Source organism: Pongo pygmaeus, chromosome 20, assembly GCF_028885625.2.
Source record: "Pongo pygmaeus isolate AG05252 chromosome 20, NHGRI_mPonPyg2-v2.0_pri, whole genome shotgun sequence".
Classification (NCBI taxonomy): Eukaryota; Metazoa; Chordata; class Mammalia; order Primates; family Hominidae; genus Pongo; species Pongo pygmaeus.
Window position 1 is genome coordinate 47,674,900 of NC_072393.2, and position 121,896 is coordinate 47,796,795.

The following is a 121,896-nucleotide window of genomic DNA, read 5'->3' on the forward strand; positions in this document are numbered from 1 at the left end:
GAACTCCCCATCTCAAAAAAAATTTAAAAAATATATATATATACACATAGTAACTATGTGGAATTCTAGAGTCCCTCGGTGCTGGGAGTGGAGCTGGGGGTCAGAAAAGCAAGCAAAACGAAATTGATCAAACTTAGACTGCTTCACCTGTCTCAATGAACACTAGTGTCTCTTCGCAGCCCTCTTGCAGCTTACACACCATGTTCCTCATCAGAAGCCACTTCCAGTTATGGAAAGCAACAGCTCTGAATCTTGAGGCTGTTGCCTCATAGCACAAAAGAGCTCCAGCCCCTAAAAAGAGAATGCTCTCCCAGTCATTGGCCCCTCACATCACCTTCTGAGCCCTTGAACTGCCAACCAAGAGTTCAGCCCCCACAGGTCCTGTCCCCAGCGAAACCTAGATACCCAGCCCTCCTTCCACCAGTGACATGAATCCAGCCTCCCACCTTTCTGGGTCTTATAACATCCAGCCCCACAGGACATACGAGGCAGAGTGGAGATGGCCCCTAGGAGGCAGAACAGCTGCACAAGTCTCAAATGCTGGGGTCCCATGGCCCTGTGTCTGGGTCCTGGGTGCTAGAGGTCAGTCTGCAATCCGTTTCAGTCTGGATCCCAAGCTCAGTTCCCGTCAGTCCCCGAATTCTTTGTCCACCTGTCTCTGGGTCACTGTTTCTGGAGCAGAAAGTTGATTGCGTCAGCTTCTAGGACATAGGCTCCCTCAGACCTTCTGGGTCACAGGTCTTCCCATCTCCACTGTCTGCCCTCCAGTCTAACCTGCACCACCCACCATGTTAGCTTCTCAAAACAGGACTCTCACTCTCCCACTTAGGTCCTCCCATTGGACAAGGTGCTGAGCAGAGAATCCTGGCTTATTGATATGCAGGCTGTTCTCCAGCCAGAGGCAATGAGATCAGAGAAACAAATAGATGTTTCAAACTCGTGTGTGTGTGTGTGTGTGTGTGTGTGTGTGTGTAAGTTAACATATCACTAAATAACCCTTGGTTCAACATGGAAATTTAAAAGTATTTAGAACTGAGGTCAGGAGCAGTGGCTCACGCCTGTAATCCCAACATTTTGGGAGGCTAAGGCAGGTGGATCACCTGAGGTCAGGAGTCCAAGACCAGCCTGCCAAAATGGTAAAACCCCATCTCTACTAAAAAATATAAATTAGCCAGGGGTGGTAGCACGAGCCTATAGTCCCAGCTACTCAGGAGGCTGAAGCACGAGAATCACTTGAACCCAGGAGGCGGAGGTTGCAGTGAACCGAGATCGCGCCACTGCACTCCAGCCTGGGCAACAGAGAGAGATTCCATTTCAAAAAAAAAAAAAAGTATTTAGAACTGGATAATAGTAAACATACTACATAACACACACATTCACACAGACATAGACACAGACAGACAGACACACACATACGCACACACACATAAGTGCATGTAAAATCTGCTGAAAACTGAATAAGGTCTGAAGTCTAGGTAAGAGTACTGTACACCAGCCCAGGCATCACGACAAAATGCCATCTCTACAAAAAATACAAAAATTGGCCAGGCATGGTGGCATGCACCTGTGGTCCCAGCTACTTGGGAGGCTGAGGTGAGAGGACCACTTGAGCCCCGGGGATGGAGGTTGCAGTGAGCTATGACTGTACAAACAGTATTGTACAAATGTCAATTTCCTGCTTATATATTATGGTTATATAAGATGCCCCTACAGGGAAACTGGAGGAAGGATCCAAGGGACTCTATGTACCACTTTTGCAACTTCCTGTGAACCAATAATCATTTCAAAATTAAAGGGTTTTTAAAATATATACGGCCGGACGCAGTGGCTCACGCCTATAATCCCAGCACTTTGGGAGGCCGAGGCAGGCAGATCACGAGGTCAGGAGATCAAGACCATCCCGGCTAACACGGTGAAACCCCATCTCTAAAAACACAAAAAATTAGCCAGGCATGGTCGCGGATGCCTGTAGTCCCAGCTACTCGGGAGGCTGAGGCAGGAGAATGGTGTGAACCCGGGAGGCGGAGCTTGCAGTGAGCCAAGATTGCGACACTGCACTCCAGCCTGGAGGACAGAACGAAACTCTGTCTCAAAAAAAAAAAAAAAAAATACATCAAAATTTGAGACACAGCTAAAGCAGTATTTAGAAGTAAATTTATACTTTTAAATACATGTATCAGGAAATATGAAACATTAACAAATAAATATATTCATGAATTAGTTCAAGAAATTGTATAAGGAGCAACAAAGCAATTCTCTCCTACCCAAAAAAGAATGGAAATAAGGATGATAGCAGAAATCAATGAAATAGTAAACAACAACAAAGATTATTACAAAAAAGATCCATTCTATGAAAAGATTTAGTTAGTTCACTGGCAAATCTGATCAAGGGAGAAGATGCAGACCGGCACAGTGGCTCATGCCTCTAATCCCAGTGCTTTGGGAGGCTGAGCCAGGAGGATCCCTTGAGGTCAGGAGTTCAACAGCAGCCTGGGCAACACAGTGGCTCATGCCGGTAATTCCAGTGCTTTGGGAGGCTGAGCCAGGACTGCTCAAGGTCAGCAATTTGAGACCAGCCTGGGCAACACCTTGTCTATATCAAAAAAAAAAAAAGTTTAAAAATTAGCCAAGCATGGGAGTGCCTGTAGTCCTAGCTACTCAGGAGGCTAATGTTGAAGGATGCTTTAGCCTCAAAGCACAAGGTCAGGAGTTCGAGACCAGCCTGGCCAACAAGGTGAAACACTGTCTCTACTAAAAATACAAAAATTAGCCAGGCGTGGTGGTGCGTGCCTGCAGTCCCAGCTACTAGGGAGGCTGAGGTGGGAGGATTGCTTGAACCTGGAAGCCAGAGGTTGCAGCAAGCCGAGATCACGCCACCGCACTCCAGCCTGGGCAACAGAACAAGACCCTGTCTCCAAAAAAAAAAAAAAAAAAAAAAAAAACACACACTGAAGAAATGCACAAACCCAGCAATAACCAAGGAAATGCAATCTGTCAAATTGTACATCTATCAGACTGGTAAGGATCAGAAAGCTGGGAAAAGGCAAGTGTTGGCAGGTATGTGGGGATAAAGGAACCCTTGGCCCCTGATGCTCATGGGGTTATTTGGAGGGCTGGGGAATAAAACACTATTTCTGGACTCTGAGAAACAGAGTTGAGAGTTCTGACCAGGATCTCAGGCCCAAAGCAGCATTGCCGGGGTCTGACACTACATGGTCAAATTGGGTTTATGAATACCCATTTCTAGTATACCCTACATAGGTATTACAAAAATGTCCACCTTCATCTACAAAGGAACATGCACAATAATGCAGCATTTTTTTTTTTTTCTGAGACAGGGTCTTGCTCTGTTGCCCAGGCTGGAGGACAGCTGTGCTTACTGCAGCCCCAACTTGCCAGGCTCAAGCAATCCTCTCACCTCGGCCACCCAAATAGCTGGGACTACAGGTATGCGCCAACACACCCAGCTTTGTAGAGATGCGGTTTTTCCATGTTGCCCCAGCTGTTATCAAACTCCTGGGCTCAAGCAATCCACCCACCTCGGCCTCCCAAAGTGCTGGGATTACAGGCATGAGCTCCCATGCCCAGAGAATGCAGCATTATTGTGGTGATGGTAGGTTGAGATAATGGGAGTTTCCCTCTCTGAGACCAAGTGAATGCAAAACATGCTGGAGATGTACACTATGGAATATCACGCAGGAGTTGAAAGAAGTTGATTAGATGTACACAGGATGTGAGGCAGGGAGCAGTGGCTCACACCTGTAATCCCAGCACTTCGGGAGGCTGAGGTGGGAGGATCACCTGAGGTCAGGAGTTCAAGATCAAGCTGGTCAACATGGCAAAACCTTGACTCTACTAAAAATACAAAAATTAGTCGAGTGTGGTGGTGGGAGCCTGTAATCCCAGCTACTCAAGAGGCTGTGGCAGCAGGAGAATCGCTTGAACCCGGGAGGTGGAGGGTGCAGTAGGCCAACATCATACCATTGCACTCCAGCCTGGGCAATAAGAGTGAAACTCCATCTAAACAAAAAAAAATGTACGCTTCATGACAGAACGACAGAGTGTATACACGGATAGATTGTAAATTCACAGTGCTGATTATTGTAAATAGTATATAACATAATATCACTTGCATAAATTAAAAACTCAAACAGAGGTCGGGTGTGGTCACTCATGCCTGTGATCCCAGCACTTTAGGAGGCCAAGGCAGGCAGATCACTTCAGGCCAGGAGTTCTGGACCAGCCTGGCCAATATGGCAAAACCCCATCTCTAAAAAAAAACAAAACAAAACAAAACAAAACAAAAACACTACACACATCCTGGGAGAACACACACACAAACCAAAAGATACATATTAACCACCTTAGAATGAGAATTGCCTATAAGAAGGTTAGAGAATGAAAGTGGGGAATTGGTGGAAAATAACAGTGTAGGAGCGGGTACAAAGATCACTGACCTTGGCCTCAGAGACCGAGATTGGAATCTTTACCCCTTCATTTACTAGCTGTCCAATTTGTTGAACTCAGAGCCTACCACCTTGTTTATAAAATGGAGTATAATACATCTCATAGGGTCATTGTGAAGATCAATAAAATTATTACCATAAGTATTAAGCAAATGCTAAGATCTTTGTAATTGTTAGTTACCCTGTTCCTCCACCACCATCCCTCCCTCCCACACACACTTCCTCTCACTCTCTCCACTACCTAAAGGATCAAGTTCAACCTCTTTGGCTGGCCTTTAAGCCTCCCCCGAACACACCCCACCCCAACCCAGATAAGCGCCACCCAACCTTTCCAATTTTATCTAGGACAGCTCCCCTGCCCAGCAGTCCAGCTAGAGGTCACGTCGGCCACCTTTTCTGCCTGCAATGCCTCAGACACACGTGCTCTGTAACCCAGAAATCTGTGGCCAAGAAAGGTGCAAAGACCCGCAGAAAAGCTGGGACACAGGAAAGAGAAACAAAGGCTGACAACGGATCTCACGGGGGTGGGGGGGATTAGGCCAATCAGAGAAGATGGCACACGCCAGCCTGAGATGCAGAACAACTGGACCCAACAAGCTGAGTACAAGTGGAGACGCAACCAGAAAAGATTGAAACGAAATCCTCAAGCAAAAAAAAAAAAGATGAAGCAATAGTCAGAGGGGATGTGCCACCCCTACAAAAGACAAACAAATTGATGGAATGGAACCTTGCAGGGAGAGAGAGGACCAGCAGAGAGAGGGAGGCGTAGGAAAATGAGGAGTGGGGCACAAAGGCGGGGCTCTCAGGGAGAAGAGGAGTCGATTTTAGAGGGGGAAAAGAAAAGGACACAGAACTGGCTGCACAGAGAAAAGGGGCCAAGGCAGAGAAGATGGCGGGATGGCGTGAGACGGAGCTCACAGAGATACCCAGAGAAGGCGACGATTACACAGAGGAGCCCCCAGAGGGGTTAACTCTTGAGGAAGATGAACGCGGAGGGTGGAGCCAGCCGGAAATTCAGAAAAACTAGAGGCGTCCCCGGTAGCGAAGGAAGCCGGGAAGGGGCCAGGCTATCAGGATATGAAGCACGGGAGAAAATGGGTCCGAAGAGGGAAAGGGTCCGAGAGAAAGGGAAAATCAGAGATTAGGAAAATCACAACCGACACAAAGACAAGAAGAGACACAAGGAAAGGGGTGCAATCTGAGGAAGGAGGGCCCGGTAAGCAACCCGGTAATCACAGGGCTGGGAGAGAACGCATAAAAGAAGGGTAGCTCGAGTTGTGGGGCACCGGAAGAGACATAACAGAAAACGCGGGCGTCCACGCAGCAAAAACAAGCCACTCGCGAAGTCGAGGTAGAAGGCCAGGGAAGGCCAGAAACGAAGCAACCCGTGCGCAGACCGGGATTGGTCAACGCCCCAGGGGCGGGGCCAGAAGGGCCGTTCCTGGGGGGCGGGGCCAGCCTCGGTCCAATACGGGGTACTCGACGCCCCATTGGCCACCTGCCTCGAAAGGGGAAAGACAGTCTGGGCAAGCAGGACGCGCGGAGGGAGAGGCAGCGGTGGCGCGAGGCTCAACTCGAAGCGCTATTGGCGGGACTGATAGTCTAGCGCGCCAAGAAGCTGGCAGAAGGGAAGGGGCGGGACATCAGTTCAGGATCTCAAACCGCATTGGTCGTCCGCCTCGGCTGAGAGAGGCGATGCTTGAAGTTCATTGGTCCTTGTGAGACAGGGTAAGAAAAGCAGCGCGAGCTTGGCCGTTCCTCTGGCCACTTTCTCGCAGTGTCTTTGGGCGTCTTCTTGACTGAATCTGACTCCATTGGAGGCTGTGGTAACCGTGAACTAGCTGCACGAACACGGCCCCTCCTGCCTTTCCGTCCTCCTCCCTCTTAGCCGGACTCCCTAACCCAGGCATCCCCTCTCCTCCCCCTCGCACCCCTCCCGCTCTCGCGCCCGCTCTCCCCTTCCCTGCCTCGCGGGCCCCTTGGCGCGTTCCCGGTTCCCCACTGGCTCCCTGGGGCACGGGAAGGGGGGAGGGGGACATGCATGAAATTAATTGTTGGTAGTGGGCACAGGAGCAGGAAGCGCTGGACACAGCGACTTCACGTGTTTACACAAAAACCTCAATAACGTGTGAGCGCAAGAGAGACATTAGTGCCCCAAGGAGAAGGTTTTTGGCCCAGATCAGGGCCTAGCACATGACAGGGGCTCAGTAACCATTTGTGGAATGAATGAAGGAGTGAAGGAAAATAACTTCAAAGTGGGGCAGGTGGCGGGTGCGGTGGCTTATGCCTGTAATCCCAACACTTTGGGAGGCCAAAGCAGGCAGCTCACTTGAGGCAGGTCAGGAGTTCAAGACCAGCCTGGCCAACACGGTGAAACCCCATCTCTACTAAAAATACAAAAATTAGACGGGCGTGGTGGCAAAGGCCTGTAATCCCAGATACTCGGGAGGCTGAGGCAGGAGAATTGCTTGAACCCAGGAGGCGGAGGTTGCAGTGAGCTGGGATTGCACCACTGCACTACAGCCTGGGCTACAGAGCGAGACTCCATCTCAAAACAAAAAAAAGAAAGAAAGAAAGTGGGACAGGGGAGCCAAGTGCAGTGGCTCCAACCGTGGTCCCAGCTACTGGGGAGGCTGTGGCAGGAGGATTGCTTGAGCTCAGGAGGTGGAGACTGCAGTGAGCCATGATCACGCCACTGCGCTCCAGCCTGGGCAACAGAGCGAGACCCTGTCAATAAAAAAAAAAAAAGAAAGTGGAGCAGGGAATCCATGAGAATAAGGTAATTATTGGGGGTGCAAGAGAGGGTTCTGATTTAAAGGGGTACAAGAACAAAATAAGACTGAAGGAATGCAAGGAGGCAGTTGCTTTGCAGGGCATAGATGAGACTAAGAATTGAAATTGAACTAAGAATTGAAAGGGGCATAAAACTACTGGTAGGCATTGGATAAATGCATGAGAGTGGGGTGAGCATTGCTGAAGAGGATGCCGGGAAACACTGTTGGGATGGAACAGGGTGCTTGTGAAAAGGGGGTGTAGGACTCTCTGAAGGGGTATGTGAGGACATGAGTAGGTTGGAATCTAGGGTGTGTGGGTGGGTAGGAAGGTGTTCGGATTGAAAGAAAAGAATGTTTGAATTGAAAGAATACAGAATGCCAGGCGCAGCGGCTCATGCCTCTGATCCTAGCACTGTGGGAGGCCAAGGCAGGAGGATCGCTTGAGCCCAGGAGTTCGAGACCAGCCTGGGAAACATAATGAGACCTTGTCTCTATAAAAATAAAAATAAACAATTTAAATTTTTTTTTTTTTTTTGAGACAGAGTCTTGCTCTGTCACCCAGATTAAAGTGCAGTGGTGCGATCACGGCTCACTGCCAGCTCTGCCTCCCGGGTTCACGCCATTCTCCTGCCTCAGCCTCCTGAACAGCTGGGACTACAGGCACCCGCCACCACGCCCAGCTAATTTTTTGTATTTTTAGTAGAGACGGGGTTTCACTGTGTTAGCCAGGATGGTCTCGATCTCCTGACCTTGTGATCCACCCGCCTTGGCCTCCCAAAGTGCTGGGATTACAGGCTTGAGCCACTGCGCCCGGCCTAAAAATTTTTAAATTTAAAAAAAGGGGGGACGGTTGCAGTGGCTCATGGCTGTAATTCCAGCACTTTGGGAGGCTGAGAAGGGCAGATCACTTGAGGCCAGAAGTTTGAGACCAGCCTGGCCAACATGGTGAAACACCATCTCTACTAAACATACCAAAAAAAAAAAAAAAATAGCCGAGCACGGTGGCCCTTGCCTGTAATCCCAGCTACTCAGGAGGCTGAGGCAGGAGAATCGCTTGAACCCGGGAGGTGGAGGTTGCAGCGAGCCAAGATCGTGCCACTGCACTCCAGCCTGGGAGACAGAGTGAGACTCCATCTTAAAAAAAAAAAAAGAAAGAAAGAACACAGAAGAGGAAGAGGAGAGGGGTTTCTGAAGAAGGAAGATACCTGAGAAAGGTCATGGGGTAAAGAGGGGAGAAAGCTGGGGAAGAAGCCAGGATCACGGTGGGGTCTAAAGAGGGGCAGGATGGAGACCTACAGGTGTGGTCTCCAGGGCAGGAGGGTTGTTAGGGGCGGGCCCACCTGGCTATGCTCACCTTCCACTCCTGCCCCTAGATCCATGGAACCCAGTGACATGCCTGCTGGCTACCACTGCCCCTTAGACTCTGCCCCCCAGGATGAGACCAGAGACCCCCAGAGCACAGAGCTGATCCCCAGAAGAGCCATCAGCCGCTCTCCAACCTGCGCCCGCTGCCGCAACCACGGTGTCACTGCCTACCTCAAGGGCCACAAGCGCCTCTGCCTCTTCCAGGCTTGCGAGTGTCACAAATGTGTCCTCATCCTGTGAGTATGAGGTCTGGGAGGGGAGGAGGATGAGCCTCCTCCAAAGGGTGGCTGACCTTTGACTCACAACTCCCCACTTTTAGGGAGCGCCGCAGGGTCATGGCTGCCCAGGTGGCCTTGCGTAGGCAGCAGGAGGCGCAGCTAAAGAAGCACCTGATGAGGAGAGGGGAAGCCTCTCCCAAAGCTCCCAACCACTTCAGAAAGGGAACCACTCAACCACAGGTCCCCCGTGAGTGTCTCTAACCAGCGATGGGGCAGGAGTTTGGGTATAGGAGGCAGATATGGGAAAAAGAGGCCCAGTCCTGCTGCTGAATTGGTGTGCGACCTTGAACTAAGGGTTTCTACTCCCTCGGCCTCGGCTGTCCCAGTGTTGAGAGAATGCAGCGAGTTCTGTGGGTCAAAAACGGGCTAGAGGCCGGGTGCAGTGGCTCACACCTGTAATCCCAGCACTTTGGGAGGCTGAGGCAGGCAGACCATGAGGTCAAGAGATCGAGACCATCCTGGCCAACATGGTGAAACCCCGTCTCTACTAAAAATACAAAAATTAGCTGGGCTTGGTGGCACACGCCTGTAGTCCCAGCTACTCGGGAAGCTGAGGCAGGAGAATCACTTGAACCCAGGAGGCGGAGGTTGTAGTGAGCCAAGATCGCGCCACTGCACTCCAGCCTGGGCGACAGAGCAAGACTCCATCTCAAAAAAAAATGGGTTAGATGGGGGGGATGAGAACTGTCTGGGGTTGGGGTAGGATAGGGGTCAGGAGAAAGGGCTCATTAGAGCTCTCCCTGGTCCTTCACAGCTGGAAAGGAGAACATAGCACCCCAGCCTCAGACACCCCATGGGGCAGTCCTGCTGGCACCGACACCCCCTGGGAAGGTAAGGAGAGGCTGAGGCCTGAGAAAGTGTTCCCCACCCTAGTTCCTACCCAGACCCTTTCTTCTGTGCCCTCAACACCTGGGTTCTAGCCCCAGCCCTGGTTTGCTATGTAATCTGGTCAAATCACTGCTCTTCTCTAGGCAAAATGAGGGGAAAACGAGGGCCTCCCAGCTCCAAAGTTTTGGGGTTCTGCCCGCATCCCAGAGTACACTCAGTCCTTCTCCAGCCTTATACCCAACTCCAGCCTGTGCCCTCTGCCCCTGCAGAACTCCTGTGGGCCTCTGCTGCTCAGCCGTCCCCCGGAAGCCTTGCCCTTGTCCTGGACTCCGGTGCCTCCTGGCCCTTGGGTCCCTGGACACTGGCTGCCTCCAGGCTTCTCCATGCCACCACCAGTGGTGTGCCGCCTGCTGTACCAAGAACCTGCTGTCTCTCTGCCTCCCTTCCCTGGTAAGATGATAATTCAACATTCATTCAACAGATATTTCAGTGCCAATCTGCCACATATTGGAGAGGGAAGAGGAAGAAAGCACAGGTGGGGAGAGGGAGGAAAGAAACTATGACCTTGACCCCATACACTCTGCATTCTTTCATTCTCATTAGGCTTTGACCCTGGCACCTCCCTCCAGCTGCCCACTCATGGGCCCTTCACCACCTGCCCAGGATCTCACCCAGTACTGACAGCTCCTCTTTCTGGAGAGCCCCAAGGGCCCACTAGCCAGCCCCGCACGTGAGTAGGGAGAGAAGGATGTGTATCATGAGCCTAAGCCTCTGCTGTGTCCAACCACAGTGCTGGTGTCCAACCACAGTGGATAATGAAGATGAAAACGTCTCTGACTAATAGGCAAGGCAGAGCTCTCCTAGTACTGCCATTTCCTAGCTGTGATGCTTTGGACAATTATCTTTACCTCTCTGAGCCTGTTTTTCTATCAGTAAATTGGAGACACTATTACTTACCTCTCTGGTTGTTGTAAGAATTAGCAATAATGTATGGAACAGACCTAGCACAGACTCTTTAATGGTAGCTGTTATATCTGCTTAGACAGATTTGATGGGGTAAGATTGCCTGCTGATGTGGGGGGCAGAGATGGTGAGAGCCTCAGAGACCCAGGAGAGGGGCCAGAGGCCATTAGGGAAAGCTTCCCAAACGTGAGCCAAGCTCTCCTTCAAGTTCTATGGGGATTGGGGAAGTGGGGGAATGGGACCCAGACTCTGATAGGTCAGGGACAGTAATCCCAGTCTTCTAGGTGTTTTTTTAAAACTGGCATCAGGTGGGGCCTGGTGGCTCACACCTGTAATCCGAACACTTTGGGAGGCTGAGGTGGGGGGATTACTTGAGGCCAAGAGTTTGAGACCACCTGAGTAACTGAGCGAGACTTCGTCTCTACAAAAAAATTAAAACAGCCAGGAATGGTGGTGCACACCTGTTTTCCTGGATACTTAGGAGGCTGAGGTGGGAAGATGGTGTAGGCCCAGGAGTTCAAGCTTATGGTGAGCTATGATCACACTGCCACTGCACTCAAGCCTAGGTGACAGAGCAAGACCCTGTCTCAAAAAAAAAAAAAAAAGAAAAAGACACTAGTGATTTCCCATAATCCTCACAGTAGCCCTGGGAGGAAAAAGCTGGCAAGGATTTTTACTTTACTGAAAACAAAATAAGTCAAGACACAGCTTAATGGCCCAGCGGGCTCTCAGATTCCCAGATCAAAACATGGCAAAACCCTGCCCCTCTTTCAATGTGTGCATGTCTGTTCATCTGTTTAACCACCCTGGCATCTTCTCTCCTTGTTTCTAGACACTCAACTCTGATACTCCAGCCCTGTGGCACCCCAGACCCTCTTCAGCTACAGCCACAGGTCCTGGGAAAGAAGTGGGATCTAGGGCCCTGGGAGGAGGTTGAGCCTGGGGAAGGAAAAAGCAGGAAACTGAAGGAAGCAGGGGCTGAGGAACACTTAGAGGGTGGGCAGAAGCGGGGGTTCCCAGTCTGCTTGTCTCCCTTTCCCTTGCAGGCCTCTGGAGCCTCTCGCCTGGCCCGGACATCTGGCCCCTCAGAGTGGCAGCTGCAGCAAGAGGCAGCTGAAGCCCTCGTGGGGCTGAAAGATTCATCCCAGGCTCCTCGTGTGACCCCTTCTGTGCCCCCCAACCCTGCCTGGATCTCCCTGCTTCACCCCTGTGGCCCACCAGGTGGGCCATGAAAGGAGGGGATGGATAGGGATGGCTGGGAAATGGAGGTCACTGAAGTACACAGGGACTAACCAAGGAGATGAGGGGGTCGACAGGTTGAACGTCTTCAGGCCCAGGTCCCCAAGCTCCTCAGCCTGGCCCCTGGGATTGCAGTTGAGAGTTATTCAGCGAATCCATTTTATCAGTTTGGCACTCGACAGCAAATTTCTTGATATCAAGGAAAGTGGGGCACTGAGAAAGGCAGGGACTTGCCCAAGGGCATATAGTGAGACAGTGGCAGGGAACCCAATGCTCTGTCTCTGGACCCACGCTGCCTGCTGAAGTCTGAAGTGGGGTCTGGCCTGGGAGGAGGTCTGATAAGTGCCTTCAAGGAGCTTCCGTTCTAGTTAGGGAAACTGGATGCCTTCACAAGGCTCAGTGACAAACCTGGAGAAGACTGGAGGAACCTTGAAGAGTGAGAAAACACCTATGGGGACAGACGGGGAAAGCTGCGAATTCTCTTGTCCAAATAGTGGATCGGGCAAACTGGCCTGGAGGAACTGCTAGAACAGAGGGAAAGGAGGCTGGAGAGGCTTCTGATGCTGGAGATCCGGCATGCCAGGCTTAGGGGTTTAGACCAGCAACTGTACGTGAAGGGGAGCCAGGGAACATTTCTGAACTAAGCAAGCACAAATTCAGAGACCCTGAGCTTTAGAAAGACAAGTGAGTGGCTTTGATGGACGGTTTGGAGGAGGCAAGACTGGAGGTGGGAAAATTAGCAAGGAGGTCTGTGAAATAATCCAGGAGAACAATGATGAGGCCTGGATTGGATTCGGTAAAAAGAGGGGGTTGCTAGAAGGAAAAACGGGTGTGACCTGATCCTGCCCCTTCCTTCTTGCCTGTAGCTCCTGCTGGAGGAAGAGGATTCCAGCCTGTTGGCCCCTGTCTTCGACCCAGCCCAGCCCCCTCTGTTGCTCTGCATATTGGCCGTCTGGGGTCCATCTCCCTCCTGAGCTAGAAACCTGGAGATGGAGGCTGTCTTGCTGTGGCAGGGAGGTGACAGCCTGCTGGCACTGTATACTTAGTGTCTTACTTGGGGATTTATGCATGGAATTTAATGTAGTACAAGCTTCGGGCTTTTTTGTTTGTTTGTTTGTTTGTTTAAGCTTTCAGGTGCTTCATTAGCTTTCAGTTCCTTTGGTCATGTGGGCATTTCCTTGGCTGACAGTGGATATTCTTGTACCCTTCTTGGGTCCTGGGATCTCTTGAAATCCCCAATAAACAGAGAGTTGTGCTATTTAAGCTGACCAGTATCTATAAACGTGTTTTCATGAGTTTACATCCCAGGATTCCATGATTCTGTAAATGCCTATGCACTCATGTCTGTCTCCATGCATGTGAAAACAGGAGAGTGTTTTCATTTTGTGTCTAGGTTTGTGTGAGTAAGCAAGAAATAAACCTTTGTTGTTGTAAGCCACTGAGATTTGGGGATTGTTATCACAGCCTAACCTAGTCTATCCTGACTGACAGAAAGGACTTGTTCAATTCACTTCTCAAAGTGAAAAATCTGTTATCCGATAGCTACTATAGATGAAAACAAACTTGGATTTTTTTCTTTGTCCAAATAAGAAAAAAATGATGTAAAGAAATAGTGGGGGATTTAGTGATTAATTGCCCGGTCTGTGCCAGGCATAGACAGTTTCCAGCTGTCTAGAGGGGCTACAAATCGAAATGCCTACAGGGCTGAACAGATCAAATAAATGAGTAAAGAAGGCCAGATGGACCCTGGCAAACTGAGAATGGATGCCTTGCCTAAGGAGCAGCCTCCTTTTGGCCCTAGCAGATTACTGCCAGGCGGGAATGTGGACTCAGTGTTGCTCCATCTTCTGATTTTTTAAGAGAAACTGGAAAACTAGATTTCCATGTAAAACATGTTAATTTTCAAATGTTGGCTCAGTTTTCTTCTTTAAATTCTATATGTGCCAAATAAAACATATTTTCAGGCTAGCTTTGGCCAATGGAATACCAATTTGATACTTTTCCTGATGGGGAAATTGAGGCTAACAAGAGTAGAAAGAATCGAGTTAGTCTTTATCACAAGTTTTTCCTCAATTAGGGAGGTTCATGTGTCTAAGTTTCGAAGGATCCATAAAAGGTTAAGAAACATGTATTACCATTTATTGAGTGCCCACTCCATTTGATTCACATATCCTCACAGCAACCCTGGAAGTTATGCATGATGGTTCCCATTTTACAAGTGAAGAAACAAGCTTAAAGAGGTAAAGTGATTTGCCCAAGTGTTTCAAGGGAAATTTCTAGGCAGATATCAGAGGAGGGTTCCTTCTCTTTGCCAGGCTCCAAATTAGTTAATAATGTTTATAAAGCATTGGGCCAGGTGTGGTAGCTCACACCTGTAATCCCAGCACTTTGGGAGGCCAAGGCAGGAGGATCGCTTGAGCCCAGGAGTTTGAGACCAGCCTGAGTAACACGGGGAGACCCTGTCTCTATAAAAATAAATAAATAAAAGCATAGAATGAAAGATGCACCACTCCTTTCCCCAATCAGCACTCCAGAAGAGAAATACAAGTCAAGAGTTTTTCAAAAAAGTCTTTTATTTTTCTCCTCAAGATATCATTAAGAATAAGATCTTACCTGCATTTGTTTCTCAGTCCTCTGGTGTCAAGTCCTTCTCCTTGAACCATTCCGTACATAGGAAAACCTGTTGAGCTATTCCAAAGACATGAAGACCTGGAGACCCCCTTCCCATTCCCACCCTTAGAAGGGGCTCAAGGGATGTGCTTGATCACTGATTCTTTTTCCTGATGTTACCTACACCCCTTGTTTTACTCAAGATGATTGATGGTGATGACATCCAATTACAACTTGTTATTTCTTGTTTGGGATTTTGAGAGGGTGGGTTTCTTCTCCCTAGCAGAGTACAGAGTAACTAACCTGCAGTGCTTCTCAGGAGGTACTGAGATATCAGGAGACCAAAGTCGGCTTCACACCCTTCTTCCTTCCCCTTAGCTATAACTTAGATATATGATTGCTCCTTAATAGACCTGCCTAAGACTTGGTGTGCCATGCTTTCCTAGTGACAGATGCCCAAGGCCACAAAGTTACAGAGAAAGGAAGCACTGCAACACACAACGTGGCTGAGAGTCTGCTACTCAGCACTGACCAAGGGTCCTCTGTACACCAAGGTCACAGAGCTGAAAAGGGTAAAAGAGAAAGTATAATTTGGGGTTAAAGGATGGCATGAAAAGGGGAGGAAAAGAGGAAGTGATGGAGATTGGGGGAAGGAGTAGACTAGAGAGCAGGCCCCTCTTTACAGGCCCTTCTCATTTCTCTGCAGGCCACCTCTCCTTCAGTACCCGGCCTGGCAAGGCTTTTCACACCAGTTGGCCAGGCCAACTTTGTCTTTCAAATCGTTAGGCACCCCCATTAGTGCCTGAGGGAAAGGGCCAGAGCTTCTGCAGATGTCAGTCTTAGGGAAAAGAGCAGATTTAAGAGTTGCTCATGCTCCTAAGTTGTTGCCTGTTCAAGTGCGGCACTCTTCATCTGTGGTTATGGGGAGCCAGTAGGCTCCTGGCCTCTTCTCGGCTCTGAGAGATTACAGATAATAGACTGTGAGCACTGTTTCCTATACGGCCCCCTTTCCCACTTCCCAGTGCCAGGGAGGGAAAGGTATTGCCATGGTCCAAGAAAGTACTGAGTAAATCATCTCTCTTCTAAACCTTCTTTGTGTACCCTCTTGGCACTCTGCAGACTTAACCAATGAGGTCCCAAATATGAAGCACCGTCCCTGTTCCTCTCTCTCCTCACAAGACTCCTCCCCACAGCCACCCAGGTTTTATTTCAGGAGCTTATTTCACATTCTGCCCTTTGGGAATCCATGCTCCTTTCACTTCAGCCCTACATTAACTTGCTCCACTCCTGACCTCAATTCTAGTCCAACATAGAACTGACATCATACACTTATCCCATCCAGCCTATACGCAGACCCTCATTGCTTGGTCCACATAGGCCTCATTCTGCACCCCTGTTCCATTGTGTAGCTGGCTTTGCAGCCCTGACACGTTTGCATAAATACAGTCCTATAACCCCTACCCTGCATGGGCCTTCACAAGATCCTGAACTCTTCACAAAAGCAAGGTTCATCGTTTTCATCCAACTCAGAATAATATGTTAAGCCTCTCAGGCAGAGTTCCCTATGTTCCCAAGGGGCCACTGGTCTCTACTTCATAGTCCTGATCACCCTGAGCTGTGCCTATCTATGTCCATCTATGTCTCCCCCTCAGAGAATAAGCACTCTCAGAGCACAGGGCCTGCCTGCAGCTCCTCCCTGGGAGCTCAGAATAAATGACTAAGTAAGATACATTCTGTCTGATTCCTTAGGAATTGTTTTTTCCTACTGAGTTCACACACTCCAATGCTGCCCCTCTCCTCATCAAAATATGAACTTTCTGACCTCAAACCATTTTTTCTAAGACAGTCTCTGTCACCCAAGCTGGAGTACAGTGGCACAGTCATGGCTCACGGCAGCCTCAACCTCCCAGGCTCAAGTGACCCTCCAGCCTCAGCCTCCTGAGTAGCTGGGACTGCAGGAATACACCTCCATGTCAGACTAATTTTTATTTTTTGTAGAGACAGTGTCTCACTATGTTGCCCAGGCTGGTCCTGAATGTCTGAGCTCAAGCGATCCTCCTGTCTCAGCCTCCCAAAGTGCTGGGATTAGAGTTGTTTTGTTCGTATGTGTGTATTTTTGTTTCTTCTTATTATTTTGGGATTAGAGTTGTGAGCCACCGTACCCAGCAAAAAAACCTTCAGGGGCCAGATGCAGTGGCTCACACCTCTAATCCCAGAACTTTGGGAGGCCAAGGTGGGAGGATTGCTTGAGCTCAGGAGTTCAGAACCAGCCTGGGCAACATGACAAAACCCCCTTTCTGCAAAAAATACAAAATTTAGCCAGGCATGGTGGCGTGCACCCGTAGTCCCAGCTACTCAGGAGGCTGAGGTGGGAGAATAGCTTGAGCCCAGGAGGTCAAGGCTGCAGTGAGCCATGATTACACCACTGCACTCCAGCCTGGATGACAGAGCAAGACTGTCTCATATATGTGTGTGTGTGTGTATATATATGCAACACACATATACATATACATATGTATACGTATATATATTATATATGTTCCTAGCAAAATTTAGTGGAAAGTACAGAATTCCCATAGTCCCCATGCCGACACACAGGGATGGCCTCCCTTTTGTATCAATATTCCACACCAGAGTGGTACCTTTGCTACAATCAAGGAACACAATATTATCACCCAAAGTCCGCAGTTTACATCAGTGTTCACTCTTGTATGTTCTGCAAGTTTTGGCAAATGTGTAAAGACACGTATCCACCATTACAGTTTCATAGAGAATAGTTTCATTGCCCTAAACAACACCCATTCATCCCTCCATCCCTCCAGCCCGACAACCAATTATCATTTTATCATTTTATTGTCCTCACAATTTTGCCTTTTTCCAGAATGTCATATAGTTTGAATCATGCATTTGGATTGGCTTCTTTCAGTTAGTAAGGCATTTAAGGTTCCACCGTATCTTTTTTTTGGCGGGGTGGAGGGGAGGGGGAGGCAGACAGGGTCCTGCTCTGGAGTGCAGTGGCGCTGGAATGCAGTGCACTTGGCTCACTGCAACCTCCGCCTCCCAGGTTCAAGCGATTCTCGTGCCTCATCTTCCTGAGTAGCTGGGATTACAGGCGTGCACCACCACACCCAGCTAATTTTTGTATTTTTTTAGTAGAGACGGGATTTCTTTTTTTGTTTTGTTTTGTTTTGTTTTTTGAGACGGAGTCTCGCTCTGTCTCCCAGGCTAGAGTGCAGTGGCGCGAGCTCGGCTCACTGCAAGCTCCGCCTCCCGGGTTCAGGCCATTCTCCTGCCTCAGCCTCCCGAATAGCTGGGACCACAGGCGCCTGCCACCACACCTGGCTAATTTTTTGTATTTTTAGTAGAGACGGGGTTTCACCGTGTTAGCCAGGATGGTCTCGATTTCCTGACCTCGTGATCCGCCCGCCTCGGCCTCCCAAATCCACCATATGTTTGTTTTCATGGCCTGATAGCTGATAGCTTCTTTTTTGTTTTTTTTTTTGAAACGGAGTCTCGCTCTGTCACCCCAGACTGGAGTGCCGTGGCGCGATCTCGGCTCACTGCAACCTCCGCCTCCCGGGTTCAAGCGATTCTTCTGCCTCAGTTTGCGGAGTAGCTGGGACTACAGGCACACGCCGCCACGCCTGGCTAATTTTTTTTTTTTTTTTTTTTGAGACAGAGTCTCGCTGTCGCCCAGGCTGGAGTGCAGTGGCGCGATCTCGGCTCACTGCAGGCTCCGCCCCCCGGGGTTCACGCCATTCTCCTGCCTCAGCCTCCCGAGTAGCTGGGACTACAGGCGCCTGCCACCTCTCCCGGCTAATTTTTTGTATTTTTAGTTGAGACGGGGTTTCACCGCGTTAGCCAGGATGGTCTCCATCTCCTGACCTCGTGATCCGCCCGCCTCCGCCTCCCAAAGTGCTGGGATTACAGGCGTGAGCCACTGCGCCCCGCCTAATTTTCTGTATTTTAGTAGAGAGGGAGTTTCACCGTGTTGCCCAGGCTGGCCAAGAACTCCTAAACTCAGGCAGTCCGCCAGTCTCAGCCTCCCAAAGTGTTGGGATTACAGGCGTGAGCCACCGCTCCCAGCCAGTTCATTTCTTTTTAGTGCTGAATAACATCCCACTGTTTGTAGGTACTACAGCCTCAACCCATTTTTAAAACTGTGTTTAAAGAGTTTATTGAGGCCGGGCGCGGTGACTCACGCCTGTAATCCCAGCACTCCAGCGCCACTGCACTCCAGAGCAGGACCCTGTCTGCCTCCCCCTCCCCTCCACCCCACCAAAAAAAAGATACGGTGGAAACTTAAATGCCTTACTAACTGAAAGAAGCCAATCCAAATGCATGATTCCAACTATATGACATTCTGGAAAAAGGCAAAATTGTGATGACAATAAAATGATAAAATGATAACTGGTTGTCGGGCTGGAGGGATGGAGGGATGAATGGGTGTTGTTTAGGGCAATGAAACTATTCTCTATGAAACTGTAATGGTGGATATGTGTCTTTACACATTTGCCAAAACTTGCAGAACATACAACAAGAGTGAACACTGATGTAAATTGCGGACTTTGGGTGATAATATTGTGTTCCTTGATTGTAGCAAAGGTACCACTCTGGTGTGGAGAGGCCATCCCTGTGTGTTGGCATGGGGACTATGGGAATTCTGTACTTTCCACTAAATTTACAGGCATGAGCCTGTAATCCCAGCACTTTGGGAGGCCAAGGCGGGTGGATCACGAGGTCGGGAGATCAAGACCATCCTGGCTAACACAGTGAAACCCCGTCTCTACTAAAAATACAAAAAATTACCCAGGCGTGGTGACGGGCACCTGTAGTCCCAGCTACTCGACAGGCTGAGGTAGGAGAATGGCGTGAACCTGGGAGGCGGAGCTTGCATGAGCCCAGATCATGCCACTGCACTCCAGCCTGGGCGACGGAGCGAGACTCCGTCTCAAAAAAAAAAAAAAAGTTTATTGCAAAAGCTTGAGTATCTTCAGTTGTGGCTTCAAATCCGAGCTCGGGCTTTAACCTTATGTGACCCTGGACAAATGACTTGACTCTAAGGCTCAGTTGACTAGTCTATAACCACCTCACAGAGTTGTCAATTATGAACCTGTAAAAACTAACGTACAAAAATTAACACCAGGGACACAGTGCTGAGAAACTGTGTTCTCTAAAATCACAGACTGCCAGAATTTTTTAAAATCTTTAAAATCATAACAGTAGTGAAAATCGGACATCTCATTCTTACCTGGAAAGTCTAAGTCACTTTGACACAGAGAAGCAGTCAAGATCTCCAACTCAGGTGAGAGCTTCAGAGAAGCGGTTTTTAGAGATAACATTGTACATTTATCTAAACTTTCTAATGTCCAAGGAAACAGAATCCTGGGTCTGCTCCTAGCCCAGGCATGATGTTAGCTCCATTGCATAAATACATGCCTGCTTTGCCTTATGTCCATCAAAACTCTGCTTTATATAAATTTTACCTAAGCTTCACTCTTCCCAAAATCCTATATTCACCCTGTCTCTTCCTTTGGTCAGGCACTCCAGAGTTCCTCTGGAGAGCTTTAAAAAAAAAAAAAATTTAATTTAATGAAATGACTCAAATGAATTACGTGTAAATGATTCAGCACTGGTATTAGAAATTATTAAAAGTGGGGGCCAGGCACGGTGGCTCACACCTGTGATCCCAGCATTTTGGGAGGCCGACGCAGGTGGATCACCTGAGGTCAGGAGTTCGAGACCAGCCTGGCCAACATGGTGAAAACCTGTCTCTATAAAAATACAAAAATTAGCCAGGTGTGGTGGCAGGCGCCTGTAATCCCAGCCACTTAGGAGCCTGAGGCCGGAGAATCGCTTGAACCCGGGAGGCAGAGGTTGCAGTGAACCAAGATCGCATCATTGCACTCCGGCCTGGGCAACAGAGCAAGACTCCAACTCAAAAAAAATTAAATAATAATTAATTAATTAAATTATAAAAAGTGAATATAAATTACCCAAGTACATGGAGATTTCCAGTTAGACATGCATATATTACCCACTTTGAATACATATGGAAATATGTATGTGTTGGTTCTAGAAAAAAATTGAGATAATGAAAATATTTTCTCAAGTTTTAGAAACAGTATGAGATAGGTTTCAACAACATTCTACATGAATATAAAACCTTGATTTAAATATATGATCTTATGCCAGAAGCATGGTTGGTTTTAATTTTTCTAACAGATACGAGTCTTGGCTTATTAATAATTAACACATTTCGCAGCCACAGTATCAGCGTGGGGTAAAATTCTAATATTTGCTCTGATGTTTTAAATTCTCAGTCTTTCCAACATAAGAAAATAGCTACACACATTTCAGTGTTTCCTTTTTGCAACAAGTTAACATAATTTTATTAGACCACATGTTATTTAGTTGTTGGGCCTTGTAAGGATTAAATGAGATCATGCATGTAACACTACAGTAACAGCCACATGATAAACGTCCAAATAATATTTACCTGTGCCTGGCACAGAGCAGGCACTCAAAAAATATTTTTTAGAGCATGTGACGCGCCATGAACCAGAGCAGCCACTTTAAATGGGCAAACGGGGATTTTTTTTTTTTAATGGTGAGACAAGCCCTGAGAGGGCAAATGGACTGCCTAAAGCTACACAGGTCAGCGGGGCAGGTAAATCTAAATTGGCAAAGTAAGGGCTGAGCGAACAGACTCCGACACTAGAAGACAGAGCTGAACTAACTTCTACTAAGGTCCCGCCTCTGCCGGTTTGTCCCGCCTTTATCTCCTCCCCTCTTCCAGCGCCTCATTCCTTTTTCGCTCGCCCCGGCCGTGCTGAAGCAATTTCCGCCCTGAGAAGGGTGGGGATTACGTCTCCCGCTCTCGCGACTCCTGGCGGTGAATGACAGCAGATGATAGCCACATTTCTCCCTCGCCCTTCCCCTAGGTTCCCTGTCACAGTTCCGCCCTTACTACGCCCACTTCCGGCCAGGGAACAGCCACTTCCACCCGGAAAAGGGGTTGTTCCGCCGGGGGGCGCCAGCTGTGGCCCACCCAGCCTGCCCCGTACTTTCGCCATCATAGTCTTCTCTACCACTGTTCCTTACAGCCACGAACGACGCAAACGAAGCCAACTTCCCCCAGCTCCGAACAGGAGCTCTCTAGCCTGTATTACACTCCGGGAGAAGGAAAGGCGGGAGGAAACCTAGGCCTCCACGCCCGACTCCTTTGCCCTCCCCTTTACCTCTCCACCCCTCACTAGACACCCTCCCCTCTAGGCGGGGACGAAGCCACTTTCGCCCTGAGAGAGGCGGAGCCTCAGCTTCTACCCTCGCTCTCGCGAGCTTTCGGAACTCTCGCGAGACCCGACGCCCGACTTGTGCGCCCGGGAAACCCCGTCGCTCCCTTTCCCCTGGCTAGCAGCGCGGAGGCCGCACGGTAAGCGGGGGCTCCGAGTTGGACCGGGAGCGAGGCGGCAGGGCCGGACGCCGAAGCCGCAGAGCGCGTGCCTGAGGGCCCCGAGGCGCCCGGCGCGGGCCCGTCCCGCCCCCTGGAGCCGCGGCCACGTGCGAGCGGCAGGCCCGGACATGCCCGGTCAGCGCCGTTCGGGAACCGAGCGTGGGTCCCAGAGGGCAGCGGCGGGGTGCGTGGGGCGTTCGGAGTCCCGGGGCTGGGGAGTGGAGTCGCGCAGGATTCTCACACGCGGGGGCCGGGCTGCGTTAGTGCGATTCAGAGAGGCTGTGGGCGTCGGTGAGCTCCTTCGGACCCGCAGGAGCCGGAGCCTGGCGTTGAAGGGGCCGTGGGAAGTAACGAGGGTACCCCGGTTTAGGATGCGTTGGATCGAAAGGATTGGGGTGGGGTTCGTGCCCCTGGCAGTCGTCTCCACCAGGCCTGTGTTCACATGCTTGACTTTCTCCCGCAGATGCCTGGAGTTACTGTAAAAGACGTGAACCAGCAGGAGTTCGTCAGAGCTCTGGCAGCCTTCCTCAAAAAGTGAGTTTGGGGACTGAGGTTCAAAACGGGTGAAGGCTGTCGCCTTGGCCTGCCCGTCTGAGCCCCAGTGTTTGCCGGTTCTGGCGGGGGAGACTTGTTTGGGGCCTCCGTGGCTCCTTTCAGCGTGAGGCCTGGCTTGTGTTCCGGTTCCAGCCTTTCTTTGTATTCTGGGCACATCGTAGTTGTGTTGAGGGGAGGGCATTTGGGATATGGGGTAGTTTGTGGAGATGACTGAATCGTGCTTTTCCCACTGTTTTGGTCTTAGGTCCGGGAAGCTGAAAGTCCCCGAATGGGTGGACACCGTCAAGCTGGCCAAGCACAAAGAGCTTGCTCCCTACGATGAGAACTGGTTCTACACGCGAGCTGGTGAGAAACTTAGGTCTTTGGCTGGAGAGTGGGGAGCTGGGTGACCCCTGGCACAAACCATACTTCCCTGCCTTCTCTGAGCTCTTTCCTGCCCCAAGAGGGAGAGAAACCCTTGGTTGTGTCACCACTTGCTTTGTGTGATGTGACATTCAATAACTTGGTACTCCAAGTTTTTATGACATTCTAAGAGCTTTGTGAGAGGAGGACCTGTGTCTTTGAGCTTCAGGGGAAACCAGAGACAGATGAATGTTCATATTTTGCTTGCAGGTGGTTTAATCCTTTCTATATACATGGAGGCAGACTCCCTGGGTTTGGATCCATTTTTTACATCTGGCTGTGTGTCCTCTGGCAAGTTGATTAACCTGCCTGTGTCTCCACTCTTTCATCCCCAAAATGGGACTAATTATTGTACCAGTACTGAAGTATCGCGAAGATTGAATGAATTTAAAGTAGAGTGTTTAGAACGTGTCTGTTGCATAGTAGTTATTCACGAAAAAGTCAGTTATCTTTACTATTGTTCAGATCATCAAGTTAGCCTTCTCCATGTCTCTAACAGGCTGTTTCTAACTAAATGGTTGGAGATCTGGCCAGGTCAGTCCCTGCTTTAAATCTTGACTTCTGATCTTATGGACACCCTACAACCTTGTGCCAGCCCCATCTCTTTTCGATCTTCCAATAATAATTTACGTACAGTCCTTGACTAGTGTTAGTTCTCACATGTCTTAACATTTCAGTACTCACTAAATCTTCACTTTCAGGAAGACGTAACAGGGTGGGCAGTAGCAGTGCCGTGTTATGTCAAGGTGACAGCCTTAGCACGGACCTTCACTAAGGGGCCTTGGCCTCTCCAATCTTAAACCTTCTGTCTCTGTGAAGTGGGGGCTCCATTCTGACCACAACTTGTCTCCAGATAAAAAGTAGGTGGGAAGCAAGGTTTGGAAATCGGCAAAACTCCTCAATGACCCTGAAAAGAGTTGGCCTTGGTACAGGTTGCTTGGCCCTTCAGAATATGAAGCATTTTGTAGATTTGTGGTACACTTGTGCCTCAAATGTCTATTGGGGCCCACTCTTCCAGGCCATGGAGTGAGCACAGAGGACCAGCATAACTCAGCTGCGGCCTCTGAGGAGTGAAAGATGAACTTGCTGAGGTGGGTAGGGTTGTTGGCATACCACCTACCCACCATTTGTTTTAGACAGAAAATGGGGCGGATGAAGAGAAGCTGACTTCCCTGGGCACACAGCAGTGACAAGGCCTGGAAGTTACATATCCCCTCCACCTGTCCCCCCATCTTGCTTTGGCAGTGCCTCAAGGGTCAGTAGGTCAGAGCAGCTTTGGATCTAGGATTAGCCTTTCTCATTTGCTGGGGTGAAGACACATTCTGCACATACCAAATATCTCCAAAGTAGGACTGTATGTGTCTTGTACATTTTTTTTTTTTTTTAACATGGGGAGGGATTAATAAGAGATGGGATTAAGACCTAGGATAATAAACCTAGTTGCATCTGCTGGTCATAGTAGAGTTGCTGTGGTCCCTCGCAGCCCACAGTGGCCCTGCCTGGAAACCTCGAGCAGGATGTGCATCTTCTGCCTGCCTACTAGTCTCCATCACTTGGAGTACCCCAAAGGCCTCTTTTTCACCTCCCTTGCCCAGCTGCCCTAGCGGCATAGGATGGTTGTGTGGTAGACCAGAGGCCTGTTGTGTATATTTTTGCTGGGATATAACCACCCCCGTGTATCTACATACACAAGGGCAGGGTTGTAGTTGTGGCAGAAGCTGTAGCCTACAAAGCCTGAAATATTTCCTACCTGACTCTTTATTTTCAGGGACAGGGTCTAGCCCTGTCACCCAGGTTGGAGTGCAGTGGCACAATTATAGCTCACTGCTGCCTCCTGGGCTCAAGTGATCCTCCTGCCCCACCCTCCTAAGTAGCTGGGACTACAGGTGCCTATCAGTCACTATGCCTAGCTAATTTTTTTTATTTGTAGAGATGCAATCTCACTATGTTGAACTCCCAAGCTCAAGCAGTCCTCCCGCCTCAGCCTCCCAAAACACTGGGATTACAGGCAAAGTTTACCAGCCTCTATTCTAGAATTTAACATGTTCCACCCAGTTTGGCAGTCAGCTTATACTAGTCATGGGAGTGACCTGTTTTACCAAAGAGGAAGCTGTGGTGCAGACAGGCGAAGTGACTTGCTGCAAGTTACCCTGGGAGGGCTTGGCAGGGTGGCTCTGTCCAAAACTAGGTTTCCTGCTATATTCCCTTTTTTCTACTCTAAGAGTCTGGCCTATTTTGCCTCCTCAGATTTGAGGCTAAAGTGTCCTAAAGCTGTGCCCCTGCTGAGCAGGGCCAAATTGTGGAGACCTGTAGGAATGAATGTGAGGTAGACAGGTCTTAATCCTGGGGTTTGGGGGTAAAGAGGCCCATGGCAGAAGATGGGGCCTTCTTGGTCTTGAGGGTGGTCTGGAAATGGAGCAGAGCTGTAGGAGTAAGCAGTCCCAAGGCAGTGGTGGAGGAGGCAGGGCAAGGTAGAGGAAGAACCCGCAAAGACTTGCTCTCACTGGACGCTCAAGGCATGGCCGCCATGGGTCTTTATGAAGGGGGTGGTGCAGTGTAGCTCTGGACAGGCTTTTTTTTTTTTTTTCTTTTTTTTTTTTTCTTTTTTTTTGTTTTAAAGACAGAGTCTTGCTCTGTCACCAGGCTGGAGTACACTGGTGCCGTCTCGGCTAACTGTAACCTCTGCCTCCCGGGTTCAAGCGATTCTCCTGCCTCAGCCTCCCGAGTACCTGGGACTACAGGTGCCCGCCACCACGCCCAGCTAATTGTTGTATTTTTAGTAGAGATGTGGTTTCACCATGTTGGCCGGGGTGCTCTCAATCTCTTGACCTCGTGATCCACCTGCCTCAGCCTCCCAAAGTGCTGGGATTACAGGCATGAGCTCCCACACCCGGCTGGACAAGCCTCTTGCTGTCTTAATTCTTTAAAGGACCTGCTGAAGATGGAGATGTGGGAGTCCAGTTTGGTGTCCTGGTGTGCGTCTGAGAGCAGCTGCTGAATTGGGATGTCTGGAAACACTTGTAGGTTGGAGGCTGCTCCATCTCTGGCTGCTGCGTGGCGTTGGGCACCCACTTGTGCTGTGATAGTAGAAAGAATGAGATCTGGGAGGCATCACAGAAGTGAGTTAAGGGATGAATCAAGGTCAGGAAAGTGGTTTCTTACAAGTTCGGCAGAGAAGGGTCAGCTGGAGTGTGCTGGGGGAGTTCTTCCCGGCCTTTGACTCAGTAGGTCAGGATGGGACCACCAGTCTGGACTTTGCTGAGCTGTGATGACTCCTAAGAAGCTGTGCTTGGTTGGTCTGCCCCGTGCTCAGGTCCAGAGGGACCCTCCCTCTCGGTCTAGCAGGAACACAGCTGCTCTGCCTTGACCGTCAACTCACAGTAGAGTGGAGAGGGGTGGCCTCCTTTACAGTTCCCAGGTAGGGGCTGATTCCTGGACAGGGGTTCCTGAGAGGAGTGGGTTGCCATCCCGAGAATGCACACAGCAGAGGAGCAGAAGGCCTCTAGCGTGGAGGAACTGGAGGAGAACCCATTTGTGACAGCAACTTGCTCACAATTGGCCCTCATGAGTACCAGCTTTGGTGGCCTGCATTTGTGCAGCTCCACATCAAAAGCTGGGGCTGGAACCTTGGTCTCTAGGGGGTGAGGAAAAAGGTCAGTGTTTTAATAGAACGCGGTATTTCAACTCTTAGCATTTTCCAATTTGTGAAGTTAATAACCCTTCCTCTCCCTTCTAGTGGGTCAGAAAAAAATAATTAGCATGAACTGGGATGGCAAGGGAGGAGCTTGTAATATCTGACCAAGATTCTCCATGCCAAAAGGTTTTTATACAGCCTTAAGAAAAATTTAAGCCTCCGTTAAAGAACCTAATAGGCCTTTGGGAGGCCAAGGCAGGCGGATCGCCTGAGGTCAAGAGTTTGAGACCATCCTGACCAATGTGGTGAAACCCCGTCTCTACTAAAAATAAAAATCAGCCGGGCGTGGTGGCAGGCGCCTGTAGTCCCAGCTACTCAGGAGGCTGAGACAGAAGAATTGCTTGAACCCCGGAGGCAGAGGTTGCAGTGAGCCTGAGATCACACCACTGCACTCCAGCCTGGGCAACAGAGCGAGACTGTCTCAAAAAAAAAAAAAAAAAACCTAATAGGCTTTATGGGAGCTTGTTCTCTACCAGTCACTGTGCTCAAGGTTTAAGTAAAGTGTCTCCTTTAGTACCACAGCACAAACCACCTGGAGGATAGGTGGGTCCTGTGTCCCTCCTGAGGAGGAACGGTGTCGGGATTCAAGCCCCTGTCTGACCGCTGTGGGCGCTGGTCCCAACCCAACAAGACTGAGGCTGAGTGTACCATTTCTGGTGCACAGCCGCTTTGGGCATCTCTGTGCTTAGGAGTGTGTGCCTTACTCTTAAAAAGCAAGATAACAGAGGCCGGGCGCGGTGGCTCACGCCTATAATCCCAGCACTTTGGGAGGCCGAGGCGAGCGGATCATGAGGTCAGGAGTTCCGAGACCAGCCTGGCCGGCATGGTGAAACCCCATCTCTACTAAAAATACAAAAAATTAGCCAGGTGTGGTGGCGTGTGCCTGTAGTCCCAGCTACTCGGGAGGCTGAGACAGGAGAATTGCTTGAACCCGGGAGGCGGAGGTTGCAGTGAGCCCAGACGGCACCACTGCACTCCAACCTGGGCAACAGAGCAAGACTCCATCTCAAAAAAAAATAAAGCAGGATAACAAGAAAAGCTATTCTGCGTTCCCCAGTCCTGGGTACTGTAGTTCAAATGGGAGAGCAGGTCTCCACCCAGAGCCCCAGGGCACAGCCAGCTACAGGGCCCAGAGGGATGGCAGCAGCTGCTGGGTATTTGAGCTGGTCTGAAAGGGTGGAGGTTTCCAGTGATGTCACTCTCTGGCAGAAAGATTGTGGGGGGTGGCTTATACCAAGTGAGTCTGTCTATTGGTCCTGGTTATGGGCACTTATTACCAGGCAGTGGCGTAGGGGGTAGGGCCTGGAGTGAGGTGGGGATTTTAAAGTGAGCAGATGCCAGAGGTAGTGAGCCAACAGCAGGGCTGTGGTCTTGGCCCCTAGCAGAGCATGGTTGTACAGTATCAGCTGAGCATTGGTTCCAGGATGAACCCCAATACCCAAGTCCACAGATGCTCACCCTTACTATAAAATGGTGTAATATCGGGGCCAGAGGCCGGGTGCGGTGGCTTAACCCTGTAATCCCAGCACTTTGGGAGGCCGAGGCGCGTTGATCACGAGGTCAGGAGATCAAGACCATCCTAGCTAACACGGTGAAACCCCGTCTCTACTAAAAATATTAAAAAATTAGCCAGGCATGGTGGTGGGCGCCTGTAGTCCCAGCTACTCTGGAGGCTGAGGCAGGAGAATGGCGTGAACCCGGGAGGCAGAGCTTGCAGTGAACCGAGATTGCGCCACTGCACTCCAGCCTAGGCGGCAGAGCGAGACTCCCTCTCAAAAAAAAAAATATCGGGGCCAGCACAGTGGCACGCACCTGCAATCCCAGCACTTTGGGAGGCCAAGATGGGTGGATCACTTCACTCCAGGAGTTCAGCCAGAGCAACATGGCAAAACTGGGTCTCTTCAAAAATTATCTGGGCGTGGTGGCTTGCACCTGTAGTCCCAACTGTTCAGGAGGTCAAAGCTGCAGTGAGCTGTTATCACTGCACTCCAGCCTGGGTGACAGAATGATGCCCTGTCTCAAAAAAAAAAAAAAAAAGGTACAATATTTGCGTATATCCTATGTAGATGTTTTACTTCTGAGACAGAGTCTCACTCTGTCACCCAGGCTGGAGTGCAGTGGCATGATCTTGGCTAACTGCAACCTCTGCCTCCCAGGTTCAAGTGATTCTCCTGTCCTGCCTCAGCCTCCCAGGTAGCTGGGGTTACAGGGGGTGTGCCACCACACCCGGCTAATTTTCTTGTAATTTCAGTAGAGATGGGGTTTCACCATGTTGGCCAGGCTGGTCTCAAACTCCTGACCTCAGGTGATTCTCCCGCCTCAGCCTCCCAAAGTGCTGGGATTACAGGCATGAGCCACTGCACCCGGCCTGATCCCATATATTTTAAATCATCTGTAGATTACTTATAGATTAATACAGGCCAGACATGGCACATACTTATAGTCCCAGCTGCTTAGGAGGCTGAGGCAAGAGGATTGCTTAAGCCCAGGAGTTCGAGGCTGCAGTGAGCTATGATCACACCACAGCACTCCAGCCTGGGTGACAGAATGAGGCCCTTTTTTGTGTGTTTTAAGAAAAAGCACTAATACGGTGTAAATAATTGTTACACTGTTTTGAATTGTAATTTTTTTCCCCTGAATATTTTTGATCCACCCTTGGTTGAGTCTGTGGATATGAAGGGCTGGCTGTATCTGGACCTGATCTCAGGGCAGGAGTGGGCTGGGAACAAGCGGTGTGCAAGAACTGTTTCTGGGCAGAAGCAGTCCACCCCACACAGACTACTGCCTGGCACTTGGCAATTATGGAAGAACCCCTAATTCCCTCACTTGATCTTTAGAACTAGAGGAAAGAAGTCACTTGAGCAGACTCAGACCAACTTGATGATCTCTGGGTCCCAGGAACAAACCAGACTCTGCTCTGAGCTCCAGAGCTAGGCAGGACCGTGTGATGGCTGAAATCTGGGTGGTTCCTGCATGTGGGCCCCGGTGCCATCACGGTGGCAGGACAGGGCAGTGCCTCCAGAGCTGTGTGACATGGAGCCAGTGAGTACCCTCTGGTGCCTCGGTTTCACTCTTGAGAGTAGCACTTTACACACCTGTTGAGTCCTCACAGTAACCCGGCCCTCGGGTGAAGCAGGGTGGAGAGATTGAAAAGCACTTGGCACAGGGCCTGGCAGATGTGTGCTCCAGTTAATAGAAGCGTGCAAGTGTTTCTGGGGAGGCTGGTGTGTCGACTGGATTTTACGGAGCTTTTTTTGCAGGCAAGGAGGCTGGCTGGGGTGGACCAGGGACTTGCCCAAGCCAGCCTTCCCTGTGTCCGCAGAGGGGCTGGTACACATTCCAAGCAGGGGGCATCCACTGCACAGAGTGTCTGCCCTGCCCTTGTTATCCTGAGCTCTCCAGACTGAGGTGGCCCAGAGAGTGGCAATAGGTCCCTTCACTGCTGCTTCTCTGGGGCCCATGGAGATGGTCACAGCTAGGCTCCACCCCTACATAACCTCAGGTTCAATTCAACAGCAGTGCTGCTGGGACAGTAACCACTAAAGAAGTTGGCACTGGAGATGGTGGGAGTGCCCACCCAGGGTGCAGGGCTGCTTGTCGAGGAAGAGCTAGCCGGGGGGTGGGTGAGGAGAGGGGGCTGTCAGTTTCTGGGTGTTAGTGTGTGTTTTCAGTTTCCCTTCTTACAAAACAGTGAGAATTAGCTGTTTACGCACAAGGAATTGTTTACTTGAGACCTTGATCAAGACCCTTAAATCTTCCTCTCACACTACCCCCAGCTTCCACAGCGCGGCACCTGTACCTCCGGGGTGGCGCTGGGGTTGGCTCCATGACCAAGATCTATGGGGGACGTCAGAGAAACGGCGTCATGCCCAGCCACTTCAGCCGAGGCTCCAAGAGTGTAGCCCGCCGGGTCCTCCAAGCCCTGGAGGGGCTGAAAATGGTGGAAAAGGACCAAGATGGGTAAGCAGGGTAGGGAGGGCTGCATTGATAGAGCAGCCTTGGGGCCCGGTCATCACTTCCCCAACGAATCGTCCTGCATAGTCTGCCCAGCCCCTCAGGCCTCTCCTATCAGAGGCAGGCAGGAGGGGATTCTGCAGAAAAGCGAACAGCGCGGGGCTTCACCCCAACCTCTCTGGCTGACTAGCCCAGGCTCCAGGAAGGTAATTTAGCGACTGTCTGCTTTCATTAGCCTGCTCGTTAACTTTTCCCAATTGATTTTTCGGGGCTTTTGATCTAAATGCTTGCACAAACGACACCCCGTCAGCTCCCAGGGGGGCTCCCACTACTGCCCCCAGCTTGTTAGAATGCACCTGACCAGGGCCCTCACTGGGACTTGGCTGGCGGCAGGTGGCTTCTTGAGAAGCCTGGCTCACAGCCAGGAGGGAAGGGGCTGAGAACAGGACCTGTGCTCACTGGGGCCTACATGACCCTTCCCTCCCCACAGCGGCCGCAAACTGACACCTCAGGGACAGAGAGATCTGGACAGAATCGCCGGACAGGTGAGGCCTGCATTTGGGGTGGGGCTGGGTCCCTTAGTCACTGCCCAAGCATTTCCAAAGCCCATGCTTTGTCAGACTTACCTCCTTCTCTGGAGGGCACAGCCCAGGGTACTGGTGGGGTCAGAGGAGGGCTGCCCAGAGACAGGAGAAAGGACAGTCCTGTCTGACTTTTCTTGCTGGTGCTGCTTAGAAATTTGGAGGCAGGCTGGCTGTGGTGTCTCACCCCTATAATCCCAGCACTTTGGAATGCCGAGGCAGGCTAATTATCTGAGGTCAGGAGTTCAAGACCATTCTGACCAACATGGAGAAACCCTGTCTCTACTAAAAATACAAAATTAGCCGGGTGTGGTGGCACATTCCTGTAATCTCAGCTACTGGGGAGGCTGAGGCACAAGAATCGCTTGAACTCGGGAGGTGGAGGTTGCGGTGAGCCAAGATCACGCCATTGCACCCCAGCCTGGGCAACAAGAGCGAAACTCCGTCTCAAAAAAAAAAAAAAAGAATTGGAGGGAACTCCAGCCCAGGTGCCACTGGGCATCTATCCACGGAGCACATAGCTGTACCCGCAGATGACTCCGCCTCCCCAGGTCAGCCTGTGATGTTTCCCCTTAGTCCTCATGCATACTGAGCATCACATGGGCTGCTTGGGAGAGGTGGAGATAAGGGAGGGGGGCTGGTTCAGAACCCAGGTCTCCATTCAGATCCTGGCTGGCCGACACCCTGGGGCAGAGTGGCCACACCCCTGGTGCCACAGTCTCCCGTCTTGGCCTCCCTGTGGCCAAAATCTACCCTTAGCCACCTCAAGCATGGTGGTGAGGAGTCAGTGAGCTGTGGTACAGCAGGAGCACCCAGGGCCTGGCATGAGCTCAATTCTGTATCACTGACTCAGGCCTCCTAGGAGCCTTGGAGCATTTAGTCAAGTGTCAGAAAAGAATGGAAGGTGTCAGCCCTCTAGGAGTTGGGGGTGGTCTGGAAGGAGAAAGCTCTTCCAGGCAGAGTGGAGCTTGGCGCACACATCATTGCTGGTGGTTGGATGTTGACCTTCTCACATGGCAGTGGGCGGAATTTGGACTCCACTCCGCCACTCCCTTCTCTTTTTTTTTTTCCTCTGTCGCCCAGGCTGGAGTGCAGTGGTGCAATCTCAGCTCACTGCAACCTCTGCCACCCGGGTTCAAGCAATTCTCCTGTCTCAGCCTCCCGAGTAGCTGGGACTACAGGCACACACCACCACACGTGGCTAGTTTTTATATTTTTAGTAGAGACAGGGTTTCACCATATTGGTCAGGCTGGTCTCGAACTCTTGACCTCAGGTGATCCACCTGCCTCGGCCTTCCAGAGTGCTGGGATTAAAGGTGTGAGCCACTGTGCCCGGCCACTCCCTTGAGACCCAGTTTCCACGTCTGTGAAATGGGGGGATACCCACAGTGAGAATTAGATGAGGTAGATGCATTTGAAACCACAAATCGGGGTGCCCACCTCTGGTGGGTAGTAGGTAGCTGTTACAAAGTGCCCCAGCAGAGACCTCCTTAACTAACTTTTATTCTTCCATCTTTTCCCACAGGTGGCAGCTGCCAACAAGAAGCATTAGAACAAACCATGCTGGGTTAATAAATTGCCTCATTCATAATCCTGGTCTGGGTCTCTTTTTTGAGTCTCTCGCTCTGTCGCCCAGGCTGGAGTGCAGTGGCACCATCTCAGCTCACTGCAGTCTCCGCCTTCTGGGTTCGAATGATTCTCCTTCCTCAGCCTCCCAAAGTGCTGGGATTACAGATGTGAGCCACTGCGCCTGGTCTGGTTTGGGTCTCTTGATAGTTCTTCAGGGGCATGAGGAAGAGGCGCTTCCTCCCTTCCCTTGGGTGAGGGGGCCCAGGGTGATTGGGTGGCTGTGTACGCGGCAGCCAGTGGGGCCTTCCCAGGTCAAACAGTTCCCATCTGGGTTTGGAGGAAGGACCCAGGGGCCCTTGTGGCTCACTCCCCCACATCCTGTCTTTGCAATTGTCAGAAAGTGAGAAACGAAAGGATGGCTGTGTGAGCTGTGACCTCAGCTGGGCCTGGGCTGCAGAGGTGGCTTCTGCTGGAGTAAAGCAAGAGGACCCAGGGTTCATGCTCTTCCCTGGAAGGTAGAAAAGGACAGACCACCAGGGAGCCTCCACTGCAAACTGACCTGTGCTGCCTGCACACTAACTCCTGGGCCTGCACAGGCTGAATGGTCCTTGAGCCTTCACTCTGCATCTCAGCGGTCTTGGACCCGCTGAGTGGCAGTGGCAGGAAGCCAGTGGAAGCAGATCACTGTGCAGAAGTTGAATTCCCAGGGCGGCCACACACGGGCTGCGCAACCTTTGCAGTCCTGCACGACAAGTGGGATGTGGCCTCCACCCATGATTGGGCACCTGGTCAGGCTGGGAGATCCAAATAGCGCCCAGTGGGCAGCTGTCCGACCCCTGGAAGGGCAAGCCAGGAAAGAACCTTAGGGCCCGCTGTGACCAGATGTCCCTCCCAGTTGGGAACACTAAACTGGTTTGGCTAATATCTCCCAGGATTTCCCTGTCCAAGTTATTCCTGGGATCTGACCCATTTCCTGGAAAGGGGCGAGCCTGGGTTTTGAAGTTCAAACTACTTGAGTTTTAAATCACAACTCTGCACCTAATCCCATGTAACCCTGTGCACCTTACCCTCTGAGCCTTCGTCTCCTTGTTTGTAACCCTGCTAACTCCTGAGAGACTGGACAAGATGCCATGGAGAGCCTTGGCTCTGTGTAGCTCTGCTGCTGGACAGTTCAGTTGGCAGTCCCCAAACGTAAGGCATAAGACTTTAAGAAGTATCGGCCAGGCACAGTGGCTCGCACCTGTAATCTCAGCACTTTGGGAGGCCGAGACGGGCTGATCACCCAAGGTTGGGAGCTTGAGAACAGCCTAACCAACATGGAGAAATCCCGTGTCTAAAAATACCAAAATTAGTTGGGCATCTTGGCGCACACCTGTAATCCCAGCTACTCGGGAGGCTGAGGCAGAAGAATCGCTTGAACCCGGGAGGCGGAGGTTGCAGTGGGCTGAGATCGAGCAATTTTAATCCAGCCTGGGCAACAGAGCAAGACTCCATTTCAAAAAAAGAATCAATAAAAATGTTAAAAGCACCATTACAACCAGCAACTGTGAAGTAAGTGCCGAAAAGTGCTTTGGAGGTAGATAAAGTAAGCTATAGGCTGGGTAACTTGCCAGATATCCCACAGCTGGAGCCATCATTTGAACCCAAGCAACACAGCTGCAGCCTGGACCTAGCCACTCCAAGGGCTCTGTGCCTCAGAAAAGAGGCCCAAAGGGTTGCACTCTAGCTGCAGGCCACTCACTCCCCATTCTGGGCTCTAGTTTCCTCTTTTGACCGTTAATGAAAACATTTCCCAGAGTTGACATGAGAACTCAATGTCAAGTGTCCGGTTTGCACAGCAGCAGGCACTGCGCGTCCCAGGGAGGAAGCAAGGTCTAGGTGTCCGGAGCAGGCCTGCAATCCCGCAGCCGCGCCGCTCCAGCCACTGGGGGGCAGTAGAGGGCCTAGAAAGAGGCTCAGCCACCGAAGGCTCTTGAAGGCGAATTCCTAGGGCTTCCAGGTCTGGAGCCAGGCTTACTCATGGGAGGGGGTCGTAATGGGGAATTGAAGTGCAGAGGGGCTAGTGACCCCAGCAGAACACCTGGGGTCCTGGTCCCCAGGGCTACAGAACTGTCCTAGATACTGTGCCAAATGCACTGCAGAATATTCTTGCAGTCTTACCAAATGCGGGGTTTGTACCCATGTTACAGGAGAAAAAACTGAGTTTCAGATGACCAGTCAGTTGGTAGAGCTGAGATGTAAAAGAATCCTGGACTCTTGAGGCCCAGGCTCTTCTGCGTGGATGGCAATTGCACTTTTTTTTTTTTTTTTTTTTTTGAGACGGAGTCTCGCTGTCACCCAGGCTGAAGTGCAGTGGCATGATCTCGGCTTACTGCAAGCTCTGCCTCCTGGGTTCACGCCATTCTGCCTCAGCCTCCCCAGCAGCTGGGACTACAGGCGCACGCCGCCATGCCCGGCTAATTTTTGTATTTTTAGTAGAGACGGGGTTTCACTGTGTTAGCCAGAATGGTTTCGATCTCCTGACCTGATCCGTCCACCTTGGCCTCCCAAACTGCTGGGATTACAGGAATGAGCCACTGTGCTCAGCTGGCAATTGCACTTTTTTAAAATTCTGCACTCTAGGAGGCAGAGGTGGGCAGATCACTTGAGGTCAAGAGTTTGAGACCTTGGCCTGAAGTGGTGGCTCACACCTGTAATCCCAACACTTGGAGAGGCCGAGGCAGGTGGATCACCTGAGGTCAGAAGTTCGAGACCAGCCTGGCCAACATGGTGGAACCCTGTCTCTACGAAAAAATACAAAAATTAGCCGGACATGGTGGCAGGTGCTTGTAATAGCAGCTACTCAGGAGGCTGAGGCAGGAGAATCGCTTGAATGCAGGAGGTGGAGGTCACAGTGAGCCGAGATTGCACCATTGTACTCCAGTCTGGGCGACAAGAGTGAAACACCATCTCAAAAAAAAAAACAGAGTTCGAGACCAGCCTGGCCAACATGGTGAAACCCTGTGTCTATTAAAAATACAAAAAAAAAAAATTGGCTGGGCATGGTGGTGCACACCTGTAATTCCAGCTACTTGGGAGACTGAGACAGGAGAACAGCTTGAACCCAGGAGGCAGAGGCTGCAGTGAGCCAAGATTGTGCCACCACTGCATTTCAGCCTGGGCAACAGAGCAAGACTCCATCTCAAAAAAAAAAAATCTGAAATACTTCAGGCATGCAAGTATTTAACATTCAGTATTCATAATGTAAGAAAAACCTATGAAGCACAACCCAGTTTAAGTAACACAGGCAGGGCAGGGTGCAGTGCCTATAATCCCAGCACTTCAGGAGGCCAAGCCGGGAGAATCACTTGAGGTCAGGAGTTCCAGGCCAGCCTGGGCAACACAGTGAGACCCCGTCTTTACAAAAAATTTAAAAAATAGGCCGGGCGCGGTGAATCATGCCTGTTGTAATCCCAGCACTTTGGGAGGCCGAGGCAAGTGGATCATGAGGTCAGGAGATTGAGACCATCCTGGCTAACACGGTGAAACCCCGTCTCTACTAAAAAAATACAAAAATTAGCCGGGCATGGTGGCATGTGCCTGTAGTCCCAGCTACTCGGGAGGCTGAGGCAAGAGAATCACTTGAACCCGGGAGGCGGGGGTTGCAGTGAGCCAAGATCACACCATCGCACTCCAGCCTGGGCTACACAGCGAGACTCTGTCTCAAAAGAAAAAAAATTTAAAAATACCCAGGCATGGTGGTGTGCACCTGTAATCCCAGCTACTTGGGAAGCAGAGGCAAGAGAATCACTTGAGCCCAGGAGTTTGAGGTTATGATCGTATGATCGTGCCACTGCACACCAGCCTTGGCGACAGAGAGAGGCCCTATCTCTTAAAAAAAAAAAAAAAAAAAAGTGGCCAGCCACGGTGGCTCCCACCTGTAATCCCAGCACTTTGGGAGGCTGAGGTGGGTGGATTACCTGAGGTCAGGAGTGCGAAACCAGCCTGCCCAACATGGTGAAACCTGGTCTCTACTAAAAATACAAAAATACAGCCAGGCGTGGTGGCGGCCGCCTGTAATCCCAGCTACTCTGGAGGCTGAGGCAGGAGAATCGCTTGAACCTGGGAGGCGGAGGTTGCAGTGAGCCAAGATCGCGCCACTGCACTTCAGCCTGGGTGACAAAGCGAGACTCCATCTCAAAAAAAAAAAAAAAAGTAACACAGGAAATAAAACCAAGACAAGATGAGCTCTCTCTCTGTATCTCTGTATGTCCCTCCCCAGACCCAACCCTGGTGTCCCCCAGAGGTAACCCCTCCCAGGAACTGGGCGTTTGCCACTCCCCTGCACAGGTCTACACCTCTGCTACAAACGTGTGTCCCTAAGCAGCGGACGCCTTTTGAAAACAAGTCAACTGTATCATGCTACGATATTTTTTCTGATGTTTGTGCTGTTTCTGAGACAGCCTTATGACACCTTCCCCTATTCTGTAGCATTCTGTTGGCTCACTTTGCCACAGTGTATGCACCCATTCTCCCACGAATGGACTTTTCATTTGCCTCTCAATGTTTGCTACCAAAAATCTCCCTGCAATAAATTTATTTTATATATTCCCTTGTATGTGTGTGTGAGGGTCCCCTAACTGCTCACAAATATCTCAGCAGCTCCGCCCTCCCCACTCAGGCCTCATTTCCCTCCTACCAGACATGGTCAAAGGAAACTGGGAGCAACACAAAGACGACTTTGAATCTCTGTTCACCACCCCTAGACTGTATGACACCAGCAAGTGACAACCTCCCCTCTCTGGCCTCGGTTTCCCCCTCTGTAAAATGGGGGATGGCCTACCTTGCCAGTCATGGCAGGTCAATATAAAACAACTTCTGGCTGTGCGCAGTGGCACATGCCTGTAATCCCAGCACTTTGGGAAGCTGAGGCAGGAGGATTGCTTAAGGCCAGGAGTTCAAGACCAGCCTGGGCAATATAGCAAGATCCCGTCCCTCTAAAAAAAAAAAAAGAAGAAGAAAAATATGTGTTATTATTATTATCATTAGAGACAGAGTTTCACTCTTGTCACCCAGGCTGGAGTGCAATGGTGTGATCTCGGCTCACTGCAACCTCCACCTCCTGGGTTCAACTGATTCTCCTGCCTCAGCCTCCTGAGTAGCTGGGATAATAGGCGTGTGCCACAACATCTGGCTAATTTTGTATTTTTAGTAGAGATGGGGTTTCACCATGTTAGCCAGGCTGGTCTCAAACTCTTGACCTCAGGTGATTCTCCTGCCTCAGCCTCCCAAAGTGCTGGGATTACAGGCATAAGCCACCATAGCTGGCCTGTTTTTTTAAAAAAGAATTCCAATAAAGAGCTGATCATGGCTCTAACTCCTTGAATACCAGGAACACCATCTCGTATCACATAATGAGACAGGGAAACATTCTGGTCCTCATCTCACAGATGAAAAATGTCAAGCTTCGAAGGATCAAAGTGCCCACCTAGTCACACGGGTAGTCAGCCACAGGTCAGCCTGCCTTATTTATTCTTCATGAGCATTTATAGTGACTAACATTTACTGAGCGCCTACTATGGGCCATTTCTGTGCATGCAACAACCCCTTTAAGTCCTTGTTTCTAATCCCAAGAAGCAAGGAAATGGGGTCAGGGAAGGGACAAGGTTTGCCCAAGTCCAGGCAGGGGGAGAGGTCAAGCTCAGAACCATCACCTGCCCATGACACATGCCCAGGACTCAGGTTCCCTAGGCTTCGTTCCAAAGGCTCAGCAGTGACGAGCCAGCCCTTGAACCAGCCTCTTCCCCCAACCCAAGCAGCCACCTCTCAGGGGAATTGTGGCCACCACAGGTGCAGGGAGCAGTTCCTCTCCACTCATAGCCTGAAGCATACCCGGCAGGGGCTGTCCCCAGGCCCAACGAGCAAAGGGCCCAGTAGCGAGGGCCACTGGAGCCCATCTCCGGGGGGCTGGGCAGGAAGTAGGGTGGGGTTTGGGGTAGGGATCTGGTACCCTGGGACTGCTGCAACTCAAACTAACCAACCCACTGGGAGAAGATGCCTAGGGGTCCAGGAGTCCCCCAAGCTCTGCCTGCCACCACCTTCCTCCTCTTCCTGTTGTCTGCTGCCTACCTGGGTATGTGGCCAAAGGGCAGGAACTGGCGGGAGGTGGGGAAGCTATGGAGGCTGCAGAGAGGGCACAGGCAGAGGGAAGGGGGCTCAGGGAAAGGGGAAGAGGAGGCAGATAATAGGGGAGCCAGTGAAGATGCCTATAGAAATCGTATCTGTGCCAAGATGGGCCAAGGTGGGGCTGGAGGGAGCCCAGAGAAGGAGAAGGGGCGTCCACAGCCTCACGGAGGGAGGCAGGAGCAAGAGTCACCTCCCCCACCTCCTGTTCCCCACAGGCCAAAATAAGGAACTAAAGTTGCTCTTGACTGAGCACCAGGGCTGGCGGCAGGAAGGGGACTTAGGGGTAGCAGCATTCAGCATCTGTCAAGGGGACAAAAAGCTTTCTCTGCCTTAAACCTCAGGTGCCTCTCTGTGTTGGGAGTCCCTTCTCAGCTCTGGGGGAATGGGTGTCTCATGGACTCCGCCTCACCTGCTCAAGGACAGCTAGCAGGGGCTGTGGCCACGCTAACCCAGGAGTTCAGAGAGAAAGGTTCCCCACCCAAGGGGACACTGGGAGCAAGGGTTGGAGTTCACGTCTGAGTCTTAAGCCCTTGACGATGAGGGTGCTCGGCCCCTCTCCCCACCTCTTCCTCCTTCTCTCTTCCTCACCTCCCTCCTCCACCTACCTCCAGAAGAGGGGGCCGGCCATGTGGGAGGTCTGGCTGAGAGCTGGGGCTTCCCAGAGGAGCCCGGATTGGACACTGCAGCCAGCCTGAGCCACCTCGTCTCATTCAGAGACACCCCCAGTCTCCACCCCGCTCTGAGCCCCTTCGCTCACCAGCAGCCCAGCCCAAGGACTGAGCTCACCCCTGACTCCTAGGTTGACACATACAACTTACAGAGAATGAGGGCCGGGCACAGGGTCACAGGCCAGGGCAGGCCACAGACTGGCTCCTCAACCCAGGCAGGGAGAGGCCAGGGAGCCAAGAGTTTGAACCCAGTGCCACTCCTGACTGCCTGGTGATGCTGGCAACCCGCCTGCCCTCCCAGGGCCTCAGCCATCCCTCCTGTAAAATGGGGCTAAGGAGAGAACCAACTTCTAGGGTTCTGTGAATGATTACACAAGAAAAAGCGCCAGGTGCAGGGCCTGGCTGAGGCTGGGGTGCAAAAATGGACCGGGAAGGCTGCGGGAGGAGGGGACGCCTGCACTGCTTCTGGAAGGAGCTGTCTGGACAGCGGTCCTCCAGTGCCTGGAACAAACATCCAAAATCCAGAGAGTTCACAGGGCCAGAGTACAAAGTGGGTATGCGGGATGGGGGCAAGAGATGGCGCTGCAGAGGTGAGAAGGGCCTCCCAGGGGTCTTACCATCCCAGGGAGTCTCATTCTCCTCCCCCAGGACGTCCTCACCCACCCCAACCAGGTATGTCCTCTCTCCTTCCCAGGGGCTTCTTCACTTTCCCGCATCCCCCCTCTCCCCATGATACATCAGCCCCTGTCAGGGGCTCTCCCTCTCCCTCCCCACCCAGGAGAGTCCTCACCCTCCTCCCCTCCCCACCCAGGTGTGTCCTCACCCTCTTCCTAGGAGTGCTGGAGCTGCAGGGGCCAGGGCTGGGGAAATGTGTCGCCATCCCCAGTCCCTGACCCACCCACCCTGTCTCTCCACAGGCCCTGGGTGCCAGGCCCTGTGGGTGGTGCACAGGGTCCCAACATCATTGATGGTGAGCCTGGGGGAAGACGCCCACTTCCAATGCCCGCACAATGGCAGCAACACTGCCAACGTCACCTGGTGGCGCGTCCTCCATGGCAACTACACGTGGCCCCCTGAGTTCTTGGGCCCGGGCAAGGACCCCAATGGTACACTGATCATCCAGAATGTGAACAAGAGCCACGGGGGCATATACGTGTGCCGGGTCCAGGAGGGCAACGAGTCATACCAGCAGTCCTGCGGCACCTACCTCCGCGTGCGCCGTGAGTGGCCCAGCCCTGGCCCCTACTCCCACTCTCCCGCTAGGGACACTCGGTTTATCTTTGAAGTGGGGATAGAGCCAGTACCTTCAACGTGGGTTTCAAACCGGCTTGGACAGAGGGACGGACATTCTCCTCTGCAGAGTGGGGGCTCTGGGGGGTCTGGGGCCTTGCAGGAGGTGGGTGGGGCCAGGAGGCTAGGGAGGGCAAGAGGGGCCAGGGCTCTGAGCCATACCACCTCCTTGCAGAGCCTCCCCCCAGGCCCTTCCTGGACATGGGGGAGGGCACCAAGAACCGAATCATCACAGCTGAGGGGATCATCCTCCTGTTCTGCGCAGTGGTGCCTGGGACGCTGCTGCTGTTCAGGGTGAGCCCCCTCGGACCCCCGAGTCAGCCGGGCGAGGGCCTGGGCCGAGGGACCCCCAATGCCCAGGTAGCCCTCTAGAGCCTGAGGTTCCCCATCCAAAACTTGGGAGAATGAAAGCACCCACCACATAGGGGCTCTGGAAGTTAAATGAATGAATATAAAGAAGGGACTTGAACTGGCGCTGGGCCCAGGCGGTGTCTTCAATTTAGTTTCCCCTTCTGGGCTGTCCTCACGTCCACCTCCCCCCAAAAAGAGTCTCATTCTTCTCCCTAAGAGTGTCCTCACTCCCCTCCTGCCCTCACCCAGGAGTGTGGTTACCCTCCAGATGTAGCCAAGACCAGGGAAGGTGGGGCCTGGGGTCCTCCCAGAATCTCTGATCTGTACCAGCCTCTCCTGAGGCACTACAGAAAGTGTGACTATTATTGTTATTATTCATGGAGAATAGTAAGGGAGTGGAGAGTCAAGAAGATGCTAGCTTGGGAGGCCAAGGCAAGAGGATCATTTGAGGCCACAAGTTTGAGACCAGCCTGGGCAACACAGCAAGACCCTATCTCTACACACACACACACAAAAAGTCTTAAAAAAAATTAGCCAGACATGGTGGCGCACACCTATAGTCCCAGCTACTCAGGAGGCTGAGGTGGGAGGATTGCTTGAGCCCAGGAGTTCAAGGCTACAGTGAAACATGATGTTGCCACAGCACTCCAGCCTGGGCAACTGAGGGAGAAGAAAGAGAGAGAGAGAGAGAAAGAGAGAGAAAGAAAGAGAGAGAGAGAGGGAGAGAGGGAGAGAGGGAGGGAGGGGAGGGAGGGGAGGGAGGGAAGGAAGGGAAGGAAGGGAAGGATGGAAGGAAGGAAGGAAGGAAGGAGGAACACTGGTTGTAGACTCAGAGAGAACTGCTACGTAACCAGTATGTGGCCTTGGGGACATCTCTTACCCTTTCTGGAAAAGTACTTCCTGGCATCCAGGAGGGTCTGAAAGATATTCACCTCCCCCTGCTCACTGAGGCACCCACCCCACCCACCCCTCCAGAAACGATGGCAGAACGAGAAGCTCGGGTTGGATGCCGGGGATGAATATGAAGATGAAAACCTTTATGAAGTGAGTGAAGGGTGGGGATGGGGTAGGGGCAGTTGTGTTAGGGGTGGGAGTGTTACCTCTGGGGGTGGCTGGGGACAGGGACCCCAGGTGTCAGGGTGCTGATGTTCGCTGCCTCATTTCCACCCCAGGGCCTCAACCTGGACGACTGCTCCATGTATGAGGACATCTCCCGGGGCCTCCAGGGCACCTACCAGGATGTGGGCAGCCTCAACATAGGAGATGTCCAGCTGGAGAAGCCGTGACACTCCTACTCCTGCCAGGCTGCCCCCGCCTGCTGTGCACCCAGCTCCAGTGTCTCAGCTCACTTCCCTGGGACATTCTCCCTTCAGCCCTCCTGGGGGCTTCCTTAGTCATATTCCCCCAGTGGGGGGTGGGGGGGGTAACCTCACTCTTCTCCAGGCCAGGCCTCCTTAGACTCCCCCGGGGATGTCCCACTCTTCTTCCCTCTAAACTGCCCCACCTCCTAACCTAATCCTCCGCCCCCCCCCCGCCCCCCCCCAGCCTTTCCCAGGCTCCCCTCACACCAGCAGGTAATGAGCCCTTAATCGCTGCCTCTAGGGGAGCTGATTGTAGCAGCCTCGTTAGTGTCACCCCCTCCTCCCTGATCTGTCAGGGCCACTTAGTGATAATAAATTCTTCCCAACTGCAGACCTTGGCAGGAGTCGTGGATCTTATGGGAACCGCCTCTCCCACATGTCCCTCAGACCCAGGAGTCCCAGCCCAAGCCACTCCCTGCCCACTCCCCACACCTGGGACCAGGTAGCCAGTCTGGGCTGCCCTCCTAGGAGAACAAGATGTCTCTTGGGAAGGTCCCCAGACCAACTGAAGGACTGGTTTGGCCCTCTTCACAGGGCCTCACCCTAGGGTCATGTCCTTAAGCAAGAAGGGGACAAGATCAAGATAGCTGTGGCTACCAAATTATTTACGCTTTTTTTTTTTTTGAGACAGATTCTCACTCTGTCGCCCAGGTTGGAGTGCTCACTGCAACCTCTGCCTCCTGGGTTCAAGCGATTCTCCTGCCTCAGCCTCCCAAGTAGCTGGGATTACAGGCGCCTGCCACCACACCCGGCCGCTTTTTTTTTTTTTTTTTTTTTTTGAGGCAGAGTCTGACTCTGTCACCCAGGCTGGAGTGCAGTGGCGCAATCTCAGCCCACTTCAACCTCCACCTCAAGCGATTCTTGTACCTCAGGCTCCCGAGTAGCTGGGATGACAGGCATGTGCCACCACGCCCAGCTAATTTTTGTTTTAGTAGAGACAGGGTTTCGCCATGTTGGCCAGGCTGGTCTCGAACTCCTGACCTCAAGTGATCCACCATGCTTCGGCCTCCCAAAATGCTGGGATTACAGGCGTGAGCCACTTTATGCGTATTTAAGCCTTGGAAACACAGAGACTATCTTGTGGGTTGGGGCTAGTACAGAATTCAGACTGCAGCCTTTTCCCGATGGGTTGACTTACAGAAGGGGCATTTTGGAGGGTCTGTGGTCCTAACCTGGGGATAGCAGGGAGATCCAGGGGCAATGACAGAGGCACAGAGACACGGATTTCCTGAGAAAGGGAGAGGAGAGAGGCTGAGACCCAGGGATCATGAAGGGGACGAGCAAGGGAAGGAAGAGATGATGAGACCCTGGGAATCCGGGAGAGAGACAGGAACGTGGAGAGAAAGAGGGACAGAGACAGAGCGAGAAGGAAAGGAAGAGACAGAAGGGAGAAGGGGCAACCGAAAATGGGCACGAAGAGGCCCAGGCACAGCAACAGCTGGGGAAATGACAGAGACTGAGACGGAGATGCAGAAAGATAGAGAGAGAGCTGGAGAGGGTAGAGAAGGGCTTTCGGGGAGAAAGTGATGGAGGGACAGAGAGGAGAGGTGGAGGCCAAGGAGGGAAAGACCCCAACAGAGAAAGAGAGAGGGACAGAGAAGGGGACGCAGACGCAGGCGGGAGCACACCCACAGAGGCGAAGGAAGGGCGCAAGACCAAGAGAACCACAGACGCGGAAAGCCGGGGAGGTCGTGGCTCGGTCTAGGGCGCACGGGGAGCAGGGCTTGCCCCCCAGCACCTCCGGGGAGGTGACCCCAGCCGGGAGATGCGAGCCCCACGGAGCCCGCGCCCGGCGGACGGACCGATGGACAAAGCCGGGGAGAGCTCGGGCACGGCTGGGGCGGGGCCGTTGCCCGCAGGGACCCGGGCGCAGCGGGGAAAGGAGGGGCGGGCAAGCGGCGAGAAGGGGAAGGAAGCGGAGGTGCCGGGCGGGCGCGGGGCGCGGGCAGGAAGCGGGGAGGGGCAGCGGGGCGGGGGCCTCCGGAAAAACGCCCCGACTTCCTGCCCCGCCAGAGCCAGGAAGCGGGAGCCGGGACCCAGGGCCCGGGATCGCCGAGCCCGACCTCGGGCTCCCCGCCGGTCACCTCCGCGCGGACACCAGGTACTCGGTCCCCGGCCCCGCCCGGCCTCCTCCCCTCGGCTGCTGGGGGAAGTGGGGAGGAGGAGGGAGGGGCTGGGGCGCTGCCGGCAGCGGAGGGGCCCCCTTCGGACCCCACGGAACCAGCGGCCACCCCTCCTCAGGCCTCAGTTTCCCCATCTGTCAAAGGGAGCAAAGAGGGGAGAACTCACACTTGACGAGTGCCCCATAGGTGGGGACGAACGGTGCGAGGCTGGGGCCAAGGCCTCCCACCTGCTCAGTGGAGAACGGACGATCACTCCCATTGTACGGGTGGGGAAACCGAGGCCCGGGGAGCCAAACCGACTCGTCCCAGGGAACGCACATCGTGAGACAGTGTGGAGTTGGGATTTGAACTCGCACGTGCTTTCCGCAAAGCGCCATCCTCCAACCCCCGCATGCTTTAGGGCCACCTAAAAAAGGAAAACAACAATAACAACAACGACGAGGGCCGCTGTGAAGCTGAAAGTTGCAGAGTGCATTTGAAAGAGTTTTCGGAAAGCTCTTTTCTAGGTCATTAATTATACCGTGGGAGACAGGTGTAGGGAGAGAGCTGGAGGCCTTCTCCCATTGTACAGATGGGAAGACTGAGGCCTGCAGAGAAGTCATTACTTTTTGCAGATTACACTGCATGTCAGAGGGAAAGTTGTGCTGGAACTCAAGACTATTGTTTTTCCAGTTCCAAAGGAAGGGGGGTGGGGGTGGGGGACGGAGGGGATTGATGTACGAGCGTTGGAAATTCAGCGGGTCCCCTAAGTGGGGAGACTAATAGAACGGGGAGCCCCAGTCCGCGGTCCGAGTGCTCAGCGCCGGGGTGACTAGGAGATCTCGGATTGAACTCGGGAGGAGTTGGACCCATCTGCACCTCCGGGCGCGGGGCGGGGCCCGGAGAGTGACGGGGGCAGTCGAGATACGGAAACGCCGGCCCTCCAAGACAGGCCAGAGCGGCCCTATCTGGCCTGCGTGGCGCAGTGCAGCGCTAGAGCGGCCGGCGGGAGGAGTAGAGTCGTCGGGGCCGGAGCCCTGCAGGAGCCGGGCTAGAGCGGCTGACAGGAGGAGTGGAGCTGGGCGCAAAGGTGGACTCAGGGCGGCTAGAGCGACGCGGCGGCAGGGGTGGGGAGAGTGCGGAGCCGGCGCGCGGAGGCTCCGGTTCCGGTGGCGGCGGTGGCTTCTCTTTCCACCTGGAGCAGGTGAGGGACGCGGTCCCCAGCGGGTGTCAGACCCTGACTCTGCACGTCCTCCCCGGCATCCCTGGCCGTGCACACTGCCACGTCCCCCGTAGGATTTAGGGCCCGCGTAAGACCCGCCACGTCCATGTAAGATTTGGGTCTCGTGTAGACCCGCCACATTCCGTATAAAGTCTTACAGACCCTCCAGGTTCCTGCCAGCCCCCCATGGAGAACTGGCTTCTTATAGACGTGGGTCCTCATAGATCAGTGGCATCCCCTAGAATCCGGGGCTCTGTAGACCATGGGTCTCGGGACCCACCACGCACCCCTATGGAATTCTGAGCCCCTTTTAAGTCTCCAGAGGTTCCACAGACTGGCAGCTGTCCCTATAGAATCATGATCCTGTATGATCCCTGGATCCTTTAGACCCACTGCGTGTCAAATAGAATCTGGGGAGTTACACATTCCAAGGAGTCTTTTAGGTTCTTTAAGGCTCCCAGAAGTTCTTGGAGACCCTGAGTCACCTGCTTAACACCTTATAGACCCTGAGTCCTCCATAGAACTCAACACCCATGTAGCACCCCAACCAACCCATGGACCTTCTAAACCAGCCCTAACCCCCCAGCGCCCCATGCACACAGTGCTCCCTCTGCTGGACCCCCCAGGTCTTGTCAGTTGCCTATAGATCCATCTATTCTCTGACAGCTTCACCTATAATTCTCCAGCCTTTGTGGGACTCCCCCAAACCCCTCCTCCTAAACAGGCGACACTCCTCGCCTCCATCATCTCCAACCCCCAGGCCTCTGTGGAGCAGCTGTATCCAACTTGCACTCCTGCCTAGGCCATAGTGACCACATACCCTGGACTTTTCCAGGCATCCATAAGAAGACGTGATGTGTCTCAGAGCTTTGGTTCAGATTTTAGTTTCTGAAGGATAGGGTGGGGGCTCCCCATGCTCTGAAGCAATGCTCCTGCTTCATTTTGTCTTATTTATTTATTTATTTATTTATTTTTGAGACAAAGTCTCACTTCTGTCACCAGGCTGGAGTGCAGTGGCGCGATCTCAGCTCACTGCAACCTCCGCCTCCCGGATTCAAGCGATTCTCCTGCCTCAGCCTCCCGAGTAGCTGGGACTACAGGCTCGCGCCACCACACCCAGCTAATTTTTGTATTTTTAGTAGAGACAGGGTTTCACTATGTTGGCCAGGATGGTGTCGATCTCTTGACTTCGTGATCCGCCCGCCTTGGTCTCCCAAAGTGCTGGGATTACAGGCGACAGTCACCACGCCTGGCCTATTTTATTTTAAGACAAGGTCTCACTCTGTCGCCCAGGCTGGAGGGCAGTGGCACAATCTTGGCTCACTGCAACCTCTGCCTCCTGGGCTCAAGCGATCCTCTCATCTTAGCCTCCCAAGTAGCTGTGACTACAGGCATGAACCACCACACCTGGCTATCTTTTGTAGAGATGGGGGTTTCACCATGTTAGCTAGGCTGGTCTCGAACTCCTGAGCTCAAGTGATCCACCTGCCTTGGTCTCCCAAAGTGCTGGGATTACAGGTGTGAGCCACTGCGTCCACCAAATGCATAAACTCTGTAGCCCGACTGCCTAGGTCTGAGTCCTGGTTCTGCCTCTTATGAGCTGTGCCTCAGTTTCCTTCTTTGTTAAATGGAGATGAGAATAATAATGATCTCTTGGAGTCACCGAGAGGATTAAATGAGTTATTACCTGTAAACCAGCGATGCCATGCCTGGCACATACTAAGTGTCTCTTATGTGTCAGCTGTCATTTCATTATTATTGTGATAAGGAATAAGGAGATAAGAACTTGGCAAGTGCACAGTTCCAGACCTGGCACCAAGCACTTGCAGAGATAATGAGTATCCCCTCCTTTGCCTTTTTTAAATCTCCCTGCCTCAGTTGAGCGTTTCTACCTCTGAGTGGGATGAGCATGCACCCTCCACGTCCGTGGCCATGTTTCATAGTGAGACAGGGTCTCACTGTGTTGCCCAGGCTGGTCTCAAACTCCTGAGCTCAAGCAATCTTCCCACCTTGGCCTCCCAAAGTGCTGGGGTTACAGGCATGAACCACCTCGCCTGGCCAGTTTGCAAATTTATTAAAGTGAATGTTTAACAGTACTTGAATCTTGAATTGCCCAAGCTTAGATATTGGACAGATACACTTTGTGGGAAATAATAAAAATGATGCCTTCCCCAGGTGGACCCACAAGGTGGCATTTGGACACTCCAGAAAGCATCATTGTTTAATCATCAAAATCCTGGTTACCATTTACTGGGGAGCTAGGGAGGAGGCTCATAAAGCAGGAGAAGGGCGGGTCTCTGCTGGCTTGGGTTATAAATAGCTTTGGGCTGTGGGGAGCCCCGCCACTGGTCCACCCCACCCCTCTTTCCACAGCTCCTTCCCGCCTGACACGGGCTCCGTGGCATTAGTCAGACTAATTAAGGACACAGAAGATGTCGGTGGAAAGACTCAGAGAGAAGTGGAGACTCAAGGAGAGACAAAGATGGGAAAGACAGCAAGAGATGGGGGAGAAAAAGGGATGGAGAGAGATGAGAGACAGCACATGAGATCGTGACTCAGAGAGGTGTGAGGATGGTGGTTGCAGAAACCAGATGTGGGAGGACAGAGGCACAGGGACAGGGACAGGACAGAAGGAGCTACAGAAGCAGGAAGGGGGTGTCCCCCTGAGAGGGAGAGATGGAGGGAGGAGAGGCAGGGATGGTGGGGAAAATGAGACAGTTCTGGAGGAAGGGAAGGAGAAAAATCAGGAAACAGGGTGAAAAGAGACCAAGACATGAGACAGATTCAAGGGACAGACAGCCAAGGAGAGCTGGCTGCGGACAGACCAAGGCGCACGTAGGGTGGAGGGGACAGACGCACCTTGGAGATGGGCTGTCTGAGGCCCCATCACTTGTTTTCTGGGACTGGAAGCCTGGGAAGAGATGAGGTCCCTGGGGGAAAGAAGAACTTCTGGGTTTGGGGACTCCCAGTCCCTGAGGGAGGAGGGTTCTGAGTTTTGTTTTCTTATGTGGAGAGTTGGGGGTTGGGGGTTTGCCATTATGACTTCCTGTCACAGGAAGTGGGGCTGGTGGGTTCCAAGGCAACATCCTGCCCCAGGCCTGTCACAGACCAGAGGAGACCCCTGCACCCCACTTCTCTCACGCCTCTCCTCTAACCTTCCCATCCCCGCTTGCCTCTGGGCTGTGCCCTCAGGAATTAGCCCCCAGGCCCCTGGTCCCTCCAACCTGGGAGTCCAGGCCCCCAGCCCCCTCTTCCATTAGGGCATTAGGGACCCCAGATTGCAGGCTGTCAGACTCAGCCTTCCCATGGACCCAGGCTCCTGAGCCTCCAGCGCCTGCCCCCGCAAGGCTTCCGTCCCTGGGCTCCCGCCCCCTGGCGGGTCTCTGAAGGGCTCTTTGTGGCCACACAGAGGCCCCATTGAGCTGCGGAGGCTGGGATGGGGGAGGCTGTTTACTCACCTTCACACCTGGGCCAGGAATCTGTGAGTAACCACCCTGGGCCGCCTCCTCCCACCCTCCTAACCGCAGCCCCTCCTCTTCCCCCAGCCCTGCAGAGCCCAGGGAGATGGAAGACGTCGCCCGAGGGGCGGTGAGTGGACAGAGCAAGGGGTGAGGGGACTCTGGGGCTGTGGGTGGGGAGTCCTGTGGACTGAAGCTGCCCTCCCTTTCCACAGGCCTCCCCAGGCCCCTCCCGGCCTGGCCTGGTTCCCGTCAGCATCATTGGGGCTGAGGATGAGGATTTTGAGAACGAGCTGGAGACAGTGAGTGGGAGATAGGGTGGAAAAGCTCTGTCCCAGGCTCAGTGTCCCGCCCCAGGTCCCCTCCCACCCGCAGATGCTGTCTTCTTGGCCTCTTCCCACGGTCTGTCTCATCGTCTCATCTCCCTGGTACCTCCTTCCTCACCTTGCCGGCCCCATACTCGGAGCCCACACAGCAGCATAGACGCCCACCCTTCTTACTCTTAACCCCATTTCTTATCGTTGCTCTCTCCTCTCCCAGCATGGACCCCAATTTCTTCTCTCCTAATTTCCGTCCTCATCATCCACCATTATAATATTAAGTCTCATCCATTCTCCCTGACCACCTGCCCTTGCTGTCACCATTATTTTGTGGACACTGTCACCACTCCCCACTTCCCAGGAGCTAACCCTGGCTTGGATCCCTTGTGAAGTGCTAGGAATGGGTTAGGGTCAACCCTAAGGCCCCTCCTCTTCTCCCCATTGTACTCACCCCTTCCTGCACCCCCAGAACTCAGAAGAGCAAAACAGCCAGTTCCAGAGCCTGGAGCAGGTGAAGCGGCGCCCAGCCCACCTCATGGCCCTCCTGCAGCACGTGGCCCTGCAGTTTGAGCCAGGACCCCTGGTGAGGGCAGGGCTGGGTGGGCACAGGGAGGAGTGGGGCTGGGACAGGCACAGCTGTTAGCGAATTAAACCAGCGAGCTAGTGCCTGGAGGGTCTGGAAAAGTAGATCTAGAACACAGAGTTCCAGATCTAGAAAGAGAGAATGCTTTAGACAAGAGCCAGAAAGCATGCCACGTGACCTCAACAGGCTTACAAGTGCCCAGCGTAGATCTCAGTGCGCAGCGGGCAGGGTACACACGGCAGGACCCCGCAGAGCCACAGAGAGTCCAGCAGCCTGGCAGAAACCACATCCCATCCCACTCTGTGCCTGTGGCAGCGCCCCCCATCAGCCTGTGGCAGCGCCCTTCCGTGGACTCTAGGGGACCAAATCCTCCTCTCCAAAGCCTTCTCGGCAGATGCCAGCACGCAGTCATTCACGGTTAATGGTTGGGAGAAAGAAGCTGTTAGCCATCCCAGGTCTAGGGCGCACAGCAGGCCCTGATCCGGAAACAAGAAAACCACCACACACAGCTCACAAGGCAGACCACACAATTGTGGATCCAGAAGCCTCCAGATGAGGCAGAAGATACCTGGGAGATGTGGATGGACAACCGTGCCATCCAGAAACACCCGCAGAGTCTAGAAAATCCAGCAGGTGATTCAGAAAGGGAGAGGCCACAGAGCTGGCTGGCAGGGGATCTGTAGACAAGGGTCTCGTCCCAAGAAGACCCAGTCCAGCCCAGCACAGGATAGGAGTTGAGGACAGCCAGGGCACTGCACCATGTGGACATGCATAGTGGACCCCTCCAGAAAACAAGGAAACCGATGGAAAGAGTCGGGAGAAGTGCCCGAGGCATGCAGAAAGAAGAACATGTCAGCTGCAAAACCAGAGGCTGGTCATCCTGACGCCAAACCATCAGATATGCAGAAAATTAGGAAATTGCATCTTTCCCCTGTCTACATTCTCTTTCCAGAAGAGTGGTTCCCCCCACAATCACATGCATGGAGACTCTGGCCCTCTGAGCAAGGGGGTCCCCCATTCAAGCCTTGGGGTTTCTAGAACACCAGATTGTGGACATCAGCCCAGGGATCGTGCTGACTACCATGTTCTTTTACAGATGTGGAAACTGAGGCCTAGAGAGGGTCAGGGACTTGCCTGAGGTGACCCCGGCGGGCTCTGGGCATTTTGAGGTTTATTCTCGCATAGCTCCCTCACCTCATCAGCTTGTGGGGAGCTGATCAGAGATAGCTGCGGTCCCCTGGGCAGCTTCCTATTGGCCTCTCTTAGAATTTTGCTATATTTGGGGGGTGTGGAGAGTGGATATAGATGTGTTAAAACTGTTTAAAGTGGAGAAGGAGGACCCGGCCTGGTGGTTCATGACTGTAGTCCCAACATTTTGGGAGGCTGAGGCAGGAGGATAGCTTGAGCCTGGGAGGTTGAGGCTGCAGTGATTGCACCACTGCACTCCAGCCTGGGTGACAAGAGTGAGACTCTGTCTTGAAAAAAAAAAAAAAAAAAAAGGTGGGGCCGGGCATGGTGGCTCATACCTATAATCCCAGAACTTTGGAGGCTGAGGTGGGTAGATCATATGAGATCAGAAGTTCGAGACCAGCCTGGCCAACATGGTAAAACCCCGTCTCTACTAAAAATATGAAAATTGGCCAGGCGCGGTGACTCACGCATATAATCCCAGCACTTTGGGAGGCTGAGGCAGGTAGATCACCTGACGTCAGGAGTTCAAGACCAGCCTGGCCAACATGGTGAAATCCCATCTCTACTAAAATACAAAAATTAGCCGGGCACAGTGGTACACACCTGTAATCCCAGCTACTCCGGAGGCTGAGGCAGGAGAATCACTTGAACTTGGGAGGTGGAGGTTGCAATGAGCCGAGATTGCACCATTGCACTCCAGCCTAGGCGAAAAAAAAAAAAAATTAGCCAGGCATGGTGGTGTGCACCTGTAATCCAAGCTACTCCAGAGGCTGAGGCAGGAGAATCGCTTGAACCCAGGAGGAGGTTGCAGTGAGCCGTGATCATGCCACTGCACTCCAGCATGGGTGACAGAGCGAGACTCCATCTCAAAAAAGAAAAAGGAGAAAAAGTCCCACTCCCATTGGAGTGAGTTCATTTCCCAGATGAGAGCCCCCAGGAGCCAGGACAGGTTGGAGTCCCCACTGTCACCCAGCACAGGGGCTGGCACTCAGGAAATGCTTGATGAATGACAGAGTGAGCCCCACTTGTCCACCTGTTCTTTCCAAGCCCTCAGTATGCACAAGGCACCATCTGGGACACAGACGGATCAACCTACAACACCCCTCAACACACACAAACCCTTAAGCTACTCACAGTCTTTCCAGGCAGTGGAGTGTAGTGGAGACAGGCTGCCTGGATTCGAATTCTAACTTTGCCACTTAGTAGCTGTGTGATTTGGGGTTTTATTTATTTATTTATTTATGAAACAGTCTCGCTCTATGTCACCCAGGCTGGAGTGCAGTGGCACAATCTCCACTCACTGCAACCTCCATCTCCTGGGTTCAAGCAGTTCTCCCTGCCTCAGCCTCCTGAGTAGCTGGGATTACAAGTGCCCACCACCACACCCGGCTAATTTTTTTATTTTTAGTAGAGACAGGGTTTCACCATGTTGGCCAGGCTGGTCACAAATTCCTGACCTCATGTGATCCACCTGCCTTGGCCTCCCAAAGTGCTGGGATTACAGGTGTGAGCCACCATGCCCGGCCTAGCTGTGCAACTAAGCTTGAATAAACTTCTTGAGCTCCAGTTTTCTCATCCGTAAAATGGAGATAATGACGGTCCCTATGATTGAACACGTTAATGCATGTAGAGGGTGTAGAGCAGCGTCTGGTATACACTAAGCCGTCAGTATAGACAGTAGTAGCAGTTGTTGTCATTATTGCCGGGAGGAGACCATGATGAAGAACCACAAAGGACCATATCACAGGATGGAAAATTAGAAAATGCTCATGGCAGCCCCAGAGAGCCTGCAGGAGAACCCAGGGCCTGGCGTTAGGGGTGGAAGTCAGGGAGTGCTTCCCAGAGGAGGTGGCAGTTGAGTCCCACAGCCATGGGGTGGCCAGGAGGTGGGGAAGGCCCTTTTCAAAGGGAGAGTGTGGTTTGAGGCAGAGTGAGGGAGCGGAGAGTCATGCTGTGTGTCTCCCCCAGCTTTGCTGTCTGCATGCCGACATGCTGGGCTCACTGGGCCCCAAGGAGGCCAAGAAGGCCTTCCTGGACTTCTACCACAGCTTCCTGGAGAAGACAGCGGTGAGAGACCTTCAAGCTGCCCCAACCCCGCAATCCCTGTTTGGGCCTGCAGAGTCACCATGCGGTCCCCAACCTCTGCCCTGAGGGCAGCTGCTGACCCAGGCCTTCCCCAGTACCCTCGCTTAGACCGGGGTTCCTGGCAGTCCTCCCGGCCTGCATCTCAGCACACCAAGTCCTCCTCTTCACCCCATTCTCTCTCTTGAGCAGGTTCTGCGGGTGCCAGTCCCTCCCAACGTCGCCTTTGAACTTGGTAAGGAGAAGGATGGGATGAGGGAGAGGTGTCTAGCGGGGACCACACCTCCCAGGAGGCCAAGGGGAGGGAGGCAGCACTCCCATGCTCTGCTCGGACAGCCGAGATTCATTCATTCCTTCTTGTCAGCGGCCTCAGGACGTGTGGCTGTTGGAGTCCAAGGGTGGGTGGGGACCGTGGTCCAAGCCACCAGGGAGCTGGACCCTAGCCCCCATGTGTGTCCCTGCAGACCGCACTAGGGCTGACCTCATCTCCGAAGATGTCCAGCGGCGGTTCGTGCAGGAGGTGGTGCAAAGCCAGCAGACAGCCGTGGGCCGGCAGCTGGAGGACTTCCGCTCCAAGCGGCTCATGGGCATGACGCCCTGGGAGCAGGAGCTGGCCCAGCTGGAGGCTTGGGTTGGGCGGGACCGAGCCAGCTACGAGGCCCGGGAGCGGCACGTGGCAGAGCGGCTGCTCATGCACCTGGAGGAGATGCAGTGAGTGGGCCAGCCCTGGTGGGAGCGTCGCCCCTCCCCAGCACCAGGGCACCCGTGCTACCTCTGGCATGTTCCATCCCGTTTGCAGGTTCCCTCTTCAGGGTCAGAGTTCATTTCTTGGCACTGGGGGTCTTCCTCTGCCCTGGTGTTTTAGCTCACCTTGAATCCAAGTCTTCCCTTTTCAGCTTTGGGGTTCCCTTGTCATTTCTGGGTCTTGTCCATGATCTGGCACTTGGATCCCGTCCTCCTGGATGAGAGACCTCCCTCCCTCTTGTGACGGTCCTTCCGGATCCCTTCCGCAGTGTCCCCTCTCTGTTTCTCTTCCCCCTGCCTATCCCAGGACAGCAACCCTGAGATGTATCCTGGGTGGATGGGGACCCCAGGCCTAGCAAATATGTCACAAACATCTCTTTTCCTCCTACAGACATACCATCTCTACCGACGAAGAAAAGAGGTGAGGGGGGCAGGGAGGGTGGCAGGGAGAGGCGTGCGGCCTCCTGGGTTTGAGGGAGGAGGGGGCTGGGGGCCTGGATTCCTGGGTCTGAGGGAGGAGGAGGCTGGGGCCCTGGACTCCTGGGTCTGAGGGAGGAGGAGGCTGGGGCCCTGGACTCCTGGGTCTGAGGGAGGAGGAGGCTGGGGGTCTGGACTCCTGGGTCTGAGGGAGGAGGAGGCTGGGGGCCTGGACACCTGGGTCTGAGGGAGGAGGAGGCTGGGGGGCCTGGACGCCTGGGTCTGAGGGAGGAGGAGGCTGGGGGGCCTGGACGCCTGGGTCTGAGGGAGGAGGAGGCTGGGGGGCCTGGACGCCTGGGTCTGAGGGAGGAGGAGGCTGGGGGGCCTGGACGCCTGGGTCTGAGGGAGGAGGGGGCTGGGGGCCTGGACTCCTGTGTCTGAGGGAGGAAGGTGCTGGGGGCCTGGACTCCTGTGTCTGAGGGAGGAGGAGGATGGGGGGCCTGGACTCCTGGGTCTGAGAGAGGAGGAGGCTGGGGGCCTGGACTCCTGGGTCTGAGAGAGGAGGAGGCTGGGGGCCTGGACACCTGGGTCCTGGGCATTGGGTAACAGCCCTTGCCCTTGTCCTTTTGAACCCTCTCATCTCTCCTCAGAGTCTCACAGGAAGTAGTTGTGGGGTCAGGATGGGAAGGCGGGGCCTCTGCCTCTAGGGACTGTGTGTGTGTGTGTGTGTGTGTGTGTGTGTGTGTGTGTGTGTGTGTGTGTCTTTGTGTGTGTCTTTGTGTGTGTTGAGCCCTCACTGTCCCTTCCCTACAGTGCTGCCGTGGTCAACGCCATTGGCCTGTACATGCGCCACCTTGGGGTGCGAACGAAGAGTGGAGACAAGAAGTCGGGGAGGAACTTCTTCCGGAAAAAGGTGCTTCCCTCAGTGCCCCGTCCTGACCCTTTCCTCTCCAGAGATGCCCTGGGAGCCTCATGACTCTGGACACCTAGTGTCAAATTCTGCTTTGTTGTCGTCTCAGAGATGCTCAGCCTGGTCTTCCTCCCCGTCCTCTCACAGGTGATGGGGAACCGGCGGTCGGACGAGCCTGCCAAGACCAAGAAGGGGCTGAGCAGCATCCTGGATGCCGCCCGCTGGAACCGGGGAGAGCCCCAGGGTAAGGCAGCTCTGGCCTCTGCCCTCCCCTGTCTTCCCCAGCTGTTCCCACTCACTGTCTCATTCTCTCTCATTTCAATTCCAGATTTTCGACACCTCAAAGCAGAGGTTGATGGTAATGGACCTGTAGCCAGAGCATCCATACTGGGGGCCTGTGTGGGAGAGGGCTGGGGACCTGGACTCCTGGTTCTGAGGGAGGAGGGGCTGGGCCTGGACCCCTGGCTCTGAGGGAGGAGGGGCTGGGGGAGTTCCTGGGTCTGAAGGAGGAAGGGCTGGGCCTGGACCCCTGGGTCTGAGGGAGGAAGGACTGGGCTGCACTGCTGGGCTGCACTGCTGAAGGAGGAGGGGCTGGGGGCTCAGACTCCTGGTTCTGAGGGAGGAAGGGCTAGGGGCCTGGACCCCTGAGTCTGAGGGAGGAGGGGCTGGGGGAGCTCCTGGGTCTGAGGGAGGAGGGGCTGGGCCTGGACCCCTGGCTCTGAGGGAGGAGGGGTTGGGGGAGTTCCTGGGTCTGAGGGAGGAAGGGCTGGGCTTGGACCCCTGGGTCTGAAGGAGGAGGGACTGGGCCTGGACCCCTGGCTCTGAGGGAGGAAGGGCTGGGGGAGCTCCTGGGTCTGAGGGAGAGAGGCCTGGGGCTTGGACCCCTGGGTCTGAGGTAGGAGGGATTGGGCCTGGATCCCTGGGTCTGAGGGAGGAGGGTCTCAGACTCGGACTCTTAGGTCTGAGTGAGGAAGGGCTGGGCCTAGACCCCTGGGTCTGAGGGAGGAGGGGCTGAGGGAGTTCCTGGGTCTGAGGGAGGAAGGCCTGGGGCCTGGACCTCTGGGTCTGAGGGAGGAGGGGCTGGGGGCCTGGACTCCTGGGTCTGAGGGAGGAGGGGATGGGGGCTCCTGGGTCTGAGGGAGGAAGGGGCTCCTTGTCATGGTGGGGAAGGGCCTGAGCACAGCCTCTTGCATCCCCTGGCGGTTGTGGATTTGAGTTACTGTTCTCTTATCTCCCTCTTTCTACCTCACTGTCTCCCCAGCTGAGAAGCCAGGTGCTACAGACCGGAAGGGAGGCCTGGGGATGCCCTCTCGGGACCGGAATGTCGGGGCTCCTGGGCAGGACAGCCCTGGAGTCTCTCTGCACCCTCTGTCCCTGGACAGCACAGACCGGGAACCAGGTGAGAGTTTCCTGGGCCAGGGCTCCGTGAGGCCCCAGGATCCAGGGTGGGAGTGCTGCCTGCCCCCTTGGCACCCCCAGATAGAAGCCATTCCCCAGCAACACCTCCCCTTTGCTCTCAGCGTCCACTCCTCCCTGCTCCTGGTCACCACTGTCATTCATAACTTTCCCCTTCCCTCAGTTTGCCCTTTCCACAGCTTTCCTTCCAGGCTCTGACCTCTCTGCTGGTGCTGTGTCTCCCACCCCCTTGGACTACGTTTTCCATCAACCCTTCATTTTCCAGAACCTTCCTTGAGTACATGGCCAGTCCACCCTCTGAGCTGCATTGCTGGCCCCCTAGGTGGGGAGCCCGCCAGCCCCATGAGCTTCATCCCTCACCATCCTTACACCTCTGTGGCCTCAGGCCCTTGGATCTCTGCATGGCCAGGCCAGGGCTCACACACCGGCTCTGCTGACTGCTTGTGTTTATTTAGTATCTTGGATATGACTCCCCTTTCTTAGCCTCCGTTTGCTTTTCTCTAAAGGAGTGTGAGAGGGTGGGGAGGATGAATGGACGTGGAGGCAGCATGGAATCCAGGGCCCTCCCGACCTCAGCGGGCTGCAGTCTGGTTGGGTGGGAGAGATGTTTGTGACCTATTTGCTAGGCCTGGGGTCCCCATCCACCCAGGACACACAGGGGCACCCACTTCTGTTGCATCTTCTTGCTCCTGCCCCAGTGGCCATGTTCTCAGAGGTCTTAACATCTGTCTGTCCCATGCTAAAGTACAGAGCAGCCATGTGATTTCTGCCGGGCACTGGATAGCTTTAGCCCCCGCATTTCCAGGCCCCCAGAGTGTGGATCTCATGGCCTCAGAGGCCTTCCAGCCAGCCCTGCTCCCTCTACCCCACAGGTGCCGACGCCCCCCTGGAGCTGGGGGACTCATCCCCGCAGGGTCCAATGAGCCTGGAGTCCCTGGCGCCCCCAGAGAGTACCGATGAGGGGGCCGAAACCGAGAGGTGCCCAGGCTGGGGTGCAGGGGCGGGGGGCGTGGCTTACTGGGCGCTGGTGGGTGGGTGCAGGGTCGCCGCTGCCATCTGCGCCTGCCTGTCCCAGGCTCTCGCTCCCCCTGCTCCTCTGCTGCTCTCTGGGTCTCGCCATTCCTCTCCCTTCTTCTTTCCTTTTCTCATCTCCCTCCTGCTTCCTCATTGCCCCCCTTTCCTTTTATCCTTCCTTTTTCCTCTGCTCCTTCCTCTCTTTCCTTTTTTCACTAATCTTTCTCCTCCTCCCTTCCTCTCCACCACTCCTTCCATCTCCTTTATTTCCCCCTCCTCTCTCACCTCCCCCCTCCTCTCTCACCTCCCCCCTCCTCTCTCACCTCCCCCCTCCTCTCTCACCTGGGTTTTCTTTCCCCACCTTCCATCCCCCTCCGATCTCCCTGCCACTTTTCATTTTTTCAGCCCTTCCTCCCCTTCTCTTTCAAGCCCCCCTGCCCCCTGCCCCCACCCCCTGCCTCGCTCCTGCCTCCTGGTGCCCGTCCCTCAACCCCCCACCCCTCTGCTCTGTGCCCCGGGGGCCCTGTCCCCCCTTACAGCTGGGGGGCAGGCCTTGCCTCCTGCCCGTCCTTGTGCCGCTGCTTTGGGGACCCTTTGGTGGGTGCGGGGAGGTGGGTCGGGTTCCATCTGGGCCCACCTCTGACCCTGTGCCCCTCTCTCCCCAGAAGGTGGAAGAGGTGGGTGCTTGGGCCCTGGGCGGGGGAAGGGCTAGCCCCTCCCCCATTTCTCCCAGCCCCTCCCCTCTCCCTATGGCCACTCCCTCCCCTTCACTCCCTGTGAGGGGTGGGTGGGGACATCACCCTCCCAGTTGAAGAGCTAAGTATGGAAATCCTCCCCACCCCATAAACACCCCCTCTGTTGCCATCCCCCTGCCTCAGGGAAGGGAGGGGGTCAGTCCTATGCTCCATCCTGGGTTCCCCATCCCTTCCCCCATCAAATTTCAGTATCCCCGCTCCCCCAAGACCCCCCACTACCCCAGTGCCCCTAAAATCCCACCACTCCTCTGACTCACTCCTCTCTTCTGTTGCATGTTTGATCCCTGTCCTGGTCACCCCTGCCCCGGTCCTGGTCTCTCCCTGTCTCTGTCCCTGTCCTGGTCTCTCCCCGTCTCTGTCCCTGTCCTGGTCTCTCCCCGTCTCTGTCCCTGTCCTGGTCTCTCCCATCTCTGTCCCTGCCCTGGCCTCTCCCCATCTCTGTCCCTGTCCTCGTCTCTCCCCAATCTCTGTCCCTGTCCTGGTCTCTCCCATCTCTGTCCCTGTCCTCGTCTCTCCCCAATCTCTGTCCCTGTCCTCGTTTCTCCCCAATCTCTGTCCCTGCCCTGGCCTCTCCCCATCTCTGTCCCTGCCCTGGTCTCTCCCCGTCTCTGTCCCTGTCCTGGTTTCTCTTCGTCTCTGTTCTTGTCTTGGTCTCTCCTTGTCTCTGTCCCCGGCCTCTGCCTGACTCTGTCCTTGGCCTCGGGGTCCAGGCTATCAGGGCGTCTGGGGCGCTCAGAGAGCCTGCGGGTGAGTGACCGCCGCCGGCCTTCCCGGGGCAGCCTCGGGGCTAAGGGCCGGGGTGGGGGCCGCTCCCGGAGCGACGTGGACATGGACCCCAGTTCCGCCACGGCAGTGCTTGGCCCTGCCCGACGAGCCACGTATGTCAACCCTCTCCCTTCCCCCATCCACTAAGGCAGCCTGGAGAATCAGGGAGGGATTGTTGTCAGAGACACAGAGGAATGGGTGTTGGGGACTGAGGTCATCGAGGCCAACTGTGGCCACAGACCTTGGAGGAGGAGGAGGTAGAATGCTTCTACAGATCTGGGGACTCTAGTGTCTGCTGCACGGGCCACCCTGGGGGCATCGAATGCCAAGGCCACTGACCGGGGTTGAACGCTCTAAGAGGTTGAAGGCTGCTTCTTGGGATGGCCCAAGCTGGGGCCCTAACAAGGCCTCTGTCCACAGCCCTGAGCCTGGAGATGAGGGGGAGCCAGGGCGGTCGGGACTGGAGCTTGAACCAGAAGAGCCTCCCGGCTGGCGGGAACTCGTCCCCCCAGATACCCTGCACAGCCTGCCCAAGAGCCAGGTGAAGCGGCAGGAGGTCATCAGCGGTGAGTACTGTCCCCGTCACCCCACTGTGGCCAAGGACACAGTCCAGCTCTGGCAAAGGCAAAGACAGGTGCAGAGAGATGTTCATCTTGGTGTCATTTACCATAGGGAGAACTTGAAGGCAGCTTCAAATTCCCTCTTGTTCCAAGTTCAGATTGTTTCAACACAGAGCATTTTGATGGAATGTGAATGCCACTGTGGAAGGGACATTTCCAAAAATTTCTAGTAGTGCAAGACAGGGCTGATGTTAAAAACACTGCATTTCTGGTGCAAGCCTTTATTTCCTTGCTTGTGAAATGTGGGCATTGATAGTTCCTACCTCCGATATTGTCATGAAGATGAGATGATTTGTGTGAAATGTTTAGCATAGTGCTGAGCACAGAGGAAGAGCATTTTATTTTATTTTTTTTTTATTTTTATTTGAGGCAGAGTCTCAGTCGGTCTCTCAGGCTGGAGCACCGTGGCACAATCACGGCTCACTGCAGCCTTACCCTCCCAGGCTCAACTGATCCTCCCACCTCAGCCTCCCGAGTAGCTGAACAGGCATGCACCACCATGCCTGGCTAATTTTTGTATTCTTTATAGAGATGGGGTTTCGCCATGTTGGCCAGGCTGGTCTCGAACTCTTGGGCTCAAGTGATCCTCCTACCTCAGCCTCCCAAAGTCCTGGGATTACAAGTGTGAGCCACCAGGCCCAGTCAAGGAAGAGTATTTTAATGAGATTGTTGTTGCTAGTTTGATCTTAATTGCTTAGGGGAGAAAAGATCCCCACAGGGGAAAGTTTGGGAGAATGATCAGTATATTAGCAGTGCTTGCTTCTGCGTGGAGAGATGATGAGTGTATCATTTTTGTCTTTTTCCTTTTCTCCTGTGCTAATTGTGTGGTGGCTGGGGAGGTTGGTGGCAAAAAGAGAAAGCTTTTTTTTTTTTTTTTAAGACAGAGTTTTGCTCTTGTTGCCCAGGCTGGAGTGCAATGGCACGATCTCGGCTCACCGCAACCTCCGCCTCCCAGGTTCAAGTGATTCTCCTGCCTCAGCCTCCTGAGTAGCTGGGATTACAGGCATGTGCCACCACGCCCGGCTAATTTTGTATTTTTAATAGAGACGGGGTTTCTCCATGTTGGTCAGGCTGGTCTCGAACGCCCGCCTCAACCTCCCAAAGTGCTGGGATTACAGGCGTGAGCCACTGTGCCTGGCCCAAGAGAAAGCTTTTGGACTTGATTAAAAGCTTATTTACAGATTACTTCATAGTGAAAAAGATACTTATTCAAAAATTTTAGGGGAGTAGTTGAGTACTTTTTGGGTCACAGATCCTTCTAAGGACATGATAAAAATAATAAAAAAAAACAAAAACATGAGCCATGTGCTATCCATTAGGACTTTGTGGAAGGTGGAAATGTGCTTTATTTGTACTGCTCACCATAGGGACCACCGGCCACCTATGGCTGGTGAGCACTTGAAATGCACTAGGCCGGGCACAGTGGCTCACGCCTGTGATCCCAGCACTTTGGGAAGCCAAGGTGAGCAGATCACTTGAGGTCAGGAGTTCGAGACCAGCCTGGCCAACATGGTGAAACCCTGTCTCTACTAAACATACAAAAGTTAGCCGAGCATAGTGGCGCATGCCTGTAATCCCAGATATTTGGGAGGGCAAGCTAGGAGAATTGCTTGAACCTAGGAAGCAGGAGGTGGAGGTTGCAATGAACCCAGATCACTCCACCACACTCCAATCTAGGTGACAGAGCAAGACTCTGCCTCAAAAAAAAAAAAAAAAAAAAACAAAAAACAAAAAACAAAGCACTAAATACAACTGAGCACTGACTTAAAATTTCATTTCAATTAACGAAAATGTAAAGAGTTGTACGTGGCTGGTGACTATCACGTTGGACAGGATAGCAATTTCTTTCCCTAGAAAGAATATGCATAATATACAAAATCATGCTTTTAGTCTCGGGACTTCTAGGGCCCCTGAAACTCACACATATGCCCTCTGGGGATGTGGGGGTCCCTGGATCTGAGGCTGTCAACCACTGTATAATGTGGCTTGATGGTTAGACACTAAACACAGCTGCAAGCTTGCTGGCGGGTGGGATGACTAGCTTGTCCCCATTTGCTCAGGATATTCACAGTTTTATCACTGAAAGCCCAGGCAGGCAAATGGGGACCATTGGTCACTCTGGCTGGCTGCCACAGCAAAAAGGGAAAGGCGATGGGTTGAGGAATCCTCACTGGCTTTTTTTTTTTTTTGAGACGATCTCACTCTGTCGCCCAGGCTGGAGTGCAGTGGCGCAATCTCGGCTCACTGCAACCTCCGCCTCCCAGGTTCAAGTGATTGTCCTGCCTCAACCTCCTGAGTAACTGGAACTACAGGCGCCCGCCACCACTCCCGGCTAATTTTTGTATTTTTAGTAGAGACGGGGTTTCACCATGTTGGCCAGGATGGTCTCGATCTCTTGACCTCGTGATCTGCCCGCCTCAGCCTCCCAAAGTGCTGGGATTACAGGCATGAGCCACTGCACCCGGCCCCTCAGTGGCTATTTAAGAAGGCAAATGACTCCACCCGGAGAGGTTTTTTTTTATTTGTTTGTTTTGTTTTGTTTTTTTGAGACGGAGTCTCGCTCTGTCACCAGGGTGGAGTGCAGTGGTATGATCTCCGCTCAGTACAACCTCCGCCTCCCGGGTTCAAGCGATTCTCCTGCCTCAGCCTCCCAAGTAGCTGGGACTACAATAGCCCGCCCCCACACCTGGCTAATTTTTGTATTTTTTTAGTAGAGATGGGGTTTCACCATGTTGGCCAGGCTGGTCTCGAACTCCTGACCTTATGATCCACCTGCCTCGGCCTCCCAAAATGCTGGGATTATAGGCGTGAGCCACTGTGCCCAGCCATTTTGTTTTGAGACAAGGTCTCGCTCTGTTGCCTGAGCTGGGGTGCAGTAATGCCATCATAGCTCACTGCAGCCTCAACCTCCTGGGCTCAAGGGATCCTCCCACTTGAGCCTCCCAAGTAGCTGGGACTACAGGCACACACCAATACGCCTGGGCTAATTTTTTTTCTTTTTTAAATTTTTGGTAGAAATAGGGTTTCACCATGTTGCCCAGGCTGATCTTGGACTCCTGGGTTCAAGCAATCCTCCTGCCTTGGCCTCCCAAAGTGCTGGGATTACAAGTGTGAACCACCATGGCTAGCCAGAGAGAGTTTTTTCCCACCAACTTCTAGGAAGCTTTCCTCCCTGCTCTGCCTCATTCCTCTAGCCTGCCCATGAGGTCATGCCCCCTAGTCTGCACCCTCCCCAACGTGCTTCCTGCTTTGGTGGCCCTGCAGAGTTGTTGGTGACAGAGGCGGCCCATGTGCGCATGCTGCGGGTGCTGCACGACCTCTTCTTCCAGCCCATGGCAGAAGGCCTCTTCTTCCCCTTGGAGGAGCTGCAGAACATCTTCCCCAGCCTGGACGAGCTCATCGAGGTGCATTGTGAGTGCAGAGCCAGGGTCCCTCTGTGTACCCCACTGCCCCACGGGCAGCTCTGTTCTAGCCCTGGGTTCAACCTGCTTGCGAACCCCAGGGTTCACATGGGGTGGGGGCAGATACGCCATCCGGTCCCGAGGATCAGACACAGACACACCTGCAGCCCTACCCCCACCACGCCGCAGCAGGCCCCGCACAGCATCTTCCAGGCCCTGGTGGAGCACCCCTTTCCTCCTGCCCCCATAGCCCTGTTCCTCGATCGCCTGATGAAGCGGAGGCAGGAGAGTGGCTACCTCATCGAGGAGATCGGAGACGTGCTGCTGGCCCGGGTGAGATGCCCAGCCCTCCCGCTCCTCCCAGCTAGACACCTGGAATCCAGGCCCGGGGGTGGGTCCTGAGCCCACCCTACTCCAGTCCCAGGGTCTGGACTTCCAGCCTGTCGTACTTTAATCCCTGTTCTTGCCCATCCCCACTGAGACACCTGCCTGGCCTGAATCTCGCTGTAGTTTGATGGTACTGAGGGCTCCTGGTTCCAGAAAATCTCCTCCCGCTTCTGCAGCCGCCAGTCGTTTGCCTTAGAGCAGCTCAAAGCCAAGCAACGCAAGGACCCTCGGTTCTGTGCCTTCGTGCAGGTGAGGTGGGGTCTGGACTCCAGCTTCCCAGGGAGGAGGGGCCTGGGACTCCTAGGTGCCTGCGCCCTGGGGTGAGCCCAAAGCCTGGGCCATCGCAACGCCAGCACGTTTCCCGCAGGAAGCTGAGAGCCGCCCGCGGTGCCGCCGCCTGCAGCTGAAGGACATGATCCCCACGGAGATGCAGCGGCTGACCAAGTACCCCCTGCTCCTGCAGAGCATCGGGCAGAACACAGGTACCGCGGGCCCGGATCTCTGGGCCTCGGCTCTCCTCTTTTTTTTTTACAATTTTTTTCTCACCCATTTTCATCAGTGATACCATCACAGCTCACTGCAGCTGCAACCTCCCAGGATCTAGCCATCCTCCCACCTCAGCTCCCCGAGTAGCTGGGACCCCAAGGGCACAGCACCATGCCCAGCTAATTTTTTTAGTTTTTTTTTAGAGACGGGGTCTCGCCATGTTGCCCAGGCTGGCTTTGAACTCCTGGTCTCAAGAGATCCTCCCGCCTCAGCCTCCCAAAGTGCTTGGATTACAGGCATGAGCCACCATGCCCTGCCAGCTGTCCTTTGTCTAACCTTGGCTGCCCAATCTGGAGCCTCCAGGGCAGGGGTTTACCAGAGCTGCTCTCTCCCTTGCCTGCAGAAGAGCCCAAGGAACGGGAGAAAGTGGAGCTGGCAGCCGAGTGCTGCCGGGAAATTCTACACCACGTCAACCAAGCCGTGCGTGACATGGAGGATCTGCTGGTGAGCCTGGGCTGGGCCCACACCCGGGACAGTGGGTGGTGTGAGAGCAGGGGGTGGACCCTACCTCAGCCTGTCCAGAAGTCATACCCCACCCCTTGGCTTGTCTCCCTCAAGGGTCACTGTGTGTCCAGGGCTTGGCTTGGCCCTCAGCACCTCCCTCTCAGGGTCATTGGAGGTCAGGCCCAACCCTCAGCTTGCCCCCATCAGAAGTTGGTCTTGGCTCTCATCTTACCAATGTGGGTCACTGCAGGTCAGCCCCAGCCCTTAGCTTGTCCCCATAATGCTCCCGTCTCTGCCCCAGAGGCTCAAGGACTATCAGCGGCGCCTGGACTTGTCCCACCTTCGGCAGAGCAGCGACCCCATGCTGAGCGAGTTCAAGGTGTGACCGTACCCTCCTGCCTCCCCCCCCCCACTCCTTGACCCAGGGGATTCTGTGATACAGCCCCCAGCCTGTCCTGCCCATCCCATAATACACCCAGGAAGCGAGAGCTCTGGCCCCCACCTCATGCCAATCCCATGATCCCCAGCCTGTGGTCATCCCCGGTCACTGCCCTGCCCTTCCCCTCCCCACCAACCCCAATCACCCCCTGCCAACCTGCATGAACCATCACCCCCTCCTGCCCCAGAACCTGGACATCACCAAGAAGAAATTGGTCCACGAGGGCCCACTGACGTGGCGGGTGACTAAGGACAAGGCTGTGGGTGAGTGCCAGGGCAGCTGCCTAGTGCAAGGTGTGGGGGCAGTGAGCCAGGGGCGGGGAGGGGGTCGTACGGGGCCACGCCGTGTGAGCACTGCTCGCCCCATAGAGGTGCATGTGCTGCTGCTGGACGACCTGCTGCTGCTGCTCCAGCGCCAGGACGAGCGGCTGCTGCTCAAGTCCCATAGCCGGACACTGACGCCCACGCCCGACGGCAAGACCATGCTGCGGCCCGTGCTGCGGCTCACCTCAGCCATGACCCGCGAGGTGGCCACCGGTGAGCGCAGCCACTGCGTGACCCAGGGCAGAGGATGTCTCTTTTGGGCAGAGCTGCCTGTGGAGTGGGGAGCAGAACCCTCTAGAGAGCCAGGGAGCCAGCATTCTAGCAAAGAGGTTGAGAAGTGGGTGGAGGTGGGCAGGGCAGGACCAGGCCTAGTGGGTTTATAAGTGAGGTAGGAAGTGCTGCAGGTGTTTGCACAGAGGCGTGTCTTGTGTAAACAACGAGAAGAAAGGCCAGGAGTCCAGTGAGGAGGGATTTGTAAACACACTGCTAGGAAGTTGCACCAGGGCCACAAACACTGGAAGCGGCTGGAGGGTGGGAGTGGCTGGAGGGTTTTGTTAGGTAAGCCGGGGTACTTGCCTGATTCCATAAGGAGGTGTGACAGGTGGGGCTCAGGAGGACACATCGGGCCCTGGATATTAGCAGACAGTGAGTGGCGAGTTGAGCCATGGGATCCCTGAGAGCGCCACCACTGTGGGTGACTTCTCCAGCTTGTGCTCAGGGAGGGGCAGGCACTGGGGGGACCTGGGCTCTGAGCCCCATCTCCCCCTCTCCCTGCAGATCACAAAGCCTTCTACGTCCTTTTCACCTGGGACCAGGAGGCCCAGATATACGAGCTGGTGGCACAGACTGTGTCGGAGCGGAAAAAGTGAGGGGGGGGTCTGAGTTCTGAGTGTGGGTTGAGGACGCCCAGGTCTCTGGGTTCCCGGGGACAGGAGGGCTATGGGGAGGCCCTGGCATAGGGTCTGGGGGCTCTGACTGCCCAGGGGTTTGGCCTTTCTCCCCAGCTGGTGTGCCCTCATCACTGAGACTGCCGGATCCCTGAAAGTCCCTGCCCCTGCCTCTCGCCCTAAGCCCCGGCCCAGCCCGAGCAGGTGAGGGGGGGCCATGGAGAGAGCTGGAGGTTCAGGGAGTGGGGCCGGAAGGGGGGGCAGGCTTCCCTCCACAACTCCAGAAGCGTCTCTATGTGAGCATGCACATGTGTGAATGCATGTGTGTCTGTACGCAAGTATGTGACTGTGCGTGCATGTATAGTGTGTGTATGCATGCATGTGTGCGTGTGCATGTGTGTGCATGTATGGTGTGTGTATATGCATGTGTGTGCGTGTATGGTGTGTGTGCATGTGTGTGCGTGTATGGTGTGTGTATATGCATGTGTGTGCGTGTGTGAGCGTGTGCATGCATGTGTGTATGTGTGCACGTGTGCCGACCCCACCACTGCCCCATCTGTCTCCTGTCTCCAGGCCTCTATGTCTTCCATTGTCTGGGCCTCTCTGTCTCCCTGTCTCCCGGCCTCGACCTCTGTCTCTGTCTCCGGACCTCCCTGCCTCCCCACCTCCAGCTCTCTGTCTCCCTGCCCCTGCGGCCCCCCAGGGCCAGGGGTGTGGGGTCACCCAGCACTTCCTCCCCTCAGCACCCGAGAACCCCTCCTCAGCAGCTCTGAGAACGGCAATGGTGGCCGAGAGACGTCTCCGGCTGATGGTGAGACCAGAGGGATGCTGGGTGAGGGGCCGGGTTGGGGCTGCCGGGTGAAGAGAGGCATCCACAGGAGGCCCGGCAGGATCTGAGCTCCCTCCCTGTTCCCCCACCCAGCCCGGACAGAGAGAATCCTCAGTGACCTCCTGCCCTTCTGCAGACCAGGCCCCGAGGGCCAGCTCGCTGCCACGGCCCTTCGGAAAGGTAGCCCAGCCCTGCCCCTCCAGGGTGGCCACCAGCCCAAACAGTGCCTCTGTTCCAACTAGAACAAGGCTCTCCCCGTCAAAAATGTCCTTACGCCCAGCTGCCAGAAAACAAATGCTCCAACCCACCCGGCCTGCACCACTGTCCTGGGTGCCCACGTCCCTCTTCTGCAGCCACCATCCCTTCCTTGACTCTATATTTAGCCTCTTCCTGAACACATCTCTGTCTTCAGTACCTTCCCGCCCTGTCCCAACCCTAAACCCAGCCTCATTTCTTCACCTCCCTTTGGATCCCCGAACCCCATCTGCTCAGCCTGGCCTAGCACCCACCCTCACCTCCAGCCCCTACACATCCCCTTTGGAATCCCCCATCCCAAATCCCAGCCCAGCCCCCGGTCTCCTGACTCCGCCCCCCTTGCCCCTGGCCAGTGCTGTCCCTGAAGCAGCTTCTGTTTCCGGCGGAGGAAGACAATGGGGCGGGGCCTCCTCGAGATGGGGATGGGGTCCCAGGGGGCGGCCCCCTGAGCCCAGCACGGACCCAAGAAATCCAGGAGAACCTGCTCAGCTTGGAGGAGACCATGAAGCAGCTGGAGGTGGGGCGGGACGGGCCAGGGGTGCCCTGAGTGGGCCGGGGAAGGAAGGGGCCCCCCTCATCCATGACCCCCACCCCACCAGGAGTTGGAGGAGGAATTTTGCCGCCTGAGACCCCTCCTGTCTCAGCTTGGGGGGAACTCTGTACCCCAGCCTGGCTGCACTTGAGGTTCCCGCCCAGGAAGGTGAGTGGGGGACCTGGGGGCCAGGGCGCTGTCCTGAAAGGAGGGTCCCCCTCCAGAGCTCGCATCCCTACAGCCCCTTCTGTCCATCTCCCTCTTTGTCTTTTCTGACTCTCCCCACTCCACCTCGTGTTTCTCATCTCTATGTCTCTGTTTCTGATAATCTCTGTTTCTCTGTCTCTGTGCCCGCCTGCCTCTCCCCACCTCCCCTTCTCTCTCTGTTCTCCCTGTCTTGTCTCTGTGTCTGTCTCTCCCTGTCTCTCTCTCCATCTCTCCCCATCTCCCCTCTTCTCCTACATCCCCCAGGCCTTTTGCAAGAAGAAGAGGAATGGGGGAGAGGACGTGAGGGACCACCCCCACCCACACAGCTGCCGCAGCATCTCACACCCCGAGGGCCTGAGGAGAGGGAGCTGTGGGCCACGCCTAGGAGGGGCCCAGCTGGGGTTACTGGCCCTGCATGAGCCTCCGCCATCTCTCCCTCCTGCCCTCTGCTTGGGGGACTCAGGGCTTCATTCCGGAGGGCACCACGGTGACCCGGGCCATCTCAGTATTGCCTGTGGGGGCCACCCCTCCACCCCCCACCCCCAAGTGCCTTCGCTCTGTTTTTATACCCTGAATTGGAGGTTTATTTTTTAATATATATTATCTAAGAAGAGATCTGTGTGTGTGATGGCGGGGTGGGGCCTGGCGTGGCGTCTGGAACTCTCTGTGACTGTCTGGCATTGACTTCCTGGGTCTGTGCTTCTGCGCCTCCCTCCAGTTGTTCATTCATTCATTCATTCATTCATTTCTTTGTTTGAACCGTTACTCCCCAGGCACTCCGCACACACACTGGGTATGAGGTGTCTCCCTGACACCGCCCTCCAGCTCCCACCCCTGATCCCCCGTGGTCAGCACTGGGCATCCCGAGTCTCACTCTCTGTTCTTTTATTTCTGTAGTAAACTCTCTGGAGGTGACTGTCGGGATCATGGGGAGCTGGTGGGGAGGGGGCCCCTCCTGGGTGGGGGCTGGGGGCGGGGTTATTGCTCTGAGCTCCCTGTCCCCAGGGGGGCCTATGTGGGGGGGTGTTAGGACTGGGGCCAGCACAGGGGGTTTGGAGACACAGCCACACAAACACTCGGGGCATAGCACAGGGGTGGGCGGGTGGGGCAGGCTGGGCGCCATATTGCACTTTGGGAGTGGGGCCAGGCGGGGACCCCCTCAAACTGGAGCCTGGGGAGGAGGCTGGAGGCCATCACATTCCCTTTGTCCTCTGTGGAGGGGAAGTGAGACCCCCACTCTGGGGCTGGAGAAGGAGACTGGGGCAGCAATGTGCCCAGAACTGGGAGGTGCTGAGGGCTGGTCCTGGGCCTTGGGCCAGGCATCAAGGGCAGACGGGCAGCCGCCCTGGTCCCTGCCTCAGCAGAATCTATTGCCCCCTGCCGGCTCAGCTGCCGGTCCCCCCTTTGCCCGCCTTTGCCTTGGGGGGCGCCGGGAGACCCTCATCGCCCTCGCTGTCAGAGCTGCAGCCGCTGACATCGGTGATCTCCAGCTCCGAGTCGCTGTCCTCCTTCCCACCAAGGGCAGCCTCTGGACCCCCAGCTCCCGGCAGTGCCAGGCGAGGGGCTGCTGCCAGGCCCGAGGGGCGCTCAGGGCCCAGGCCCTCCCCCGTCGAGGCCAGCAGGGGCGCGGCTGTGGGGCCTCCCCCTGCCCCTGACGAGGGCAGGTGGCCCAAGGAACTGGCCAGAGGGTTGGGGTAGAAGTGCGGGGGGTAGAGAGAGGGAGGCAGCTTTGGGAAGGGGCCCGTGAGGTACGGGTTAAAGTTCCAGGGGTACTCAGGAAAGGCGCGGCCATAAGGACCCAGCAGGCCAGGGGGCTTGGAATAGCTGGTGGCACCTGGGGGGGCACAGAGGTAGGTCAGGCTGGGGCGCCTGCCTGCTTGGGGACCAGTAAAGGGGGCTGCCTCCCTGCCATATCCCACCCCATCTCCCCGCATCCCTCCTACATGGCATCTTACCCCCTCACACAGCTTCCCCCAACTCCATCTCCTCCCACTTCCCCACTTGTCTTCCCATTCCTTAGGCACCCCTGAAAGCCCTTGTCTCCCTCATTTTCCCTCCCTCACATCACATCCTTTTCTGGGTTTTACACACACACACACACACACACACACACACACACACACACACACACACACACACACACACACACACACACACACACACACACACACACACACACACACACACACACACACACACACACACACACACACACACACCCCACACCCTACAGCCTGGCCCTAGGCCCCCTTCCCCATCTCTTCTCTTCTCTTTTCTCATCCTCTTCCCTCAAGCCTGCAGCTTCTCCCACTGTGCCCCCAGCACCCCACAACCTCCAGGCTCTTACCAGAGCCCAGGAACGGGAAAGGGCTGTCCAGACGCAGTTTATCTGTCTCGGAGGTGAATAGGGGTGTCCGGGCCCCTGGCTCTCCCAGGCGTGGGGCAGAGAACAGTGTTTGCAGGGTCTAGAGAGGGAGTGGGGGAAGCCGCCCTGCTCAGACTGTCCCCTCCCCAGAGTGGGCACCAAGTGCCTCGGTTCCAGGACCCCAGTACCCAGACTCACCTCAGGGGTGAGGGGAGGAGCATCTGGCCCTGGGGCCCCCCCAAAGGGACTGGGGGTCAGCAAGAGTGGGGAGCCAGTGGCAGCTGCCGCCATGTCCAGCAGCGGGTAATTGACAAGCACAACTTTGCTGAAGTTGAACTTGTAGGTGAACCTCTTCCCTTTGGTCTTGTGGAGAATCCGCTTGTTGTAGTAGTAACTGTGGGGAGAGCAGTGGTGTTGGGGAGGTGCAGGGGGAGCCCTGGGGTGGGATCTGGGGTTTCTTAATGCATGTGCTGTCCCAGGCATGGTGCACAGAGCACTAGAACTTGGGGAAACTGAGGCTCACAGAAGTCCCTTAATAGGGATCACAGGGCAAGGAAGGGATGAGGCAGAAGCGGGGACCCTGCCCTGTGAGACTCCAAAGCCCAGGTTTAGGGGTCCTTCCTCCTCACCTCCCTTCCACTCACAAGTAGCGATGGTGGCTACTCACACACAGCCCTGTGCCTTGTGGGATCCAGCAGGAATCTGACCCAGGATGCAGAGGGGGCACCAGAGGGACAGTGGGGGGAAAAGGACAAGGTGGGATCCAGCCCCGAGCCCTTCCTCACCGCAGGGCCCGGCTCAGCTTGTCGTAATTCATGTGGGGCTTGCATTTGCGAATACCCCACAGCCGGGCCACCTCATCGGGGTCTTTGATGACGAATTCCCCGTAGTCCCCCTGCCAGGCTATGACGCCCTGGTACTCCTCCTTCTGCAGCAGCTCCAGGATAAAGTGCCACAGCTGGATCTGCCTCGACCCAGGGGATGACTCTGGCTTGTAGGCCCAATCCGGGAAGGCAAACCCTGGGGACGGGAGGCAGGGAGTGGCCTGGGGTCAGGATGCCAAGTCCAGGGCTCTAGGTCCTGCTGGACTCAGTAACCTGAGAGGCATCTAGTTCTCCTCCAGCCTCAGGCATCTTTAGGGACCTGGTTTCCACTCTCCAAACCTCCTTGCCTGGTGTCTGGTCCCAAATTATCCAAATAAGGGCAAGAACCCAGTCATCCAGGGACCCTGGGTTGGTACCAGTCTGATCCCCTACCTTGGCATAGCTCCCCCAGGCTCAGCATCCAGAGGTGGAGTTGGGAGGGACTGGCTTCCTGCACCCATGACAGTGAGGAGGAATGGGAGGGAGGGGCACCCGCCTCCAACAGTATTAGTCCTCTCACTGCCCCCAGCCAGCCCCAGGAGGTTTCTGGTCTCTTGTACCCTGCAGTGCCCCCAGCTCTTGCTGTCTCTGTTCCCCATTCCCTGTCCCCTGCTCCACCTTTCGACATTCCCCAGAGCCCCCCACTGACCCATCCTGGCATATCCAGGCTGGGGCTCTGTGCATGTCTGTACCTACCTGTGTATTTGTACCTTTCCCGTCCCTGTGTCCCCTCCACCCCATATCCATACCCATGTCCGTCCAAGAGCAGTCCAGAACAGGGTGTGTGTGTGCGCGTGGACACACACATGCCCATGGAAGACATGTTACACAGACATCAGTTCACTTGCCTGAGACACACAGCCACACTGGGACACAGGCACACCGGAGTGCCACACTCACACTGGGGGCCACCAAGGCTGACATGGCAGACACGGGCTGTGCAAGACTCAAGGTCACGTCATCTCAACAACCCCACAGTGCACACCCATCACAACACACAATTACACATCTCAAGACTGGGACTTACTAACAACACAAATGCATGACAAGACACACACAGGACCCCAAATGCCCAAAGAACACACTGTACGATGGAGATGGTGAACACAGCACCAAGATATCCATGTCCCCAGACACACAGGGTGACAGCATGTCAGTAGAGCAACTTCCCAAACCCGCACACAGAGGCACCCACGTGTCAGCACTGACACCCCCGGCTCACTCAGCATCACATCTCGCATGCAGAGGGGGGTACTCCACTGTCCACATACCCCCAGGAGCTGGGTACCCCGAAATCTCACCTCCCATGCAGAAGGCCCCAAGCCCTGGGTCCAACTTCTGTGTTCACTCCTATGCCACATCCTTTGTCCCCTTCCCCCTCCTCAGAGACCCCAGACCCAGGCATGAAAATAGAAGGCAGAGTGAGTCCATAAAAAGCTGGCAGCAGTGCAGGAGAGGGGAGACTGCTGTGCGCCGGGGCAGGGGAGACCAGCATCGCCGTGTCCACTTGCTGTGTGATTACGGGCAGGTCCTTACCCTCTCTGGTTTAGAACTGCACAGGTGGAAGGCAAGGGGGCGCAGAGTCCCACCCAGGCTGCCTGGTGTAGAAAAGTGGGTGCTTGTGCCTCCCGGCCTGAAGGCTGGGGAGCTCCAGGCAGTCTCCTTGAGAGAGAATTTTTATCTCAATTCATTTTTGGGTCTTTCTCACCTCCCATGACAGGGCTGGATCCAGACTCCAGCTCTGACCCATTCCACACCCAGAACACATCCTACTGGGGAGGCAACTGTATCACAGACACACCCACAGGACCCCAAGGTGACAACAGGACACCCAACCCCGATACTCCATCTGTCCTCGAATGCACACCCTCAAATATGTCCTACCTATGAGGCACAGGCACAGCTAGAGAGAGGACCCCCAAACTCAGTAGGCAGACACATACATGTGACAGACAAACCCCCAGAATTCACTCATGTGCACATGGACCCTACGCTGAAAACCAGACACAGCCCCCAACACAGAGGCCCAGGGATGCATCCCCCCACAGCCCCAAATGCACCAAGACATCCATTCGGAACGCCACACACCACGAGACAGACCGCAAGAAACAGGCAAAGGCTCCTCACCCCACTCAGTCAGAGGCACAGTTGGTGAGCCGGCAGACACCCCCATCCCAAAATACGGACATGCCCAGCCCAGAGACACTCAAGTAGCCTCAGATGTGCACGTACAAGCAAATACACAAGCTCACACAAAGACAGGCTGTGCAGACACATTCTCCCAGTGTGACCCCTTCTAGAAACACTGAAGTGTGACACAGGGACACACTCTGAAATGAGACCCCAAATAACCAAGGACAGAGTCTCTGTCTCTGTCTCTCTCTCTCACACACACACACCCCTCCCGCTGCACATCGGCATAGTGTCTGACCAGCTTCACCGTCCACCACCCCCAATTCCAAGCCTCCACTCTGAGCAAGCTGTCCTCTCTCCTGGGTCTCGGCCTAGCCGGGTCCTGCCTGCACGTCCCCCTGACTGGGCAGTGCCGTCTGTCTACCTGTCCATCCATGCCTGGCCTAGTGCCCCCTCCAGCCCAGTCCCTGCTCTCTTTCCCCACAGGTCCTGCGTGGGAGCAGGCTGAGACGTGCGTGGCAGGGATGCCCGGGCCTCGGGCTCCTCCGTCCTCACCCCTCACTCACCTCCCTACCCTCCCAGAAGACCCACATATCCCAGCAGGCAGGGGGCAGGGGAATCTGGCTGCGAAGTTTTTAGCCAAGTTTCTCAGAAGGGGTTTGATTTGGGGGACTCTGACCAAGACTGAGAGAGAAGGACCCACGGACTAGAGTGAGACACGTGGAGACACGGAGAGAAGGGGGATGCGGCTCACTGGGGAGGCCTGAGGGGTGCGGGAAGGGGTGGGGGAGGTCCGGGCCAGTTACCGGGGGTCCAGAGAGCCGGCAGGGCAGGCGGGGCGAAGAGAAGGTCGGAGACGCAGCTACAGTCCATGGCGGAGCCGGCCCTGCAGAGGCCGGGAGGGACACACGGGGACGGGGGGTGGGCAGGAGAGACAGACACAGGTCAGCCAGCGGGGCGCCGCCCGGGGCCTTCCCCTCTCCCAGGTCCCCACCCCAGCCTGACACCCTCTCCCCGCAATCCCTCCCGCACACTCCCTCCTGCAGGCACCGCTCTGTCCCCACAGCCGCTCTCGCCCCGAGACCACGTTCCTTCCCTCCCAGCCTCTCCTCCCGCAGCCTCCTCGTCACTCGGTGCCTCCATCACTAACTACGCCGCTCCCAGCCTCCCTCCCTGCTCCCCGCCACTCGCTCACGCTCTCACACTTGCTGGCTCTCACGCCCGCCCGCCGCTCGCGCCTGGCACCGTCGCTGCTGCCGTCTCCCGTCCCCGCTCTCGCACCTGACCTCTCGGGTCGGTCGGTCCCTGCGTCTCTGGGTCTCCCTCTGTCTCTCTCTCTGGCTGCCCCAGATTTCTCTTGTTCTATAACTTGCCCCCACACCCGCCCCACCCGGACGACCCCCAGGCGGGCTCTTCCAGCCCAGGCGCAGCCCTGACCCGCAGCGGCCCAGGACAGGCTGCAGGGGGGCAGGCCCAGCACCCCCTCCTCCAGTCCTCTACCCCACAGGGCAGCCCCCAGCGCCCTGCAGGAGGCCTCCACAGACCCCAGACCTGCTGCTCACCCTGAAGACCCCTGCCACTTGGATCTGCCTCCCTCCTCAGACACCCCTTCCCCTCACATCTGCCTCCCCTGTCAGACCCCCTCCCTCAGACACTCCCTCTCCCTAGATATCTTACGCCCCTAAGATACTCCATCCCCTCCTCACTCCAGTCTCCCCGCACCTTTCCCCCTCTTATGGCGCCTCCCCTCCACACACACACCCTTGGAATCCACTCCCTCTCACACCCCTCCGCAGACACACGCTGCCCTCGCGCTCCCGAGACCCCTCCCCTTCAGCCCCTCACTGCCACCCTCAGACCGCACCTCTGGAGCACCTTCTTCCTGGAGACCCTCCAGATGCTCTCAAAAACCCACTCCTCTTAGACACCTTGATACTCCCCACTGCTCCCATGCGCCCCCCGGCCAGAAACCCCTCAGACCCTGGCAGCCCACACTGTGTTCCCCCGTGAGCCCCGCCTACCCCCTGGACACTGGACAAGACTTTTCAGACACCCCATGTCCCCTCAGACTCGCCCGATCTCCCCACAGAGGCCCCAACCCCAGATGCCCCCACCTCCCATCTGCCTCCTGGAGCCTCCCCTGTCCCAGGCCCCCTCTGTTCCCACACCTGTCTCCCCGTCTTTCTCCATCTGCCCCCTGTCTCGGTATCTCTCCCTCTCCATCTCTGTCTCTCCTGTCACTTGGTCTCTTCTCCCTTCCGTCTCCCCCCACCATCTCCCTTCCATTTCTGTCTCTCTCCTCCACCAAGGGGGTTTCTCTCCCCACCTCACTGCCCTCTCCCTCTCTCTCCATCTCCTCCTCCACCCTTCAGTCTCTTCCCTGTTTCTCCATCTCCCACCCCTGCTTCTTCTCCGTCTGTCTCTCCATCTTCCCAGTGTGTCCATCTCTGTCTCCCTATGACTTTCTCCCCATCTCTGCTATCCGTCTTTCCCTCCCTTTCCACCATCTCTGTCTGTTTCTCCCTCCCTTTCCACCATCTCTGTCTCTGTTTCTCCCTCCCCTTCCACCATCTCTGTCTCTGTCTATCCCTCCCCTTCCACCATCTCTGTCTCTACCTCCCTTTCCACCGTCTTGTCTCTCCCTCCCTTTCCACCGTCTCTGTCTCTCCCTCCCCCTCCACCATCTGTGTCTCTGTCCCTCCCTTTCCACCATCTCTGTCTCTCCCTCTCCCTCCCCTTCCACTATCTCTGTCTCTGTTTCTTCCTCCCCCTCCACCATCTCTGTCTCTCCCTCTCCCTCCCCTTCCACTATCTCTGTCTCTGTCTCTCCCTCCCCCTCCACCATCTCTGTCTCTCCTGTCTCTGCCCCCACCCTGTCCCTGTCCAGCAGCCCCGCTCCCCCACACCTCTCCCCCACCCATCGCTCTCCCACCTCCCGCTGTCTCTGCTTCTCAGGGTCCCCCTCCTTCCTCCCCCACCCCCACCCCCTATTGGCCCCTCTCATTTCCGTGTTGGTTTTGATTTCTCTTCCCGACGCTTTCAACTCCCCGCCGCCTCCTCCGGACACGTTATAACGAGGAGCCGTGGGATCGGTGCTCCGGGCCCTGCTCCCACGCTCCCCCCGCTGTGTCTCACACGCGTCTCTGCCATCTCGCGGTCTCTGTGGCCACTTCTCCCCGTCTCTGTGCCCAGCCTTGGTCCTGTGTCAGGCCCCACAGGGACCTGGACCCCTCGCCCTTGCCCATCGCCTCTGCTGCCCTGTCGCCTTCCGTCCGTCTGTCCCTCCCGTCTCTGGGTCTCCATGCCTCCCTGTCTCTTGGTTCCCACGTCGTCTCCACTTCTGTGTCCCCACGTCTCTGTGTCCCTATGTCTCTGTGTCCCCGTGTCTCTGGGTCTCCGCATGGCTCTGTTTTGATGTCTAGGGTCTCCACACCCCTGTCTCTGTCTCCACATCTCCATATCTCCTCCTCCTCAAGTCCCTGTCCTGTCCCCGTGTCCCCCATCTCTGTCTCATCTCTCTCTGTCTCCATGCCCCATCTCCCTGTCTCTGTGTCTCTGTCTCTATGTCTCCATCTCCATGTCTCTGTCTCTGTTTCTGTCCCGGTGTCCGTCTCTTGGGGTCCCTTTGATCTCACCCTGCCCCTGGCACCCCCCTGGCCCCATTGATCGCTGATCGACCGATGGAGGGAGCGCGGCCTGCGGGGCCTGGGGCTACAGGGACGAACAGGGCCTGGCAGGATGGCCGGACAGATGGACAAACGGCCCCAGCCCCAGTGGCTGTGGAGGGGAAGCAGCCACAATCCCCCGCCCCTCCCCGCCGGCCGGCGCGGTGCGGATGGGGACTCCAGGCAAGCTTTAATTTTTAATTTTATTTTGCTTCCTCCACCCCCCCTTCGCCCCCCATCTCTACTGCCCGCAGCCATGGCACCGAATGTGTGTGCGCATGTGAGCGAAGCGGTGTGCAGAGGCGCTGGGCAGGCGAGAGCCCTCCTCCCTTCTCTCCCTGCCAAGCACAACCACACAGACCCACACACCAACCCAGGCACGCACACCACACAGCACACATCGCACAGATGCACACACCAGCACAGCCACACACACACCATCACACACCACACACTGCATGAGCCCACATGTCAACAAAGTCAAACACAGCACCACGTCCCACACAACACATCACAGACACACACCAACATAGCAACGCATACCACTGCTGCCACACACAACCCACATCACACAGATGCATGTGTCAGTAAAGTCACACACCAACACTGTCACACAGTCACACACACACATTAGCATAGTCACAGATGCACAGAAACAGACACACGATTTTACACAAATACACACATGACACACACCAATTCAATCTCACACAGAAACAAAGACACACAATCACAAATCCTAGACACACTGTGTAGACACATAATCACACACTGAGGCTCACAATCAAATACAGAAACCCAGATTCCCAAGCACACAATCACACACTGAGACAACAGCACACAGAAACAGACACACAGTCACACAACCAAGCACCACCGACCCTTGAGCGCATACATATGCACTTGGTCACACATGGAGCCGTAGAGATACACACACCAGCACCAACCCAGACAGCCAACGCACACGGCCACACACACACCCATTCACAGACACAGTCACAATCACACACACACACCAAGATCACGGACCCAAACATACGACCGACACAGCGGCCCCTGCAGAGGTACCCACAGACACACCCAGACACACTGGGTAGGGGTGGGCACTCAGAGATGACCCCAACCCAAGGCCCCTGCCACTCCTGCTCCCACCATCCCCATCTGTCTGCCTGTCCCTCCATCTGTGAACTTCCCGAGCGTGTCTCTGCATGGGTGCGTGTGTGTGTGTGTGTGTGTGCACATATGTGACACGTGCCCTTGTCTCAGACCTGCTTCTGTGGCTGTCTCTCGAGACACAGGTCTCTCAGTCTCTCTCAGCCCCTTCAGGTGTCGGTGCGTCTTTCTGTCTGTCTCTGTCACTGAGGCTCTCTGTCTGTCGCTGTCACTGAGGGTCTTTGCTGCTCATCTCGGCCTGCCTGTCTTTCTAAATATCTCCATCTCTGAGTGTCTCTGTTTCCCCCATCTCTCTCTCTGGGTGCCTCTCTCTGTCTCTGTCCCTCTCTGTCTCTGAGCTCTCTGTCATCTCTCTCTGCCTGTGTCTTCTAACCCCCCATCACCCCGCCCCCCGGGGCTGTGGTTTAACCAGTTGTTTTGATTTCTCTAAGCTGCACCGGCCGCCTCGGGAGCCGCCTCGGGCCTCGCACCCCCACCACCAGCCCCTTCATCCCTCACCCAGGCCCCCCCATCCCCACCTCCCCTTAACACAATCTGCACAAGTGGAATGAAAATTGATTTTTTTTTTAAATTTCATATCTTCTCCGGGGCTCTGTCTAAAGAGGAGAGAGACGCGGCCCAAGACCCTTCTCCCACCGCTGCCCCCGCATGCACACACCATGCCCCAAAGCACACGCACGCACGCACACACACACACACACCCCCCCCGACTGCACCCACCCATGGCCACACGTTCAGGCACAATCTGGGGACATATCCCTCCTAATGCCACACGCCCATGTAAGACACATGTGTGCACACAGTAGAGACCCACAGTGACACCCACTAGTAGGCACACACACACCATGCACAGCCCCAGCCATGGGCCGGCTGCCAGCCCCACCCATCTGTTGCCACACAAACAAGCCCCCAACACCCTGCCCCATCTGGGTGCACGAAGCTGGCTCCCTGCGGTCACACACTGTGTGTGTGTGCTCACACACCTGTCCGTCCAGACTATGGCCACGTCCATGTGTACACAGAGCAGGCTCAGGGGCCAGCCCTCGACAGGCACCAGGAGACCCTGTGCCTGTCTTGGAGAGGAGGGGGTTCAGGGGTGATGTGGGGTTTCCTGCATGGGCGTGCCCCCCCCCCATCCCGGACGCCACCCCCATTCCCACACTGCCCACATCAAATGCTCTGGCCTGACCCTGGTTGGGGGTGCCTTTGTGCCTGGGGTGTACACATACCCCACACATATACACTACATATACACCACACATACCACATACACACACCACAAACACACCATACATACACACCCGCACCACACACATACCCACCACATACACCACACACACCTAGCCCCACACACCACATACACACACGGTACACACCACATACATCATACACACACCATACCACGCACACCATGCATACACCACATACACATACCATATCACACACACCACACACACACATAAATACACCACATATGCACCACATACACACCACACACGCACACACACACATCACACACACCACACACACATCACACACCATACACACCACATCACTAACCCTCACATACACCACACATACTACATACACTACCCATCACAGACACACCACACACACACCACATATCCACACACCACACACACACCACACACCACCCCACACCACACACACACCACATATCCACCACACACCACACACACACCACACACCACCCCACACCACACACACACCACATATCCACCACACACCACACACACACCACACACCACCCCACACCACACACACACCACATATCCACCACACACCACACACACACCACACACCACCCCACACCACACACACACCACATATCCACCACACACCACACGCACACCACACACCACCCCACACCACACACACACCACACACCACCCCACACACCACACACACACCACACACCACCCCACACATACACACACCACATCCACACCACATCTACCACATCCACCACACACACCACACACTGCATACACACCATACACACACACCACACACCACCCCACACATACACACACCACATCCACACCACATCTACCACATCCACCACACACACCACACACTGCATACACACCATACACACACACCACACACCACCCCACACATACACACACCACATCCACACCACATCTACCACATCCACCACACACACCACACACTGCATACACACCATACACACACACCACACACCACCCCACACATACACACACCACATCCACACCACATATACCACATCCACCACACACACCACACACTGCATACACACCATACACACACACCACATCACTCTCACGTACACCACACGCGCTACACTACCCATCAGACACAGCACACACTGCATATCCACACACACCACATACGCTACCCATTACACACATACACAACACACACATCATACACACACACCATACACTACTCACCATACACACATGCACACCACACACCACACACACCATACACACACACCGCATATACACCACACACATCACATGCACACCATACCACAGACACTATACATTACACCACATACACAACACTGCATACACGCACACACCCCCACACACATTACACCACATCACATGCCACACACAACACACATACCACACACATCACCCACATACCACACACCACACTCACACACCACTCGCAGCTTACTACTTCTCTCAATACCACACCTTGTAATCCCCACATGGGCACACACAAAACCAGTCATCCTTAACACACAGACCCACAGAAAACACACAGAAGCACACAGGGTGACACCAGAAACACAGCTTCACACACAGAGTTCGGCACAAGTTCACACAAGTTGCACACACATGCACCATCCAACAGCCACACATAAACATGCAACCACACAAACATACACAATCAAACATACACAAACAGTCATCAGTGCTCTTTAGGGCTGGACACACAGTATCACTCAATTATTATGAACCAACACTCAAGCTGGTACATTCAGCTCCTGCAAATTACCACGTACGTGCGCGCGCATGTGCGCGCGTGCACACACACACGTCCACCTCTGAACCCAGACTCAGACACAAGCCCACAAGCTCAGAGATACAACAGCAACCCCTGTACACCAACACAGCGCCACACAAACACACAGCTGGTCTGTGACACACAAGATTTTGGGGGCTCTTCCTCAGCTGCATCCCTCACACCCACACTCACCAGCCCAGCTGCCAGGGTCCTCTCAGGGTCGCGCTCACTCGGTCCTTCCACCCTGTTTCTCTGGGACTGAGCCTCCTCATCTTGCCCTCAGAGATAAGAGCTGCCCCAGGTCCCTGAGGCCCACCCTGCACAGCCACACCATGTGAAAACACCAGACACAGCACAACTCCAGAGCTTTGGACGGTCACACCAGACGCAGCTAAGCACCACACACGTCACACAGACATGACACGCTCACAGACATGATACGCCCGGACGTGACGAACTCACAGACATGACACGCCCACAGACGTGACACGCCCAGACATGAGGAACTCACAGACATGACACGCTCACAGACATGCGCTCACAGACATGACATGCCCAGACATGATGCACTCACAGACATGACACGCTCACAAACATGACACGCCCAGACGTGCATGCTCACAGATGTGATGCACAGACATGACACGCTCACAGACATGACACACCCAGACATGACGCACTCACAGACGTGACATGCTCACAGACATGACACGCTCACAGACATGACACGCTCACAGACATGATGCACTCACAGGACATGCCCAGACGTGATGCACTCACAGATGTGACGCACTCACAGACATGACACGCTCACAGAGATGATGCACTCACAGACAGGACACGCCCAGATGTTACGCACTCACAGACGTGACACGCTCACAGACAGGACATGTGTGGCTCCACTCAGCACCATACTTAGTCACCTGTGCTCAGGAACACACATGTCTACACAGGTCACATTCACAGACACTGTGACACAAGTCACACAGTCATGTGCACATGCGCACACACACACTCGGTCTTCTGCCTCAACTGCACTGTGCAGGACACACAGAGGGACAAAATGGCAGACAGGGCACTGGCTTCCCAGGCTGGGGAAGGTGTGTCTGCTACCCTCGCTTGAGAGGTGGAGGGCTCCAGGCCAGAGACAGAGAGGCCTGTGGGTGAGGGCAGGGGTGGAGACCCACACCCCCCTCCCTCTGTCTCTCCCTCTCTGTCTCTGTCTCGGGCCCTGTGTGTGTGTCTCTGCATCTCTGTCTCTCTCCCTGAGTCTCAGTCTCCGCGCGATGTCCCTGGGGCTGCGGACAGCAGCGCTCCGAATGGTGTCAGTGGAGGGGTGGCGAGGGAGCGTCCCCGGGGAGGTGGGAGCCGCAGTGCCACGCACCCCGCCTACCAAACAGCTCTGGGGGAGGGGAGAGGGTGGGCGGAGGCGCCACCGCGAGGCGAGGCGGAGGGAGCTCTGGCTGCTCCCTGACCTCACTCGTGGACCCCGCCTCCCCTCAGAGACCCATAGAGATGGAGGAACTGGAGGCTGGGGTGGGGGGCACAGAGAAAGGGAGACATGCAGGGAGGAAGAGAGACCGAGGGGGTGGAACGTGATACAGGGAGAACTGAGAGGAAGCGGGAGTGAGACACGGAGGGAGATGGAGGGGGATAGATGGGACATGGAGGGGGACAGGCGGGAACCCCACGGGGGGGAAGGCACAGAGACGGAAAGAAACACAGAGGACAAGGACGGGTCCCACAGAAACAGGAGGCGGACTGGGAGCTACGTGCACACGCAGAGAGAATAGAGAGACAGAGACACAGAGACAGGCGGGGGAGATCCGAGGTGGGGAAACACGGCAGAAGGAGCGAACCAGAGAGGCTGAGACAAAAGTAGACTAGAAAGCTGGAGGTCACGGGACAGCGAGGGCCGCACCAGAGACCCTGGGTTGGGAGGAAGGAGAGAAGGGGGCAGAGATGCGGAAAATTGACGGATTAGGGCAGAGGCAGGAGAGGGATGCAGGGGAGCCCGGCCCTGGAGGTGGGAGCGGAAGGCTCAGGTGTGGGCCCGGTGGCGGGCAGATCTAAGGTGTGGATTCCTCATCCTCCACCCCACCTTGCCCTTCTTCAGTCCTAGGAGGTTGGTGTCCCCTAGGAGTCCGACCCACCCCAACTTCAAAGCCCACCCTACCCCTCCTCCTCCTCACTTCCACCAGGCCCCACCCCACCCAGACCCCAGCTCCATCCTCTATCTCTCCTCCTGGTCCTCATCCCCAACTCCCGCCCCTTCCCCACCCTTGCCTTCATTCTACCTCCACCCCCAGCCTCACTCCACATCGGGCCCCACCCCTCTATCAGAGTGACAGACAGTAGGGAAATGACTGTTATTTGGTGATGCTGGAGGGGTGGGGGCAGAGAGCTGAAGCGGGGTGTGGTGTACACCAGAACCAGCTACTCAGGGAGCCCAGAGACCCAGAGTCCTTCTAGACGGCAACCACCAAGAGCCAGGGCTCAGGCATCCCGACAGAGCCCGGGGCTTGGCACCAAGAGTGTACTGAGGAAATTATGTTGAGGTGGAATCCAGATTAAACTGTGCTCAACAGGGAATCAGAGAGACAGAGATAGCAGATCAAAGGGACAGAAAGCAGGAGATCAAGGGACAGAAATGAGGAGGGCAAAGAGACAGGGTCAGAGGGCTGGGGAAATAGGGATGGAGCCGAGACCTAGAGGGGCAGATGGATGGGACTGAGACGCGGAAGCAGACAGGGACAGGGAATCAGATGACAAGGAATTGAGGACAAAAATGGGGAGAAGTGGGTGATCCAGGGTTAGAGAAAAGGAGGAACAGAGAAATGGGGTCAAAGACCCAGGAGGGCAAACATGAGGGGCAGAGAACTGGGAACCGGAGAGAGACTCCGAGGGACGAGGGACCGAAGGCAGTGGGGCAGGCCTGAGGTCTAGGGTGAGGGGCGGGGCCTGGGCGGGCTGAGGCTGGAGCTGGGTGCCAGGCCACCAGGGATCCCACAAGGGCCGGGGTCCAGCCGGGCTGGGGGGGGTACTCAGGGCTTCAGGGGCATCAGGCGCGGTGCTAATTCAGCGCCATCGATCAGACGGGATGAGAGCAATAAATTATTGTGACAAGATGCAATCCTGGCCCGCGCACTGCCGCCGAGGCGGATCGATCCCTGTCCCCAGCCCCACACCGGGTCCCATGCCCAGGCCTGGGCTGGCGGGGATGCCTCTGCCCACCTCTCCCTCCATTCTCCACCCTGCACACACTCACTCCCACTGACAGCCAGGTGAAGGGAATGTGAGGGGCAGCCTAGGGAAGAGGCAGGAGGGGGCTGGGGGAACCCACAGAGGTAAGTTCAACACCCCGTCTGACCCAGGCCTTTTGCTTCCCTCAGCACCCTGTCCTCACCACCAACTGTGAGATAGGAACTGCCATGATGGATGCCCATTTCACAGATGTGGAAACTGAGGTTCTGACAGGAAAAGTAACTTGGCCAAAGTCCCACAGGGGTGAGGTGAGCCTGGACTTGAATGCAGATCAGTGTGACTCCAGGCCCCCAATATTTGTACTGTCAGAGGACAGAGCAAGGGCCAGAGACAGAAAAGGAGGAAAGAGACGAGACAAGGAGACAGACACAGAGTTCAGGATATGGAGAAACTGAGAGAGAGTCAGAGAGCTGTAAAGACCCTGTATGGAGAGAAACAGACATAGACAAAGACAACCAGAGAAATACAGAGAATAAAGAGAGACTGGGAGACAGACAGAGACAAAAAGACAGAGTGAGACAGAGGAGTGGAGAGGCCAGAAACCAAGAGAGACAGAGAGACTCAGAATCAGACAGGCAGACATGGACAGGGACAAGGAGATAGGGGCAGGTGGTGGCAAAGGTGGAAATGGAGAAAGGAAATGAAAGTGAGGCTGGGAGGAAAGGAAAGGCCAGCGTGCAGGGAGGGGCGGTATGGGAGGCAGGGGTGTGTCAGGGGAGGCAGGGGTGTGCTGGGAGGGGGCTGTGCTGGGGGAGTGTCTGGGGAGGCGGGGCTGTGCTGGGAGGGGGCTGTGCTGGGGGGGTGTCTGGGGAGGCAGGGGTGTGCTGGGAGGGGGCTGTGCTGGGAGGGGGCTGTGCTGGAGAGAGGTAGGGGTGCACTGGGAGGGGCTGTGCTGGGGGTGTGTCTGGGGAGGTGGGGGTGCCCTGGGAGGGGGCTGTGCTGGGGGTGTGTCTGGGGAGGTAGGGGTGTGTTGGGAGGGGGCTGTGCTGGGGGGAGGTAGGGGTGCACTGAGAGGGGGCTGTGCTGGGGGGAGGTAGGGGTGCGCTGGGAGGGGGCTGCGCTGGGGGTGTGTCTGGGGAGGGGGGGTGCCCTGGGAGGGGGCTGTGCTGGCCCCAAACAGCTTGTGGGGGAGGTGGGGGTGAGCATGTGGAATGACAGCCTTAGCCCCAGGAGTCAATGGAGGGTGAGAAAGTGAGCCTGGAGTGTAGGGGAGATGGGGTTGGGAGGTAATGGAGAAGCAAGTGTCACCAAAGTCCCTAGGTGGATAGGTGTGTCTGTGGAGGGAGGAGGTCACCTGAGGGGCAGATGGGGGAGGCAAGGACACCTGGATGGCTAGGAGGGCAGTCTCTGAAGTCAGACAGCCTTGATTTGACTCAGATCTCTAACATCTACCTGTTTCTGGGACCTCAAAGAAACTCTCTGGACTCAGTTTCCTTCTCTGCAAAATGGGGACAAGAGGCAAGTACCTGCCTCATGAGGGTCCTGTGAGGACAAATGAGACAATGGATGTGAAGAACTTAGTGTCTGTCACAGAGATGGATGGTGGCCTTAGTAATCGGGAGCTGTCATCACCATCACCCTCACCCTCATCCTCATTCTCGTGGTCGCCATCAGTATATATGGGGAGGGCAGGTGTTATGTGGTGGAACAGGTGGGGCACACATTACAAGCACCTGCTACTCAGAGAGTGATACCTGGACCAGGTGTTTCTGATGCACATTGAAGTCAGAAAACCTCGGACTTAAGACGCTGTGCAGTGCGGGGAGCAGGTGTGGGGGTGGCTGGGAACAGGCAACACATGCGTCTAACACGCTACAGGTGTTACACACATGGAGGAATGCGCACCTCGAGGAGAGAGCTGGTCAGAGACACGTGCTAGGAAAGGAGACCCATGTTTCTGGAGAGAAGCAGGTTGGAGACAGGTGTGAGAGATCTGAAGGTTTCTTCCTAAAGGTGTGGGGGTGACAGGCTGCAGGGACAGATAGCAAAAGTGAACATAGCAGAGAATGGGGCAGAGGTGTGCAGTGGGTTCACAATGCTTGCAAAAGGTGCAAAGGGACTCCTGTCACATGGATGTTTGGGGGGAGGAAAAGGAGAGAGGTGGCTGGAGTGTGGGGAACCAGGTGCATGTCCATGGGACAGGGCTGTTTCCAGGAGGTGTCCCCTAGACCCAGCTGAAGAGATGTGAAGCAAAGAGAGATTAAGTAGGGGTATGCGTAGGGGGTGTCAAAGCCTCGGTACCTGTTTGCTGAGGAAATGATTGAATGTGTTACCAGGGCAGAGGATTCCCCGGGATAAACAGGTGAGGAACGGCAGGTGTAGGGGGTTACTGGTGTGACCTTGCGCAGCAAAAGCGAGAGAGAGAGACATGGGAAATTAGGTATGTGGGAAAGAAGAGAAGTGGATAGAGAGTACCTGAGGGACAGGTATGGGAAAACAGGTATACAGGTGACGCAGATACCTGTGGCCAAGGACAGACTCCTGCCCCAAACGTGTGTGTGTAATGTGTATAGTGAGAGACACTGAGAGACCAGGAGAGGCAAAGACAGTGCAAGAAGGAGTGAGACACAGGTGAGCAAGTGTGCAGGTGGGACCGGGAAACTCTGAGGGGACAAGAGCTTGGAGGAAGGCATGATGATAGGGAAGGCCGTGAGGAGGATACCAGTGTGTGGGTTGGTGATCAGGTGGCGCTTGGGGTTAGGACACAGGTGGGGAAGGTGCTTCTGTTGTCTGTGATGAGTAACCCGAAATGACAAGTAGGAAAGACAGGTATGGGGGAATCCTTGGAAGTCAGTGTACCTTGGAAGTCAGGTACAGGTAGAGAGGGGTGTGAGCAGCAGGTGTGCTCTTAGGTGACCTGTGTGTGGCCAGCTCTTCTGGAAGGGCAGGTGTTGGGGTGGTTAAGGAGGTGCAACACTATCATGGAGGAGGATGGGTGAGGGCCAGGAGGCGGGGGACTGGCAGGGGCAGGCCTTTCCTGAAGGGACAGGTTAGCAGGTTGCACGTGTGAGTGCTTGTGTGCAAAGGAAGGAATGTGTGTGTGAGTGTGTGCACGTGTGGTGACTCGGTACTGCTTGAGAGGAGGAAGAGGTGAAGAAATATGAATGTGTGAGGAACAGGTGAGTTTGGAGCTGTAGGGGACAGGTGGGATGGCTCACGTACAGGTAGGAAGGGGCCAGTGTGGCGTGAAATGAGATAGAATGCAGGGATTCCAGTGGAAGGGGCAGATTTTAGAGAACAGGTATTACCTAGAGGGGCAGGTAAGAGGGGACGTATGCTCCCCGAGAGATCAGACATCTTAAGGGCAGGTGTGAGGGGGACAAGTGTTACCTGGAGGGGCAGGTGAGAGGAAATAGGTGTTACCTCCAGGGCAGATGAAGGGAACAGGTATGGAGGACAGGTGTTGCGTGCAGGCAGGTATGAGGAGATAGATGTTACCTGGAAGTCCAGATTTGGGGAGTTGAAGGGGGAACATGGATGTGACAGGTGCATTGATAGACAGGTGTGAGTGAAAGGTTAGTTACCTGAGGCCACAGGTGGGTGCAGTGTGACTGTGCCAGATGGTCTGCCGCCTCGATTTCTCTCGCTCCCCTGTCCTCCCCTCCCTGGGGAGCCAGTTCTGGCTCTCGGGTCCCTCCCATGGCTCTGGCCCTGGGGTGGGGCACAGAGTTAGCTCTGGGCTGGGCGAGGCCCGGCCTGCTGGCCTGCCGGGCAGCCAGGGCTCCCGAGGCTGCTTGGCGATGCGGAGCGCGTCTGGGCCTCGGCGGGCCGGCCGGGCGGGGGGAGCGGGCGGGGGGGCCGTTTAGCCGTGATAGATCCGCGCGCCGCTTGTCTCTTAATCTCCGGAGCGACCGATCGATTCGCTATTTCCCTTTGTTGCCAGAAAATTCGATCCTGGGCCTGGAATTAGGTCCCTGGCTTAATCTGAGCGGAAACCAGCAAGGGGGAGACAGAGACAGAGATGCTGGGAGAGACAGAGATGGAGAGACAGGAAGAGACAGAGGCAGAGAGAGAGAGACAGAAAGACAGAGATGCTGAGAGAGGAAGAGACACAGGGAGAGAAAAGCACAGAGATTTAGAGAGAGATAGTCTAAGAGTTGGACCCAAAAAGGAAGAGAGAGATGCTGTGAGAGACAGAGATAGACAGATCCTGGGAGAGTTAGAGGTGGACACAGAGATGCTGTGAGAGACAGAGACAGAGAGACAGTGAGGAGAGACCCAGCCAGGGAAGAGAGAACAGAAGTAGCCCAGCAGGGCCCTGCGACAGTGGTGGAATGATTGATAGAAATGGTGTCCCAGAGGGCCCCGGCCCCACGAAGGTCAGGGCCAGGCCTGTACTCCCTGCCCCGAAGTGTGCAGACCCCAGAATTGGCCCAAATGTCCTTCCCACAGACCCTGTGACCCCTCATACCGAATATCCAGACCCCAGATATCCAGATCCAAATTAGCAGACCCTTAGCTTTGTACTCCAACTCCAAATCCAGACTTCTGGCCCCCTCAAGTCCAAACTCCTATGCTGACCCCCAGTCCCAGATATCCACACCCCTAGTCCTGACTCCCAGCCCCAGTCAGCTCCCAACCTCAGATATCTAGATCTTCCGCCCCAAGTGTCCAGTCTCTTGGCTTTGAGCCCCTAGGTCCCAAATATTCAAGCCCTCAGCCCTGACCTCTAAACCCCACTCAGAATCTAGCCCCAAATATCCAGACTCCTCAGCCCCAAACATCCAAATCCACCTTCAGGTCGACCACCAACCCCCGTTCCCAGATTTTCAGTCCAGTCTCTCGCAGACCCCATCTCCGTGGCTCTCACTCGCTCTCCCTCCCCGCCCCCAAATCTCGCACCCCTGTCCCGAGGCCGCACCTCTAGCGCTACCCTCCAGCGCTCCCACCTTCCCAGAGTTGGGCGCTGCCCCACCTGCCCCCTACAGCCGGGGCGGATGACCCCATCCGCCTACCCCTCCACCTGCTGGGAGGCCCAGCTTCTCAGGCCTCCCGGGACCACCCCCGCGCCCGCCCCCTCCTCGGGCGGGAATCCCCGCCCCCTCCCCGCCCCTGCGCCGGCCTGCGGCGCTCACTCACTTTCTGGGCTTTGCGCATCCGCTCCGGTCCGGGAAGAAGTGTTTAAAGTTCGGATCCCGCAGCCATGGCCCCCGCGGCGTCCTGGGGAGGGGGCACCGGGGCGAGGGGCGGGGTGGGGGGGGAGATGCCCGGAGCCCCGGGGAGGCAGAGACCCAGAGGACGAGGAGAGGGAGTCTCTGAGACGCCGGGACAGGAGAGACTCAGAGACGGAGAGACAGCCAGGGAGACAGAGACGGGGAGACGAGCAGAGACGGGGAGATGCAGAGAGGGAGAGAGACAGCGAGATAGACGCGCAAAGAGAGCAGAGACGCGGAGAGCTGAGGACGGAGCTCCGGGCGGGAGCTCAGCGCAGCGAGCGCGGGCGGGCGCGCGCCGGGGACAGCCTGGCCGGCTGGGGGCGCGGGGCGGCCCTGCCTCCTGCGCCTTCTCCTCTTCCTCCTCTTCCTCCTGCTCCTCCTCCTCCTCGTTCTCCTCCTCCTCCCTCTACTCCTCTGCGCGCCGCGCGCCTCCCGCCCTCGCGGCCGCCCGGCCGGGCTCCGCTCGCAGATATATGGAGGCGGCGGCGGCGGCGCGGGGGAGGGGGCGGGGGCGCGATCGATGGAATATAATTTTCCTCAAACTCGGAAAATAAAGTTCAGAGCTGATCAAATTTGAAAACAGATGTCGAATCGCGACTCTAAATAAGGTTCGATCCCGGGACTGAGGGAGTGGGGGTGGGGCGGGGGTGGGTGGAGAGGTGGAGAGACCCTCCTCCTCTCCCCTTCCCTTCCCCTCCGCCCCGCTCCTCCCCAAGAGGACGCGCGGACAAACGGACAGGCGCGAGGTGGAGGTGGCGACGATGCGGCCAGGACCCCTGCTGGACACGCAAACCTGGACCGGGACTGGAACACGGATCCGCACACACGCAGCCTGGATAGGAGACACACGGACAGAGGAACATATGGATACAGTAAGACAGTGCAAACACACACTCAGGGACACACAACCCTACAGAGAGACAGACACAGACACACATACACAGACGTGCCATCTGTACACGCAGCACACACATGCGTACCGTAATACAGGAAGTGGAAACACAACCCGTACACGGAGACATTCAGGCACACACAGAGAAACATATGCACAAACACAGCCTGCACACCACACCTTCCCCAACCCACAGCCACTCCCTGATCCACTGACCCACAAACTGGACACAAAGACACCCAGATGCACAGTGACACACAGCCACACTCCACTCCCAACACACAGCCTGGACACACAAGCCCTCACTGACACATAGGCAGAACCCAGGGCTGGCACACTGACACTCCCCTTCACACGCCCACAAGGTCACAGGCGCACACATGCACACCTGCAGTGACAGGGAAGGGCCCCGCCCAGCCAGATATGCTCCCATTGAAATAACAAGTCAATATCGACCAGCCTCAGGGCGGGTCAGACCCACAGTTCAGCTCCCGGCCGGCCGGACCTCCTGGCCCAACCTGACCCTCACCCTCACTGTCTACCCTCCTATCCCCTCCTTTGCCCCTTGCCCCTTGCCCCTCGCCCCTCACCCTGCCCTCTCTCCCGCGTCCACTCCCCAACCCCCCCCCTCCCCCGACTTTTCTCTCCCATTCCCAGGTCAGGCTCCACCCCGCCAAGCCCCACACCACCTTCTCTGGGGAAAGGCAGCTCTCACCTGGGCAGCCTGTGGAGGCTCCTACCCCCAGAGGGGAAAATAGGTCTCACGGCAAGACAGCAGTCCCCAGGTGGATATACGGGGGCCAGGACAGCTCTGTGGGATCTCACCAACCCCACCAGTGCCCAGGTGCTGAGACCCAGGTGCTGAGAGGCTAGAAGAGAACTTCGGCCCTGCCTGACAAACAGGGTTCAGCCTCACTCCCGCTCACCACTCAATCAGGCAAGTCGCTAAACATCCCCGAGCCTCAAGTTTCCTCATCTGCAAAATGGGACAATAATGACCTCCCTCCTAGAGTGGCTGGGAGGGTTAAACCGCAGGGCACATGGAGCACAGCTGGTACCTCACCAAGTACCAAGTAAACACGCATTTGCTGTGAGCTTGCTGCTTCCGAATAATCTCATTAAAAATATTAAGAATTTTGCCAGAAAACAAGAATTCCTTCACTTGTCTGAAAGGGAACATTCTTTCAAGGAGCCAACAGGCTTCACTGGGCTTCATTTACGACCCTTTCGCCCAGAGCCATGGTCCTCTGGGTGTCCATAACAGCCCCGGGACTCTCCACAGCCTACTTGAACACAGGTCACCAGCTACAGTGTTTATGCATATGTTTCTGTGCGTGTGCCTGAGTGTCTCCATGTACGGGTCGTGTGTTCCCACTTCCTGTATTGCGGTATGCACGTGTGTGCCACGTGTGTAGATAGCAGGTCTGTGTATGTGTATCTGTGTCTGTCTCTGAGTTTATCTGTAACACCCAGCACACTACAGAGAGCATTCCCCCTCTACCTGCCCAGTGCCTGGCTCTGAAAGCCAAGGAGGAGGTTCCGGAACACCCTCTGTAGGGCACGACTCCTCCCACACAGGACACCCTTTGGGAGAAAGGTGACACCCTCTGGGTAGATATGACTCCTTGGCTACACCCTTCAAGAGAGCTGGGACACCATTAAGGCTTCAAGTACACCAACTGGAATGCATTTCATGACCATTAAACCCCTGTGAAGAGGGACAGAACACCTTCTAAGCAGAAAGAGCTCAATTGACTGTAGATAACACCCTTCAGTAAGATAGGACATCCTCTGGAGAGATACAGTTTATCACACCATACACGACACCCTACTGGAAAATAGAACATCTTGGAATGTGAGGGACACCCTTAAGATAGCAAAGACCATCAGTCAACAGGGCTTTAAGACTTTATCTCTAAACCACGCCCCTCTGGGAGACAGGAAAACATCCCCAGGTGTCAGAAACACCCGGACTGTAATGTTAACACCTTTGAGGGGCTTGCAATGCCCAATCAGAGGGTGGGGAGGACCCCCCAAGGAGAGCTCTGATGCTCTTGGGGCCGGGGTGAGGGGGGCCAGGACCCATTGCCCTGTGCATCCCACACACCAGTAGGAATGGGAACAGCACCCGTCTGACTGTTTAGAACACCCTCAGCACCCCCCCACCCCCAGAAGACACCATCTTGATTTCTGGAACACCTTTGGGGGCTGTGCATTTTGGAGTAATTTATGCTCCCTCTCTGAGTCCTAGGGTTCGGGAGGATTCGTGAGGAGACCAGAGCGTGCAGCGCTGTGTAAGGCACATAGTAGGTGCTCAGTGAAAGAGACCCCTCACTGCACAGCACCCCCGCGGCCGGCAGGGGCACACGTTCCCTCGTTAGCAGTGTTGCCAACTCTGCCTACTTGGCTGAAGGAAGCGTCTCACAGGAGGGGGATCGTTAAGCTGTACTTAACATCCCCAGGGAGGCTGCAGCAGCAGAAGACTGTAGTTAATACCCCACTGAGAGAGGACACCCTCAGGGTGTTTAATGCCCCCTAGGAGAGGGGAAGACAGAGAGAGGGAGCAGGAGAATACCCTCACCAGCCTCTAACACCCAGTGGACTGAATTTATTACCCATGAAGGAGAGAGCATACCTCTGGGGTCTGTAATATCCGCTAGACTCTTGAAACCCCCAAGAGCAAGAGGACCCCTCCGTGAGGGCTATCGGCTCTCTCGAGATTGCTTTTAACAAAGATGCCTCCTGGTGCAGCTGAAAGCACTAAAGGTGACAGAGGGTGAAACCAGGAGCCCTCCACCCCAAGATTCCATCTCCTTAACTCCCTCCCCACCACTGCAGCCCTCCCGGAACCACAGGAACAAAAGGGGAGGTGGGGGTGGTGTGGGTGGGGAAGGCTGAATGGGGCCCAAATCCCAGCATGTCAATAGTCATGACAATGACCATTTAATGGGATTTGCCTGGTGCCTGGCAGTGGCCTAAACTCTATACACAGATTAACTCAAGCAAGTCTCACCGCACAACTCTAAGAGGTAGATGCTGTTATAAGTGTCACCCCCACTTTACTGATGAGGAAACTGAGGCACAGAATCACCTGCCGACTGTCACACAGCTAGTTAGTATTGGAAGGGGACCTGGAGCCAAGCAGCCTGGTCGAGGGGTTTGTGTTCTTAACCACCAGGCCACCCTGTCCTCCCCCCTGCCCCCACATTAGACTAGGAGCTTGCGCAGACAAGCACCCTGCCTACACGGCTCGGCGTCCTCCCAGAGCAGGGCCCACCCTACCCCTGTGTCCTCTGGCTCAGTATGACCGCCCACCATCCCCGATCCCTCGGGGCTTGAGGCTCCCTGTGGGCAGGGCCTGTGCCTGATTCATCTCTGGGTCCCTGCTGAGGGCAAAGCCTAGTCCACAGGGCCTGGGGAGGAGGCAGGGAGGGAGGGAGAGGGGAGGAGGGAGGCAGGGAGAGGACGTTAAATAGAGCAGGGAGGGAGTGAGGAGAAACCAGGCAGAGAGGGGCTGGGGAGAAGGACGGGGAGTCCCGGGGGAGCTGGGGCTGGAGCTGGGCCAAGCCACACAGCTGTGGATGTTGGGGAGAGCAGAGGGAATTGGGGAGTCCAGTCAGCTGGGAGAGGGGTGCAAACAAACAGCATGGCCACCCCTCCCTCACCCCATCCCCTATCCCAGGTGGGAGAAGATGGACCGAGAGGGGCCTAGAAGGTGGAAGGATGAAGGCCTGGGACGAACAAGATGCAAGGAGGGCAGACGGACAGACACAGGACAGATGGGAGCCAGGAGAGCACGGGGAGGCTGCCAGCCAGGGCGTGTGCCTGGGGGCGGGAATTCAGACAGACAGACAGACAAGGGTGAGGGAAAGGATGGGCAAGGGTGTTGGAAGACTGGGGACAGATGTGGGGGCTGGTCCAGGAAAAGGACAGACAGACTTAGGGCTTGGGGCTGGGGCAGGAGGGACAGACAGAGAGAAGGGGAGAGTGACCAGGAAGGAGGGGAGGATGGACACAGGGTGTCTGCAGAATTGGTGGGCAGATGGACGGAGGGACGGCCGTGCAGTGTGGCCGGCGGGGCCAGGGCCAGGCCGAGGGCGTGCGGTGGCGGCTGGCCCGGGGAGGCGGAGGCTGAGTGAGCGGTGGTGTTTGTGGAGCTGTCGGCTGCGGTGGAATTATGAAAAATAGCAGGCATCGGAGCCGGCCTTCAGCTTCGATTAGGGGAGATGGGACATGACAGGTGCGATCAATACGCAGCCGTTCTATAAAGTGTCAAGTAATGAATCAATTTCGACTAAATTTTCCATTTTTCAGAGGCCGTTCTCCGAGAGAAGAATATCCTCTTTTGTAAAGATATTATTATCGATTTCGGCGGCAATTTGACATCAGGGGTAGTTAATTCCACTCAGAATAAAATTGAAAACACTTGAGAGAGAAAAGAGAGAGGCGAAGAGTGAGACAGAGAGGGAGAGAGGGGGAGGGAGGGAGGGGCTGGGAGAGAGAGAGATGGATGGACAGAGAGACAGAGACAGGGAGACAGAGAGGAACAGACAGTGAGAGAGATGGGAGAGAGAAGAGAGATGCAGAGATGCAGAGACACGGAGAGAAACTTGGAGACTGCAAAGCCTAGAGTTATAGAGAGACACAGGGACTGACAGAGACATTCAAAGAGACTCAGAGAGCAGAGACACCCTAAGAAAGGGCGACAGAGAGACAAATTGAGAGTGGCTCAGAGAGAAAATCCCAGATGTTACTAACTGGCTACAGAGAAGCAAAGAAATGGACAAAGACAATTCAGAGAAAAAGACAGATGGAGGACTGGGCAGCAGAAACTGATGACACAGACAGACAGACAGACACACAGAAGTGAGAGGCTGAGAAACAGGAACTTAGGGGATTGGGGAGAGGGGCTGAAGGGTGTGGGGAGCATGAGCAACAGAGAAAAGCGAGCCTGGCAGAGGAGAGGCCAGAGAGGCAGAGTGGAGGGGTGGGGAGCAGAGGGTAGGAGAGGGGCCAAGAGGCTGAGAACCTGCCAGGAAGTGGGGAGGAAGAGGCAAGGGTGCCAGGAGAAGGGCAGAGGCTGAGGGGTTGGGGCTGAGAGCAGATCTGGAGATGAGAGTTTGGGGAGATCCTCCTGTCCTACCTATGCTGTCCCCAAAGTCAGTTGCCCTGAATGGGCAGAAGCTCGGCGTGTGTGTGTGTGTGTGTGTGTGTGTGTCCCTGAGTTCTGGTGTGCATGCATGTTGGCTGGTGTCTGTGTGTGTCCTTGCATGTTGACTGAATCCCATATCCTATTAATGTTTGTGTTTCCTGGACACACACACACACAATCTGTTTGTGTCCCTGTCCGTGTGCCTGCACATGCTATGGGTCCCTGGTCTCCCAGCCCCTTGGGTCTCAGCAGCAGGCAATGGTGACAACATTTCTGGTTAGTGCCTGTCAGTCCCCAGCTGAAATCTCCATTTATCCCTGAGCAGGTCACAGGCTGCTTGGGAGGAAGAGAGAGGAGGCAGGTAGAGGATAGGACCCCTGGGTTCTGAGAGAGAAGATGACCGAGGACCTGTACTCCTGGGTCTGAGGGAGGATGGTCTCAGATCCTGGGCTCCTGGGTCTGAGGCAGGAGGGCCTGGGGGCCTGGACTCCTGGGTCTGAGGGAGGAGGGCCTGGGGACCTGGACTCCTGAGTCTGAGGGAGGAAGGCCTGGGGGCCTGGACTCCTGGGTCTGAGGGAGGAGGCTGCTGGGGGCCTAGACTCCTGGGTCTGAGGGAGGAGGCTGCTAGGGGCCTGGACTCCTAGGTCTGAGGGAGGAGGGGCTGGGGGCCTGGACTCCTGGGTCTGAGGGAAGAGGGAGTGGGGGCCTGGACTCCTGGGTCTGAGGGAGGAGGGGCTGGGGGCCTGGATTCCTGGGTCTGAGGGAGGAGGGGGTGGGGCTGGGACACCCCATGGACAGGATGGTCAGCAGACAAGTAAGTAACAGGGCTGGCTGGGAAGCCCCTGAGCCATTGCCAGCCTCCCCTCTAGAAAAGCCTGTGCCTGCTGCCCCCTAGTGGACATGGAGATTAGGCCAGACCAGGGACAGGGAACTAACTGACAGGTCAAGGAGGGAAGCCAGAGGCACTGACCCAAGTGGGAGCAGAGACAGGGGAGAGGGAGAGAGAGAGGAGGGAAGAGAGAAGGAGGAGATGGGTGGACAGACAGGTGGACACAGACAGGGACAAAGATGAATAGAGAAGTGGGCTGGGGTCAGGCCGACAGGATTGAGGACTCGACCTTGGTGGAGAAGAGAGACCGGGGAGTGAGTTCAGGGCTAGAACTGGAGATGGACAGGGAAAGATGGAGGACACAGGGGGTCTGCAGCAGACAGCAGGCAGAGGGTGAGGGCGACAGAGAGACTCTTGGACAGACAGAGGCTGGGCTGGCGAGACCTGGGTACAGACAGTACAAGAGACAGGACGGGAGCCACATGGACAGATGGACAGTGACAGAGGGACGGGGGCTAGGTCTAAAGGAGGGAGAAAACCCAGAGAACAGGCAGCAAAGAGGACAGGTGGACAGGGGCAAGGGCAGGCACTCATGGAGAGACAGACGGACGTTGGAGGGAACAGCAGACACACCCAGAAGAAAGAGGTGGATAGAGAGAGAGAGAGAGAGAGAGAGAGGTGGTCACACACAGAGAGACAGAGGGATGCGGAGAAATCAGGGCTCCCCAAGCCAAGTGGACACCCGGAGATGAAGCAGAGAGGGGTATGTGGGGGGAGCCTGGAGCCCGGCAGGGATTCCAGGCTGAGGGGCTCCCTGTGGCAAAGCCTAGGAGAGTTGCTGGGGAACAGGCTCCCCTGGCTGGGGTCTCTGCCCGCCACCCCCTCCCAGGATCCCCCCCCCACCCGGCGGGCTGCCCGGCGGAGGCGACAGATTGAGCGATGAGACGCATTACGCACTTAATCCGCCTGATTGAATGTTTTGCTTTCGCCCAAATTGAAACATTAAACAACACGGGACGAGAAGAGGCGGCCGCAAATCACTCATGAAAGATTCATCTTCTCCCAGGCAGCCGCCACCGCCTGCCTCTGATGCTGCCCGCCCCAGCCGGGAAGCCTCAGGGTGGGGGTGGGGGTGGGGCAGCACCCCTGCTCACTCTGGGGAGCCCCAGCCCTAGTGGTCTGGGGAAGTTCTTCCCACTGTCTCGCCTCAATCCTACAGGTGGTCTCAGAGACTAGAACCCTGGATCCCTAGGCCTTCCCTGGACAGCATGACCTTGGCCCTGTCCCCGTCCCTCTCTGGCTGGGGAATGCTTGCCCTCTCTGGGGTCCATCTCTCCAGCTACCTTCCTGGACCAGCCCGGACCTTTGGGGACATGGAAGGGGCTGCTCAGAGTTGGGGGATGAGGTCTGGGAGCCTCCTCCCCGTGCAGCAGGGCTTTCTGGGTTCTTGATCCAAGAGTGGGGGTGGTGTCTGGGGGCTGAGTCAGAGGGAGGTGGCCGCTGTGTCAGGATCAGTGCAAATGGGCAGACAGGGAGTGTGTTCCCTGCCACTCGGGAGCTCAGTGTGTCTCTGTGTCTGCCTGCATATATGACTGTGTATCTTCTGTCTCGCTCTGCCCATGTTGGTGTAACTTGCTTTGCAATTGTCCCTGTGTCACTACACTCAGGTCTCAGTGACCCTGCGTTGTGATGGTAACTCTGTGGGCCTGTGGGTATGTCTGTCTGCCTGTCTGTCTGGCACTTTCTGTATGTGCGTCCTGTGGGCAGCATTTTTGTGTGGTGTGTGTCTGTATCAGTGTGACTTTTGGGGTGTGGCTGTGTGTGACTCCCTGTGTGTAAGTCTGTGGATGACTGTGTGCCGTGTCTGTCTGTCTGTGTGTTGCCTGCTCTGGGTCTGTCTGCAGGTCTGTGTTGAACTATTTCTGTGTCTGGGTCTCTTTTCTGCATCCGCATGTCCCTGTGTCTCTTTCAGCCTCTGTCTCTGTCTCTGCCTGAGGGGGCACCTTCTGGGGCCACTAGAGGAAGGCCTGGGTGCGGAGAAGCTGGGGAGAGAGGAGGCAAGAAAGACGGAGAGACAGGACAGTGGTGACGCCTGAGAACCAGGGAGCAGGGAGCAAGCGCGAGGGAGCTGGGGGGGCCGTCGTGGGCGCCACGGCCGGAGCGGGTGATCAATATTCGATTTAGGTTTTAATTCCGGGGCTTTCGGAGCCTGTCAGCCCTGATGTATGAGCTCACACTGGGGCCGCCCAGCCAGCCACCCCACCAGTGCCCATGGCCTGGTGGCCTGTCCTGGGCTCCCTGGCCCTGCCAGCAGTGGACTATAGGAGAGGGGGGAAGGGGAGAGGGGCCCAGTGAACTTGAGCTTGGTCTCTTGCCCACCCAGTGCACCTACGGCCCCTGCTCCTGCCTGGCCTGCCAAGCAAGGGGCCCCTAGAGGTCCTCAAACACTATCTCAGGGACACCTGGTCGGGTCCCACAGCCTGCCTGTCTGCATGGACCACATGTTCAGACACACACATAGCTCTGGGCTCATACATGCCTGTGCCCATGCAAACTCTAACACATACCCCGGGTTCAAACACACATGTGCACACACAAGCCACCATGCATCTCCTCTGACATACATGTGTGTCCACATACAAACTCTGACACACATACGTGGTGTACACACAGAACCCCAACGCATAGACACATAAAAGCACCACATGAACCGGAGGTGGGAACCCTGGGGACAGCATTCTGGCAAGAGAGGCAAGAGACGGAGACACAGAAACTCAGAGACAGGCTAACAGTGAGAGATGGGAGAGACGGACCAGTTAAGAGCTCAGAGAAGAGCTTGAGAGTGGCGACAGACGCGGAGAGTCCCCGAGGGGAGGTTGGAGGCCACAGGGCGGAGCAGTGGACAGGGCTCAGCAGTGAGGGGGATGGGAGCCCCCCCAAACCCTGTCTCTTTCTCAGGAAGATGGATCCACCACCCTCCCTGATGACAATGCTGTCTGCGCAAACTTTAATTAACACTTTGAGTTAATTAGTTCGAGATCATTTAGGAGTAAAATGTTTTTATTAGGGAGGCTGCGAGCCTGTTGATGGATGGGGCGCGATTCGCTCTTCCGCCTGCGGGGACAGCTGGTAAACAGAAATCAATCAGGGGCCTCCCAACCCAGCCCCCCCAGAGCCAAGCTCCCGGCCTAGAGCCCAGGAGTGGAGGCTCCCAGCCTCCTCCTTCCCCCAGGCCCCAGATTTCAGGCCCCAGCCCCCCCTCCTTCAGACCCAGGAGTCTAAAACCCCACCTTCCTCTTCCCCCAAGACCTACAAGTCCAGGTTCCCAGCCCCTCTTCCATTAGGCCCAGGAATCCAGGCCCCAGGCCCCCCTCCTTCAGACCCAGGAGTCTAAAACCCCAGCTTCCTCTTCCCCCAAGACCTACGAGTCCAGGCTCCCAGCCCCTCTTCCATTAGGCCCAGGAATCCAGGCCTCCAGCAGTCTCTTCCCTCAGACCCAGGAGTCCATGCCCCCAGCCCCTCCTCCCTCAGACCCAAGCGATCAGGCCCCCAGCCTCTCCTCAGACCAGGAGTCCAGGGCCCCAGGCCCTCCTTCCTCAGACCCAGGAGTCCAGGCCCCCCAGACCCTCCTCTCCCAGACCCAGGAGTCCAGGCCCCCAGCCCCTCCTCCCTCAGACCCAGGAGTCCAGGCCCCAAGCCCCTCCTCCCTCAGACCCAGGAGTCCAGGCCCGCAGCCCCTCCTCTCCCAGACCCAGGAGTTCAGGCCCCCAGCCCCTCCTCTCCCAGACCCAGGAGTCCAGGCCCGCAGCCCCTCCTCTCCCAGACCCAGGAGTCCAGGCCCGCAGCCCCTCCTCTCCCAGACCCAGGAGTTCAGGCCCCCAGCCCCTCCTCTTTCAGACCCAGGAGTCCAGGCCCCCAGACCTTCCTCTCCCAGACCCAGGGTCCAGGCCCCTAGAACTTCCTCTCCCAGACCCAGGGGTCCAGGCCCCCAGCCCCTCCTCCCTCAGACCCAGGGGTCCAGGCCCCCAGCCCTCCTCCCTCAGACCCAGGAGTCCAGGCCACCCCACAGCTTCCTCCCTCAGACCCATGAGTCCAGGTCCCTGCCCCTCCTGGTCCCAGCTTGGTCGAGAGTCCACTTCTGTCGCAGGACCCGGCTTCCGGGCCCCCACCTCTAACCTCCCTCGGATGCCTGAAAACCCTGGCTGGTCCTCTGGGCAGCCGCCCCCCTCTCCCACCCGCGCCGGACTCTTGGACACAGCACTAGGGTCGGATTCACAGTTCGGAGCTCCCTCGGCTGTGGGTCAGACCCTCCCCTCCACTCCGTCTCGAGGACCCTGACTCCGCGGCCCCGGAACTTTCTCCTCGCCGCCCCTCGGCGTCTCTGCGCGCCTGTCTCGTTGGGTCTCGGCCGAGAGACATCTCGGGCGCCCCCTTCCCCCGCGGTGACGGCTTCATCAGGTGTCCGCGCGGGCGGGGGCGGGGCGAGGCCTGGCGGGCGCGGGGAGCCCGGGGGCGGAGGGGCGGGGGTTCCGGGGCCGATAAATCTTCATCAGGCGGCGGCGGGGGGGCCATTAGGCGCTAATGGGAAGATGGAGGGGCCTGTCGGCCGCGCGGGCCGGGCCTCATTTGTCCTGCTTCCCGCTCCATTGGCCGCCGCCCCCGCCCCGCCCCGCCCCTCCTCCGCCACCGCGCGCCCCATTTCCGCTTCAAACCTTTGGAGGGGACGTGGGGGGGATCCCGGGGGCTGCTGAAAAAGAGGCGACTGGAAGGCAGGGACAGATTCAGGAAAGGGGAGGGGGCTCAGGGCATGGAGGGAAGGGGGTTCGGTCGCAGAGCCAGTTTAGAACGTGGGTGGCTCAGCTAGAACGCAGGCGGAGTGGGCAGGAGAACGCCGCGGGAAGGGCTCGGAACGCGGAGAACGTGAATAGAAGTCCCCGAAGGAAAAGAGAAAGCGGGAGGGGGCCGTCGGGGACGCGAGAGGGGACTTGGAAGATGGGAGTGGCGGGGACTGGAACAAGGCGGGAGTGGCCGGGAGAGGATGCAGGATTGGAATTAGGGGAGGGGGTCGGATCGCCGGCCCCAGCCTCCAAGGGCAGGGATCCGGGAAGGCGAGGGGGCGGCGTCCCCCGAGGCAGAGAGCGCGGCCCCCGCCCGTCGCAGCCGCCGCCGCCGGCTCCCGGACTCGCGCCCCCCGCGCGTCCACTCTGATTTCTCGGCCCATTTTTCTTCCTCTCCTGTCACTCCGGCGCTCGCCCTCCCGCCGCCTGCTGCCCCGCCGCGCTCCGCTTCCCGCGGGAACCCCCGCTGCAGCCAGCCCCGGGGGCTCAGCCGGCTCCGCGCAGCAGCGCCCTCACCCCCACCACGCCTGGCCCCGATCAGTCGCCACCAGGAGCACCTATTCCCCCAAGTCGGTCGCCCACAAATGGACTGCCTCCCCGAACACCCCCAGGAGAGGCCCAGCCTTGGGGGGTAGCACTGGGGTTGGCCCCCCCCAGCCCCTGGGACTAGATCCCTAGGACCTCAGGACCCTAGTCTGAGATTCCCCTAAAGAAGGCATCTAGATACCCACAAACCAGGCCTTCGAAGCCCTACCCTCCCTCTGAAGCCCTCACATGGACTGAAGACCCCTGGGATCAGACCTAGACATGGGCCTGGATCACCCCAGGCCGAGTGAATGGCTACCCGGACTCACAAACAGAAGGTGATAAACCAGCCTAGCCCCAGACACCCCAAAATGAGGATTCTGGGGCCCAGCTCCATTCATCCCCAAACAAGTCCTCCAGCCCAAGACACTCAGAGAATAAGGGAAATGGACCTTAGCTCAGTCACTCTAAAATAAGCATCAGTAACCACAAGCCCCCCAAACTAGGCATTTATTCCCCCATACTGTCACCCCCAAATTAGACGTTGGGGCCCCAAATTTGGCACACCTAAACTAGACTTTCCTCATTGAACCTCATCAGGACCCCAAGATACACCACCCACGAGCTACAAAAATAGGCCCCAGCTGCTATCACCCACTCAGCATGTGACCCCATTCTCCACACATACAAACTAGAAAATGGGACTGAAATTCAGACACCCTTAAACTGGGCAACCCCAAACGTGACAACTGGATCCTCAGACTCAAGTCAAAATGAGGATCTGGGCCTCACCCACCCTAAGGCTCCCCCAAACTAGACATCTGGCTCCCCAGACTCAGTTTCCACTAAACCAAGGAACCTCGGAAATGCCCCAGCAAGTCACCTTAACACTAGTCATGTAGGTCTCTACGTAGCATCATCCCTAAACCTTGCGTCCAGACCCAATCATTGGTCACCCTAACCTATGCATGTGGACAACCAACTTTTTTTTTTTTTTTTTTTTTTGAGATGGAGTCTCCCTGTCGCCCAGGGTGGAATGCAGTGGCGCGATCTCAGCTCACTGCAAGCTCCGCCTCCTGGGTTCACGCCATTGTCCTGCCTCAGCCTCCTGAGCAGCTGGGACTACAGGTGCCCACCACCACGCCTGGCTATTTATTTATTTATATATTTATTTTTGAGACGGAGTCTCGCTCTGTCACCCAGGCTGGAGTGCAGTGGCGTGATCTTGGCTCACTGCAAGCTCCGCCTCCCGGGTTCAGGCCATTCTCCTGCCTTAGCCTCCCAAATAGCTGGGACTACAGGCGCCCACCACCACACCCAGCTATTTTTTTTGGCTTTTTAGTAGAGACGGGGTTTCACCGTGTTAGCCAGGATGGTCTCGATCTCCTGACCTCGTGATCCACCCGCCTCGGCCTCCCAAAGTGCTGGGATTACAGGCGTGAGCCACTGCACCTGGCCTTTTTTTTTTTTTTTTTTTTTTTTTTTTTTTAAGACAGGGTCTTGCTCTCTTGCTCAGGCTGGAGCTGGAGTGGCATGATCTTGGCTTACTATAGCTTCGACCTCCCAGGCTCAAATGATCCTCCTGCCTCAGCCTCCCAAGTAGCTGGGACAACAGGTATGAGCCACCACTCCAGGTCAACAAGCAGCTTTAGAAGCCCCCCAACTTGGCACCTGGAATTCCAGCATCACCTGCCCTTACAATACACATTTGAGCTTTCACCCCCACTCATAAGAATTAGAGACCCCTCTAAGTTACCCCACGAACTCAGCATCTAGCCTCCCAACCTCAGACACCCCCAAAGTTAGGAGGACTCTGTGGCACTGAAGCTCAGATCTCCAAACTACCCCTTTTGTCCCCAAACTTCAGTCACCCTACACTAAGCACCCCATAGGCTGTTACCCCCAGAAGTAGGCAAGTCAAGAACCCCCAAATCAGGTATGTGGAGCTGACCCTCAAGGTCAGTCTTCCTAATCCAAACACCAAGAAGCTCATAATCAGAGAGACCTGAACTTGGGATTTAGAGAACCTGCCTCAAACACCCTCATAGTAGGTTGGATGGTGGCCCCACAAAAAGGTATGTCCACATCCTAACCCCAGAACCTGCTAATGTGACCTTACAGGAAGAGTCTATTCAGATGTAATTAAATGAAGGATCTTGAGATGGGATTATCCTGAGTTGCTGGGGTGGGCCCTCAATCCATGTTAAGGGACCTGGTAACACACAAGAAGAGGCTGGACGAGGTGGTTTACACCTGTAATCCCAGCACTTTGGGAGGCTGAGGCAGGAGGATCCCTTGATTCCAGGAGTTGGAGGCCAGCCTGAGTAGCATACCGAGACCTCATCTCTACAAAAAATAAAATTAGCTAGGCATAGTGGTGCACAGCTTAGTCCCAGCTACTTGGGAGGCTGAAGCGGGAGGATCGCTTGAGTTTGGGAGATCAAGGCTGCAGTGAGCTGTGATGATACCACTGCACTCCAGTCTGGGCGATAGTGAGACCTCTTCACAAAAAAAAAAAAAAAAAAAAAAAAAAGGTTGGGGGGGCCGGGCACAGTGGCTCACACCTGTAATCCTAGCACTTTGGGAGGCCGAGGCGTGCGGATCACGAGGTCAGGAGATGGAGACCATCCAGGTTAACACAGTGAAACCCTGTCTCTACTAAAAATACAAAAAAAAAAAAAAACAAAAAAATTAGCTGGGTGTGGTGGCGGGCACCCCTGTAGTCCCAGCTACTCAGAAGGTTGAGGCAGGAGAATGGCGTGAACCCGGGAGGTGGAGGTTGCTGTGAGCTGAGATCACGCCACTGCACTCCAGCCTGGGCGACAGAGCGAGCGACTCTGTCTAAAAAAAAAAAAAAAACCCAATTTAAACCACTCCTAATTCAGGCATTGAGCCTCCCCAAGGATCTGAGTCTCTGTGTCAGTCACCCCTAACTAGGTATCTGGGTGATTAGCCTCAGACATTCCCACACTAAGGAACAACACCCCCAGCCAGGCGCGGTGGCTCACGCCTGTAATCCCGGCACTTTGGGAGGCCAGGTGGGCAGATCGCCTGAGGTCAGGAGTTCAAGACCAGCCTGGCCAACACGGTGAAACCCTGTCTCTACTAAAAATACAAAAATTAATTGGGCATTGTGGTGGGCGCCTGTAATCCCAGCTACTCAGGAGGCTGAGGCATGAGAATGGCTTGAACCAGGAGGCGGAGGTTGCAGTGAGCCGAGATCACACCACTGCACTCCTGCCTGGGAGACAAAGCAAGACTCTGTCTCAAAAAAAAAAAAAAAAAAAAAAGGAACAACACCCCAAACTCCATCACCCCAAACTAGGTACAAAGAACCACAAACCCTGGCAACTAGGTCTTGAGACTCAGTGAGCCCCAAATTGTATATAAATGTTAGGAACTCATAACTAGTAGCCCTCAAACCAGACATCTGGTTGCCTTCTCTTAACCTCCCAAAGATGGGCTTCTCATACACGAGAGTGACACCCCCTGGAGGCATCTGATGACACAACCCCAGCTTGGCACTGGATCTGCTGAGGGACATCTGGGCCCCAGCTGTCACCCCAGATTGATGTTCGGGCTCTCAGATGGTCATCCCAACCTCAACATCTGGGCAGCCGGGATTACACACCCCTAAACTAGACATCTGAATGTTTTGCCACAGCTACCCACAATCTAAGGCATTTTGGATTTGAGCCCCAAACTTGGGCTCTGAACCATGTCCCCAGCCTCAGAACCCCCTAACTGAACATCATGGTAAGTCACCTCTATTTTGGATTTAGGGTCCCAGCCTTAATTTGTCCCCAGATTAGAATACAGGCCCACAGGCTGGGCGCGGTGGCTCACGCCTGTAATCCTAGCACTTTGGGAGGCCAAGGCGGGTGGATTGCTTAAGCTCAAGAGTTTGAGACCAGCCTGGGCAACACGGTGAAACCCCATCTCTACTAAAATACAAAAAAATTAGCTGGGCGTAGCAGCGTGCACCTGTAGTCCCAGCTACTTGGGAGGCTGAGGCAGGAGAATTGTTTGAACCGGGGAGGCAGAGGTTGCAGTGAGCCAAGATAGCGCCACTGCACTCCAGCCTGGGTGACAGAGCGAGACTCCATTTCCAAAAAAAAAAAAAAAATACAGGCCCACAGTTTCACTCACCCCTAAATTAACCTTCAGGGCCTCAAGGTCAGCAAAACCACAGCAAGTCACTCTCAAAATAGGCATCTGAGCTCCACAGCCACCCACCCACACACTTTGCATATAGCCTCCCAGTCTCAGATGTCCCCAAAACTAGGGCCTGGGGCACCTAGGCTCAGTGACCCCCAAACTAGGCAAGTGAGCTCCAAACTTCAGTCAGCCCTAAGGTAATCAGTAGGACCCCCAAATCAACATGTGGGCTGCCAACCTCGGTCACCGCTAAACCTCAAAACCAGTCACACTAGATTTGACACCTGAGTCTCCGAACTGACTCTCCCCAAACATGACAGGTGAAATGCCGCAGGAAGTCACTTCTAATCTAGACAGTAGGCCCCCACTGTCGTCACTAATGTGGGTGTCAGTAGCCCCTGTCCCCAGCCTCAGTGACGAAGCCACACAACTGCAGACATCTAGAGCCGGGCATTGGGTGTCCCTAAACATGAACAAGGGCTCACACGTGCCCAGAACTGGGCAGGAGCAACTCCAGGCACCCCAAATTCAGGATCTTGAGCCCCAGCATCCATCTTCTCAAAGTGAGAATCTGAGTCCTCAGTGTTAGTCACCCATAAACACTGCATCTTGACTACCACAACCAACCATTTGCCCCCAGACTAGGGTTTTTTTTTTTAGATAGGGTCTTGCTCTGTCACCCAGGCTGGAGTTGCAATCATGGTGCAATCATGGCTCGCTGCAGCCTCAAACTCCTGGGCTCAAGAGGTCCTCCCTCAGCCTCCTGAATAGCTGGGACTGCAGGCAGTTGACACCATGCCCAGCGAATTTTTTTGTTTTTTGTTGTAGAGATGGGGTCTCACTATGTTGCCCAGGCTAGTCTTGAACTCCTGCCCTCAAGGGATCCTCCTGCCTTGGCGGGACTAGCTGGGACTACAGCCCAGCTAGTTTATTTTTATTTATTTATTTACTTATTTTTTTTGGAGATGGAGTCTTGCTCTGTTGCCCAGGCTGGAGTGCAGTGGTGCAATGTTGGTTCACTGCAACCTCCACCTCCCAGGTTCAAGCGAATCTCCTGCCTCAGCCTCCCAAGTAGCTGGGATTACAGGTGCACACCACACCCCAGCTAATTTTTGTATTTTTAGTAGAGATGGGGTTTCACCATGTTGGCCAGGCTGGTCTCAAACTCCTGACCTCAGGCGATCTACCTGCCTCAGCCTCCCAAAGTGCTGGGATTACAAACGTGAGCCGCCGCACCCGGTCCAGACTACAGTTTAGACCCACAGGATCCTCTTGTGTCCAGTAAAGGGCAGCTGAGTCTCCAGGGCCAGAAATCCCAAGGTTACCTGTGCCCCAGCCACAGCGACCCCTAGGCCAGGCATTAGAGCCCCAGTCTCCATCTTCCCCCAGGGGTCTCTATCACTGCCATCCACAGGTGTGGAGGTGCTTTGAAAACACTGGCCCTCCATGTCATAGACATGAAACACTCCTCAAGTGGGTCCTGAGTCCTGGAGCCCTGACCTCTTGACACCTCCATTCCAAATACCCAGACTCCCAGCTTCAATGACCTTCACACAAAGCTCCACACCGCTGGCCACACTCACTCAGAGACCCCACACCTGAGTACAGGAAACCCTTGACTCAGTTGTCCCAGGAACATTCAGGCATCAGCACTCTCAGGCTCAGCCATGTTTAGAAGGGACCAGCACCCTGGACTCTGCGCCCCAGGCTAGAGGACTGAAATGACAGCTCCTGCCACCCCAAGTCAAAACAGGCACCCCTCAGCCTCATCCCTCCAGCTGCACAACTACGCCCCAAGTCTCTGTCCCCCAAACCAGGCAGTCTCTGCCACCCAGAACTGGAAAACTGTATCTCCATCTCTGTTACCCCGAGGCAGGGCCTTGACTTCTGGTCTCATCACCCCAAACTAGACCACTGATCCCAGTCTCTGCCTCCCCCAAATGGAAAACTGAACCCCAATCACTGTCAGCTCAAACTGGACAAAAGGACCCCAGTCACTGTCACCCCAAACTAGAAAGCAAGACCAGTAGTCTCTGTCAGCCCAAACATGACATGGATGAGTAATGTCTGGCATATCAAGATAGACAACAAGAACTAAACTGTCACCACAAATTAGCAAGTGGATGAGCCCAGGAGTTCGAGATCAGCCTAGGCAACACAGTGGCACCCTGTCTCTATCAAAACAACACAAAACAAAATAAATTAGCTGGGCATGGTGGCACGTCTCTGGAGGCCAAGGTGGGACATGAGCCCGGGGAGGTCACGGCCACGGTGAGCCATGATCGCGCTACCTCACTCCTGCTTGGGCAACAGAGTAAGACCCTGTCTCAAAAATAAAATGAAATAAAATAGGCCGGGTGTGGTGGCTCAGGCCTGTAATCTCAGCACTTTGGGAGGCTGAGGCAGGCAGGTCACTTGAGATCAGAAGTTTGAGACCAGCCAGATCAACATGGTGAAACCTCATCTCTGCTAAAAGTACAAAATTAGCCGGGTGCTGTGGCGGGTGCCTGTAATTCCAGCTACTTGAGAAGCTGAGGCAGGAGAATCGCTTGAATCCAGGAGGTGGAGGTTGCAGTGACCCAGGATTGCACCACTGCACTCCAGCCTGGGCGACAGAGTGAGACTCCGTCTAAAAAAATAAAATAAGGCCAGGCACGGTGGCTCACACCTGTAATCCCAGCACTTTGGGAGGCCAAGGCAGGCGGATCATGAGGTCAGAAGATTGACTCCATCCTGGCCAACATGGTGAAACCCCATCTCTACTAAAAATACAAAAAATTAGCCGGGTGCGGTGGCACATGCCTGTAGTCCCAGCTACTCAGGAGGCTGAGGCAGGCGAATTGCTTGAATCCGGGAGGCAGAGGTTGCAGTGAGCCGAGATCGTGCCATTGCACTCCAGCCTGGGTGACAGAACGAGACTCCATCTCAAAAAAAATAAATAAATAAAAATTAAATTAAATTAGCAAGCTAGTCTGTCACCCCACAAATGTACTGGGACAATGATCTCTGTAAAACAACCTACACAACCAGACCCCATTTCTGTTACCCAAAATACATGCAGCGGCCCCAGTCTGTTTCCCAAAAGCAGACAACCAGATACCCAGTCTCTGTCACCCACATATACTCTGGGACCCATCTCTGTCCTGTAAAACTAGACAACCTAGCCCTAGTTTCTTTGCCCCAAATACTGCTTGGCACCCCCAGTTTCTGTCACTCAACACTAGACAACCAGACCCCAGTCTCTGTCACCCCAAATATACCCAGGGATCTTAAACTCTGTCCCACAAAACTAGGCAACTGGACCTCCAGAGTCTATGAGGTCACATGTTCCCTGGTCTGTTTCCTCCCCACAAAACTATAAAACCAAATGCTCCATCTCTGTTACCCTGAATACATCACCCTGGGCCCCAGTCTCTGTCTCACAGTCCTAGACAACCAACCCCCAGACACTGCCACCCCAAACGGGACAATTGTACTTCTAGGCTTCTAGGCTCTGTCACGCCACGTTGAGCAACACGTTGCATAAAATGTGACCTCAGACTAGAGACCTGGGCCCACAGTCCCATTCATCTTCATCTGGTCGACCAGACTCCATCCAGTCTGTCTCCTAAACTAGATGGCCAGACCCCTGGTCCCACTCATGCCAAATGAGACAAGCTAACTTCCATTCTATGCCCCCCTAAATTAGACCCTGGAACCCCTATCATTTCATCCCACCCTGGACAACTGATCCCTAATATCTGTCATTACAAACTAGGCAGCTAACCTCCTAGCCCCTGTCACCCCGAATTCAACTTCTCAGTCTCTGTGCCCCAGGCTAGGTCCTGGGATCCCAGTCTTTATCCCACAAAATTAGAAACCAGAACCCCCTGATTCTGCCACCCCAATCTAGGCAAAGAAACCCCCACTTCTGTTTCTTTTTTTTTTTTTTTCTCAAGACAAGAGTCTCATTCTTTTACCCAGGCTGGAGTGCAGTAGTGCGATCATAACTCACTGCAGCCTGGACCTCCTGGGCTCATGTGATCCTCCCACCTCAGCTTCCCCAAGTAGCTGGGACTACAGGCACGCGCCACCAGGCCTGGTTGATTTATTTTTATTTTTTATTGAGACAGGGTCTTGCTGTTTCCCAGGCTAACCCCCACTTCTGTTGTCCCAAACTGGACATCTGGAACCCCGATCTCCAGCATCCCATACTATCCAACCAGATCCCAGTCTGTTACCCCAACTAGGCAACCAGACCTATAATGGCTGTGGCCTCAAACTAGCCAACTGGTCACCCCAGGTCTTCCACCCCAAGCCAAGGCCCTGACCCCCCCCCAACTGGTCACCCCAGGTCTTCCACCCCAAGCCAAGGCCCTGACCCCCAGGGCTTTGGTCTTCAGCCAAAATTAGTTGGCCAGTCTTTTGGCCTCTGTAACCCCACCCAGATAATTGGACTGGTGGCCTCTGGCACCAAAGTGAGATAACCAGACCTCCAGTATCAGATACCACAGTGGAGTTCACCAGATCCCGTTACTGTTGCTCTAAACTGGTCATCAAACCCTCAGTCTGGTACCCCAAACCTTAAATTTCAATCTCAACCCAGTGTCACCTCAAAAGAGCCAAGACTCTACATCCAATACCCCTAAGGAGGTGCCAGAAGTCCCAGTCTTTGTCACGAGAAACTAGACAATCAGAACCCAGTCTATCACCCCAAAACAGACCTTAGAATCTCAGCCCCCATCACCCCAACCTAGACAAGAACATTAGTCTCTGCCACCTCCAACAACTGGTTCCTGTCACCCCAACCAGACGCAAGTCCCTAATCTGTCACTTAAAGAGAACTGGGCTGGGCGCAGTGGCTCACGCCTGTAATCCCAGCACTTTGGGAGGCCGAGGCAGGCAGATCATGAGGTCAGGAGATTGAGACCATCCTGGCTAACACGGTGAAACCCCATCTCTACTAAAAATACAAAAAATTAGCTGGGCGTGGTGGTGGGCGCCTGTAGTCCCAGCTACTCAGGAGGCTGAGGCAGGAGAACAGCGTGAAACCAGGAGGCAGAGGTTGCAGTGAGTGGAGATCGCGCTATTGCACTCCAGCCTGGGTGACAGTGAAACTCCGTTTCAAAAAAAAAAAAAAAATTGAGAACTGAACCCATTTTCTTTTTTAAAGACAGGGTCTCCCAGGCTGGAGCGCGGCGTATGATCCTAGCTCACTGCAGCGTCAAACTCTTGGACTCAAAGTGATCCTCCTGTCTCAGCCTCTCAAGTAGCTGGGACCACAGGCATGCACCACCATACCCAGCTAATTTTTTCATTTTTCTTTTTTTTTGGTAGAGATGGGACCTCATTTTTTTTTACCCAAGCTGCTTTCAAACTCCTGGCTTCAAGCAATCCTCCCACCTCAGCCTCCCAAACAGATCTCCAATTACTGTTACCCCAAATCAGAAACTGGATCCCAGGCTATATCACCAAACAAGACAACCAGATTCCCAATCTGTCACTTCCAACCAGCCAGCTGGATCCCAGACTGTCACCAAAATAGACAAGACCTTTGGTCTCTGTCCCCTTGATGAGACAGCAAGCCCTCCAATTTCTCCTACCCCAAACCAAACCTCGAATCTCAAGGTTGTTCAGGAGAGACAGAGAAATGGTACTCTAGTTTTTTTGGTTTTCTTTTTATTTATTTATTTATTTTTTCTTGAGACAGAGTCTTGCTCTTTCACCCAGGCTGGAGTGCAATGGCGTGAACTCGGATCACTGCAACCTCCACCTCCTGGGTTCAAGCCATTCTCCTGCCTCAGCCTCCCAAGTAGCTGGGATTACAAGCGTGCGCCACCAGGCCCAGATAATTTTTTTTTTTTTTTTTTTTTTTTTTTTAGTAGAGACGGGTTTCACCATGTTGGCCAGGCTGGTCTCAAACTCCTAACCTCGTGATCCGCCTGCCTCAGCCTCCCAACTTGCTGGGATTACAGGCATGAACCACCACCTCCGGCCCTGGGACCCTAGTCTTAATCACCCCAGATGGAAGCTTCTGGTCTCAGCATCTCAATAACTCAACACCAGAATTTGAGACCTGTAGCCAGTTGCCTTCAGAATAGGCCTTTGGCCTGAGTTACCAACCTCCCACTGACCCGCAGCTCTAGCCTGCTGCCTCAGTGATCTCAGAACTGACTGCTTGGGTCTTTGGCATCAGTAGCCTCCAAGCAAAGCATCTCAACCATATTCACTGCAAACCCAGCGATGTAGACTGGACCTGGCGTCCACCCACCGACATGGGCACGGACACTCAGTCTTCCCTGGGGAATACTGGCATTGATGTCAAAAAACACCCTCTGCTACTCCAAAATTGGGATTGGAACCCTGGCCTCTGAGTAGGCCCAGGTGACCTGACTTGGCCGGGGGCACCCCAGGTCCCCACCCTTCCTGGTCCCCCAGGATGAGTCCATCTCTAGCTCCCTCCCTGGCGGAAGCACTTGTCCGCCCTCTAGTGGCAGATTCTGGAAGTGCACTCCTCTGTGGCGTCGACACCCAGGCTCCCCCTGGTCTTCCCATCTCGTGGGAAGCCTGAAGCCTGGGGGTCTTCCTGCTTCCTCCCACTCACCTCCCACCCAAGTCAGCCACCAAGACCTGTCCTTCAACCTCCTGAATCTCTCTTCCCTGTCTCGCCTCTCCACCCCACTTCCCTGCCCCATCTTCCCCAGCTAGGATCATCCCTCGTCTCACTCCCTCCAGCCCATCCACCACACAACCTCAGAGGGATAACCCTCTCCTTCCCACCCTTCCCCTCCCCTCCCCCTCCCCTCCCCCTCCCCTCCCCCTCCCTTTCCCCTCCCCCTCCCCTCTTTTCCTTTTATTTTTCCCTTCCCTTTTCCCCTCTCCTCTCCTTTCCTTTTCTCTTTCTTTTTTTTTGTTTTTTTTAGAGGAAGCCTCCCTCTGTCGCCCAGATTGGAGTGCAGTGGCGCGACCTTGGATCACTGCAACCTCCGCCCCCCAGGTTCAAGCGATTCTCCTGTCTCAGCCTCCCAAGTAGCTGAGATTACAGGTATGCACCACCACGCTGGACTAATTTTTGTATTTTTAGTAGAGACAGGGTTTCGCCATGTTGGCCAGGCTGATCTCGAACTCCTGACCTCAGGTGATCCACTCACCTCAGCCTCCCAAAGTGCTAGGATTACAGGCGTGAGCCATCATGCCCAGGCTAACTTGCAATTTTCTATTTAATCTGCACACCCCCCACCCCCGCCTTTTTTTTGAGACAGGGTCTCGCTCTGTCACCCAGGCTGGAGTGCAGTGGTGGTGCAATCTCGGCCCACTGCAGCCTTGACCTCCTGGGCTCAAGCAATCCTCCCACCTCTGCCTCCCAAGTAGCTGGGACCACAAGCATGCGCCACCACACCTGGCTAATTTTTGTATTTTTTGTAGAGACGGTGTTGCCATGTTGCCCAGGCTGGTCTCGAAGTCCTGAGCTCATGCAGTCCACCCACCTTGGCTTCCCAAAGTGCTGGGATTATAGGCTTGAGCCACCACACCCAGCAACTCATTTGTTTTTTTTTTGTAAAGAGATGGGGTCTCTTTGTGTTGCCCAGGCTGAGTGCAGTGGCAGTCATGGCTCACTGTAGCATTGAACTTCTGGGCTCAAGTGATCCTCCCACCTCAGCCTCCCAAGTAGCTGGGACAACAGGCCCACACTACCATGCCCAAATAACTGTTTAACTTTTTTGCAGAGATGGGGGTCTTGTTATGTTATCCAGGCTGGTCTCAAACTTTTGGGCTCATGCAGTCCTCCCACCTTGGCGTCCCAAGGTGTTAGGATTATACAGGCATGAGCCATGGTGCCTAGCCTTAATCATTTTTTTTTTTTGAGATCGAGTCTCGCTCTGTCGCCCAGGCTGGAGTGCCGTGGCGCGATCTCAGCTCACTGCAAGCTCTGCCTCCCAGGTTCACGCCATTCTCCCGCTGAGTAGCTGGGACTACAGGCGCCTGCCACGCCTGGCTAATTTTTTGTAGTTTTAGTAGAGACGGGGTTTCACTGTGTTAGCCAGGGTGGTCTCGATCTCCTGACCTCGTGATCCGCCCACCTCGGCCTCCCAAAGTGCTCGGATTACAGGCGTGAGCCACTGCGCCCGGCCTCTTAATCATGTTTTTAAAAGTAAAAAACAAAAGGTGAAATGAATAATAATTTAATCCACTATATCAATAAATTATCCTTCCAACACACATAATCAACATAAAAATTATTATTATTTTTGAGACAGAGTCTTTCTCTGTTACCCAGGCTGGAGTGCAGTGGCACAATCTTGGCTCACTGCAACCTCTGCCTCCCGGGTTCAAACAATTCTCCTGCCTTAAGCTCCCAAGTAGCTGGGATTACAGGCGTGTGCCACCATGCCCGGTTAATTTTTTTTTTTTTTTTTTTTTGAGATGGAGTCCTGCTCTGTTGCCTAGGCTGGAGTGCAGTGGTGCGATCTCGGCTCACTGCAACCTCCGCCCCCTGGGTTCAAGCAATTCTCTGCCTCAGCCTCCCAAGTAGCTGGGATTACAGTCGACCGCCACCATGCCCGGCCAATTTTTTTGTATTTTTAGTAGAGACGGGGTCTCATCATCTTGGCCAGGCTGGTCTTGAACTCCTGACCTCGTGATCCACCTGCCTCGGCCTCCCAAAGTGCTGGGATTACAGGCGTGAGCCACCGCATCCGGCCAATTTTTGTACTTTTAGTAGACACAGGGTTTCACCGTATTGGCCAGGCTGGTCTAAAACTCCTGGCCTCAAGTGATCTGCCTGCCTCAGCCTCCCAATAGTGCTGGGATTACAGGTGTGAGCCACCATGCCCAGCCTATAAAAATTATTGAGATATTTTACTCCGTTTTCATACTAAATCTTCGAAGTCTGGTGTGCATTTCACACTCATAGCATGTCTCAGTTTGGACCAGCCGTGTTTGAGGCAGCCGCATGTGGCTGGCCACCATATCCGACAGGAGAATTCCAGAACAATATTGGGCATCAGTGGGCTCTGGGTGAGCACCTGCTGCATCAACGATGAATGGGTGAGTTCTGCTGAGGAGACACGAGGTTGGAGAGGCTCAGAGGCTGCATCCCTGAGGCCTTGGCACTCGCTGTCCCTCTCCTTGGGAAACTCTACCCACTTCTTGTGTCTCCTCAGAAAGCCCTCCCAGACCACCCCTATCTAAAGCAATTGGCGGGGCACAGTGGCTCACACATGTAATCCCAGCACTTTGGGAGGCCAAGACAGGTGGATCACCTGAGGTCAGGAGTTCGAGACCAGCCTGGGCAACACAGTGAAACCCCGTCTCTACCAAAAATACAAAAATATCAGCCGGGCGTGGTGGCAGGCACCTGTAATCCCAGCTACTCGGGAGGCTGAGGCAGGAGAATCACTTGAATCTTGGAAGTGGAGGTTACAGTGAGCCAAGATCGCGCCATTGCACTCCAGCATGGGCGACAGACAGAGACTCCATCTCAAAAAAATAAACAAATAAATAAAAATAAAAAATCAAGTCACTTCTTAGGCCCTCTCGGCCACCTCCCTTGTCTTCATCTGCCTGGCACTTTCCCTCCCAAGTGTGTTTCTCTTTTGTTACTGCTACCACGTGGCAGTTTTCACCTCATGATGAAAGGCAAACTGGACCCGGCACGGTGGCTCATGCCTGTAATCCCAGAACTTTGAGAGGCTGAGGCAGGAGGATTGCTTCAGCCCAGGAGTTTGAAACCAGGCCAGGCAACATAGTGAGACCCTGTCTAATGAAAAGTTAAAAAAAATTAGCTGGGTGTGGTGGCGTGCACCTGTGGTCCCAGCTGCTCAGGAGGCTGAGGTGGGAGGATCACTTGAGCCCAAGAGGTAGATGCTGCAGTGAGCAGTAATCACACCACTGCACTCCAGCCTGGGCCATAAAGTGAGACCCTGTCTCAAAAAACAAAAGGCAAGAAGCAAACTGGGCTGGACACAGTGGCTCACACCAGTAGTCCCAGCACTTTGGGAGGCTGCAGGGGGAGAATCGCTTGAGCCCAGGAATTTGAGACCAGCCTGGGAAACAAAGCAAAACCCATCTCACAAAAGCAAACTGTATGTCTTTCATCTCAAGCAGAGTAAAACCCAAAGCCCTCACCATGGCCCACAAGGCTCCCTGGCCTCCCACACTGTCCCCCTTGCTTATCTGCCCCAGCCACGCCCACCTCCTGGCTGCCCTCGAGCCTCCTGGCTGCTGCCATCTCCCGGACTATGCCCCTGTGGCTTCCTCTGCCCCAATTATTCTTCCTCCAAAGGATCTGGGCTGCTCCCTCTCTCAATTTAGGTCTTTGGTGAATGTCACATCAGGGAGGCCTTTTCTGGTCACCCTCTTTAAACCACAACTCACTCCCGAACTTTCTCTGTGCAGAAAAGAGTTAACCTGGCAGGCTCCACCCCAGACTGCTGTCCTTAGACAGGCCTGGGTGCACAGTTGGTCCTTGGCTGGGAACTTGGGTGTTGGTGGGGGGGTCTTATCACTTCCTGATAGAGTGGCTCGCTGCATCTATCTAGGCTGTTTGTGCAGGCACAGGCCTTCTTTCTGGGAGCCTGGCATTTTGGTATATGTTGGAGAGAAGGTGCTCTTGTGGCCGCCCCCATGAAACCAAGAGTGCTGAGGCTAGGATCAGAGTGTCCCTGGCTGACATTTCACACATGTCGCCATGATCCACTGCTGGAGGAATTAGGTGTGGCCTCTGGAAGTGCATGCCTGGTTTCCTGAGTTCACTCCATGCACCTTTCCTTTTGGCTGACTTGGCTCCATATCCTTTGATGAGAGTAAATTAGAGCTGTGAGTGCAATTGCATACTGAGTCCCGAGTCCCAGAGAACCATCAAACCTGGGGTGCTCTCTGATTCCTGAGTCCCAGAGAACCATCAAACCTGGGGGTGGTCTCGGGGACCCCCGGCACACTGTCCTTCTCAACTCTTTTCTCCTCCTCAACACTCACCACCATTGGGCATCCCATATTTTACCTGTTTACCTTGTCATCGTCTTGCCCACACCCCAGGTTCCACCCCAACCCTGCTCTGTGCAGTATTCCTAGCTCCATCCATAGAGACCCACAGAAGATGCTGGGGGAATATTTCCTGAATGACACCCGTAACAGCTTTATTTTCAAAGGTGGGATCCCTCCCGGGGCTTGTGATGGGACGGCGCTGTGGGACCGAGCAGCAGAGCCGTGCAGGACAGGCGTGGGCAGGGGCGGGGCAGCTGGCCCGGGAGGCCGGCAGGTCCCAGAAGACACCTCACACGGGTTCCATCTGCAGCTCTTCCCCGTCCACAGCCTCAATCTGGTGGAAGGCAGCGTGGGAGCCGATGACCACCAGGGTGGCTCCTGCAGGAAAGCCGGCAGCTCAGGGCCACACTCCTGCGCCTGGCCCCCACCATCCACCCCAGCTGCTCAGACCCTGTACTCACCCAGCACCCAGAAGACGGCCGAGCCCGCACCAGCCAGCCAGAAGAAGGGGAAGGAGATGCCTCCGGCCAGAGCGTACTGATGCGCTGGGCTCACCTCTCGGCCTGGGGGCAGATGGCATTGGGGCGCTGTTCCGACCCTCCATGCCCTCTCCCAGAGTAACCCCTGCTGCCCCCCAACAATCTGTACAAGCTCCAGGTTCTCGGGATCGATTCCAAACTCCTCATGCCAAGGCCCTCCAGGTCCTGGGGTCACCCTGTTCCCCTGCTGTCCCCACTGACCTCTAGAGCACGGCACACCGTCCTCGCCTGCCTCAGCCCCACCCTCTGCCCTCTGCCCCACATCCTCCAGGAAGTTCCTGGGATCCCGGCTTCCTGCTCCCTAGACTAGGGCTCTCCTGCTGCAACCCTCGCACAGACCAGGGGTCTCAAACTGGTGGCCCGAGGGCCAAATCTGACCTGTGGATGTGTTTTTTGAGAAGTTTTGCAAGGATGTGATTTGTGGCTGGCAAAGTGAACGATTTCACATAAAAATACCAACTTCAGGCTTCTCATAGAAGTCTCAGGGACAGGGTCTGCATGCTCTGGTGACGGTAATCAGCTGAAGCCAAGTCGTGCCTGTGCTTCAGGCGCTCCCTCCACCCAGCCCGTCAAGCACATAACTTGCAGGCCCCTGAAGAGCCTGGCCTTCGGGTCTACCTGACTGTCTAATCCCAACTCCCTGACCCCACTCCAAACCTTGATTTTCCCCTGGGGGGAATTTCCCCTGGCATTTTGTTTTCCCAGTGGTCCTTGGTACTACTAGTCTGGGAACCACATGAAACATACTCCTCGGCTTCCCTCTCTATGTTTCAAGTTCTTTCTGGTCATACCCCAGAAAGCTGGAAAAGAAACGGGAACAGATCTAGGCCAGTGTAAGGTGGCCACCTGGTGTCCAGTGTGGGCACCTGCAGCTGATGTTGGCCGCAGAGAGCGGCAAGGGGAGGAGAGAGAGGGGAGGAGTCATGTGGTTTGAAAAGGAGTAGGTTTAAGGCACAGCAGCCAGGTGGATCCTGGGTTTGAGGAATAGCAATTTGAGGGGGCTGAGACTCGATGGAAGGATCGGTTGTGTCTGAGATTTTAACGGATCAGGTTTGGGGGATCTAATGTACATCTAGGCTTGGGCGGACTTGGGTTTTGAAGGACTTGGATTTGGGGTCTGAGGTCTGCATTCCAAAAGACCAAGATTTGAGGGACCAAGGATTCATCTGGGCAGGGGGTTTCTCACCAAAGAGCACAAGCTTGGACTGCAAGGTGCGCAGATAAAGAATGTAACAGGCGCCGAAAAAGACAGCCAGAGCCACCAGCAACATAGGGGACGTCACCCTGGAGGAGGAGTGCAGGGAGACAGGGGTTAGGCAGCTGGGGCTGGGCCAGCCAGGCGGCCCTGGCCTTCTCCACCGACGGGCGGCAAGCTACATCCTGGAGACCAGGGAGGGCCAGGTGACATTTAGTCACACTGCATCCTGGCCAGGGTGATGGTGGGGTAGGGGACCTGGCCCTTTGGTGACAAGGTAGTCTAGCAGAGCCAATCCTTGGGGGCGGGGCCTGGGCGGTGAGAGGAGGGCCCTGGGCGGTGAGAGGAGGGACCGGGCGGTGAAGGGCGGGGCCTGGGCGGTGAGAGGAGGGACCGGGGGCGGTGAAGGGCGGGGCCTGAGCGGTGAGAGGAGGGGTCCAGCCGGTCGGGGCTAGTGCGGGTGCGGGGCCCGGGAGGCACTCACACGCAGTACAGGATGAGGCCCAGGAATACGAACACATAGTTGCTCTGGTAGTATTCCACGTTGCGTACGAGGCGCTGGCAGAGCTCGCCCAGGTTGCGGGGCCGTGAGAAGCGCTGCTGGTCCACGAAGGTGCTCCAGGGACGGATGGTCGCGCGGCGCCGCTCCAGCCACTCCCGGCCTGCACCGGAGGGAATCAGCTTCGGCAGTAGGGTCCTGCGGGGGGTGGGGCTGGGTCAGTGGTGGACCGGGATGGAGCCCCAGACCCCCGCAAAAGAAGAGGACTAAGGGGGCCTGGACTCCCTCCCGGGACCCCAGATTCCTGGACCGCAGGCAGGGGCTAGGGGCCCAGACTCCAGGGTCCCATTAGAGGAGACCCGGGCCAACACTTCTGCGTCTCGGGGCTGGGACTCCAGGCTCTCGAGGGAGGAGGGGGCCGGGGGCCCGGACTCCCGGGTCTCGGGTCCAAGGGCCTAGAGCCAGCTCGCTCACGTGGCGCTCAGCCCTTCCGCCTCGGCATCTTTCTGCTGGTCCTTCTGCGCTGCCATGTCTGCGTCGTGAGGGGTAGAGCCGCTGTAACTAGCCCGGTACCCTGAAGACCCCGCCGGCCCCGCCCGAGGCCGGCCCCACCCAGCGGAGTCGACGTGGCGCAGCTCGGGAGCAGCTGGGGACTGTAGTTCTGCCGCTGAGTGTTGTGGGAATTGTAGTCCTGACGGTGACTAAGAAGATGGGCGCCATGATGGCGGTCTGACTCGCAAGACACCTTGAGAGATATAATCCCAGAAAGTGACGGCGCGCGTCTCTGGGTATTATGGGAGTTGTAGTTTCAGGAGGGTGCAGGTGGGCTGTCAGGAGCGAGGGCGTTATGGGAACTCTAACGTCAGAAGCGGGCGTTGTGTACTCTCCCAGGGAGGGCACAATGGGGACCGTGCAGAGCTGTCGTTCTGACTCTAGAGGGCATAAAAAAACGCCTGGAGGGCTTCAGATTCCTGGGCCCTAGCCCAGATGTTTTCATTCAGCAAGTCTGGGGTGGAGCCCATAATTTCCATTTCTGAGTTCCCAGGTGATGCTGATGCCCCTGGTCCACGGACTACATTTTGAGTAGAAAGATTTAGATAATTTGTGGGAATTGATTCTTTCCTCAAGAGATTGAGGCTAGTGAGGGGGCCATGGTTGCTGGAGGGGTATCTGAGGTTGCCCCCTGCCTCACCTTGTGGAGTCCCAAAGATGAATGAGTTGGGGCTAGGGACACCTCCGACCCCCGCCACACACACCTTTGGACAGGAGGGAGTGAAGTTAAGAAAGAGAAAAGGTTGAGAAGTTTTGTGGGCTTTTTTGAAATGGAGTCTCGCTCTTGTTGCCCAGGCTGGAGTGCAATGGCGCAATCTTGGCTCACTGCAACCTCCGCCTCCTGGGTTCAAGCGATTCTCCTGCCTCAGCCTCCAGAGTAGCTGGGATTACAGGTGCCCGCCACCACGCCCAGCTAATTTTTGTATTTTTTTTAGTAGAGACGGGGTTTCACCATGTTGGCCAGGCTGGTCTCGTACTCCTGACCTCGTGATCTTCCTGTCTCAGCCTCTCAAAGTGCTGGGATTACAGGTGTGAGCCATTGTGCCTGGCCCACAGGGCTGGAATTCTAATTGAATTCTAATGGGGTGAACCAGAACAGGGCCTCAAGAAATGTGTGTGGAAGTATAGGGAAGGCTGGGCTCCCTTAAGCAGACTGAGATCCTAATTTTCCAAAGCAGCTGGGTGGGGCTGGAAGGAGAATATCTATATGGGATAACCAGGTGACCTTTTTTTTTTTGAATTTTTTTTTAAGTAGATAAGGGATTTTGCTGTGTTGGCCCAGTAGGTCTCAAACTCCTGGACTCAAGCGATCCTTCTGCCTTGGCCTTCCCAAGTGTTGGGATTACAGGTGTGAGCCCCACCACGCCCAGGTTCAAGTGACTCTTTTTTGTTTGTTTGTTTTTGAGACGGAGTCTCACTCTGTCGCCAGGGCTGGAGTGCAGTCACTGCAACCTCAGCCTCCTCCTGGGTTCAAGCGATTCTCCTGCCTCAGCCTCCCGAGTACCTGGGATTACAGGCGCCTGCCACTATGCCCAGCTAATTTTTTGTATTTTTAGTAAAGAGGGGGTTTCACCATGTTGGCCAGGCTGGTCTCGAACTCCTGACTTTGTGATTCGCCCGCCTCGGCCTCCCAAAGTGCTAGGATTACAGGCGTGAGCCACCGCGCCTGGCCCCAAGTGACTCTTTTAGGC

The 121,896-nt window shown here is 55.1% G+C and overlaps 7 protein-coding genes and 1 long non-coding RNA gene across 35 annotated transcripts in view; 5 read left to right on the forward strand and 3 right to left on the reverse strand.

Annotated features, from left to right (window-relative positions):
- The window catches only part of LYPD4 (LY6/PLAUR domain containing 4), a 7,705-nt gene extending 1,645 nt beyond the window's left edge, over positions 1 to 6,060 (reverse strand). The window contains exons 1-4 of one of the 12 annotated variants that reach the window (XM_054463385.2): positions 5,753 to 5,930; positions 4,794 to 4,942; positions 447 to 672; positions 148 to 291 (exon numbers count right to left, since the gene is read on the reverse strand). In XM_054463385.2, the coding sequence (XP_054319360.2) occupies positions 148 to 291; positions 447 to 552 (250 nt within the window). In that variant the 5' untranslated portion in view covers positions 553 to 672; positions 4,794 to 4,942; positions 5,753 to 5,930. Of the gene's footprint in view, positions 1 to 147; positions 292 to 446; positions 673 to 4,793 lie in introns of all 12 variants that reach the window. The other 11 variants (XM_054463384.2, XM_054463387.2, XM_054463393.2 and 8 more) reach the window with 11 other exon arrangements.
- Positions 6,061 to 6,192: 132 nt separating this feature from the next.
- DMRTC2 (DMRT like family C2) lies at positions 6,193 to 13,880 on the forward strand. 7 transcript variants are annotated; one of them, XM_054463365.2, is made up of 9 exons: positions 6,236 to 7,245; positions 8,614 to 8,841; positions 8,925 to 9,070; positions 9,638 to 9,714; positions 9,981 to 10,161; positions 10,315 to 10,441; positions 11,507 to 11,567; positions 11,721 to 11,895; positions 12,780 to 13,880. In XM_054463365.2, exons 1-9 carry the CDS (start codon positions 7,235 to 7,237, stop codon positions 12,890 to 12,892), a joined length of 1,119 nt encoding a protein of 372 aa, XP_054319340.1. In that variant the 5' UTR covers positions 6,236 to 7,234; the 3' UTR covers positions 12,893 to 13,880. The 7 variants fall into 7 exon arrangements, with proteins under 7 accessions (XP_054319337.1, XP_054319340.1, XP_054319335.1 ...); XM_054463366.2 differs by lacking the exon at positions 6,236 to 7,245 and adding an exon at positions 7,965 to 8,462 and having other exon boundaries at positions 12,780 to 13,546; XM_054463362.2 differs by having other exon boundaries at positions 6,193 to 6,292; positions 11,507 to 11,895; positions 12,780 to 13,546.
- A 7,489-nt stretch (positions 13,881 to 21,369) lies between these two features.
- Positions 21,370 to 32,756, forward strand: RPS19 (ribosomal protein S19). Of its 3 annotated transcripts, none has more exons than XM_054463408.2 (6): positions 21,370 to 21,958; positions 22,443 to 22,513; positions 22,779 to 22,879; positions 30,407 to 30,590; positions 31,075 to 31,129; positions 32,691 to 32,756. In XM_054463408.2, exons 2-6 carry the CDS (start codon positions 22,443 to 22,445, stop codon positions 32,715 to 32,717), a joined length of 438 nt encoding a protein of 145 aa, XP_054319383.1. In that variant the 5' UTR covers positions 21,370 to 21,958; the 3' UTR covers positions 32,718 to 32,756. The 3 variants fall into 3 exon arrangements, with proteins under 3 accessions (XP_054319383.1, XP_054319382.1, XP_054319381.1); XM_054463407.2 differs by having other exon boundaries at positions 21,923 to 22,114; XM_054463406.2 differs by having other exon boundaries at positions 21,929 to 22,163.
- A 5,945-nt stretch (positions 32,757 to 38,701) lies between these two features.
- CD79A (CD79a molecule) lies at positions 38,702 to 42,915 on the forward strand. Its single transcript, XM_054463398.2, has 5 exons — positions 38,702 to 38,846; positions 40,485 to 40,787; positions 41,033 to 41,151; positions 42,184 to 42,252; positions 42,381 to 42,915. Exons 1-5 carry the CDS (start codon positions 38,768 to 38,770, stop codon positions 42,492 to 42,494), a joined length of 684 nt encoding a protein of 227 aa, XP_054319373.1. The 5' UTR covers positions 38,702 to 38,767; the 3' UTR covers positions 42,495 to 42,915.
- Positions 42,916 to 44,529: 1,614 nt separating this feature from the next.
- On the forward strand, positions 44,530 to 69,029 carry ARHGEF1 (Rho guanine nucleotide exchange factor 1). Of its 9 annotated transcripts, XM_054463318.2 has the most exons (30): positions 44,531 to 44,670; positions 49,439 to 49,481; positions 49,567 to 49,653; positions 50,141 to 50,254; positions 53,414 to 53,512; positions 53,720 to 53,762; positions 53,992 to 54,238; positions 54,663 to 54,692; positions 55,502 to 55,601; positions 55,746 to 55,842; positions 55,927 to 55,956; positions 56,860 to 56,997; positions 57,887 to 57,992; positions 59,494 to 59,661; positions 59,969 to 60,114; positions 63,433 to 63,579; positions 63,820 to 63,902; positions 64,080 to 64,205; positions 64,324 to 64,438; positions 64,846 to 64,946; positions 65,248 to 65,325; positions 65,573 to 65,648; positions 65,754 to 65,921; positions 66,486 to 66,573; positions 66,713 to 66,799; positions 67,339 to 67,406; positions 67,518 to 67,604; positions 68,033 to 68,196; positions 68,279 to 68,379; positions 68,683 to 68,723. In XM_054463318.2, the coding sequence occupies exons 2-29, from the start codon at positions 49,458 to 49,460 to the stop codon at positions 68,360 to 68,362; spliced, it is 2,901 nt and encodes a 966-aa protein (XP_054319293.1). In that variant the 5' UTR covers positions 44,531 to 44,670; positions 49,439 to 49,457; the 3' UTR covers positions 68,363 to 68,379; positions 68,683 to 68,723. The 9 variants fall into 9 exon arrangements, with proteins under 9 accessions (XP_054319289.2, XP_063514061.1, XP_054319293.1 ...); XM_054463314.2 differs by lacking the exon at positions 68,033 to 68,196 and having other exon boundaries at positions 44,530 to 44,670; positions 68,683 to 69,029; XM_054463319.2 differs by lacking the exon at positions 59,494 to 59,661 and having other exon boundaries at positions 44,532 to 44,670.
- A 368-nt stretch (positions 69,030 to 69,397) lies between these two features.
- ERFL (ETS repressor factor like) lies at positions 69,398 to 90,109 on the reverse strand. The gene is made up of 6 exons (XM_054463376.2): positions 89,985 to 90,109; positions 74,586 to 74,665; positions 71,569 to 71,803; positions 70,982 to 71,177; positions 70,766 to 70,883; positions 69,398 to 70,252 (listed from the first exon to the last, which is right to left on the reverse strand). Exons 2-6 carry the CDS (start codon positions 74,650 to 74,652, stop codon positions 69,804 to 69,806), a joined length of 1,065 nt encoding a protein of 354 aa, XP_054319351.1. The 5' UTR covers positions 74,653 to 74,665; positions 89,985 to 90,109; the 3' UTR covers positions 69,398 to 69,803.
- Positions 90,110 to 90,452: 343 nt separating this feature from the next.
- LOC129019893 (uncharacterized) lies at positions 90,453 to 92,097 on the forward strand. The gene is made up of 3 exons (XR_008495732.1): positions 90,453 to 90,669; positions 90,778 to 90,941; positions 91,611 to 92,097. It is a non-coding gene; the product is annotated as an uncharacterized LOC129019893 (long non-coding RNA).
- A 25,449-nt stretch (positions 92,098 to 117,546) lies between these two features.
- Positions 117,547 to 120,485, reverse strand: RABAC1 (Rab acceptor 1). The gene is made up of 5 exons (XM_054463404.2): positions 120,128 to 120,485; positions 119,639 to 119,851; positions 119,146 to 119,243; positions 117,882 to 117,983; positions 117,547 to 117,798 (listed from the first exon to the last, which is right to left on the reverse strand). Exons 1-5 carry the CDS (start codon positions 120,181 to 120,183, stop codon positions 117,710 to 117,712), a joined length of 558 nt encoding a protein of 185 aa, XP_054319379.1. The 5' UTR covers positions 120,184 to 120,485; the 3' UTR covers positions 117,547 to 117,709.
- Positions 120,486 to 121,896: the final 1,411 nt, after the last annotated feature.

What these genes read in the sequence shown, in the direction of transcription:
- DMRTC2 (XM_054463359.2), top strand. Translation starts at nt 8,525, where the DNA reads ATGGAGACCTACAGGTGTGGTCTCCAGGGCAGGAGGGTTGTTAGGGGC. An exon ending in CACCGACACCCCCTGGGAAG is followed by an intron (nt 9,715 to 9,980) that starts GTAAGGAGAGGC and finishes CTGCCCCTGCAG; the next exon opens with AACTCCTGTGGGCCTCTGCT. An exon ending in TCACCCCTGTGGCCCACCAG is followed by an intron (nt 11,896 to 12,779) that starts GTGGGCCATGAA and finishes TCTTGCCTGTAG; the next exon opens with CTCCTGCTGGAGGAAGAGGA.
- RPS19 (XM_054463408.2), top strand. Translation starts at nt 22,443, where the DNA reads ATGCCTGGAGTTACTGTAAAAGACGTGAACCAGCAGGAGTTCGTCAGA. An exon ending in GTGGAAAAGGACCAAGATGG is followed by an intron (nt 30,591 to 31,074) that starts GTAAGCAGGGTA and finishes CCCTCCCCACAG; the next exon opens with CGGCCGCAAACTGACACCTC. An exon ending in TGGACAGAATCGCCGGACAG is followed by an intron (nt 31,130 to 32,690) that starts GTGAGGCCTGCA and finishes CTTTTCCCACAG; the next exon opens with GTGGCAGCTGCCAACAAGAA.
- CD79A (XM_054463398.2), top strand. Translation starts at nt 38,768, where the DNA reads ATGCCTAGGGGTCCAGGAGTCCCCCAAGCTCTGCCTGCCACCACCTTC. An exon ending in CACCTACCTCCGCGTGCGCC is followed by an intron (nt 40,788 to 41,032) that starts GTGAGTGGCCCA and finishes ACCTCCTTGCAG; the next exon opens with AGCCTCCCCCCAGGCCCTTC. An exon ending in GGACGCTGCTGCTGTTCAGG is followed by an intron (nt 41,152 to 42,183) that starts GTGAGCCCCCTC and finishes CCACCCCTCCAG; the next exon opens with AAACGATGGCAGAACGAGAA.
- ARHGEF1 (XM_054463314.2), top strand. Translation starts at nt 49,458, where the DNA reads ATGGAAGACGTCGCCCGAGGGGCG. An exon ending in CAACGTCGCCTTTGAACTTG is followed by an intron (nt 53,763 to 53,991) that starts GTAAGGAGAAGG and finishes GTGTCCCTGCAG; the next exon opens with ACCGCACTAGGGCTGACCTC. An exon ending in GAACCGGGGAGAGCCCCAGG is followed by an intron (nt 55,843 to 55,926) that starts GTAAGGCAGCTC and finishes TTTCAATTCCAG; the next exon opens with ATTTTCGACACCTCAAAGCA.
- ERFL (XM_054463376.2), bottom strand. Translation starts at nt 74,652, where the DNA reads ATGGACTGTAGCTGCGTCTCCGACCTTCTCTTCGCCCCGCCTGCCCTG. An exon ending in AAGCTGAGCCGGGCCCTGCG is followed by an intron (nt 71,178 to 71,568) that starts GTGAGGAAGGGC and finishes CTCTCCCCACAG; the next exon opens with TTACTACTACAACAAGCGGA. An exon ending in TTTCCCGTTCCTGGGCTCTG is followed by an intron (nt 70,253 to 70,765) that starts GTAAGAGCCTGG and finishes GTGCCCCCCCAG; the next exon opens with GTGCCACCAGCTATTCCAAG.
- RABAC1 (XM_054463404.2), bottom strand. Translation starts at nt 120,183, where the DNA reads ATGGCAGCGCAGAAGGACCAGCAGAAAGATGCCGAGGCGGAAGGGCTG. An exon ending in GCGGAAGGGCTGAGCGCCAC is followed by an intron (nt 119,852 to 120,127) that starts GTGAGCGAGCTG and finishes CACCCCCCGCAG; the next exon opens with GACCCTACTGCCGAAGCTGA. An exon ending in GGCCTCATCCTGTACTGCGT is followed by an intron (nt 119,244 to 119,638) that starts GTGAGTGCCTCC and finishes CTCCTCCTCCAG; the next exon opens with GGTGACGTCCCCTATGTTGC.